The sequence below is a fragment of the Zea mays genome, chromosome 3, assembly GCF_902167145.1.
Source record: "Zea mays cultivar B73 chromosome 3, Zm-B73-REFERENCE-NAM-5.0, whole genome shotgun sequence".
Classification (NCBI taxonomy): domain Eukaryota; kingdom Viridiplantae; phylum Streptophyta; class Magnoliopsida; order Poales; family Poaceae; genus Zea; species Zea mays.
The window spans coordinates 191,198,954-191,340,340 of record NC_050098.1 but is presented as its reverse complement, the minus strand read 5'-3'; the positions used below and the strand labels follow the sequence as shown (position 1 = coordinate 191,340,340).

The 141,387-nt window shown below is 47.4% G+C and overlaps 8 protein-coding genes across 14 annotated transcripts in view; 2 read left to right on the top strand and 6 right to left on the bottom strand.

Moving 5' to 3' along the window:
* LOC103652433 (inositol transporter 4-like) overlaps nt 1–15,123 on the top strand; it is a 15,240-nt gene extending 117 nt beyond the window's left edge. Inside the window, exons 2-6 of the mRNA XM_020550995.1 lie at nt 409–479; nt 618–953; nt 1,123–1,196; nt 14,988–15,021; nt 15,112–15,123. Of these exons, the coding sequence (XP_020406584.1) occupies nt 409–479; nt 618–953; nt 1,123–1,196; nt 14,988–15,021; nt 15,112–15,123 (527 nt within the window). The remainder of the gene's footprint in view (nt 1–408; nt 480–617; nt 954–1,122; nt 1,197–14,987; nt 15,022–15,111) is intronic.
* A 1,659-nt stretch (nt 15,124–16,782) lies between these two features.
* Nucleotides 16,783–20,455, bottom strand: LOC100191335 (ferric-chelate reductase (NADH)1). Its single transcript, NM_001136769.1, is given in 9 exon segments — nt 16,783–17,152; nt 17,251–17,337; nt 17,650–17,715; nt 18,335–18,424; nt 18,523–18,603; nt 18,807–18,884; nt 18,980–19,070; nt 19,151–19,292; nt 20,243–20,455. Coding segments are annotated over 9 exon segments (840 nt in total). The 5' UTR covers nt 20,355–20,455; the 3' UTR covers nt 16,783–17,059.
* A 3,327-nt stretch (nt 20,456–23,782) lies between these two features.
* Nucleotides 23,783–24,969, bottom strand: LOC103651082 (uncharacterized). Its single transcript, NM_001374612.1, has one exon. It carries the CDS (start codon nt 24,687–24,689, stop codon nt 24,039–24,041), a length of 651 nt encoding a protein of 216 aa, NP_001361541.1. The 5' UTR covers nt 24,690–24,969; the 3' UTR covers nt 23,783–24,038.
* A 12,605-nt stretch (nt 24,970–37,574) lies between these two features.
* LOC100278676 (uncharacterized) lies at nt 37,575–38,766 on the bottom strand. The gene is made up of 3 exons (NM_001151875.2): nt 38,577–38,766; nt 38,373–38,449; nt 37,575–37,902 (listed from the first exon to the last, which is right to left on the bottom strand). Exons 1-3 carry the CDS (start codon nt 38,686–38,688, stop codon nt 37,762–37,764), a joined length of 330 nt encoding a protein of 109 aa, NP_001145347.2. The 5' UTR covers nt 38,689–38,766; the 3' UTR covers nt 37,575–37,761.
* A 1,635-nt stretch (nt 38,767–40,401) lies between these two features.
* LOC103651081 (zinc finger protein VAR3, chloroplastic) lies at nt 40,402–44,098 on the top strand. Of its 3 annotated transcripts, none has more exons than XM_008676685.4 (5): nt 40,402–40,933; nt 41,031–41,152; nt 41,289–41,563; nt 41,823–41,921; nt 42,010–44,098. In XM_008676685.4, the coding sequence occupies exons 2-5, from the start codon at nt 41,069–41,071 to the stop codon at nt 43,820–43,822; spliced, it is 2,271 nt and encodes a 756-aa protein (XP_008674907.1). In that variant the 5' UTR covers nt 40,402–40,933; nt 41,031–41,068; the 3' UTR covers nt 43,823–44,098. The 3 variants fall into 3 exon arrangements, with proteins under 3 accessions (XP_008674907.1, XP_008674908.1, XP_008674906.1); XM_008676686.3 differs by having other exon boundaries at nt 41,031–41,156; nt 42,010–44,092; XM_008676684.4 differs by having other exon boundaries at nt 40,408–40,933; nt 41,031–41,148.
* Nucleotides 44,099–46,499: 2,401 nt separating this feature from the next.
* Nucleotides 46,500–52,620, bottom strand: LOC103651080 (pentatricopeptide repeat-containing protein At2g22410, mitochondrial). Of its 2 annotated transcripts, none has more exons than XM_008676681.4 (4): nt 52,156–52,620; nt 47,821–50,233; nt 47,264–47,392; nt 46,500–46,935 (listed from the first exon to the last, which is right to left on the bottom strand). In XM_008676681.4, the coding sequence occupies exon 2, from the start codon at nt 50,155–50,157 to the stop codon at nt 48,442–48,444; it is 1,716 nt and encodes a 571-aa protein (XP_008674903.1). In that variant the 5' UTR covers nt 50,158–50,233; nt 52,156–52,620; the 3' UTR covers nt 46,500–46,935; nt 47,264–47,392; nt 47,821–48,441. The 2 variants fall into 2 exon arrangements, with proteins under 2 accessions (XP_008674903.1, XP_008674901.1); XM_008676679.4 differs by lacking the exon at nt 52,156–52,620 and adding an exon at nt 50,527–51,982.
* Nucleotides 52,621–53,025: 405 nt separating this feature from the next.
* Nucleotides 53,026–55,484, bottom strand: LOC100383937 (NAC protein). Of its 2 annotated transcripts, none has more exons than NM_001321641.1 (3): nt 55,158–55,484; nt 53,721–54,004; nt 53,026–53,651 (listed from the first exon to the last, which is right to left on the bottom strand). In NM_001321641.1, exons 1-3 carry the CDS (start codon nt 55,357–55,359, stop codon nt 53,190–53,192), a joined length of 948 nt encoding a protein of 315 aa, NP_001308570.1. In that variant the 5' UTR covers nt 55,360–55,484; the 3' UTR covers nt 53,026–53,189. The 2 variants fall into 2 exon arrangements, with proteins under 2 accessions (NP_001308570.1, NP_001170027.1); NM_001176556.1 differs by having other exon boundaries at nt 53,721–53,999.
* A 6,763-nt stretch (nt 55,485–62,247) lies between these two features.
* LOC100501495 (uncharacterized) lies at nt 62,248–109,994 on the bottom strand. Of its 3 annotated transcripts, none has more exons than NM_001367256.1 (53): nt 109,587–109,994; nt 109,326–109,431; nt 109,115–109,238; nt 91,368–91,447; nt 91,109–91,286; nt 90,966–91,030; nt 90,153–90,235; nt 89,978–90,063; nt 89,777–89,890; nt 89,401–89,520; nt 89,165–89,267; nt 88,594–88,730; nt 88,442–88,507; nt 88,228–88,342; nt 88,099–88,139; nt 83,549–83,620; nt 83,349–83,453; nt 82,519–82,624; nt 81,472–81,584; nt 81,305–81,392; nt 77,842–77,942; nt 77,536–77,643; nt 71,355–71,460; nt 71,202–71,281; nt 70,966–71,115; nt 70,798–70,873; nt 70,588–70,712; nt 70,239–70,499; nt 70,064–70,138; nt 69,894–69,975; nt 69,528–69,649; nt 69,356–69,448; nt 69,208–69,285; nt 68,094–68,189; nt 67,529–67,630; nt 67,321–67,422; nt 67,059–67,241; nt 66,867–66,978; nt 66,314–66,390; nt 66,127–66,206; nt 65,973–66,038; nt 65,765–65,888; nt 65,462–65,581; nt 65,319–65,396; nt 65,082–65,240; nt 64,853–65,011; nt 64,646–64,743; nt 64,414–64,570; nt 64,207–64,323; nt 63,648–63,743; nt 63,334–63,405; nt 63,017–63,242; nt 62,248–62,913 (listed from the first exon to the last, which is right to left on the bottom strand). In NM_001367256.1, exons 1-53 carry the CDS (start codon nt 109,747–109,749, stop codon nt 62,672–62,674), a joined length of 5,988 nt encoding a protein of 1,995 aa, NP_001354185.1. In that variant the 5' UTR covers nt 109,750–109,994; the 3' UTR covers nt 62,248–62,671. The 3 variants fall into 3 exon arrangements, with proteins under 3 accessions (NP_001354185.1, XP_020405561.1, XP_020405563.1); XM_020549972.2 differs by having other exon boundaries at nt 62,310–62,913; nt 65,319–65,399; XM_020549974.2 differs by lacking the exon at nt 65,319–65,396 and having other exon boundaries at nt 62,310–62,913; nt 109,587–109,978.
* Nucleotides 109,995–141,387: the final 31,393 nt, after the last annotated feature.

The window sequence follows — 141,387 nt, the reverse complement described above, 5'->3', positions numbered from 1 at the left end:
TCCACTCCTGTGATTGGTTTTCTCATAGTTGAGATTTTAGTACTGCATTGAAACACAATAAACCTGCCAAATGACATGAATATATAATGAAGGGCAAAATGTTCTAGTTTCAACTATGAATCACCAATTGCTCAATATATCTTTCTTAAAATTACTGAAGAAATTAAGAGGAATTGTTTTTAACCTTTATCCGACACCCTGAAATTTTGATGAAAATCCAGAAAATTTTCCTTTTTATTTACAACTATCATGATGATATTATTCCTGTAGTACATCTTGCATGCTGTGCTTTTGCTTAAAAACGTTTTGACATCCTTACTTCCTGCCTGCCATATCATCTCATTTACGTACTCAAGAAGTGGAGTATAGTTGATTGATTTATCACCTTATTGACATTTTCCTTACCAGGTGTCATATCGGGAGCCCTCCTGTACATTAGAGACGACTTTGCTGCGGTGGAAAAGAGCACTGTATTAAGGGTACATGACAATATTTCCCATTATGCATGGTGGTTCAAGTTTAACTTCAGTTTATCTAACATTTTCTTCAGACAATACTAACATTCTAGCAAGGTTGATATCTGATGTCACAGACTCACTATTTAGTCCAAATAACAGGAGACAATAGTCAGTATGGTTGTTGCTGGAGCTATATTTGGAGCTGCATTTGGTGGCTGGATGAATGACAAGTTTGGAAGGAGGCCTTCCATCATACTTGTCGATGCACTGTTCTTTGGAGGTGCCGTTATCATGGCGTTTTCCTCGACACCTAGAGTTATCATTGTTGGGAGGGTATTTGTTTGTCTTGGTGTTGGAATGGCTTCCATGACAGCTCCTCTGTACATCTCTGAAGCCTCCCCTGCTAGGATCAGACGTGCTCTAGTGAGCACAAATGGGCTTCTCATCACTGGTGGCCAGTTCTTGGCCTACCTCATCAATCTAGCCTTCACTAAGGTACCCGCTCAACTAAACATTCAACTCTTGCCATCTTCTACAAATTTGGAAAACATTGTTTTCCAAAGAATAATTGATGTTACATCCATTGCCTGTGTAGAGCGGTAGAGCTCCTGTCTTTTCATTAAGAAAAAGGAATAATTGATGTTACATCCATTGCCTGTGTCAGGTGCCAGGGACCTGGTGGTGGATGCTTGGCATTGCAGGGGTTCCTGCCCTGGTCCAGTTCGTACTGATGCTAACTGTCGGCGTTTCGAGACCCGGGGGTCCCTGGGCCGACGAGTGAATGTCGCCGCGTGCCCCAGCCCAGATGGGTCGAGCGCGAGGGCGAGCGCGAAGGGGGGAGAGCGAGGCGGCCGGAGACCGGCGTGAGAGAGGTGGGAATCCCGCGGCCTTCGTGTTCGTCCCGCGCCCAAGTCGGGTGCGCTTGCAGTAGGGGGTTACAAGCGTCCACGCGGGAGAGGGAGCGAGCGGCCCCAAGCGAGTGCCTGTCTCGTCCTCGTCCCCGCGCGGCCAACCCTCTCTAAGAGGGCCCTGGTCCTTCCTTTTATAGACGTAAGGAGAGGATCCAGGTGTACAATGGGGGGTGTAGCAGAGTGCTACGTGTCTAGCGGAGGAGAGCTAGCGCCCTAAGTACATGCCGTTGTGGCAGCCGGAGAGATTTTGGCACCCAGCTGGTGTGATGTCGTGGCCGTCGGAGGAGCGATGGAGCCTGGCGGAGGGACAACTGTCGGAGCGGTTGAGTCCTTGCTGACGTCCTCTTGCTTCCGTAAGGGGGCTGAGAGCCGCCGTCGTCACAGAGTATGCGGGGCGCCATCATTGCCTATCTGGCGGAGCGAGCCAGATGGGACACCGGTCTTGTTTCCTGCGGCCTGAGTCAGCTCGGGGTAGGGCGATGATGGCGCCTCCTGTTGACATGGCTGGTCTGCGCCCTAGGTTCGGCGATGTGGAAGCTCCTCCGAAGCTGAGGTCGAGTCTGTCTTCCGTGGCCGAGGTCGAGTCTGAGCCCCTAGGTCGGGTGAGGCGGAGGCCGTCGGCTGAGGCCAGGGCGAAGTCCGAGCCCTGGGGTCGGGCGAAGCGGAGTTCGTCGTCTTCTGGGGCTGAGCCCGAGTCCGAGCCCTGGGTCGGGCGGAGCGGAGTTCGTTGTCTTCTGGGGCTGAGCCCGAGTCCGAGCCCTGGGTCGGGCAGAGCGGAGTTCGCCGTCTTCCGGGACTTAGCCCGAGTCCGAGCCCTGGGTCGGGCGGAGCGGAGTTCGCCGTCTTCCGGGACTTAGCCCGAGTCCGAGCCCTGGGTCGGGCGGAGCGGAGTTCGTCGTCTTCTGGGGCTGAGCCCGAGTCCGAGCCCTGGGTCGGGCGAAGCGGAGCTTCCTATGGTGCCTTCGGCCGGGCCTGACTGCCTGTCAGTCTCACTCTGTCAAGTGGCACCGCAGTCGGAGTGGCGCAGGCGGCGCTGTCCTTCTGTCAGGCCGGTCAGTGGAGCGGCGAAGTGACGGCGGTCACTTCGGCTCTGCCGGCTGGGGGGCGCGTGTCAGGATAAAGGTGTTAGGCCACCTTTGCATTAAATGCTCCTGCGATTTGGTCGGTTGGTGCGGCGATTTGGTCAGGGTTGCTTCTTAGCGAAGGCAGGGCCTCGGGCGAGCCGGAAATATGTTCGCTGTTGGAGGGGGGCCTCGGGCGAGACGGAAATCCTCCGGGGTCGGCTGCCCTTGTCCGAGGCTAGGCTCGGGCGAGGCGTGATCGAGTCGCTCGAATGGACTTATCCCTGACTTAGTCGCACCCATCAGGCCTTTGCAGCTTTATGCTGATGGGGGTTACCAGCTGAGAATTAGGAGCCTTGAGGGTACCCCTAATTATGATCCCCGACAGTAGCCCCCGAGCCTCGAAGGGAGTGTTAGCACTCGCTTGGAGGCTTTCGTCGCACTTTTTTGCAAGGGGACCAGCCTTTCTCGGTTGCATTTTGTTTCGGTGGGTGCGCGCGAGCGCACCCGCCGGGTGTAGCCCCCGAGGCCTCGGAGGAGTGGTTTTACTCCTTCGAGGTCTTAATGCCTTGCGTAATGCTTCGGTTGGTCTGGTTGTTCCCTCATGCGAGCTAGCCGTAGCCCGGGTGTACGGTCGGGTCCCAAGTTCTCGGGCTGGTATGTTGACGCTGTCAATGGTTCGGCCGGAGCCGGGTTTGCGAGAGCAGCCCCGAGCCTCTGCACAGGGCGAGAGGGCGATCAGGGACAGACTCGGCTTTTTTACATACGCCCCTGCGTCGCCTTTCCGCAAGGAGGAGGGGGGGGGAAAGCGCCATGTTGCCCTCGATGGGCGCCGAACATGGTGTCTCCGGTGAGCTGCAAGCGGGTAATCCGAGTGGACGTCCGTGCCCCGTTCGTTAGGGGTCGGCTAGGGGCCCAGAGGCATGCCCAAAAGTACCTGCGGGTGATCTATCGGACCCGGTCCCCTGGTGACGGGGTCCGAGGGCTCGATGCCTCCCTCTAATGGGATTCCGTTACAAGATCGCTCCCGCTGGTCTTGGAAATGTCCTAGGGTACCTCGGGAGCGCAGCCCGAGCCTTGGTTATGTATCGAACGTACCCATGGTCATCCCTCGCTCGGCGTCTGAGGCGGCTGTGAACCCTTCGGGGGCCAGCCTTCGAACCCCTGATCAGTAATGGGCGCGGAGCCCGAGTAGCCTGAGGCGGCCATGGAACCCTTCCGAGGGGCCGACCTTCGAACCTCTGACCAGTAGTGGGTGTAGGGCCCACGCGATCTGAGGCGGCTGTCGAACCCTTCTGGGGGGCCAGCCTTCGAACCTCTGATCAGTAGGGTGGCTCGGAGCCTGGTTCCTTCACAGGGAAGGATCCTTTTCGGGGTATCCCCCTTTCCCAGTCCCTGTTGCAAGAGAGAGAAGGAGGAAAAAAGGAAAAGGATACGAAATCGAACGACGCGGCGTACCTTTTTTGGCGTGGTTATTACGACGAAGGCGAAGCGTCGCCTGCTTCTCCTGCCAGAGGCGCCGCCTGTCCCGCCGCGGAGTTAATGCGACGGGACGTGTGGTTGGCGGGGCGGCCGTTGCGCATGCACGAGCCGTTCGAGGAACGGAACACGGGCGCGTTGTCTTCACGCTGTGAGAGAGGGTTCTCTCGCTGCCCCCGGATGGGACGTGAGCTTGGCTGACGATGTGACCGCTGCTCCCGCCCGCCTGCCACCGTCATTACTGCCGGCCCATTTTTGGCCGTACTGACCGCCGCGCCAGGCTGGCGCTGCTGGGTCGTGCGCTGGGTCGCCTCGAGTCGCGGTATTGGTTCCGCAATCGAGGAGGCGCGGTGGTGGCGCAAGTGGCGGTGCAGTTGCATGCACGAAGCATTCGGCGCGCCGGTTGCATGACACGTGGGTCTGGGCCTCCATGCTGGGCGTGTTGGGAGTCGAAGAAGCGCGCCCACTTGGCGCGGTTGCATGCCGCCTGCATGGCTGCCCGCCCCTTTCGCTCGTTGGTCTGGGCAAAAGTGGAGGGTCACTTGTAACCGCTGGGCGGTTGTGCGCACCGCGCACGGCGGTTTTGGCTTCTTCTGCTCTGAGCCGGCTTGCATGACATGTGGGACCCAGCCCTCATGCCACAGGGGAGGGCCTTGGAGCGTGTTGGAGAAGACTCAGCCCGTGACGGCTGGGGACGCAAGTAGGGATAGTCGCCTTTAAAAGGAGGGTGACCCCTTGGAAGGCGACCATGTCTTCGCGCTCCCTTATGCATCGTGTCTTTCCACCTTCCAAGCCGCCGGATGGGGGATACCCGCCGTCTTTCCGCCTCATCGTTGGAGGAACGCAACTCCGCGGGAGTTGGTACCTTTCAGCCATCGTTCGGCTTCAAGGATTTTCATCATGCAGCCCGGCTGCACCCCTCCGCCGGCGGTCACCCAAGATGGTGACCTCCAGCTTGATGGTGGGGGAAAGCGAGCCGGGCTGCGGCCTCTGCCCCTCCCTCAGCCTCAAGGATTTTCATCACCAGGGCTGGGGAGGGGAGTGTGCCGAGTTGGGGTCGGCCCCTGCATGGGCGGTGGCCCGCTCCTTCACTCAGTGATCGGAGGGAAAGGCGGTCGTCGTCCGTGGCGCCGGCAGCTGCACCGTGCCTGGCTCTCGGACGCGAGTGGCTTCGGAGCCGCTCGCGGCGCCGGCGTCTGCCACGGCAGTTGGAAGAGGTTCTTCCGCCGACGAGATAGCCAGGGCCACCCACGGACCGACCTCCAACTCTACGGCCTTCTGCCCGTCCTTGCCTCACGAGTTTGGGCATGGGCGGGGGCCTCTTGGCAGCAGCATCCGCCCTGAGGTCAGTGCTGCCGCTGTTCGCCCCCCGGAGCAGAAGTCGTCGTCGTCGCTGCTGCTGGAGCGAGCGACGGCGCGCCGTTCGTCGGTCTTCTGTTGCTCCGCAGGCCCTCCCCCATCGAGTGGGGTTGTTCGTACCTGCGGAGGTGGAACCGGAGTTCCGTTTGTAATGGCACTTTGAATGCCAGTGTTTTTGTTCATTGTGGCTGTCGAGGCCTGAACATGTATGTAACTTTGGCACGGAGCCGTGTTTTTTCCTCATTTTCGAGCACTAAGACTCGCCTGTTGGTTGTCTGAACCGCTTCACCAAGCGTGAGTCACCCCATGTAAAGGTGACGAGTGAGGTATCCGTATCCCGGAGGCGTAGGAGTCCCTCGGCTCGGTCGGCCTTGTTGTCCGAGGCTTCTCTAGCTTAGTTAAAGGGACCCCTTGGCCGCTCTTCGATGAGCCGAGGCCAGGGGTAGCGATATCAGCATGAACAGGGGCAGAGGCCGCAGCCCGGCTCGAAAATGAAACCTGGTTGGCCGGAGCCTAGCCGGGTCGTCCGTTAGCGGGACCGACGCTGGAGTTGACCAGCCGACGCCTCGGGTCGGGCTGGCGCCCTCGGAGGACGGCTGGCTGAGGCCCCGGGGCGACCGGCCGAGCCGCCTGCTCGGGCCGAATTCCCGGAGAAGACCCTGGCAGCGATTGCCCAAGCGTGGTGATGACGTCGTCCTTTAGAGCGGAGATCCTTGGACCGCGTCGCCGTCCGAGGCTAGGTCGGACCTCGCCGAAGGTGTCATCGATGCCGAGGGTGTTGCTGCCCCCTTCCAGCGTCAAGACCCGAGCCTGCAGGATCAGATTGTCTTGTAGCGTGTGCCTCCTGCGGCCGCCGAGGCCAGAACACACACCCTCGCTGTGTTGTAAAGCTGTGTCTCTTTTCCTCTTGTTTCGAGTATCTGGACTTTTTTGTCGGTAACAGGAATGTTTGTGCGAGCGAGAGTTGCTTCTCGCGGAAGGTGATGAGTGAGGTATCTATATCCCGGAGGCGTAGGAGTCCCTCGGCTCGGTCGGCCTTGCCGCTTACGCGCACTTTTACCCGTCCATGAGGCTCTGTCACCGACTCAGTCGAGAAGGCTCGAAGGATCGCTTCGGCAGAAGAACTTCCAAACGTGAAGACTTGTTCGGTCCGCGGAATCACTTATCCGAACGTGAGTTACTTATCGCAGAAGGTGATGAGTGAGGTATCTGTATCCCGGAGGTGTAGGAGTCCCTCGGCTCGGTCAGCCTTGGCTGCTTACGTGTACTCCGTCGTTTTCAGGGTCCACTTTTTGAAGTAGTCAAAAAGCACGAAAGACATTCTGGCAGAAAAGATCTTTCTTCGAGGAAAATTTCGACGCAGAGGGGGTTCCCCCCCTTTTAGCCCCCGAGGGAGGGTCGGGCTTTGCCGAGACGAGGCCTACCCTTCCTTGATGACTAAACTTTGCGTGGGTGCGAGGTATATGAACAGCTTAAAAACATCTTAAGGGTAGAAGCGACGTAGCTGTTGGATGTTCCAAGCGTTGTCGTAGACCTCGCCTTGACAGTTGGCCAGCTTGTACGTTCCAGGCTTCAGAACCTTGGCGATGACGAACGGTCCCTCCCAGGGGGGCGTGAGCTTGTGCCTCCCTCGGGCGTCTTGTCGCAGCCGAAGCACCAGGTCGCCCACCTGGAGGTCTCGGGACCGGACCCCTCGGGCGTGGTAGCGTCGCAGGGACTGCTGGTACCGCGCCGAGTGTAGTAAGGCCTTGTCCCAAGCCTCTTCCAGCTGGTCCAGCGAGTCTTCTCGGCTAGCTTGGTTGCTTTGATCGCTGTAGGCCCTCGTCCTCGGGGAGCCGTATTCCAGGTCTGTGGGCAAGACGGCCTCGGCCCCGTAGACTAGGAAGAACGGCGTGAAACCCGTGGCTCGGCTCGGCGTTGTCCTCAGGCTCCAGACCACCGAGGGGAGTTCCTTCATCCATCGCTTGCCGAACTTGTTGAGGTCGTTGTAGATCCGAGGCTTGAGCCCTTGTAGAATCATGCTGTTGGCACGCTCTACTTGCCCATTTGACATGGGATGAGCCACGGCGGCCCAGTCCACCCGGATGTGGTGATCCTCGCAGAAGTACAAGAACTTTCTGCCGGTGAACTGGGTGTCGTTGTCGGTGATGATGGAGTTTGGGACCCCGAAGCGATGGATGATGTTGGTGAAGAACGCCACCGCCTGCTCGGACCTGATGTTGTTCAGAGGTCGGACCTCGATCCACTTGGAGAATTTGTCGATGGCGACCAGCAGGTGCGTGTAGCCCCCGGGCGCCTTCTGCAAGGGGCCGACGAGGTCCAGACCCCACACAGCAAAGGGCCAGGTGATGGGTATCGTCTGCAGAGCCTGAGCGGGTAGGTGGGTCTGCTTCGCATAGAATTGACACCCTTCGCAGGTGCGGACAATTCTAGTGGCGTCGGCCACCGCCGTCGGCCAGTAGAAGCCTTGTCGGAAAGCATTCCCGACAAGGGCTCGAGGCGCTGCGTGATGGCCGCAAGCCCCCGAGTGTATCTCTCGCAGGAGTTCCTAACCTTCGGTGACGGAGATGCATCGCTGGAGGATGCCTGAGGGGCTGCGGTGGTAGAGCTCCTTCTCGTCGCCCAGCAAGACGAACGACTTGGCGCGCCGCGCCACCCGCCGAGCCTCGGCTCGGTCGAGGGGTAGCTCTCCTTGGTGGAGATATTGCAGGTACGGGGTCTGCCAGTTTCGATCAGGCGTGGCCCCGCTTCGCTCCTCCTCGACGCGCAGTGCCTCACCCTCGGGGGCCGAGGGTACCTCGGGCTGAACCAAGGTCGCCTTGGGCCGAGCTGAGGGTGCCTCGGGCTGTGCCGGGGTACCTCGGGCTGGGCCGAGGGTACCTCGGACTGGGCCGAGGGCACCTCAGGCTCGGGCGTGTCGTCGATCTTGACGGAAGGTTGGTGCAGATCCCGGGAGAAGACGTCCGGGGGAACCGTTGTTCACCCCGAGGCTATTTTAGCCAGTTCATCCGCAGTCTCGTTGTAGCGCCGAGCGATGTGGTTGAGCTCGAGCCCGTAGAACTTGTCCTCCAAGCACCGAACCTCATCGCAGTAGGCCTCCATCTTTGGGTCGCGGCAGTGGGAGTTCTTCATGACTTGGTCGATGACGAGCTGCGAGTCACCGCAGGCGTCGAGGCGCCGGACCCCTAGCTCGATGGCGATCCGCAACCCGTTGACCAGAGCCTCATACTCAGCCACATTGTTGGACGCCAGGAAATGGAGGTGTAGCACATAGCGTAGGTGTTTCCCGAGGGGCGAGATGAAGAGTAGGCCTGCGCCGGCTCCCGTCTTCATCAGCGACCCGTCGAAAAACATGGTCCAGAGCTCCGGTTGGATCGGAGCCGTCGGTAGCTGGGTGTCGACCCATTCGGCCACGAAGTCCGCCAAAACCTGGGACTTGATGGCCTTCCGAGGGGCGAACGAGATTGTCTCGCCCATGATTTCCACCGCCCACTTTGCAATCCTACCCGAGGCCTCTCGGCACTGGATGATCTCCCCCAGGGGGAAGGATGACACCACAGTTACCGGATGAGACTCGAAGTAGTGTCGCAACTTCCGCCGTGTCAGGATCACTGCATACAGCAGCTTCTGAACTTGTGGGTAGCGGACCTTGGTTTCGGACAGTACCTCGCTGACGAAGTAAACTGGCCTCTGAACGGGCAATGCATGCCCCTCTTCTTGCCTCTCGACCACAATCGCGGCGCTAACCACCTGAGTGGTCGCGGCGACGTAGACCAAGAGGGCTTCTCCGGCAGCTGGAGGCACCAAGATAGGCGCCTTTGTGAGGAGCGCCATCAAGTTCCCGAGAGCTTCCTCGGCCTCGGGGGTCCAAGTGAAGCACTCGGCCTTCCATAAGAGGCGGTACAGAGGTAGACCTCTTTCGCCGAGGCGTGAGATGAAACGGCTCAGAGCCGCGAGACATCCCATGACCCTTTGTACGCCTTTCAAGTCCTTGATGGGCCCCATGCTGGTGATGGCTGCGATCTTCTCCGGGTTGGCTTCGATGCCCCGCTCGGAGACGATGAACCCCAAGAGCATGCCTCGAGGCACCCCGAAGACACACTTCTCGGGATTGAGCTTGACGCCTTTCGCCTTGAGGCATCGGAATGTCACTTCAAGGTCGGAAAGGAGGTCGGAAGCTTTCCTCATCTTGACTACGATGTCATCGACGTAGGCCTCGACCGTGCGGCCGATGTGTTCGCCGAACACATGGTTCATGCACCGCTGGTACGTCGCGCCCGCATTCCTCAAGCCGAACGACATGGTGACATAGCAGTACATGCCGAAGGGCGTGATGAAAGAAGTCGCGAGCTGGTCGGACTCTTTCATCCTGATTTGATGATACCCTGAGTAGGCATCGAGGAAAGACAGGGTTTCGCACCCAGCAGTGGAATCCACGATTTGATCGATGCGAGGCAGAGGGTAGGGAACCTTCGGACATGCTTTGTTGAGACCAGTGTAGTCTACACATATCCGCCATTTCCCCCCTTTCTTTCTCACAAGCACAGGGTTGGCAAGCCATTCGGGATGGAATACCTCTTTGATGAACCCTGCCGCCATTAGCTTGTGGATCTCCTTGCCTATGGCTCTGCGCTTCTCCTCGTCGAATCGGCGCAGAGGCTGCTTGACGGGTCGGGCTCCGGCTCGAATGTCCAGCGAGTGCTCGGCGACATCCCTCGGTATGTCGGGCATGTCCGAGGGACTCCACGTGAAGACGTCGGCGTTCGCGTGGAGAAAGTCGACGAGCACTGCTTCCTATTTGGGATCGAGCCCGGAGCCGATCCGGATCTGCTTGGAGGCGTCGCCGCTGGGGTCGAGGGGGACGGCCTTAACCGTCTCCACTGGCTCAAAGTTGTCGGCATGACGTTTCACGTCTGGCACCTCCTTACAGAGGCTTTCCAGGTCGGCGATGAGGGCCTCGGACTCGGCGAGGGCCTCGGCGTACTCCACGCACTCCACGTCGCATTCGAACGTGTGTTTGTACGTGGGGCCGACGGTGATGACCCCGTTGGGGCCCGACATCTTGAGCTTCATGTAGGTGTAGTTGGGGACGGCCATGAACTTCGCGTAGCATGGCCTTCCCAGTACCGCGTGGTAGGTTCCTCGAAACCCGACCACCTCGAACGTCAGAGTCTCCCTTCGGAAGTTGGAGGGCGTTCCGAAGCAGACGGGAAGGTCGAGTTGTCCGAGGGGCTGGACGCGCTTCCCGGGAATGATCCCATGGAAGGGCGCGGCGCCTGCTCAGACGGAGGACAGATCAACACGCAGGAGCCTGAGGGTCTCGACGTAGATGATGTTGAGGCTGCTGCCTCCGTCCATAAGGACCTTGGTGAGCCTGACGTCGCCGATGACGGGGTCGACGACGAGCGGGTATTTCCCCGGGCTCGGCACGTGGTCGAGGTGGTCGGCTTGGTCGAAGGTGATGGGCTCATCGGACCAGTCTAGGTAGACTGGCGCCGCCACCTTCACCGAGCAGACCTCCCGGCGCTCTTGCTTGTGGTGCCGAGCCGAGGCATTCACCGCTTGCCCACCGTAGATCATGAAGCAGTCGCGGACCTCGGGGAACTCTCCTGCTTGGTGATCTTCCTTCTTGTCGTCGTCGCGGGCCCTGCCACCCTCTGTGGGTGGCCCGACCCTGTGGAAGTGGCGCCGAAGCATGACGCACTCCTCAAGGGTGTGCTTGACGGGCCCCTGGTGATAGGGGCACGGCTCCTTGAGCATCTAGTCGAAGAGGTTGGCACCTCCGGGGGGTTTCCGAGGGTTCTTGTACTCGGCGGCGGCGACAAGGTCCGCGTCGGTGGTGTCGCGTTTCGCTTGCGACTTCTTCTTGCCTTTCTTCTTGGCGCCGTGCTGGGTCGACGCCTCGGGGGCATCTTCCGATGGGCGGCCCTGGGGCTGCTTGTCTTTCCGGAAGATAGCCTCGACCGCTTCCTGGCCGGAGGCGAACTTGGTGGCGATGTCCATCGGCTCGCTCGCCCTGGTGGGGGTCTTGCGACCCAGCTTGCTCACCAGGTCGCGGCAGGTGGTGCCGGCAAGGAACGCGCCGATGACATCCGAGTCGGTGATGTTGGGCAGCTCGGTGCGCTGCTTCGAGAATCGCCGGATGTAGTCCCGGAGAGACTCTCCCGGCTGCTTCGGAGGTCCCAGGAATTCCCGGGGCGCACGTACGTGCCCTGGAAATTGCCGGCGAAAGCTTGGACCAGGTCGTCCCAGTTGGAGATCTGCTCCGGAGGCAGGTGCTCCAACCAGGCGCGAGCGGTGTCGGAGAGGAACAGGGAGAGGTTGCGGATGATGAGGTTGTCATCGTCCGTTCCACCCAGTTGGCAGGCCAGACGGTAGTCCGCGAGCCACAGTTCTGGTCTCGTCTCCCCCGAGTACTTTGTGATAGTAGTCGGGGGTTGGAACCGGGTCGGGAACGGTGCCCGTCGGATGGCCCGGCTGAAGGCCTGCGGACCGGGTGGTTCGGGCGAGGGACTCCGATCCTCCCCGCTGTCGTAGCGTCCCCCACGCCTGGGGTGGTAGCCTCGGCGCACCCTCTCATCGAGGTGGGCCCGACGGTCGCGGCGATGGTGCTCGTTGCCGAGGCGGCCCGGGGCCGCAGGCGCGGTGTTGCGCGTGTGCCCGGTGCAGGCCGAGGCTTCCCGCATGAATCGGGAAGTCGCGGCATGAGGTTCCGAGGGGTACCCCTGCCTTCGGGAGGTAGAGCTCTTGGCCCGTCGGACCGCGACGCCTTCCAGGAGATTCTTGAGCTCCCCCTGGATTCGCCGGCCCTCGGTGGTTGATGGCTCCGGCATCGCGCGGAGAAGCATCGCTGCAGCAGCCAGGTTCTGGCCGACCCCACTAGATGCGGGTGGCGGCCTGACCCTGACGTCGTCGGCGACGCGGTGCTAGAAACCCTGGGGCAGATGACGTATTTCTCCGGCCGGGGGTTGGCCCGCCCATGCCTGCCCGACGTCCCGGCGGATCGGCTCAAGCGCCCCTGCTCCCTCGTCGAGCCTGGCCTGCACCCCGCGGATTTGCTCGAGCTGTGGGTCATGGCCCCCCGCCTGAACGGGGACCACAGCTAGCTCCCGTGGGATGTCAACGCGGGGCACCGGCCTAGGGAGATCACCGTCCTCCGGCATGCCGAGATGATTGCCTTCGGAGGGACCCCCTAGATCGACGTGGAAACATTCGCGGCTTGGGTCGCAGTCCTCGTCGCCGAGGCTGTGGCTACCGTCGGAACAGTCGGAGAGGCAGTAGTCACATGCGGTCATGAAGTCCCGCATGGCACTGGGGTTGCCAAGTCCAGAGAAATCCCAACAGATGCTGGGCTCGTCGTCTTACTCGGACCCAGAGGGCCCGTAGGTCGAGACGTCCGTCAGCCGGTCCCAAGGCGACCGCATGCGAAACCCCAGAGGGTTTGGACTCGCCTCTACGAAAGCGCCCGCCAAAGCGAGGTCGCTAGGCGGGTCGAGGCTGAATCCAAATGACGTGGGATGGGAATCGGTCGGTACCTCTTGGTCGACGAGCGGCGATAAAGTCACGTCGGGGACTAACTGCACTGTCGTCCCAGGTACGAGGGTGACGTCCAGCAAGCTTTCCGCGAGCGTGCTGGCGTCGTCCGCTTGCTCGGGATTGGCGTGTCGCGGGGAGACGGCGCTCGTCTTCGTCTCAAGCGCGAAGTCGATACCCGGTGCGCCCCTCGTTGGGGTGCCGGCACTGTCGACTCGCTCGACAGCCGACGAGGCGCTGCCACCTGCTTGGCCTTGGTCGCCCTGCCTTCCCCTCCGTCGGTGGGGGAAAGGGCAGGATGAGCTCGAAGGTTGTTCTTCCACCACGCGGGGAAGACGTCGTCGATTCCGCCGCCGGCGGGCGGGCTGTCGGCCGCCATTGTCGTTGTCGCGCGGCGGTGGAAGGAGTATCATGTCGTAGCTGCCGTCGAGGGACATGAACTCAAGACTCCCGAAACGGAGCACCGTCCCGGGTTGGAGAGGTTGCTGGAGACTGCCCATCTGGAGCTTGACGGGAAGTTGTTCGTCAACACGCAGCAGGCCCCTACCTGGCGCGCCAACTGTCGGCGTTTCGAGACCGGGGGGTCCCTGGGCCGACGAGTGAATGTCGCCGCGTGCCCCACCCCAGATGGGTCGAGAGCGAGGGCGAGCGCGAAGGGGGGGAGAGCGAGGCGGCCGGAGACCGGCGTGAGAGAGGTGGGAATCCCGCGGCCTTCGTGTTCGTCCCGCGCCCAGGTCGGGTGCGCTTGCAGTAGGGGGTTACAAGCGTCCACGTGGGAGAGGGAGCGAGCGGCCCCAAGCGAGCGCCTGTCTCGTCCTCGTCCCCGCGCGGCCAACCCTCTCTAAGAGGGCCCTGGTCCTTCCTTTTATAGGCGTAAGGAGAGGATCCAGGTGTACAATGGGGGTGTAGCAGAGTGCTACGTGTCTAGCGGAGGAGAGCTAGCGCCCTAAGTACATGCCGTTGTGGCAGCCGGAGAGATTTTGGCACCCAGCTGGTGTGATGTCGTGGCCGTCGGAGGAGCGATGGAGCCTGGCGGAGGGACAGCTGTCGGGGCGGTTGAGTCCTTGCTGACGTCCTCTTGCTTCCGTAAGGGGGCTGAGAGTCGCCGTCGTCACAGAGTATGCGGGGCGCCATCATTGCCTATCTGGCGGAGCGAGCCAGATGGGACACCGGTCTTGTTTCCTGCGGCCCGAGTCAGCTCGGGGTAGGGCAATGATGGCGCCTCCTGTTGACGTGGTTGGTCTGCGCCCTAGGTTGGGCGATGTGGAAGCTCCTCCGAAGCCGAGGTCGAGTCTATCTTCTGTGGCCGAGGTCGAGTCCGAGCCCCTGGGTCGGGTGAGGCGGAGGCCGTCGGCTGAGGCCAGGGCGGAGTCCGAGCCCTGGGGTCGGGCGAAGCGGAGTTCGTCGTCTTCTGGGGCTGAGCCCGAGTCCGAGCCCTGGGTCGGGCGGAGCGGAGTTCGTCGTCTTCTAGGGCTGAGCCCGAGTCCGAGCCCTGGGTCGGGCGGAGCGGAGTTCGCCGTCTTCCGGGACTTAGCCCGAGTCCAAGCCCTGGGTCGGGCGGAGCGGAGTTCGCCGTCTTCCGGGACTTAGCCCGAGTCCGAGCCCTGGGTCGGGCGGAGCGGAGTTCGTCGTCTTCTGGGGCTGAGCCCGAGTCCGAGCCCTGGGTCGGGCGAAGCGGAGCTTCCTATGGTGCCTTCGGCCGAGCCTGACTGCCTGTCAGTCTCACTCTGTCAAGTGGCACCGCAGTCGGAGTGACGCAGGCGGCGCTGTCCTTCTGTCAGGCCGGTCAGTGGAGCGGCAAAGTGACGGCGGTCACTTCGGCTCTGCCGGCTGGGGGGCGCGCGTCAGGATAAAGGTGTCAGGCCACCTTTGCATTAAATGCTCCTGCGATTTGGTTGGTTGGTGCGGCGATTTGGTCAGGGTTGCTTCTTAGCGAAGGCAGGGCCTCGGGCGAGCCGGAAATATGTTCGTCGTTGGAGGGGGGTCTCGGGCGAGACGGAAATCCTCCGGGGTCGGCTGCCCTTGTCCGAGGCTAGGCTCGGGCGAGGCGTGATCGAGTCGCTCGAATGGACTGATCCCTGACTTAGTCGCACTCATCAGGCCTTTGCAGCTTTATGCTGATGGGGGTTACCAGCTGAGAATTAGGAGCCTTGAGGGTACTCTTAATTATGGTCCCCGACACTAATGCTGCCAGAATCACCTAGATGGCTCTATAGGAAGGTTGATAGTAGTATTTGTTTTTACAAAAAGTAGTTCGTATACAAGAATTACTTTGGATTCAAATACCACATCTTTGTCTGTACCTTATAGATAGCTACATAATATAGTGAGTCATTATCCAATGCCAACACGAGGAAAGGATTATGCTGCGAAAGGGAAGGAACAGAATGGGAAGAAAATAGAGTAAGGATTATGCCAATTCTCCACCTGAAAGAGTTCGCTCCAGCCCAAATCAATCATAAGTAAGGTCGCGAAAAAAAACCAGCAACTGAACACGGCAGTACACACCTGCAGTACACACTTGGCCGTTGCGGATGAACACGGCAGTACACACCTGCAGTACACACTTGGCCGTTGCGGATGGGATAGCTCAAACTATGCGAGCTGCTGGCACGGGATCGGGCCAGCGCTTCGAGGTCAGCCATGACGTCGGCGCTGTGCTGAGCGAACCAGTTCCCCTGGCGGGGGTGCCCCTCGCCGCCGGCTGGGCGGAGCCGGAGAAGGAATCGTTGACAGTGACGACAGTGGGGGTGATGAAGCAGGGCTCCACGTTCCCCGCGAACCCCATCTTCGTGTACCTATCGCGAGAGCCGAAACAGATCAGCAGCGTGGCTCATCGCTGTCGCGCCTCCACGCGCAGATCTAGGGAGAGGGAGGGGCGTACCCGGTGCCGTTGTCGATGACGACAGTAGGGCGGGACAAGGCGTCCATGGCGCGCGCCAAGCGTGTGGCCGCTCGTCTCGTCAGCGGCGGCGGCAGTCGGGGTGGCGCTGGCTCGATCAGGGCGAGTGGTGGGCGACTTTTGGCAGCGGCACGCGAAGGCGGGCTGCGGTCGTCGTCGCGGCAGGCATCCAGCAACACCACCACCCGACCACCCACCCACCGGCACCAGCACCGAGGGAAGAGCCGGCGACTTCGTCTGCAGACAAAGCTTCGAGAGGAAGGGAGGTGGCATTTCGCGGTGGGACAGCGATGGGAAGATTTGGGAGGCACGAAGCCGCGGCGACGGCGGCGCGATACTGTGAGGAGAGCGAGTCGAGCAGGTAGAGGAGCGGCCCGAGGCGGCGAGGCGACGATTGATGGACTCTGCGAGCGCGTGCTCATCGGGGAGGACCGCGGGAGAGGATTCGGTGCTCATCGTGGAGGACCGCTGGAGAGGATTCGGTGCGTGAACCGCATCGCACCACCCATGACGCGCCCCTGCCAGTAAGGGCGAGCGGAGATGGCGGCGTTCGCGGCAGGCGGGGGCAATCTACAATACTCTCTTAATATACTCTCTTAATAGTTAGTAGAGATAGAGCACATTATTGTATGAATCTGATAAAAATGTAAAAATAATTTTAATTTAAAAGGAAGGAATTATATATTTTGTATTTTATTAAAAGAACTACTCACATAATATATAAAAATCTAGCAATAACTAATAAATAAAATTTAAGCGAAAATATGTGATAAGACAATAAAATAGAGGAGACACGTGACTAAATAAAATATTGTTTTCAAAAATATACATTAAGAATATGATTTGATTTGATAAGTACAAAATTATCTGAGAGTTCTGGGTTGGGACTATCCTCGCAATGTCATGTCTCAGAATTGTCGATTTAACGGCTAAGGTGACTGCATAACCAAAATGCTTACTCCAGATAAGAAGAGAGATTCCCAATCCATGTCACGGTTTAAGGAAACAGCATAACCAAAATGTTTGCTTTTTGGTTGTATATATGAACCAAAAGTAAGGTTCTTTGCATTGCTATGGTTAACTGATGATAGTGAGACATTTCTTATCGCATCCAATGGTCCACATTTAAAATCAATAATGATAGTAACAAAATGTTGTCTCTGCCAATGTGGATTTATGTGGAGGTAGATATCATTTGACCTCAAAAATAGAGATTGCAAAAAATGCTGGCGCACTACTAATCATCATGTGATCCTGAATTCCTCCTGATATCAGCTAACGAGCAGAGTCAGGTACTATTCCTGTGACCGAAGAACCATGTCGGTCACTAATTATTATTTGCAAACTTAACATTGCTTAGAACTGGAACTGCATCTCCTTTGTGTAGTTGAGCTCGTCAAGGTGTGCAGCCATGGCCTTGTTCATCGGAGGAGGACCACATCTCAGGATCTGAAATAGGTAAACACATCTCAGGTTAGATACAAGAATAGAGAATACACAATCGATCTTCATAGTGAACTGAAAAAAAAATAAGACTCAAGATTCACCTGAATGTCCTCAGCAGGCGCTGGACAATGAGATTGGATCATTTCCTTAGACACAAACCCAACACCACCGTTCCAGTTCTCAGGAGGCTGCACAAGTAAAAACACTGTGTATGTCGGATGTCTTTGGAAACAATGTGCTAATTAGTATAACGTAAAGCAGATTTCTCAGGATAATAACTTCAAATGATAGAGAACAACATAGCAAGGAAGTACATTTGGATATTGTTTTAGCTATAACATGAATTCTGCAGTCATTCTAAAAGTTTTGAATAAATGGAGAGTTGAAACAGTGAAGCCTGCTGTTCTTTTTACAAAAAAAAACTAATGTGTTCCTATACATGAAATAAAGAATGTTGATACAGTAATACCTTCAAATTTTCTAAAGAATGTGACACAAACCTGATTCAACACATAGTAGATCTTAAAGCGGCCAGGATAGGTTTTGGCCATGTCGTCCAGCTCATCCTGTATGATTGGATTGAATAGAAATTATCAAATTCAGTATGGCAGCCCATCATAAAGAGAGCATGTGCAAATCAGTCTGACAGATAAAAGATAAGAATCCATAACAACAACGTAAAGAAAACAACACGCAAAGGGGAATAATGGCTTATCCTATAGCAGTATAACATTATCTAGTAATGGAAATTTTTTATTAAGCCTATGTTGCTGCCACTATATCATTTTATATTGGCTACAAAATCTTCAACATATATCTGAAGAAAATTCTCAGAAAGCGATGTGTTAAAAGGATAAGTTTGAGCTTTTAAATTCAGCTGTATAACTCATTGATATTTTGTGCTTAACAATTTGCATGAGTTAGATAATAACTTAAAATTATGCTGAAAATATGCTAAGTAGAGCAGAAAGATAACAGGAGTAAACTGATTGTCACTGGTTCTCATGAGCAATAAAAATTAGTCTGCGCATAGAATAGTAAACATGTCCACAGCAGTCAATTAAATCATATACACCACAGAAGGCACGGTTGATGAAAAGCAACCACCATGTCAACAAGAAAAAATATCATATATTATATTATTTAAATTGACTGCATCACAACCATCACAAATGAAAAATCTACCTTCAGAAGAATGTCTTCATATGTGACATTAGCATAAATTAAGTGAACCTTGGTGTTGTCATTAGGGTTCTCAAGAATTGCTCTGGCAACCTGTGGCGGCAGAAAGAAAATAAGGTCACTGATCACTTGGAAATGAAGCGTTTTGTAGCATGATCTATCGCAATATACAACTCAGGATTGAATGTTACTTGAAACATTGGAGTAATGCCTGATCCACCAGCCAGCATTCCAAATGCCCTCACTTGGCCAACGTGGTACTTGAATCGGCCCTATATCAGAGAAGAATACATATTAACCTCCTAACTGAAGGCAAATGTGCATGGTACAGAAATTGTGAGGCGATTCATAGAGTTTGAGGAAAATCCATTTGAATTCACCTCAGCGCTCAAAGAAACCACTAACCAATGCTTTTTTATGACCACAAAAAAAAAACTAAACTGACTACATCAGAAGCTCAGAACATGATGATCACCTTAGGTCCCTTCACAGACAAATAATCACCAACTTTCATCTCGCGGAAATGATGGGACATTCTCCCTTGGGGATACATCTGTGTGATCAAAAGGATTAAAGAACTGGTGTGTCAACATATGAGTGCAAAGCATAAAAAGTATCCGAACAAGGAAAATCGATCTAAATATTTACCTTTATGACAAGCTCAAAATATCCAAGATCAGAATCCAATGTAGTAGGGGTATAAGGCTTGATTACTTCTTCACCTGTAGCGTCTTGTCCTCTGCATAAAAACAAGAGAACACAGATATAGTTAAAGAAATGATGTAAAAGCAAAATTAAGGGAAAAGGCAGAATCAAAACCTGCAGCTGATATGTTGACCGATTGGAAGGCCCAATACAGAAGTTGGAGTTGGAAGAGCGAACTTGAACCTGGCAACATTATGACTTATTTGCTTCTTTTCAACAAGTTTGAACTTCCTGAAGTTCTCAGGATCCAAGCAGCCTAATGCCAAAACAACAGCACAACAATCAAATTGAGCTATAACGCATTAACCTTGAATTGCAGAAGCAAACTTAAGCACAAATATTTTTTGGGTGATAAACAAAAAATCTAATGGATGCCAGGAATAAATTATCATGTCCTGCCAAGAACTAATACTTATAGACGGTTCAGAAGCAAGAATAAACAATGAAACTACAACTATATTGCACATAATAAGGCTTTCGGTCACTAAAATCACATCAGAACCAAAAACAGCAACAGTAGCAGACATTTCGTACCACGCAGGTAATAACAGAGACCATCTGTTACATCCTGTGGTTAGAACAGTTAGGCAACAGACACTCCATCCGTTCCAAATTACAGGTCGTTTTGGCTAGGTTATGTCTAGATACGTAACAAAATCTATGTATAAAAAAAATCAAAGCGACTTATATTTTGGAACGGAGGGAGTCTTTTTCTAGCAATAACATGCTCCAATCAGAGATAATAAGACATTTTCAAGGAAAATAAACTCAAAACTCCACCCCTGCCACTCAGAAATGGAGCAGTCAGCCAGAACAGATGCTTGCCAGATAGTGAAAGCAGGTTAAACTTAACTATATTTGATTGACACTGACAGCCTACTACATCTACAAGCAAAACTCCATGGGCATAAACTTCTGCTCGTTTTCCTTTTCATTTGATGTTTGCCCCCAACAACTACTGCCTTGGAGGCTGCAAGTAGAAACTCTACAGACGGAGTCCAGATAATAATTAAAAGAACTATACTGTGTGCGACGACGCGCTGGAACCCCTTCCCCAGTCATTTCCCCGAGATAACTGAACTAGCACGCTAATTCCACTGGAGCTGATGAAAGCGCGGAGCCCATTGGCAACCAGATCTTACGCGAACCAGAGGCATCTCGCGACCGCACAACTGCTAGACTAGTAGGGTGCACACATGTCCATACCCTTGGGCTTCCTGGATCGAAGGAGGAGGAAGGCGCCGCCTGCGGCGACGGCGGCGACAGCGACGGCGACGGCCACTGTGGTCTCGACGCTTTGCTCCTGCAGGAAATCCATGGCTGCGTGCGGCCTCCCTCGGTAGGAATCCCTAGGCGGGTTCGGTTGGGCCGCTGGGGGATTTTAGAGGTGGTGGCACGGGGGAGGTAGGTAGCTCGGTGTCAGCAGCAGCGTTGTACGTGCCTGGATGCGGAGATCACAAGGTTTTACTGTTAGGTTCGAATTACAATCTTATTAATGGAATAGACCATTTTTTAGATGTAATATTTCATCACTTTCCAAAGTTATTATACAAGACTATTTCAAATTTATGGGTTGAGAAATAAAAATTGATTCTATAAAATTAGATATTATTTTTCAATATACAATTTATAGTACACTCTTATATTTACTTCGTTATAACATAAATGTAGTATATAACTGTTTTCTCATATAATTTAGGATAATATACAAATATATTATATATATATAGACATAATTAATTTTATCTACATTATAATTATTAAAATAAAATTGAATTCCAATAAACAAACGGGGCCTTAGGGTTCACTGTCGATTTTGAAGCTGCGGGTCCTTCCAACCTCTCAGATAGTCATCGGATGATTGCATGTGGCCTGACGAAGTGACGACTGAAGACGCAGTGGTTTTCCCGTTCCTGTGGTCGGATCGCGGACCAGCGACGGCGGGTGGTTGGTTGGTAATGGTATGAAGCACGCCACGCCGCCACAGCCCACGGCGATGGCACACCAATGCTGCACCCGCGCGGGTTGGTGAGCAGCCGCCAGCCGGTGACAGCGCCAGCGGGTGCTGGGTCGTTCGTTCCGGCCGTTCAAGGCCTTTGGAAAAATTATCTAGTTTAGAATTTGGCTCTGAGCTGTTAGTTTAGGGTAACTCGAAATAAAAACGAAAGCAGCCCAGTTCTAAGTTTCCTTTTCCTCCAGGGCCCGGTAGGAATCTCGATCCTTTATCAAATCCTGAACTGGCCCGGTAGGAATCTCGATCCTTTATCAAATCCTGAACTGAATTGAGTGGTCCACTGTTTCTGGAACCGTTTCAGGCCTGAAAGGCTTCCCAGGCAACCGAACGAGTGTTTTTTTATGAAATGAATAAATTCTTCAAATACGAATGGGAACTGGTGACTCGGAAACTAGTAGCTCCGTTCTAAAATAATTGCACATCTATATTTTTGAAAACCAGCAGCTCCGTTCTAAAACAATTACACACCTATATTTTTAGTGCAGTTAATACCTTCAAAATTTATGACTTTTATTTGTTCAATGATCACATTTTTTAACAAGAAACCTGAGGGCATCAGGTAAAGTAGGATGTACACCTCCAGTGGAAGTCTTGGAAAGCAAATTCGGCAGTGTAGCTCACAAGCTTGGAAGAGGCAAAGTTCACAATGCGAGAAACGGTCCATACTCTCACAGTTTGCCACAACGATATAGCAATAAGTTACAAACATACACGGAAGATTCGAAACCCCTGAAGTCTTTAGCCAAAGTGAGTCCAGTTAATTCGCGGATCAAAAAATTGTTTGGCTGCTGACGAACATATGAGGTAGCTGTAGCACAAACCATGGAAGACCAACGAGTTTGCACCATTGAGAAGAGGGCAGTGATGTCTCATCTCATCTGCACGATGTGAATCGATGAGAGTATTGAAAAATGAATCCCAGCATTTTAGAGGTCAAAAGGATTGCCGATGCAGTGAAAAATGGATCTCCGACAGAAAATACAAACAAGCAGGGAATTTTATCTCAGAGGATCAAACCATAAGAAACAAGGAGTTAAACGGTTAGGAGAAACCATTTCACAAGATTCCCGTCCAGTTACAAAAGAGGCCAAAAAACAGTTTCATGTTAACATTTGTGTTGCTTTTACTACTAACCTACTATACTCTGTCCCAGAAAGGGAAGCGTATTTTATAGAGGGAAAAGTCAAATTTTACAAACTTTGCTGAACAAATAATCAAATTATATACGAGTTTAGGACATCAAAAAACTTGTACCAATGATAACATATTATAAGATAAATCAATATTAGGATGTACTTTGGTTGACTCTTCCATAATCAAAGTACTATTTATCATTTTGGATCATCTCGCAACAGAGTAAAGATTAAAAGGTATAACAACATTCCACATCATAATTCTTTTTACAGAGTGCAGAAGGCCATGAAGTGCGGCACTTGCATAAGACTGACAAGATTAATTCATGAACACGATATGTGAGTGAAAACCAGATAAACATGACAGGTATTGTTACGAAAACAAGACAGCTAAGGGCTTATTTGGTTATTCCTATATCATGCGGATTAGATGAGATTAAAAAATATATATATGAAAGATTTTGATTTGTTTAGGATTTAAACTCACTCAATTTCATTCAATCCATAAGGATTGAGAACAAAACGACAAGCCCTAAGGTCTTGTTCGTTTGTGTTGGATTGCACCCGGAATCGTTCCAGCTAATCAAAGTTTATATAAATTAGAGAAGCAATCCGGTTAGAAATCGTTCCGACCCACCATTCCGGCACAAACGAACAAGACCTAAGTAGGATTAGGTTGGAGAAAAACAACTATAAGGACTAATTTGGTGACCAAGGAATTAGGGATATCTCAATGCTATTCAAAATTAAATAGCAAAAGAATTCCTCCACATGGATCCCTACGATTCCCCGATCACCAAACTAGCCCTAAATGTGCGTGGTATTATAGTTTATAAAAAAAGAAGTCTTCTACAAAGGTCCGCTAGACCGCTACTCTGTTTATGACACTAGAGCCGCTAAACTAAAAAAGAATAAATTTTAGCCCGAGGAAAATATGGTTGAAAAGCATGCAAGCCTGGAAAAGAACACGGAAAACCTTTCAAAACTTCAAAAAGTAGGTAGTCTCACTGAAAGCACCCAGAACATAACACAAGTATAAGGGAATTTAATAACATATATAATATATGTCTCATGCTAAGCATATAGATAAAATATGGTAGTCTTAGATTGTTTATCATGAATTCATAGAAAGTAGGTTTGAACTTGTAATAACCAAGTAAAGGTTTCCTTTGAGGGAAGGCATATTAACATAGCAGAAACCAATCTTGATGGTTCAATTTACATTGAAACTATGTAAAATTCATTGGAGTACCAGTTTAAGAGTAGCTGGATAACACAAATTCTACCACGCTCACAATAGGAGTGTCGAGAAGCTGAAAGAACAATCTCAACTAGAATACTTCACCTCAACAACGATGAGAGCGTTGGCTGTCATTCTGTCAACCTACCATAAAGGAGCTAAAACTTCACCCCAATATCATTGAATCAACAGCAAAAAACATGTCATATAAGACAGGTAAGTAGCAACTAAACCTGTACCACAATATGGATAAAAATGAAGGACCCAAAAGACAGCCAAAGGAGCAAGCAGCTACTGACTAAGATATTGTCTATGTTGCTACTGTATCAATTATCCAGGATCCCATGAAAATTAGAGAATGAACAAGTAAACAGCATGTATTTCTGTCCAAATTCGCCACTGGTTCATAATACAAGGAGTATATTATTGTCTATATAAGCTATCTGTGATAATAACTGGTTCTGTGTTCCGTTTATTTCGTCTCCCTATACTTATACTTATTATTACTGAGGATTTTTTTTCCTAGCAGTAGCTACTTACGAGGATCGAGGTAGGAACAAGAGTGCGCTAGTACTATTGCACTAACAAGTAACCATCCGATCCTTGTTCCCCCCTTCACTTCTTGATCCGGCGCACCTTCTTGGCGCCCCAGACCTCCATGCGGCCCTTGGGGCAGCCGCAGGGGGCGCGGAAGATGAGGACGGTACGGCCGTTGGGCGGCGCCATCTTGCGCAGCTCGGCCTCCAGCTCCCGCTGGTCGTCGCCTAGGTCGACGGGGCGCGCCCCCGCCGCGGCCAGCAGCGCCGATCGCGCCGCGGGGCCGGGGCGGCCGCGCACGCACTCCTCGGTCTCCAGCTGGATGTCGAACTCGACGGCCTTCTTGAGGCCCCTGCACCTGGGCTTGCCGCACTTGCGCGCGTGGTGGCCCAGCAGCTCCCAGGCGACGACGGCCGCGGCGACGGCGACGGCGGCCCCGAAGAAGGCGGCGGCCGGGAGGCAGGACGCGGCGGGGTGGAGCAGCGCGCCCATCTCGAGGAGCAGCAGCTTGAGGTAGGGGATCAGGAGGAAGCCGAGCGCGGTGACGACGGCGAGGAGCATGACCGCGTCGACCACGGCCATCGGGGCGCTGTCGCAGAAGGAGCCGCCTGCGGCGGAGGAGGCCCCGGCCCGCCTGGATCGGGAGCACGCGGAGGCGGAGATGTCGGCCGCCCTGCGGTGGTGCTCGAACGCGCGGAGGAACTCGATGAGGCTGCGGCACTCCGCCATCGTGGCGTGGGGGGAAGCTCCGCCTCCGCGGCCGGGGCGATGGGGGAAGGAAGCAGGGAGGGATGTGCGGTGGGGACGCCGGGATCTGTGGGGAGCTGGTGGGAGGGATTTTGCCGATCCGATCGGTGGGGCTGGGGAATGCGAATGAGCACCGCGCCGTGCCGTGCCGTGCCTGCGTTTGGTTTGGCTGGGGGGACGTGGTAGTACTGGCTTGGCTCGGTCGGCGCGTCGTTCCGTGGCGTACGTCGCGTGGGGCTGCGCCGAGGCAGGTCAGGCAGAGGCCGGCCGGCGTGACGCGATGTCAAAGCCGTGGAGGGAAAGGAGCACGTCCTAGACGGGCCCCACCGCGGCTGCGGGTGAGGAGGTCACGTCCGATGACGTGTGTGATAGGCAGCGACGCGGCTGGAACTGGAAGGCAGAGGCAGCCGCCTGATGGGCCAGAGACAGCCCAGATGACGCAACGCGTACCGTAGCCAGCCGGCAGCCGCAGCTTTCCCTCTGAACGGATAGACGGACGGCCACACCGCCGAGATGTCAACGCGTCCGGACTCGGGACGCGTCACGGCTTCCGTAGCGGTGCCGCTGCTGATCGCTCGAGTCGGGTCCGGTTTTTTTTTTCTTTTGTTGCCTACGTTCCCTGCACCAGGTTTTCCTGTCCTCCGCACCGGTTCTACAGAAGAAGAAAAAACGCGTGGCAGGCTCGCAGCGCACGTCGGGCTGGGCATGAGTAATTGGAGCCACCAAGGCCAAGAGTGGCTGAGCGACTTTCGGCGCTATCGTGGTGACGCGTCGTCCTGTCCTGATGTGGTACCCCTTTTCGATTCCTTGGATGAATCCTTTCCGTGCCGCCTTTGCGCGTTCTGGCAAGCAAATTAGCCGGCCACTAGACGGTACGATACGATGCTAACTTTGGGTGTTGTCGATGGTGGCACGCCACGGTCATGTGCCTCCCCGCCCCCATCGATCGAAAATGGGAAGTGGATGATACCAAACCCTCCTTTCCTTGTCTCTTTTGTTTCCATTGAAACTGGAAGGCCACAGTTGGTCAAAATGATGGCGTCACACACATATAGCTCTCGATGTCAGTAAAATCAGCGGCCGCGTGAACAAGGGTCACCCACCCACCCCCCGTGGGAAGCATTCGTCAAGCAAATCGGGCACCACGACCCGATGACCGCGTGCCATCACACGCGGCGAAAAACTTCCCGCGGTTTCACATGGGGCCGGGCTGGCCTCTGATTCAGTGACCAACTGAACTTAAGTACTGTATACACTGCATCCTCGATCGTGCTCTTTTTTTTTGGGTACGCTAAAAACAAAAGGAACCACTCATGATTTCATAAACATACAGTAGTATACTCCTCTGGTTGTCACCTGCAGGGGATGTCACAGTCTGGCTGGAGTAGTATTTGGCATGCTGCATGCATTTGGACCCCTCTGGTTGTCACCTGGGGATGTCACGGTCGCAGGCGAGTAATCATCCATCCGGAAACCAACAATCTTCCGTGGATGGGGTTGGAACCTTGGGGAGACGTGGTCGTGACAGGTCCAGGGAATTCAAAGCTTCTTTCTTGACTTCGCTGGCTTTGAGATTTCATTTTTTTTCTTTCTCCTGGACCTGGTGTTGTGCACAGGGAAGGAGATTTGGTCCAGTCCAGACACGGCCATGACCAAACCAATTCGCCGTGGGCGTCCGGACGTGCCTGCACGGGTCGATCTGAGGAGAAATCTGGGACTCGGCACTCCCGAGTGACGATCGTAGCGGTCAATGGGTGTGGGGAAATTTGACTGGACTGAATTGAATTCGTCCAGTGCAGCCAGATGCCATCCCAAGTCTTGGCGCTGAGATGATGGGGACGAAAGGAGCCTGTCGCTTGACGTCAAGGCTAAAGAAGCCCCAGTTCTATTTTTTTTCTGAAACAAAACTTGCTTTTAAAGAACCTGAAAACACCCCACCGCAGCATATCCCGGTAGCTATGTTTGTAGGCTCGTGGTTCGCCATTCTGCTGAACCCCATGCTAATATGCTATATGGAGATAAACGAGCCCCTACACTTTTTTCTAAAAAAAAGAAGAAGAGTCTTTAGAGGAGCGTGGATAAAAAAAAGACCGAGTGGCTGTTTTTTTGTGCTTGCAGGGTGACTGACCTAGGCGTGGTGGAAAACCCAGATGATGGCTGGGTTTTTCTCTAACGCGCCTATCAAATCACCGAAAATGGTGGCTCACAATCACAAGATCTTTGGATTTCTTCACAGATGGAAGAAGATGGCTTATTGGCTTGGAAGGCGGAGGCTTGCTGGATCGGTGACTATCGAGAGACCCTGCGCTCCTGATGTACTGTGCCTTCTTTTGTTCAAAAACGGCGACGCAAGATGATAACAAGGCAGGAGAAAAAGTGGCTCACGATGAGGAAGGTGGTTTCGCTGTTTTTTTTTTTTTTTTTTTTTTTTGTCTATCTTGTTCGTTAAACTATAGCAAGTGCGGTTTCAATGTGCTACTTTGTGATCTTTATCTTTTGCTCTTAAATATGTCTAAGATAGACATGTATAAGAGAACGACTAAACCACTGATTGGTGATGGTCGTTCTATGCAACTATGGTTTGACAGCTTGGGGAACAAGGTGCATCAAGAACTGTATCCAGAACTATTTTCCTATGCAATCAACAAAAACATCACTATTCAGCAAACAAAAAAGCCTGGGTTTCTGCGGACCTCTTCCACTTTGCCGCTATCTGCTGCTGAAGCGTTTGCACAATTTCAGCTTCTAGGCAATGAGCTCCAAAATACCCCACTGTTGGATGGAAAAGACGAATGGAGATACAACTGGGGTCCTCGAATTACTCTTCTCAAAAGGCATACAAACTGATCCACGTCAACCCCACAGCCTATAGAAAACAAAGTGTCAACCAAAACAAAAACTCTTTTTTGGCTGCTTCTGCATGACAAACTCAACATGAGGAAAGTGCTCTTGAGGAGACATATGGAGTTTGAATCATATAAAATTGCATAAGGCAAAGGATAGAAACTTGGTCCTATCTTTTCTTTAGATGCAGTTTTCGCACGCAGGTGCCCGCAAATTGTTGATGTCACCCTACAAGACATGCAACCCCCATTGGACAGTGCAAAAGATGATGTCAGATCTTCACAAACCATGGTCGATGGAAGTAATTATAATCATGTTGTGGTGCATATAGAAATGTAGAAATAACAGGATCTTTGAAGAAGTCTCACCCACAATAAACCGGTGCAAGGAAATGTTTCCCCAGAAGCTGATACTCAACTCCTGTAGAATGGAAAAAAATGATGACCGACTCTGTAAGAACATGAGTGCAAGCGTTGTAATGACTATATATGTAAACTCGTGACATATCCCTCTCTTTCTCCTTTATAATATGAAAGAAAAAAAGGAAATACTATAGCCACCCCCTACAGTAACAAACTTATTTAAAAAATTATGAATAGGTGTTTTTTTAAAAAAATAAGAAAATTACTCGAATAACAAAACATAGACTAGAATAAGAATTCAACACTTGTCTTATGCGAGCATTTTGAATAAAAGAATGAACAAAAATATTTGAAGGCTGCTGCTACATCACTACATCAAAAAATATATAATAAAAATAGAAAATGCATAGACTTGGTTATAGAGTTGCCAGGACTCACGTGAGTTCAGGAAATAATGAGCCAACTGCGTCTGAGGTGGCTACTTGAACAAATTCAACTACACTGAAATTGGTCGATCAGAAGGTAGAAGAGAACAAACAACTAACCGAAGACGAAATTGTTAGAGAGTTGTGTTTGTTTTTCTAAAAATATTACTATATGAATAATGGATAAATCCCTTGTATCAAATAATAGCAATGTCCTATAGCAGACTAAATCTGTCTTGAGCGCACCTAATAGAAACATGAGCGATGTGGCTTAACTGAAGTAGACTAGGGTCAAATGGACTTTGTTCCTGAACAACTAGAGTAACTTGGACAGTGTCAGATTCGAGATCACTAGAAACCCTGTCCTTCTCAACATCCAAGTGGAACGTAACGACGCCAATAGATCTTGAATCATATGAATGGAGTCTTGGTCGGGAGGGACATCTATGATTATGGCCTTGCCACTTCTCCACATAAGTAAAACAGAGGCCCTTCAAGGCTCCCCGCTTATCATCAGCATTGGATTTGTCAGACCTACATTAGCCATCCTTCTTCACTGACAACTTAGATTTGTCAACAGATCCAGAGCTCTCGAGCAATCCCGTATCCCTCTTAGAGCTATGTGGCTTCCCAGCACTAAGCTCCTCTTCCTGAATTAACGCTAGAGAGTAGTCAGTGTCCAGGTCTTTTAGGACGATGAAAAGCAATCAGAGCACGAATATCCTCCTTGAGCCCACCTAGAAATCAAGTGACAATGTAGACATCATCATAAGCAGAGTTATAACACATAATTGGGTGATCCAACTGCTCAGTGTATTCCACAATATAACCAGTCTGCTTTACATTGTCCATCTGCTTCATACGAATGTGATATTGATCTATACCAAAACGGGCACAAACTAAATCGCAGAGAAAAGGCCAAGAGCCGAACCTGCCCCTGAGCTCAACTGATGGCAACCAGGTAGCTACAGCCCCTTCAAAGTTCAGCGCAGCAAAATCTTGGCTTCAGAGTATCGCTGATGGCGTACACTTCAAAGTAGATCTCACGTTGGCCGTTCCACAAGCGAGGATCGTCACCACTGAAATTGGGGAAATGCAATTTGGGCATCAGAAAACGTGATCAACGAGAATACAGTCTGAAATGGAAAACCATACGTAAAGGATTTGGTGTTACATACCGTCTCTAATACAGCTACAAATAGAAATATTTCTAGAAACATCAATTCTAGAAAACGACTTTCAACAACGGTAAAAAAATGGCTCACGTATAAAAATAGAGTTGGATAAATACAAACTTTATATCACATTTGTAGGGTTAAAGAGATCTACTAAATTGAAGTTAGTGGTTTAATCATTTGAATTTGTTTTTTTTAGATTTTAAAAATTACAAAAATAGTTTTTTTTTCAAATGACGTCAGGTGGAGAGACGCACTACACTAAATCCGCCGTCTTGCTTGATAAGATTCAACATTTTAAAGTTAAAACTCTCTGCGTTTAGAATAATGCGCACACTTCGTGCAGTCACACTCACCAGTAGAAAAGAGTTCAAAGCCCATGGTTGAGATTTAATTTTTACAGACGATTTCAGTTATCAAACACAGTGCTATTTCTAGTGGCAATTTATTAAGAAAACAACTACTAGAAATCATATTTGTAGTGCGGTTCCTTGAGAAAACATCACTAAAAATTATGGATTTAGTGGCAGTTTTCTTAAGAAACCGGCACTATAAATCAGTTTATCCTGATTTTTTTTGAGTTTTTTAAATGATCTCGTATGAAAAAATTACCAACATAGAAGTTGCAGAGCTTTAAAAGTTATGAAAATTTCTAGTTGAAAACCTTTTTATTTGAAATCATTCTAGCTCTAAAAACTGTATCTAAATTTGTTAAATTTAAAATGTAAATTTTGCAAACGCCCTCGGATGGAAAAAGTGTCAAAACAATAGTAGTATAACTTCAAAAGTTATAAAACTTTGTAGTTGACAATGTTTTCGTTTGAATTTATTTACAATGTCAAACAATCAATTTATATTCAGTTGGTTATAATATGTATGCAAGAAAACTGTAATATAGATACAATGTAAGTGATAGACAGAATGATAGAGAAAGTTACACGCGAGGGGACGTCGTGGGTAGATTCTCACCGGCCGCGTAGCAGCGTATTTTGTATAAAAAATATCGCGACTTCGATGGAAACAGGCGGGCGTTGGGGCATGTTAAGACAATTTTTTTGCTATTTTAAACTCATTTTTATATTTTTTGGAAAATATTTCCACCAACCAACGATTTTATTAATTAGACCGCCAGTGGAAATCGATTTTCACTGACAGTTTTCTTAGCACAACAGCCAATAGAAATCGATTTTCACTGATGATTCTTAATTACTCGTATGTAGAAAAAATATTTAATACTTGATGTTATAAAAAAAACGTCAGTGTAAATAGTTTTACAACCGCTGGTATAGAGCTTACTAGTGACTAGTGATCGCCACGAAGGATCAACTAGAATCGTATGTACCACGTTCCTGGTGTCAACTAGGCGCCGGATTCGAACGGCGAAGAAGGCAAGGATCAACACGAGAATATTCGTGCCGAAGAAGATCACGTTGATACTGTTCATGCTCTAATGCAACTTGCATCAACAGGGTAACCAAGTGTCAATCTGATAAGGAAAAAGAAGTGTCGGGCAATGGAAATTTGATGGTTTGACGACTAAATTGTGTTTCTTTAGAAAGAACAAAAGAAAAATAAAAAACTACGCTGGATGTGTCTGTAAGGCTATTTTCAATATACTTTTTATTCTACTTTTTATCTTAAACTTTATTACGTAAACAGTGTAATAGTAGAAAACAGTATTTTACACCACCGTTATTTTACACGACGGTTTATACGACTAGCCTGAGCGCGCGAAAATACGTGAGCGCGGCGGGACCATCGCGTACGGTTCTGAGCCCAGCGTTTTCAGCAGCATTAACCTATAATTAATGGGACTAATGAATGGACGTCGGGCCATTAAAAACAAATCACCACTTCTTTGTTGTCCCTTGGTCACTGCGACCATGGCTTACACGATGGAGATTTGGGAACGGAGGGAGTACTGATTAATGGAGACCGAGAGGTTTGGGGTCATTTCCTCTACAGTACTCCCGAGGGGAGAGTGTTTTCCTTGGGGACTTTTTCCCTAGAGGCCAGAGGGCGTCGCTCGCCCGTCCTTCTCAGCGTCCGAGATCAGAGAGCAGGTAGGATTTGCGTGATTTGTTATTGGCCTTCCCAAACATATATGTAAAAATTGTTTGAACGTAGACAGCAACCAAGCAGCATCCCAAACATGTAATTTGGGACACAAAGGGCATAACCTGGGTAAGGCAATATTTTGCAAGCTTCTATCAGGCAAGCCGCAAACCCGGCCCTTAAATCATTTGTAGGGCTCACTCATCATCTTCTAATCATTGATCAACCCCTGATCTAGCGTTTGTTTTTTGCGCCAGATTCAGGTGCACCTCTGGAGCCCGCGGAATCGAGCGCGGACCACAGTTTTGGTGCAGCTACACGGGCGAAAGCGAGGTTCACGACAGATTTCCTCGAATAGATCCGTACATGATGGATTTGATGGCATGGCGAGATAACGAGAGCGCAACCAAACTAGCGGTAGACGCCAGATGTTTCATCGTCTCGTCTCTAGTATTTATAAATACTACTCTCTCTATTTATTTATTTATTTTTATTGCGGTTTAGTTTAAAAAGTAGACGACAATTCGGACCAGTACTAGAAAGCATGGTGCATGGATGAGCTCGCTAGTCAAATTTTTGGTGGCATAAATATTCAACATCTGACACTTATCTTTGTACCGCCATCTTCATAAATAAACGGTCTACTACTACGATCATGTGATTTCTCATGCGCCACTTGAAGGAACCGGACGACGAATCGTTCTGACAGTGTCTCGCCACCCCATGACATAACGTTTGTATGCAGTGGCGGAGCACGCGAGAAAATCAAACACTGGTGTAAGAAAATTCGTGTAAAAGCATCGCGTGGGGCTTGGACGCTGGGAGCAAGAGTGATGAAGTAGATTGAGTGTCGTCCCACACTATAACGATGAGGATTCTAGCCCTCTTAGTTCTCTTCATTACTTTTCAAATAGTGTGGGATTCTAACTCACTCAATCTTTTCTATTATTCTTGCTTTCAAACAAAATCTTGTTGTTTATAACTATTATTTTGGTATAGTATTTATATTAAGCCGAGTCAAGGTACTGCTCAAATAATACAGAGCCATATTGGTTGCTTCGACCCTGTTTGCATGCATCCTTCGTGGTCGGCAACTACTATCTGCACTCCAATGAGTGGTGCCTCCCGGTTCGGAATGATTGCCTCTTCCCTCCTGACTGCCGGTGGACGGGCGACCTGCCGTCGATACTGTAGCAAATCTGTTGTCGGTCTGTGGTCTGTAATGTTATCCTGCTGTCTCCCCAAGTCTGTTGTCTGGTCATACCTATCCCTGTATGTCACATGTCGCCGTGGTGTGTTCCCCCTCTGCCGTGGTCGTAGTGTGTCCCCTGGTGGTCTGTCAGTTCAGTCATGAGTCCGGGTTGTAAAAACTGTGTTGTGCTTTCGTGGAACGTCCGTGGTTTAGGCGATCCGGATAAATGCACTATCGTTTGTTATCTCCCTTGCCTCCCCGTCCGTTGCTTGCCTACAAGAATCCAAACTGTGCGACCTCAGCTGCCTTAAAGCGCGCTCGTTTTTGCCTAAAAATCTAGCCAGCTTTCTCTGCGTCAATGCCGACGGTTCCAGGGGGGCGTCGTGACCGCCTGGGACAGCGCTGTGCTTGAGCTCACGTCCAGCATCTCTCGCTCTTTCTCCCTCACCACCACCTTCAGCTCGCACTTTGCCAATGCGCCCATAACCATCACCAACGTCTATGCCCCATCCAACCACCAGGACTCCCCCACCTTCCTTGCTGAACTCTCAGACCTCCTCCCCAGCATCTCTGGTCCTTGGCTTCTGATCGGTGACTTTAATATGCTGCGCGGGGCTGCTGACAAAAACCAGGGTCACCTGGATAACCACCTGTGCACCATGTTCAACAGCACCATCGACTCCATTGCCGTTGCCGAACTCCAGCTACAGGACTGCCTCTTCACCTGGTCCAACATGCGTTCTGTTCCCACGCTCGCTCGCCTGGATCGAGCCTTTGTGAACAACTCCCACACCTCCTCATTCCCCTCCACCTCTCTCACCACCCTACCCAGGCAAACATCCGACCATAAACCACTGCTGGTCTCCATGTCTACCTCCATCCCCAAATCCCAAATTTTCAGATTCGAAAACGCCTGGCTGCATCACCCTCTCTTCCTCCCTGAGGTCCTCCCTGCATGGCACCAGGATTTTCCCTGTTCTGACGCGGCTGCCCGGCTCGCAGGTAAGCTCAAGCGCGTTCGCGCTGCTGCTAAACAGTGGGCAAAACGGCAAAGAAACCCCCCTCCCTAATCTCTAACTGCAGGTTTCTGATTCTCCTCCTCGACTACCTGGAGGAACACAGGTGCCTGTCCTCGGCTGAGCAGCAAGCCAAACATATTTGCCATGAATGTCTGGCTGTGGCGATTAAGGCAAAGGCTGCTTTCTGGAAGCAACGGAGTAAGCATCGTGCAATAATTGAAGGGGACGCGAACACAGCCTTCCACCATGCGATTGCGACACAGCAGATGCGCCGAAACCAGATTAAATCCATCACTGTTGGCAGCCGTGAACTCTCCAGCCAAGCTGATAAAAGTGCCGCTGTCACAGTTTTTTTCAAAGAACTCATGAGCTGCAGTGACCCTGCGAGGTGGGACTTCAGCTTGGACACACTCTACAGCGGCTGCCCCCGTGCCAGTTCGTCGCTAGACGCCCCTTTCCTGGAGTCTGAAGCAACTTGTGCTGTGCGGTCGATGAATCAAAACAGCGCACCGGGCCCTGATGGTTTTGGTCCCAGTTTCTACCTCGCGACTTGGGAGACGGTACGCCCTCAGATATTGCAGATGCTGGCTGCGTTTTACTCTAGTAATATTCAGCTCAGCAGGATCAACCGTGCTTTTGTGGTGCTATTGCCAAAAAAATCTGCACCTGTGTTCATCAGCGATTTCCGCCCCATCTGCCTCCAGAATTGCAGCGTGAAGATTATTTCTAAAATCCTTACCACACGGCTGCAACGCGAAATTCACAGTCTCATTTCATTGGATCAAACTGGCTTTCTTAAGGGCAGGTCGATCTCTGAAAATTTTGTCTACGCCCTGGAACTCATCCAATGCTGTCACAAGAGGAGGTCCCCCACCATAGCGCTGAAATTGGATTTTGCGAAAGCTTTCGACTCCGTCCACTGGGATGCGCTGCGCTGCGTCTTGCGCGCTCGGGGGTTCAGTGTACGATGGCAGAACTGGATTGACAACCTTCTTAACACATCACTGTCCGCTGTGCTGATGAACGGTTGTCCCGGACCCTGGTGGAGCTGCGGCAGGGGCCTTCGTCAGGGTGATCCACTGTCGCCATATTTGTTCTTGCTGGTGGCTGACGTCCTGCAAACTCTCATAAAGCGTGACGGTCGTGTCAAACACCCCCTGGCCCCTGCAGAACCCTGTGCTGTGCTACAATATGCGGATGATACTATGATTGTGATGGAAGGGAACCCGGCCCATGTGTGTATACTGAAACAGCTCCTGGACAGCTTCAGCAAGGCAACTGGGTTGTGTATAAATTTTCAGAAAAGTGTGCTGGTTCCAATTCACATGAATGAGACTGCCGTCCAACAATGTGTATCCCTGCTCGGTTGTCGGCGTGAAGGCTTCCCTCAGACATACCTAGGGCTCCCCCTCTCCCTAACAAAGACTAGGCTCTCAACCTTTGTTCCATACATGGCAAAAACAGACAAGTATTTAGCAGGCTGGCAAGCCGCTCTCCTCAATCCAATGGGTCGCCTGGTGCTGATCAACTCGGTTCTGGACAGCCAGCTGGTATATGTCATGAGTTCCTTGCAGCTGCTTCCAGGCTTCGTGAAGAGAGTGGACAGCAAACGTCGCTCCTTTTTGTGGTCTGGGAAGGATAGCTGCTCCGGTGCAAAATGCCTGATCGCTTGGGGCAACGTCTGTTCAGACAAAAGTGAAGGGGGCCTGGGCGTCACCGATCTGATTACAAGGAACACCTGCCTACTACTCAAGTTGCTGCATCGGATCTTCACTGCTTTTGATTCTTCCTGGGCCGGCTGGGTCAGAGGGCGAGTCTGCTTAGCCACGCTGACAGGGGACCTGTCTGGTGACCACTGGACGACCCTACGCGCCCTGCTCCCTCTCTACAGATCAATTACCACGTGCTTGATCAAAGATGGCCGATCCACAGCTTTCTGGTTTGACGCCTGGCTAGGGGAAGATGATCTGTCTACCAAATTCCCATCTCTGTTCAGCCATGCCAAGAAAACTGAGATCAGCGTGCGGGGAGTCCTGGAATCTGGTCTTTCGGCGCACCTCGTGCCACGCCTGACCCCCCAAGCTGCTTCAGAGCGTGATGCGCTTCAGTTGGTCCTTGACGACGTGATGCTGTCTGAGGCGCCGGACGTACGCCACTGCCCCCTTGCTGCCACTGGAGGCAACCTGCACACTGGGGGACTTTACCGTGTCCTCCGCAATGGCGAGGGAACACACAGCGCTGAGGCTTCTTTTGTTTGGCAAAACCAAGCCCCCCCTCGGGTGCGCTTCTTTGGCTGGCTTGTCAACAACGGCCGCGTTCAATGCCGCGTCAATCTGGCGAGGAAGAGGATTGTTCAAGACGCTACGTGTGAGATATGTGGGCAAGCTCCCGAGGACACGGCACACATCTTCATCCATTGCGGGTTTGCCTCCCGCTTCTGGGGTGTTCTGGGTGTCCAGATTGACCCGGGCAGCAGCAACGTCCTTTTGAGCCTGCTAAGGCCACCTACGGTTCCGGCGAAACACTACAACATGTTTGTCCTTCTCTGCTGCTGGCAGCTGTGGAAACGCAGAAATGATGTGGTTTTCCGTGGGGAAAGATCGCCGCTCGTAACAACCATGTCATTGTGTCGCGTTGAAGCGGAATTATGGAAATGCAGGCTGCGACAAGAAGACCACCATATAGTGACTGCCTGGTGTCGTGTTTTTTGTGTAACATAGCATAAATTCCATTGATGTAACCCCCACCCCCATGCTGTAAAACACAGGGCGTTTTGGCCACAAAGGAATGAAAATTCAGGTGGGGACCCTCTCCCCTCCGGTGACATTCAAAAAAAAAAAAAAAACTATCTGCACTGCAACCTGTGCATCTTTTTTTAACACCTGAATAGTATGCAAATGGCAGATTCACAGACGCATAACAATGATACAGACGTTTAGAGCTTCATGTACGTGCTTAACTAATATATTGCAGCATTTGGAAAAGGAAAAGAGTAGGTCAATGTTAGTCCAAAGATACATTAATTTTGAAAAGAAAAAAAACATTACGCGTGTTTTGACCAACAGTTAATCAAGCTATTGGCATATGCTTAGATGTATACAGGAACGATAAAATTTGACTCATAATTGAAAACACCTTACACACTGCATATAGTTTGTGCTTATCGAAAGACGATATATGATCGAATTTGAGAAAAGTAATAGGCCAGTTAGTTGTACTTTACTTCCTCCAGTAATAAGAGCGTGGATGTATTATATGTTTGTTTTAAATGAACAGCGATTCGAGTTCATCCCCCCCCCCCCCCCCCCCCCTCCCCTGTGAATTCACCGTCTCTTTCGCGTTTGCTGATCGCTCGCCTGTCTGTTCGTCCTTCTTTTACTCAACTTTACGAAACGACGTGTTTGCGCCATTCTTCTTCAGTCGTGCGCCCACAGATTGAAACTACAAGTTGGCGACAAGCCAGCCGCCCACCTGCTGGCCCCCTCTGCTGGGCAGTGCAGACAGTGAGATAGCCATCGTCGCATCAGGTTACACCCTTTAACACTTGAGCTTGAGCATCGTATTGGCGCGCGCGAAACCGGCACACACTAGAGGACAGAGGAGGTCTCGGTCGAGTCTTCTGCAGGCGAATGTGACTCAAGTAAATATCTCAAGAGTACTATAGCTGTTGACGATGCTACGTTACTAACTGATGCTTTTGTTCTAGATCAGAGATAGCAAAAGCTAGTAGCTAGCTCAAGCAGATCCGATCCGCCGTTAAGTTGAAGACTCTTAACAAGGAGTACGCAGCAATAATTAACAAGCTAATTAAATACACGATAAGGCTCTCCCTTGACCTCTATAGCTAACAACAAGCAATGTACTCTCCTTCGCTTCGCTACTTATAAAACTCTCAAGACAGCAGCAGCAGCTCCATGCCATGGTCTTCATTCCTGATTCCTGTCTGAGACGTACGCTAGCTTCAAGCCTTCAAACCTCATGGTCATGGCCTCCCAGGGCTTCTCGGTTCATGGCGGTTGTTGGCACCGGACCCAGGGTAGTCGTTGACCTCGATGTCCATCCTCACCGCCACCTCGCCGCCGGGGTCTCGAGCTCCCACCGCACCAGCACCAGCACCCGCACCCTGTATAGTACACAGAGACGACGACGTACACAGACAAATTTAAAGATTAGCTGGGTTCGTTATTGGTAGTAGTGCGTGCGTGTGCGTCAGATATTTACAAAAAGACTTGATGATGACATCGACGAGCAGTCAACTGACGGACAGCTAGCGTGCAAGTAGTAAAGTTGACACGATTGTGTTGTTGCACGCACAAACCTTTATTTTTGCCTTTGTGGCGGGAAAGGTGTCGTGAGTGGGGTGGGGCACGCGAATTGCAAGTTTGCAACTGTGTGTGCGAGTGGCCATGCATGTGACCTGCACTATGGCCGGCCTGCAGCCCTGCATGCCCAGCTAACAGTGCATGTGAGTGGAGTGCCCCTGCCCCCAAGCACAAGCTTTTTGTGCGCAGTTGTTGTGGTGTGGATACGCGACGAAATCTACCAAGCCGCAGGACGAGAAAGAGATCGAGCGAGCGAGCGAGCGCGACCGACCTGCTGGGCGGGAGCGGGAACCTCCGGAGCAGGGTCATCCGCGGGCTGCAGGCGGTTCCTCGTCAGCGACAGGCTTCCTGCGAAACACAACAGGACAGCAGGTAGCTAGTGAGAGAAAGCATGGTATAGATAGACAGACAGATACATAGGCTAGCCAACGAAGAAGAAGAACGCAAGGACGACGGATGACTGGTGTGTGCTTACTGGACAGAGGCGCAGCAGAGGAAGACCGGGGAAGAAGAAGAAGGAGGAGGAGGCAGGAGAGCTTGAGGCAGAGGAGGGCAAGCGAAGCCGTCTTTTTAGATGTGAACTCCATCACCGCGCGCCGCAGCTGCGGCCACCGCAGACCACAGGACAGAGGAAAGACACAAGGCAGAGAAACCGCTCTATTCGTTGAGCGGCGCTCTCGATCTTTCACACACACAAAAAAAAAAGGTTGAGTAGGTCCCTCCCAGTCCTCGGCTACCACACAAATGAAATGGGGGAACTGTGGGCTGTGGCTGGTGCCTCTCGCGCCAGGCATGCAGATGAAGTGGGGGGGATTTTATACACAGCTCAAGACAGCTCCCTCTCTGTCACACACACACACACTCTCTCTCTCCGCCGCTTGGTTGTGAGTGTGGGTGCAGCGCAGGCCTGAAAGTCAACTCGCACAGCTTGGTTCGCTTTATCCATTTCAGAGCGAGGGGGAGGAGGACCGAGACCGACCGATGGTGGAGGATGTGTCGTTTCCGGGACATGTGTCTTTTGGAGCTCTTGATTTCCCTCTGACCGCTCGATGCTGCTTTTGGAGTGCTGGCCCGTGCCCCGTGGTGGTGAGGGGCGACGGCCGACGGCCGAAGCGTTGTCGCCTGCGTTGGCCTGGTGCCGTGCGTGGTGGGCGCAGCGCAGCTGGCATGTGTCCACGGGTCCGTGTGAAGTGCGAACCCCACCTACCATCCGCACGCACCCGCCCGGCCGGATCTCTCTGGTCAAAGACGCAGTCGGGGTGTCCTCCAAGAGCTTAGTAATTTACTGATTTTGTACGTATCTCGTAGTACGTGCATGGGGCAACTCTGAGCTGTCGGATGTACGTAGGGACGGCGTGCGGTGACTGTTGTGCGTTGCGAACCAACTGTGACGCAGCAAGTTGTCTCAGTTAGGTATTTGGGTGCATGCTGATCAACGAAGTCCCAGTTTGCATCGCAAGTACGAGCACAAAACGGCAGGATTCCTCCCACCCAATCCTCTGTGGCGCGCGGACGGCGAAATGAAAAAAAAAAGGTGATCGTATCGTGCATGAGTACACTACGGGAGATGGTGTGTAATCCACTGCGGTGCGGGATCCCACGTTCCCACGGCGCAGTGCATATACCTAACCTAACCTAGCTAGCTAGCTAGCTGGCTCGATCGACATCTTGGTCGGGAAGGCTTAATTAGGAATAGCATGTTTTTTTCGCGCTGCAAGGCATGCTGCTTAGTGGTCATCAACATTAAATAGCCGTGATAGCTGACACGTTCGGGCCATTCTACCATCCTGACTGGGACGACCTCGCCGGCTTGAAACCGTGACATACAGCTGACATGACATCGTGCCGTTGGATGGGGCGTACGGTACGGGCAGCACGGCGTTAACCATTGTACCACGAGCTTATCCATGTGTTAACCATTGTACCACGAGCTTATCTACAGGTCGTTTTTTATTTTATTTTATCCTTTTTTTGATAATACCTTTTCTATAGTAATTATTTGCGTTAGCAGTTTACTTTTGAGTGGCTAGGCCCTGCGTGCATTCACAGTGCTAATGGAGCAGCTAGCAAACTCAAAATAAACAGGCGACCTGGCTACCCTGCTTCAACATGAGCCAGCCCACTGAGCTAGATGGGCCGGCATCATATAAAACAGTAATCTGGGCATTTGAACTGCACCCAATGGGCCCACAGACCCATAGGAACAGCCCGAACCGCCCCCTTACCCAATAGGCCCACAGAACACTGGACCGTCCGGTCACAACGAGATATTTATCTCTCCATGCTCCGTCCGCCGCACCGTGCCGTTTCGGCTGCGCGCCTGCGCCACCCCATCCCGAGGCGGGGAGAAATTTGTGATTTTGGGAGGCCGGGAGAGCGGAAGCGCAAAACCCTCTTTCAGTCTTTCTGCTGCTCCGGCACCATGGGCGGCACGTCCAAGCTGCTCTCCTCCCTCCTCCTCACTTCCTCCCCGCTACGCCTCCGACCCACTACTGCCGCCGCCGCTGCGCTCTTCCTCACCCCGCCCGCGGCGGCCTCGCGCCGCCTGCTCCTGCTCTCCTCGCCTTCCCCGCCCCGCACCCTCTCCACCTCGTCCTCTTCCCTTCCGCACGGCTCCAGCCAGGCCTCCCCGGCGCCATCGCCCCGAGCTCCATTCCCCGAGTGGTCCCGCCTCGTCGACCGGCTTGCCGCCGCCGGATACGGCTCCGGCGCTCCCTTTGCCGCTGACGATCTCGCGATCGCCCTTGCCTCCGGATGCGGCCTGTCGGACGGGGCGCTGGCCGCTGTTTCCACCTGCCTCGCATTCGCGCGGGACCGGCCTGACCTCCTCAGGTGAAGAGAATCGCTCGGCTGGGTACCTGACTGAGCTTTGGCTGGGGTCGAAGTCTCTTAGTTTCTGTCTTGCTCACTAATTCGGGCGTGTGTCCAGTTCTCTTCCAAGGAAGGATGTGAAGATCCTGGTGGCCAATGCGGCGCCGTCCCTGTTCAAAGACGGGGAGGCATCAGCGCTGCGGCTTCGGCGCTACCTTGCTGGGGAAGAAACCGATGTATGTATGTATGTCATCAGGCTTCCGCTAATTGGTCACATTTCGTTGCTGCTAGTTTGGGCTAGTAACTGTTAGTTCAGTTATCTGCTGGATATGACCTTGTTCAGCCCAACACACTAAACATGTGAAAATTTTGCCAGGTCATTGTTTCGGACAGAGCTGAAACTGTCGATATTGTTCGATATCTGCTAAGTTACACATACGGTTCTTCTGTCAGCGACTCAGAACACAAGAAACTTATTGATTCTGCCGTGAGAAATATCATGGCTGAGTTAGTGAGTTTTAGTGGTCTTTCCCAATCGTCCACTTTTGAGGAATCAACTCCCAACCAAATTTGCTCGAGTCAGCTTGAACGATTTTCCAGGCCTCCAGGGCAAAATATCGAAATGAAGCGAGGTGACTGGATTTGCACAAGGTATGCCACTTCTAACATTCTTCTTCTTTTGTTTAACATTTGTGCTCCGCTCAATGCCTTGTATTGAAGTATGAACCTACCCTATTATTCATTTTGCTACTAGATATGGTGTATCTAAAATGCGTACCCAATTTTTCCAACCTGATACTATGGTCACATTAACCTGTAACTTTCTACTTGCTTTTTCTATAATATACTCCGTATGTTCTTTCATCTGCTACTCATTTTTTTTGTATGAAAATTGCTTTGCAACTTGCAGATGTAGCTTCATGAACTTTGCAAGAAATGTTAGGTGTCTTGAGTGCAATGAGCAGCGGCCAAAGAAGATGCTGACTGGTGGAGAGTGGGAATGCCCTCAGTAAGATCTGACATGCTAATTGCTAAAATATTTGTATTAAGCTTATATATCTTTGAAATAGCTGACTGTGTTTTGTTCTTTTGCTAAGGTGTGATTTCTATAATTATGGGAGGAATATGTCATGTTTAAAATGTGATTGCAAGAGGCCAGCAACAATCCCATCGATTCCTGCATCTGTTGGTTCTGGTTTAGGTGGTGTGGCACAGCTTCTTAGTGTAACGAGTGCTGGTAAATCTGAAATTGAGAGAAAACTTGCTGAAAGTGATAAAAAAGCAGAAAGATGGTTGAGCAAAGTATCTCAACTTCAAGATTCAGCTGACTTAAGTAGTCTAGCAGAAGATGAGGACTTTCCTGAGATTATGCCTATGCGCAAGGGGGTGAATAAGTTTGTGGTGAGCATGCACAAAACACCACTGGAAAGAAGGCTTACAAATGCACAGTACAGAAGTAACAATAGCCCCCCAGCATCCGACCCAAAGATAAGTCAAACTTTGGACAGGATACTTGGGCGTTCAACTCCTACTACAGCCCCAAACAATCAATCTGTTACTAGTGATGCACCTACTGAAGCTCTGAAGAAATCAACAGACCACCTCGGTGGCATTGATCCTGTTCCGTTTGTGCCCCTGTCTGCAGATCTCTTTGCAAAACCACAGACTAATAATGGACAGAGCAATCAGAATGGAAAAATCAATGCAGAAGATGACAGTTCCATGGTAAATAATGCAGTCCCTTTACCTGAGAGGCAAAGCACAGGATCATTAGATACCGCTGAGATATGGTCTGAGAAAGTAGCAGAACCTGACAATGCAAAGGATTCCCCAAGTGCAGTTTCTGATGAAAATTTTCCTGAGATTATGCCAATAAGGAAAGGTGAAAACCGATTTGTTGTTAGTAAGAAAAAAGATCGCTCATTGACATCACAACAGTACAAAAGGCGCAGTATTCTTGAGCAGGCAGACAGTTCTGATTTTGTCCCATTTGTTCCATTTCCTCCTGGCTACTTTGCCAAGAAAGATACACCAATAGAGAGTACTACAGACACAGGAATCGTGCCCGAAGGCAGTCAACCAAAAGGTAACCTGAATAATGGGAACTGGAACATAAATTACAATAAGCATCAATCACAATCTCATGGGGCACAATGTAGGCCTAGTGGTGCTGCATATACTGGCACTCGGATCATGGGCAACTCCCAGGGGAACTACAATGGGAGCAATGGTGAATCTACTTACCATGGAGCTAACTTTGAACAGGAACCTTATAACAAAGGTTATAGGAACAACAACTATTGGAGCAGTGATAACAATAACAGCAACAATGCCTGGAGTAACAACAGCAATTTTAACAACAATAATGACTGGAGTGGTAACAATTCCTATAACAGCAGTACTGAGAACGGTAATAGCAGCTACAACAGTAGTCATGGTTATAACTACAATGGTACATGGAGCGACAGCAACCACAGTGCATGGAGCAGTAGCAGCAGCAACAATAACCAGAGTGGTTCATTTGTTGATAATAACAGTGTCACTAGCAGCCGCAGTTCCATGAATGATGCAAATCACGTGAGTCACAGCTCAGGTTATGGAGGAAGCTCAAACAGAGGTTATACTGGAAAGAGCTTGGAAGGATCTGCTGTAAAGGATCCTGATCCACTAGACATGTCCGAGGAAGCTAAGGCTGAGAGATGGTTTAGGAGGGCAGCTCAGATAAAGGACATCTCTGAGCTAGCGAACATTCCGGACGAGGACTTCCCTGAGATAATGCCGATGAGGAAGGGGGTAAACAGATTCGTTGTGAGCAAGAGGAAGACACCATTGGAGAGGAGATTAACTTCCCCACAGTACAGAAGGAACCTGCCAATTGTCAGATCTGAAACGGACGAGGATGCTAGCTGAAAACAGAGGTATGATTGCCTGCATACCAGTACGGCAGTATACCACCACAGCCTTAACTGTGATGCGATTGCGATGTACCATTTTTATTTGTGACGATAAGCGAGCGATCGGAAACAGAAATCATGGAAAACAATACCCCAAGATAGTTTTCTGTATAGTAAAATTTTGTTCGCAAGCCTGAGGTTTGCGGGATTGTCTTTGCTACTTCTAAACTATACAGATTTGCGTTGTACTAAAACCCTTTTTAACATTCAACCTCCGTTTTTTTTATTCCAACCATTTTAAAGCTATCTGTAAAAATAACATCATAAAAAAGTTACAAAAACTACATCAAAAAAGAATTACCAAAGCTGATCTGTTTGGCCGCCACAAACTTCGGACATGTTTTGTTGACTGTCTAACTTGGTTTGTCTTTTTTTGATTTAAGATTAGTTTTTTCAATTTGACTGATTAAGGTTCTGTTTATTTCAGATTATAATCTGCTCAGATTATATAATCCAGCGGATAAACAAACATCCAGATTATAGATTCAGATTATATAATCTGAAGTACAGATTATAATAATTTCATAATCTCCTAAAAATAACTTATTTTAAATTATTTTTAGCAAAAGTCCACCCACTACCTATGGTTATGTTATGTACATAAAAATTACAAAATCTGCCATGTCCTTTCTATTCTATCAGCCGCCCATTTCTCCATCCCAGCACATCTCACCTCCACCCCACCGCCGCCTGCGCACACGCCAATCCCGCTCCCGCCCCCCTGTGCATCACCTACATCACGCGGCGTCGTCCTTGCTGTGAGACGCGGAGGAGGACGTGACGTCGGCATCTCCACCTTCGGTACCGGGCACGGTTTGGTTTCCCTAGAGTTGGCGCGGCCTAGGCTTCCCCGGAGCAGAGAACGTGCAAAACATGGGTGGAGCCACCTCTGCGCGTGGTCTGGTGATTGGCAGCGAGCGCAGGCCGCGTAGGATAGCCCGCGACCAAGCGATGCTTTGGGGGCAACCGGCAACCACAACTCCGGCGACTTACATCATTACATGTCCGCGAACTAACGAAGCTCCATTGATGTCCCAACATGGACAGTTTGTTGTAGGAAGTAACTCCATCGATGTTACAACAGATACATGTGTGCTCCACATGTTCGATGAAATGCTCACAAGCCTTTGTCTCAAGAGAACAATAATCTGTATTTATATAATTTATTATATAATTTAGACTACCAAACATTTACATAGATTATAATCTAGATTAGATTATATAATCTATAAGCTGAAACAAATAGACCTTAAACTTAGGTCTCGTTCGAAATCTTTAAAACTAATAGTTAGTTGGTTTCAAACATTTAAAGCTAATATCCTAGTTAATTATTAGCTAACTCATAACTAACAGTTAGTTTATTAGCTAGTTCAACCTAACAGATAATTTGTTAGCTGACTAACTATTAGATTTAGAGGTTTGAAACCTTGCCTTACGCAAGTTGTGAGCGGTTAGGCAAGAAATAAACAAACCCTTCGTACAGTGGCCAAAATATGCTAGCGTGCCACGTGCATCAGTGCCACCACTCCGCTGTAGCGTGCCACGCGATAAGGTGCAACATTAGAAGAAAAACTATTTAGGTGTTCGGTACATGATATATCTTATAGGTACATTTTATTTAAATATGATAGTTGTTTAAAAAAAGATGTATATTGTGTTGGCCGGTGGATTTGAATGCCTGTTTGAAGTCAATAACCATGGGTTGAAACTCCACCAGTGTATAATTTTAGTTTTTTATTATTTAAATTTCTTGTGGAGGAGCATGAAAGGGATGACGCATGACGCACGCAGCGAACTTAGGTAGTGTTTGGTTGAAGAGCCAAATAGAACGGAGTCGTTCTGTCCCAGTTTTGTTGTTGTTTGGTTACAAAGTAACTAGAACGGAATGACTACAGTTGGGGAATATTCTCCTCAGATTCGGAACCATCCCGCTCCAAAAAATCAACCGGACGGAGCCGCTCCGTTCTCAGCCCGCTCGCACAGCCACGCTCCGTTCGCTCTCCAACCAAACAAAAAACAGAGCCGCTCTGTTCCAGATTACCAAACACAGAACAGAGCGACTCCGTTCTAGAATCAGAGATGGAACGGCTCCGTTCTACTTAGCTCCTTAACCAAACACTACCTTAGAATAAAATAGGAGTGTGGATACACCTATAAGGGTGAACATAAATGTTAAGCGATGATATCTAAGTTAGACTGAGTAGAAGACTTTATGATAGAAATCTAAACTCTACTGTTTGCAAGTTATAATAGAGAAATGAGTGAAGACATGCGATGATATCTAAGTTAGACTGAGCAGAAGACTTTATGATAGAAATCTAAACTCTACTGTTTGCAAGTTACAATAGAGAAATGAGTGAAGACATGTTTGCAAGTTACAATAGAGAAATGAGTGAAGACATGCTTTGTCCACGCACGACGACGGTGCAAACTAGTGCTCTATAAGAGTAGAGTAGGGGTTATATCTTTTTACGATCTTGGATGTATTATAAAAATTATAGCATTTAATAAGATCTATAACTTTGTAATTTATATTTTTTAAGTTTTTCCATTTAAGATCGTTAAGATGGTAAAAAAATCTATAGTTTCTATATATTTTTTAAGTTTTTTCATTTGAGATCGTCAAGATGGTCTAAAAATCAAATCAAGTTTTATTAATATATTATTCACGTACAAGCGTTTGCCATCTTAGAAAAAAAATATCATACCTTTCTTGTATGTTATCAAATGAAGTTACTTTTTATAAAAAAAAACTACAATTCCTCGTGGCCCATACATTACATGACTCGCACCAGTTACAACAACGAGCATTCCTGAAGGATCTCCATCAGTAATTTCTTTCATTATTGTCTCGGACATGGTATAATCATCGACTACTCTTGCCTGTGCTGATAAATATGAGCTTGGGCCAAAAGGGGAACCACAAGTTGATGAAATTTTGTCTATCAATGATCGGCCTGAGATGGATGTAAAGCCAGAAATGAAGCCTGAGCCAGCTGGAGGAGCATAAAGCTTTCTTTGAGCTTTTGAAAGGCTTCTAATTCCTTCTGTTTGCACAGTTCTTACCACCTAGTCAAGAAAAAGTCTTGGATAATATTCACACAGTAATGTAGGGTAAGCTAAGCTTACATAGTACATTTACATATCAAATATGCATCATATCAGAGATTTACTAGGGAAGGGTTGAAAAGGAGTGTGACAGAGGTGCTTAACCTGGAAAAGATATTATACGTGGTACAAGAAAAAACTTTCTTGTTTGAATAATGCAAATCAATTTTAAATTACAATTCTAGAATGTTACGATCCCACAATTCAGAAGTATAAATAAACAAGATTACTCGTGACTCCAATATGCCTGAATCACATACAGTTATCGTGAGAATCAATTAATAATTACCTCAAGTGGAGTCCCACATGCAACAAGCTTTATTCCATTATCACGACAGTAATTCAAAAGTGGTTCATACTCCTGCCATCGCTCTGGTGCCCAGTGAGATGTATAAAGCCTCAAAGTATGCCATCGATTCTGCATAATACAAAGAATGGTTACAAGTTCATCCACATGAAGTGTTGGTAGGCTTTCTCCACTAGAAGATAGAACAAATATAGGCAAAAGGTAAACCAACACTATAGTACTTTAATTGAGCTTAACCTGCGTGGAACCTATATGGTTGAAATAGTAGTAGTCCAGTAGATACAGATAGTTATAGCAAACCCTCAAGGATGGAATTTAAGAGTAGCAGTTTATTGGGGCAGGGTCAAACTACCAGCTAGACATTTTTAGTTATCCTGGCAGGGCCACGGTTCAGGCTCTTGCCACAAGCCATTTCCTTACTTCTCTACCTATGAAAAGTAATTCATATTGTATGTAATGTTGTTCAGCTATACTTGTAACAAGTAGCAAATGGTAAGATTCGTTGTGTTAATTAAGCCAAATAAGGTAACTGCAACAACCTGCCATCCATGAACCGATTGAGCTGCTCCTGGATGTCGCAGGGAAAGGCCTCGAGCGCGAGGGAGATGCTCCTCCCGGCCTTGGCGCAGCTGGTCGTGAGCTTCCTGACGATCCCGAGCTCGAGCACACTGTCATCGCGGTCAGGCACGAGCTCGGACTCACCTACCTAAACAGAAGCTATGCGCCGACGAACAAACATAAACTCGAGAGAATTAACACTCGCACCAGGCCTTATCCATAGTAGACGATGAACTCTATCAAAGTGGCCTTGCTGCGCCTCTCTTTAAGTGCATCAGCAGCAAGGCGAAGAACGACTTCGCAAAATACATGTCAGCGTCTGAGAAAATACACTCTCGGATGCTGATAAAGATTTCTTCAACATTCCATCAGTAGAAGACAGGCCTGCATTAGACCTAGCTGGGAGTCAGGCTGGTATTTCCGGGGCCCTTTGTTCTGTCAATTCCAAGGCCCTGAAAGGGTCGACACATCTTAAGACACCACTGGGGCGTCACGGCTCCGGCGCCATGTATTCCCCTGACCAAATTGAGACGAGGTTACTACCATAATAGACAGTGCTGTTGACAAAATTAGACCTGACAACGAAGGCAATTCGGTGGGTCCTAACTATTCGTCGAGCTAGCTGAATCAACAACACTACAAGCGGGCGACTTCCTCACTGCATTATCAGCCGTCCATCGCCTGACGTTCATGGCGTCGCTCCATCGATCAGCACTTGCATAAATATTGCTCAGCAACATGGAGTCCGCACTGTTACCGGGGTCTAGTTCACTGAGCTTCTTGGTGGCCATCTCGGCAACAGCCACGTTACCATGTGTCCTGCACGCCCCTAACAGTATCCTCCAAACCACAGGGTCAGGAGCCAGGGGCATCTCACTGATAAAACTAACCGCCTTCTCCAGCTGACCAGCACGGCTGAGAATATCAACAACGCATCCGTAATGCTTCATCTGTGGTTCCAAGTTGTGAACTGATTTCATCCTTTCAAAGTGGTCAAGCCCTTCCTCAACTAGTTGCCTGTTGGCACAAGCGATCAGCACACCAAGGAAAGTAACCTCATTGGGTCTGGGACCTTCAGTAAGCATACTGTGAAAAATGTCCAGCGCCTCATCCTCAAACCCATTGTTTGCTAGTCCTAGTATGATTGAGTTCCACGACAAGGTGTCCTTCTCCTCCATATCCGTGAACACTTGTAGTGCCTCCTGCACGCACCCGCACTTTGCAAACATGTCAATCAGAGAGTTTTCCATAATGGTATCAGCTTTGATATTGTTTCTCCTCACATAGTCATGAATCCACTTACCAAGATCAAGTGCACCCAAGTGTGCGCAAGCAGAAAGTACACTGGCAATCACGACAGCATCTGGTTTTACCTTGGCTCTCTGCATCTGCCTGAAGAGCTCCAGAGAATCAGAGAAGTGACTAGCTTGCGAGTATGCACATATCATAGAACTCCAGGAAATCAAATCTTTGTTAGGAATTTGATCGAATATTTTCTTCGCTGAGACCAAATTCCCACCCTTTGCATATGCAGTGATCATTGCATTCAGTGTCACAGTGTTCTTATCCTTCATCTGAGAAAACACCTTTTCAGCTGATTGCAGCTGCCCAATTCTACAGTAATAGTCAATCAAAGTATTCCCCAAGTACACATCCACTTCAATATGATTATGCTCGATGTACCTAACCATACAATCTGCCATGCTCCAGTCTCCTAGATGAGTGCAAGCTGAAATCACCTTGACCATTGTAACCTTATCAGCTTGCACTTCTTCAGCCTGCATTAGCTTGAATAATGTCAATACCTCTTTAAGTCTATTGTGCTGGCTGTATCCACCAATCAAGGAATTCCAGGACACAACATCCTTAACTAGCATCTCATTAAAGACGGATCTTGCACAGGCCAGAGCACCACAAGCAGCATATAGATAAATCAGAGAATTGGAAACAAAGATGTCCAGAAGAAATCCAAGTTTTATAACATGGTTGTGCATCTGTTCACCTTCCTTTGGAGCACAAGTTTTTGCACAAGCCTTCAACACAAAAGGAAATGTCAGGTTGTCTGGCTTCATACCCTTTTCCTGAGCTTTCTTGTAAAAAACAATTGCATCTTTTGGTGCATCACTCTGAGCAAGACCCCTTAGAAGAGTATTCCAAAGAAAAGTTGTTGGTGACTCAATCTGCTTAAATACTTTATGAGCAGAAACCAAATCTGATTGATGAAGAGCATACAATCTGATAACCTTGGACATTGCATATTGACAGTTGTGCAGGCCAGAAACAACGAGATGAGCATGGAGCTTCTTTACAGCTTCCATCACTACAAATGATCTAGTTACTAGTTAAAGAGGAGCAAGAACTGGACATGAGGTTCACTTCACCTGCTTCCTGCAACTGCAAAGAATCATAAGATATGTAAAAGGTCTAACAAACAGTTGTACTGGGCGAAACTGTCATTTTGAAGCTAGAAAGTAGAAACCAGTGAAGAAATACAGCATGCCTTCGAGGCTTATTATCAGGACATAAAAAGAAAACAAACTGACATGGCACAATGGTAGCATTGAGTAACAAATATGGAACTGCAGGCATATGATTTATGACAATCTATTTAGCAGCCAAGAAACAATAAATTTAAATTTTCTCTCTTTACATGGAAGATAAAAAGGTAAAAGAGTGCAATAACCCACCATTTGGCTGGGAGATTTAATGAAGTTGGTATGCTACTGGAAGATAATTAACATGGTAAGGTTGCAAAGAAATTTTAGAGCTTCCCCCATCAGACTGAACAATTTTGAGACTACTGAATCTCGCCAACCAAAGCAAGCCCAGGAACCTTAACAATTTTCCTCTGATCCAGTAACTTCCGTGCTTGTTCAGCATCACTGAACCTACCAAGCTCAGTAAGTACATTGGACAATACTGCAAAATCACCTCCAGATTCTCTTTCTAAGTCTGATATCATCTTTATTGCCCTCTCCCCCATCGCAACTTCTCCATACTTACTGCAACAACCCAACAGTATCCTCCATACAGTTACATTAACCTCCATAGGCAACCCTTCTATTATTTGCTCAGCCTCACACAAACGTCCAGCCCTACCTAGCATGTCTATGATGCACCCAAAATGCTTGATCTCTGGATCTATATTGTACTCATAAACCATGCTTTTGAAAAACGCTAACCCTTGCTCTACCAGACCCCCATGACTGCAGGCATTGATGACACTCAAGAAGGTGATTCTGTTGGGCTTAATCCCTGCTCTTCTCATCTCTGCAAACAGCTCAAGTGCCTCAACTGACAGCCCATGCATTGCAAAACCAGAAATTATTGATGTCCATGACACCAAATTTCTTCTATCCAGCATTTCATCAAACACCTTTAGCGAGTTTTGCACAGAGCCAATCTTAGCATACAAGTCTATGAGTGAATTCCCAACCCGGGCATCTGACATGATACCCTTCTTCTCACAATAGCCATTCAGCATCTCACCCATAAGGATCCCTCCAAGATTAGATATCGCAGGAATAACTGCTAAAACAGTTATCTCACTCGGGCTAATGCCTCCTGCCATCATGTGGCGGAGAAGAGTAAGAGCCTCTGCATAAAGACAAGCACGTGTATATCCATCAATCAGCCCAGTCCATGAGACAACATTCCTGCAGGGCATCTGATCAAACAGAAGCCTCGCATACTCAACCTCACCCCATCCAGCAAAGCCAGTGATCATCACATTCCACGAAACTACATTCTTCACTGGCATTTCATCGAACACCTTGCGTGCTTCCACCAAGCACCTGGACATGACATACACATTGATAAGGGCGGTGTGCACATAGGCATGGAACTCGAACCCCTTCTGGACAACGAGCGCATGGAGCTGTGCACCAGCTCGATGCCACCCCAGACCCGCACAAGCCTTGAGCACGAACGTGAAGACAAATGTGTCATCAGCCAGGTGCTGGCGCGCGTGCTTGAAGAGGTGCAGAGCTTCCAGGGGGAAAGGACCGTGGGAGTAGGCCTTGAGGAAGGCGCGCCACGGCGCGGGACTTTGGTCGAACACCTGGTGGGCAATAAATTGGGTGTGGATTTGGAGGAGATGGCTCCTCCTGTCTTGGTGTCTCAGAAGGAGAGCAATTAGGTCGCGGAGGCGAGGGTTACTGACGGGACGGAATGGTGGGCTTCGTTGCCGCAAGAGGTGGAAGGGATGGAGCCATGTCATGGAGGTAGTGGTCCACAAAATTCCTCTAAGCAAGCATCAAATGCTAGAAATCAGTAAAGCACGGTGAATTTGGCGACGCAGAAAAGGGCGCGCACACCTTAAGAGCCGTCCTAGATGGCGGCGTCGATGACCTCGCTGTTGCGGGAACTGGTGCTGTACTGCTGTAGCTGAGGGCCTGGTGTCGGAGACCGGACGATGAACGCCGGGGGCAGAGACGGGAGACCGGTGCCCAGAGGCCGGATGCGGAGGTAGCAGACGCCGGTGGCGGGCAAGCGGTCGGGCAGAGGCTGGAGCCCTGCTGCTGCCGGACTACGGTCCACGGACCATGGCAGAGGACGGCAGCCGGAGACGGAGGTCGCAGGTCACCACTCGCCAGGCGAAGGACGGCAGTCTGTGTCACACGGGAGACCTCGTCACGTAGCGGCGGCTGGTGGGTGACGGAGTGAGGGGCTGAGGGCTCGTGGCTACCTAGGTTCAAGCCGTGTAGAATTGGGCCGCATTGGCCAGCAGCGCGGACGTGGGCGTCTCCGGTAGTCCGGTGTGGGCAAAAGGGGTGGAGTTTTAAGAAGAAAGATTGGAACGTAACTGTTGAATGGTTCGTCTCGATTTGAGAAATATATTTGGTTGGTGCAATAGACTCAGATACCATTAGAATCATTTAATGGCACACGATTCATTAGTTGTCCATAGGTTAATATTAACCGTACTTCAATCGTACAAGTGGGCCATACGCGAAGCACTTCTGTCGGTGCAATATCACTTCATCCACTGTAGAATCACATGGTTTTATTTATATCCGTCCACTGAATGTTACCCCTACCATTTCATCATCTTTAAATAAATGTGCGAACATATAATATATATCACATCACATGAAGATCAGAATCGATTTAGACCGACCATATGAGATACGAGAACTACAACTTTGTGCTTTCTTCAAGTAGTGCAAAGGGAGATGCATTTTTTTGGTATTACCAACCACATACGTATTATCTAACGAATGAATAAACGTTACAAGCCTATAGATACAGAATCATACCCTGTTGTTTCTATTCCAGTCTAGTCACTCCTATGTCCCCTTATGTACAAGAGCATCTCTTCATCGTGGACACTCATCTTCATCGTGGACACTCAGAACGGAGGCAAGATTGTCTGCCACATCTTCATCGACGGTGAGTTCATGTACTGCAAGTAGCCATAGCCTTGCAAGTAGCCATGGCCTTGCCCTGCCACCAGGTTCGCGGTTTGGGCCGGGTTCGGATTCACCGTATGGGCCATGTTGTAGGATGCCTGCAAATCATCCAGATTCATGTCGGTGAACCAGTCGTTGTCCTCCTTCACCGTCACGACGCCAATGTCGTTCCTGGGGGTCATGGCCTGCCCTTGCACCATGTTGTTACCGTAGCAATTTTGTAGCTCGAAGACGTTGTCGATGTCCGAGTCGTGCGTCTGGAAACTGTTAGACATGGAATCCTCCGCGCTCTGCAAGTGATGCTGTCGGCGCGGCGCCGCCTCCAACTCCTGCTCCTCGACCTTCACCTTGTCCCAATTGTTTCTCTTGTTATACAGCCGGCACAACACCCACTCGTCCAGCTGCAAGAACAACAGAAGACATTAGCACTGAACACGGCAGCACCATGCCACAAAATACAACTGGAGCACCTTCTGTGAGCCCTTCTTCCCCAGGGTGTGGTCCGCTTGAGCGACGCGGTACTCATGCATAATCCAGTCCGTCTTGACGCCCCTGGGCGCCTTGCCAGAGTAGAACACCAGCGCCTTCTTGATCCCCGCCGCCCTGGTGCTGCCCATGGGCACGATCGACTTGTCGGCCCCAGTCGCCTTCCAGTACCCCTTTCCGGCAGTGCGGTTGGGGCGCGAGCCGTTTGGGTACTTGCGGTCCCGCGGCGTAAAGAAGTACCACTCCTTGCGACCAAACAACGCCTTCTCTAAAGGGAACATAGCAACACAGAACCAGGTAAAAAATGTCATCCAGGATTCAGAGGAATGACTACACGAGAGAATTATTATGGTGTGTTTGTTTGTTTGGAGTAATTTGCTATTATAGTACTCGTTTGGAATAGCTTCTTGACAATAGTATTAACATATTAGACTTCTCTATAATAGGACTAACAAGTGAGAAACTTACCTAAAACAGTATTCGACCTTATTTTGTGACTATGAAATCATTTTTGTGTTCATTTGCTAACCATAAAACCTTACTAATTATAAACTATTAAATGTAAATAACCTGAAATGTTTCAGCTCAAACTTTGATGCTAACACGGAAGTGTTTGACATGGAGAAAAACACACTGCTTAATCTGCAATTTCATTTGACCTGGTTTCTGTTGGGAAACAATGAGTCATATGATCCTTGGTGTACTCGTCGAAGGAAATATGCACATGTAACACATGGTCTCTCATGCCACTTTATATTTTTCAAAACCTATTCAAATTTATTACACGGGATGTACCTAACGGATGGAAAATTTCAAGGTCCGTATGCTAGTTTGATCTGTTGGCATTTATGATTCATATCTTTGTCTTTTTATATGTTTGTCTCTTCCGGTCATGTTTTTTAATTTATTTTATTTTTTGTTCTAGTATGAGCAGTAAGGTTAAAAATATTTTGTACCTGGTAGAAAATAAGAAAAGAAAATATAAATGTGTGTAATAGGGGTAAAATACTGTTTTTTACTGTCGACGGAGGTGGAGAACCCCCACCTGATATATTGCATCCAGAGGCTGAGCGGCTCTCGGAGGGGAATCAGTTTTTACAAGCACGAGATGGCAAAGGTGAGGATATTACACCAAGTCTGAGCTAGATCCTGTTTACAAGGTTTGAGCCGGTAAGCCTAAAGGCGTGCGTCCGCCAAGCAGGCGTGAAGAATGGCACCTAAAATACTATTTTAGAAAGGTTCGTGCTAATATAGAGAAGTATAGTATGTTAATACTATTATGAAAAATCCACTCCAAACTAATACTATAATAGCAAATTACTCGTTTGTTTGAGACGATGGTGAACCAGAAAGACGAAAAAAAAGAAAACAGGGGAAAGCAGAACAATAAGACGCCAGAACAGAGTAAGAAGGCGACGCACCGGGCAGATCCCACGGATCGAACTTGTAAAGATCCACTTCCGCGATGATGGGCACGGGCACCTGCTGCCGCGCTACCTTCCTGCAGAGATAGTACACCACGAGCTCCTCATCCGTTGGGTGGAACCGGAACCCTGGCGGCAGGTTGAGCTCCGCCTCGGCGTCCCTGCGCCCGCTCCCCTCCGCCGCCGCCACCATTGCCATCCGCCTCCTCCGCACAGAATTCTCAGCGCCTGGTTAGATGGTTTGCTCGCTGGAACCTGGGTTCCAGAGACCGCGTCTGCTCCCTGGTGCTCGGTTTCGAAAGGCGGCTGGCTGGCAGGCCTGTTTCCTTGGCCATCAAGGCAGTTGGGACTTGGGGGTCTCGTTTATACGGGCTGTGCGCAGCCGCAGCCCAGCTTCGTGGGCCCAGCGTGTCCCTGCCCCACCTCGTGCCTTCGTGGGCTGCGGATGAGGATGGGCGACGCTGCCGCGAAGGTTCCCGCGTGGAAAAGGCTCTGACCCTGTTCACCGTTGGTGGCCCAACTCCAACCCCGCGCCCGCAAGGGTCAAAAAGATTAGCGAGGGATCTCCGCCAGTTTCGACCCGGAAAAATATATATACAAAAATCCGAGCGATCTCAACGAATGGGACGCCCCGGTCGACGTGAAGATTGAAAGCTCCGTGGTTCAGGTTCAGGGCAGGCGTTCACGAAGGCCATGCGACGACCTGTTTTCTTTTTTCCAAGGATTGTTTTCGATCTGCAGATTTGGCGCTCGACATTTCTGCGTCTGGTCTATGGAAGACATATAAGGGGAAACGGTGTCTTGATTTGAATTGACAATTCGTGTCACGCTCGAGGGCACGCAGAGGTGCGGTGACCCGAATTCGTCTGGAATTCTCAGTAGGAACTACGCACAAGTTTCCAGTCCGAAAACATGCTGATGTGAGCGATGTAACTATAAGCCGCGTGTTTCATCCATCACGGTTGATGCTACTCTTTCTCGTCTATCAGCTGTTGATTTCCACGCACACACATATCTAAGGCGCAGGTTCCTCTGCCTGTCGACAACAAAGGATATGCTTGGAATATTCAAATCGCACCAATGCATCAAATCGGTTGAATGTCATTAGAATTTATATTATCTTCTGATATGCCATTAGAAATTGAGACCTTCCTTCATTCCCATTAAATTAAGTCACCAATGCATCAAATCAGTTGAATGGATGTTAGAGGATGAAGGAAATAATAACAATATAGTACTCTTGTCATCGGTAGATGCATAACCTAGAAAATATAGATATTCCTTCCGTAACAGTAACAGCTATATAGTACCGCTACATGTTTATGGGCACCGGATAAATCAGATAATATTTGACTTATCACGCTAAAATAACTTAAATATGCATAAGAAATATGATAGCATCGTACTTTCATTAAAATATACACAGTATAATTTAAATATTTATATTTTAAATTTAAATATATGGCTACATGTACATCACATGTATTTTAAATTTATATATACTGCTACATGCACTTTTTAATTTAAATATGTATAGCCCGGTATAGTTTAGCACACACTCTCGTATGTTTGATTAAAAATGTGATACTATCACATTACTTATATATATTTAAATTATATATATATATATATATATATATATATATATATATATATATATATATATATATATATATATATATATATATATATATATATATATATATATATATATATATATTAAGTGTCATTTTTTTCAGTGTTCAAAATACATGTAGTGGCATCATATAAATAGTGCTGGCTTAGAAGAAATATCTTTATATTTTCTAGGTTATGCCTCTACTTATATAATTATAAGAGTATAATTATCATTTTTTTTCATTCTCTAGCACTTATCTAACAGATATTTATACGTTAATGGCCTATAAAAATAAAAATACATTTCAACAGTAACGAATGGAAAGTTTTTATTTCTATTGCCATATAAAAACGTATTCAACGAATTTTCTCACGATCTATAGCTTGGAACGTTCGTTCGGTAGTAAACAGCTTCCAGAGTTCCAGACAACCAATAGACAGTACAACTGTATTAGGTTCATCTCTTCTTTCCTGTAGAAGATAAAAGAAGTTGGCATTCAGCACGTGCCCGATGAATCAGCTTGCTGCTTGCCTGCCGGCTGCCGCCGAGCGCCGATGCCAGCCCTGGTCCTGGATGCATGTTCATCTGTTCCTATCCAGATGCGTTGAACCGTGCAACGGCGGCGACCAAAGCCTGCGGGGGGGCTTGGTAGGCCCGCTCTGTTGTCGTCGACATCCGATGCGTTTTCCTTTTCATTCTTCCTGCGATGGACTATATATGCTTATAATAAATGTAGGTGAAAAAGACGTGTTGCTCGGTAGGAAAGACGGGGTCAGAAAGCGATTTTCCCACCCACTATGTTTGTCTGTTCCCCTTTTAAGAAAAAAGCAAGGACATTGTGTTTGGCTGTAGTTTTACATAACTAAACTAAGGGGGTGTTTGTTTGAGATTATAATCTATCCAAATTATATAATCTAACAACTTTTGAATTAAGAGTTAGTTCAAAAATTGTTGGATTATATAATCTAGGTAGATTATAATCCCAAACAAACACCCTCTAAATAGAGTTGGATGTTCGCTGAGCTTTTCCTGGTCAGCGTGTGTGCGGTCTGAAGAAATTGACGAGCTTTGTGAGCCGTGATGCCATGACTACTGAGTTTATTAGAGTTGCCACCATTCCATCCATAATTTGTAGTGTACTTTAGTTTTATCTCAAATCAAATTTAATTATAAAAAAATAATTAACCACTCAAACAAGCAGATAACTAGAACTACCACAAAGAAATTAATAAGCTACTAAAAGAAGCAACAACTACAATACTTACTAGAGATGGCCGAGCTACAAACGCAAGATATAAATTGTAAATGCAAGTGTTGAGAAAACGAACCAGAGGACAACTGACACGAAGTATTTCTCCTAATCTTCGATTGATTGTTGGAAACCTATGTTCCTGTTCACATGGATCCAAAGATCACCACTTCACATAGAAGATGGTAGATTATTATAAATCTCTCGTAACCTCGATCAATTTTATTGTAATTACTCTTTATGAATCTCCCATTGGGACGAGCACAAAAATCCTCATAATAGGTGGCAACAATTAGCAAGATTCCCTACCAAGATCCTCCACCAGCATCAAACTATTGATGACAATCATCAAGAGTGACAAGAAATTGTGAGTAACAAAGACCACCTAGTGCTACCAAATGCAACCACTAAGATGTAATGCACTAGGATCAATTCTAATCCTCTCACAAAGATGAACACCAAGTCAATGAGGAGTTGGAAGAGTATTTCTCAGATATAGAGGATGTGCAAAAGTGTTTGGAGGTTCCAAGAGGATGGCCAATGCCGACCACCCGTACCTACACACGGTTGCAGGTCCATCATATAACCAACAATGACATCGCACAATCTCATGGGACAGTCCTAATGGTGGAATTCCCAAGGGTTGGAAGCCTAGCTATTGTAGATGCATGTTCGATGCCGTGGTCCGATGCACATCGAACGCATCCGGTGGGTATAATGCTTGAGTGATCAAGTTTACAACCTCTCTGGTTGAATGGGACGGTGCCCTGGTCCGGTGCCGTATCGAACACATCTAACGAGCACTCTTGCTTAGCTACACACGCTTTGTTAGCACCAGCCCTATTTGGTGAAACTAAGGTTTAGTGTACACCAGTTACACACATATGTGGCCTCGAAGAACAACAACCAAAATAATCCACTCACATCCATTGCACTGGTTCGGTGGTGCATCAGACAAGTTCGGTGGCTACACAACAGCAACATCGAACGTAGTCCTTGACCACTCCGCAAGTGTGTCAATTCTCAAATGCTTTTCTAAATACTTAGGTCCAAATTTAGCATTTTTTAACATATTTCTGCTTGCACCTCACCATATCACCATAATGCATACACAAATGTACTCATACTTAGTGGCACTAGATAACCATTGCAACTAAGGATTTCACTTCTTTATTTTATGACTATCTATGGTAAACCCAACCATGAAGTTTAGGGTTTAGGCAATAGCAAAGCAGTAACCAACACATTTGCCTTATGGATTGCTTTTTGCTCCATCTTCACCTCATATGATGAACACTTGCATGTACATGGTCTTAGATCTCCATCTCTATCGCCTTATATGCCCTTATCCATCACCATTAGAGATGGCAATGGGTACACGCGACCCGATACCCGATGGGTATTTACTCCATTAGGGTATGTATGTGGGCTAAATATTCTACCCGTGGGTCTGTTATTGGGCAAAAATCTTCACCCAATGGGTAAACAGGTATTAGAACGTTCCGCCTTCACCCATACCCGTTAACCCGTGGTTATAAAATACCCAATATAAACTTAGCCTAAACATTAACTTGGATTTTAGTCATCCATCCTTTTTACTACTTTTTAGGCCATAATGTAATAGAAGGCTTAACGACAATTTAATGACCATGTAATGGAACATATAATGTGCTATGTAGTACTATCCTAGTGTTACTATTTTATCCAATTATTTTTGGTGTGTTGAATGGATGGTTAAATAATGCTAGAAATTTTGTAATAGTATTTAGATGGATATACTTGACATTTGTATAATATAATATTTTGATAGATTTTTAATTTTTGTGGGTACGGGTGACCCGATGGGTAACCCATACCCACATGGGTATGGGTATGGGGGTAAATTCATACCCGCCAATGTATATGGGTGACCCGATGGGGTTATTTTTGTGTCGTGGGTATGGGTATGGGGTAGTAATACCCGGTGGGTATTTACCCATTGCCATCTCTAATCACCATCAAGTGGATTCTAGCTAATCATACTCAATAAAATCTTTAGTTCACATGGTTGACACTTAATCACCAAAACCAAACTATTGCTTTCAAACCTCCTAACATCTCATTCCATCTCTTTTATCTCCATATCTATCTACATAGGAACGAACCAGTTAGGTAGAGATGTCAAATACCCATGATGACGAAAGGACATGATGTCATCATAAAAGGAAAGCACCTATATCTATGTCTATGAACTCTATTTTGGATCAACTGGTATGCTAATTATAGTGCTTATGGAATATCGACCATATAAGTTATCTTACTATAATTATCAGAAATCCAATGTAAGCTTAATTTAAGGACAATGATGGTCGAGAGCCCGCACCTAAGAAGGATTGCCGATAATATGCTTAGCTATACTTAGTGATGGTAACATTCAGTAGTGGTGGGGAAGTCCTACTTGCAAGATTAGTGGGTTTAGGCAATGTCTTTCACCTAGCTAATTTAACTAATAAAATGCATCTTAGTCTTAGCAGATAAAGAAACATGATTAAACGTTGGCAATAGAAGTATGGAATATAACACGAGGCTTGATGACAAGTGGGAATCCCGAGCAACATTACCTTGCTTATTCACGATTTTAGAGCTGGTGTTTTGTCATGTAATCTGTAGCATGCATGTACAAGTGAAATTCAAACCTCCTTAAGAAAGTATATGCTCAAAATTAAGATTATTTTGAAATTAAATTTGAAACATTCAAAACATACTAAATTTTTTTATGGTTGCTAAAGATGCATACGTGTGCTTTTATGACATGTGTGTTGTATGCAGGTTTATACAAAATTACTACAATTAAGTTTGCAATATTGTTGATCGATCCTTTAGTTGCAGCCTTAATAAAATTATGGGACTTGCTTCCAAGCAAAATAGAGACCTAATAAGGCCTATTTGGTTTTCTGGCGGAAAACTCATGCCATCGATTTTCGGTGATGTGCTGATCCATTAGGACTTGTTTAGGAGCAAGAAAATTAGAGGATATTGACGGGACTAAAGTTCTTTAGAGCTGATTTGGTGATTAGGGAATTGGAGGGGATCCATATAGAATCCCTTTACTATTAAAAATTAAATAGTAAGGAGACTCCTTCCTCATAGATCCCCTCTAATCCACTGGCCACCAAACCAGGTCTTAGGCCTTTTTCGGTTGCATGAGGATCGAATGGCATTGGAGGAGATTGAATCTTTTTCTTTTCAATTTTTACTAGCAAAGGATTTAATCCTCAATCCCCTTCAATCTATTACTAAGCAGACAAACCCTCGATAACCTATTAACTGAACAGTCCCTTACTATTCAAAAACTAAATGTTAAGGGACTTTAGACTCCTCAATGTCCTTGAATCCACTTGCTCCTAAATAAGATCTTAGAGAGTTCAAACACACGCTAGCCAACAAATTTGTGCCTCGATTTTGCTTGAGGATAAGAGAGCATCGAGAAATAATTTAATCTATTAGGGCTAGTTTGGTAACTCCATTTTTCTAAGGTTTCTATTTTAATAAGGAAAAATGAACTCTTAGGAAAATGAGGTTTCTAAACTAGCTTTTAAAGAGCATCTAGAAATGAGTTGAAAATAAGGGAGTATTTCGGTGGGAATGAAATTCGAGAGGGCTGGGTGTGGTAGGACTTTTCTTGATCCTAAAAAAAGGCTATCAGAAGAGGATGGTAAGGCAAAAGTGATCTTGGGCTTGAACGACGAAATCATGGCAAAAACGAGACATCTCTGGCCGTAAAGGAAAACGTGCAACATGCACAACGTGCCTCAGTTCAGTGACTTAGCTCCAGTTCCCTCGTCTTTGTCAAGAACTATCACGTCATGTGAAAAAACGAACATACCCCTATTATCTAGCTAGGCTGATTTCACCGGTCCGTATATTTGCACCATGCATTTCAAACTCTTATATATCTACATTGTATATGTAGTGCACATACGGTGTTTTGTACATCCAACTACATATGCTGGTGAGCTTGACCTTTGCGAGCAATGGCCGCATCACTGATACAAATTTAAGCATGTTCAGTTGCAGTTTAATAAAAAAATAATAAGTTGCTGATAGGAAGCTAATAATAATCAGTTGCCGCATAATGAACAACGAAGTAGATGGTATCAGGACTTCGAACCACTGACAAGCAGCAGCATAATAGTGTGCTGAAAGGATGAATAGTTTCGATCGACGCGTACACGGACGGCTGGAAGTTGGTCTAACCATTTCATTTGACATTCCAACACTAACAATTTTCCACACCGACCACTAAGCCGTACGAATATACATTCTATAAAAAACATATATTTCACAACTAACATTTTCAGTTAATTTAGAACTTAAAAGTCTATTGCTGTACACCACAGGAAAACTAATACAGTACGGCGAAATTTGTCAACCCTAATTAGCCCTTCAGAGAGTAGCTACAAAGAAAACATCTGGCTAGCTCTTGTCTAAAACTGCAATCAAAGGCTCCGCAAGAATGGATTGACCTGGCACAGGGGTTACGAAATGTCGGCCCCGTGAGACGTACTTCTTCCGACATTCAAATACCTATCTACAAACAGCATCACTATGCCTCAAATTTACAATGAATTACAACGGATGGTATTTCTCAGTACTGTTATCAATCTATAGTGATTCCATAGACCCGCTCTTTAGCCTCTCCATTCGTGCTTGTAGCCCAGAGAGAGCTCGCTCATCCATGGGTGGAATATTACTTTGTTGCTGGGGCTCACCGTCCAATCGTGTTCCCCCATGCAGCATATTACTTCCGTTCATACTTGCCAACGGCCGAGCCTGAGCTCCGTCAAAATGACCTATAGCTGCAGCTTGAATGCTTTTCATCCTTTCCCTAAGAGCATCCAATGTACCTGCTCGTAAAAGAAATAACGAATCTAATAATAAGATCACATAAACATTGATAGCATGTATAACTATGCATGCAAATGCACTGAGGCTGTGTAGAATGGGGACCTGAGGTCTGGTATCTATCAGTTTGTTGGTCAGTGGCGTCACCTTGACCTCTGAAAGGTTGTGTCTCACCACTGGCATTATCTTCGTTATAATCTGTTTTGCTACCAATTGATTTTGTGTGAACTGGGGACGGTGCCAATTTTGGAGAAGGTATTGCTGCTATTGGGGGTGGCGTGGACAGTGGAAGACTAGAAGGCGTTCTTCCAGCTGCTGCATTCTTCTCCACCTGCATTGCAAACAACGTAATTAAATTCAATCGTACCTCAAACAAAATTAAAATAACAAGCTCAAACTCCTCCAAAACTGAGATTACCAACCTGAGCTAGCCCATCCCTGATATAGGTTCTAAATGCTTCACTAGCATTCTGAAGCTGAGCAAATATATCAACCTGAGATAATGATGGCAATTCAGATTAGAAACAGAAAAGAATGCTCAGTAGATGATACACTTTCAATGGAAATATGCACAGAACATATGAATACCAAACCAGTTTACAAATAGCTCCCAAGGAATACGCAATGCTAATGTGGAAGCACACTAATATTCTCTTTGGCTGTGCCACCTAATCCATCAGGCCTCAGCTTGATAAGTTACATGCCATTGGATAATACAACACTGTGTGAATAATACCTTTGGGTAGAGCTGAGTTATCCGATACAGTTCGTAGAAGCCAATAGTACATGTTTGCTTGTCGCCGATTTTCTTGAAGACAGCAGCAAGCTCTTGCTGTTCATAGCCACAAAAGAGAACAAAAAAATAGCATGTGAAACACTGCATTAATCTCAAGCATTTGACAGAGACCCAGTGGCTGAGGCTGGGAAATGATAAACTCAGGCAAGCCTTCCCCCGCAAATGATAAACCAGTGGGGTCTAGAAAATGGATAAACTGAGGCAAGCCTTCCCCCGCAAATGTGGAGAGGGCCCTAGGGATGGTAATGGGCTCTAGATTTTACACTATAAAATTTAAGGATCGGATAAGATTAGGATCGGGCTCTATTCCTATTCATTTTGAACTAAAATTAATTAAGGGCCTTATCTTATTATGAAGAAACATTTGAATCGTGATCCATTACCACCCCTAAAAGAGGCTGCTTCGAACCCGAGACCTGGTGACTCAGTCAGACATCACCCACCACTGCGCCACGCCGCCACAAGCATAAACGACTAAAAAAAGGTAAGACAGTCGGACCTTCAATTGCGCGTCTGCTGAGTGAGTAGATGGATTTGGATTGTTTGAAGCAGCATCACCCCAGTGAGTTTGACCCATAGGTCCCGATGGCGTCAACATTCTAGCAGCAGCAAGGGTCTACAACGACCGAACAATGTTGGTTACCAAAGAAAAAAAGAAAGGCTGCAGGAAGAATGTTGTTAATAACAGTGGTTTTGCATGTTCTACCTGGAGATTAAGATCAATGTATGCTAGAATTATTGGCTGAGGTTCAGCATCTATAGGAACCATCGAAAGGTGACCCTTTATTGCCGTTCCCCGAAGCTTCACAAGTTCATGCAAGACGGTTTTGACCATTCTTAATGGCTTATCATCAGCACCAGCCCTACAGATTATACAGGATATCTATTTAAACCAAAATCCAAGAAAATTGTTAAAGAGCTATCCAAGGGAGGCAGACCTTCTCCGTATTTCTTCCATTCCCAGTTCTTGTAAATAAATATGGATGCTCTGAAGAATTCGATCAAGGTCAACTTCATATATTGTACTCTGAAGAACCTGAAAGAAGAAATTACGAGTGTCAGAAATAGCGTAGAGAATAGGAAAAGTGTCAGATGTAATGTCATGAAGAGATTCAGAAACATGTATCAAGCAAACAATCATGTACCTTTGTCAACTTAATTAAACATTTGACAACTAAGTCTGAAAACTTCTGATTTTTTACAGCAAGAGACTCCATTGGTGTAGGCGATGGCCATCTTGAAGGGTCCAAAGGCCTCAGCAAATTAATCAGCACAACAAACGAGGATGTTCTCTCAGCATTATCCTGTTTAAAACAGAACCATTAAAGAAAGCACAACTAGAGCAAAGGGAGCATGAAAAAGAAATTTGGATACCAGGATTTTAAGCATCAAAACATTTAGTGCTTTGAGTAATTGGCTGCCATCATCCATAAGAGGAACCCTTTCATCTAAGAGCCAAAGAAGTAACTCCGTAATAAGGTTGTCAAGGGTACCCTCCTTCACAGCATGAGCAAGACGTTTGATCTGAAATGTCTGTCAAAATAGCCCAAGATTTCAGATAAACAAAATCTGCCATAAAAAAGTAAAGGGCCAAACAAAAACATGTCAAACCTGCATGAGTGTGTTTAAGACATATTTGCAAGACCTTGAAGAAGCCCCAGATAAGCTAAAATTGAAGGTTTTTGGAACCTGCTAGATCCATGATCAAATAAGACTTGGGAAAACAGAACCTGAATAACGTAAGAAATACTAACCATAACAGCCAAGCATGACACTAATCTGTCAGCTTCCTTAATAAGATCTTCAAGCACCGTGCTTTCAGGATCAGCTGCCTGTGTTAGCTCATGGCATATAACTTTCATACCTTCAACGGACTGCAGAAAACTAAAAACATATATCAGACCAGTGTATGTGTTTAAAGAGTGATGTAAAAAATATAACACCGCCAGGCTTTAAAATATTGATGTGAAAAATTAATATAAAAATAAACATGGAGCCTCAAAGGATGGAACAGATGGGACTATGGGAGGACTATGGGAAGTGATCAACAGCATGACCTGCTCAGGCAAACCTAATGCAACTATGTCAAGAGCTTCATGCCAGTCCGCAGGACCAGTTGCAGCTGGAATCTGCCTAGGTACCATGTGCCTATCCATATGAGCATCTGCATATCCGAGGTCCCTGTTGATAGTCAAGCATAGACAAGTCGCGTTATGTAATTGTACATATGAACGTATAAAGAGCACAATAAGACAATTGGAGCACCTTGAGATCATTGATCCTGTCACTGAACGGGAGACTACTTCTCCACTTTGTTCTGCTATATCAGACCTATGTCCATAAAATGAAAGTACAGGCAATTAGAAATAAAAATAAAAATAACAACAGCCATCACATTATTCAGAGACAAAGAACAAACCCATTCTCCCTAACCGAACGCCTCAAAGCTGCTCGAGCGTCACCAGGCCTTCCTTCTCTCCTTTTATCCATTTCTCTTGCCTGACAATACCACCGGATAGAACATAGCGCATTCCTTAGTCGTAAAGCGATTGCAGTATCTTTTTGCAAAAATATTATCATACATTTGTTTGATGATAGGAACAAACCTTCCATTTAAACCTATCATCGAGCATGCTTCTTTGGGCATCTGAGAGTTTTCCAACATATCGCCATACATCATCCCCTGTTTTGTCAAACAAAGTATACTATAAGGCCGTGCAAATCAATATATAAAATATTGCAAAAGGAGACATCCAGCTAAATTGAGTATATGCACTGATTTTAAATTTATTGCTTGTGCAAATACACAAGCACAAATGTCAAATAAATCAAATGAACTGTTCAAGACAATTGATACAAAAAATATTCAAAAAAAATCTAGGCTGGGCATATGGAAAGATTCAAATGTTGGGAGTTTGAGAACTAGCTAAGGCCCTGTTAGGATACTCTCGTATTCACCTCATTCCACATGTATTGAAGTGGATTAAGGTGTAAATTAGTTTAAGTTAGACCCCCAATCCATCCCAACACATATGGATTGAGATGGATACAAGGGTACAAACAAGGCCTATAGAGTTTGATTGATTATGCACCAAAAGAAGCTACAAATGTAAATGAAATATCATCTGGTCAAAAGGGAAGAAAAGGGTGGGTGCATACCAAGGCTCTTGTAGGCTGTTGCAAGCGTATTAAGGGCAGCTTTCCTAATCTCACCATCACGCTCTGCTGTCAGTGCTGCAACAAATGGCAAGTTTTTCATCAACCCACCAACCTGCGTGACAAAAACAAACATCTCCTATAAGTAAAACAACACAACCTAACTGGCAAATGGGTGAGTATAGCAATTCAGACCTCAGTCCCATGATGGTCAATGAAGTATCCAATAATATCAACACATTCTATCCTTGTCCGGTTATTCTTTGAGCGGAGCCCCTCAAGAATATAGGGAAGTAATTTGGGAAGAGAATAAATGTTGACCATTTGCTTTATCAGATCCCCCATTTTTTCCCTGACTTTTTCAATGTTATGACCAGACTGCAGAACAGGAATTTGGTCATGATTGTAATATGAAATATGATAACACATCCAATATGCACTTTTGGACTAATCATACCTTCTCTATGAGGCAAGGAAGAAAAATTGCAGCTTCAGCTTCTGTCAACATGTAAGACTGGTCTTTTAAAATATCAAAAAGCTCAGGTAGAAAGTCAAGAACCTAGAAGTGAAAGTAGTACACAGTACAGGAATCAAATTAGGTTATTGTGCTGCAATAAAAGGAAATAATGCCAACATGATTCTTAACAAGAGTGCTATGCATTCACCTTCAACAAACATGTTGTGTTAGATTCACAAAAGCGTAAGACAATCCACCTTAATAGTATGTCAAGAAGTTCAATCGCTTCTTTCCCACTCGAAAGAAGTGCCTGCACAGTTGCAGCAGCGTCAAAACAAGAAAATTCACAGGAATAAACTATGATAAATCCAGTGTTATTAAAACTATGTTTAAACCTCAAAACTCTAATTAGAGGTTGAAATCACTTTTATTGGTTTTGGCGTTCTAAACTATAACGCAGTGTTTCATGCATTTTAGACCATTAACTACTTTTGGGCCTAGTCTGTTAGTTACTTTTGGGGTCTAATCCGGCTCATGGGTGAAGTTTTGGTAAGCCACTAACCTCTTTGTTTTGGTATTTAACTTCATGTTATTGTCTGAAATTATGATATATTGGTATTTTTCCTATGGTGTTTAAAACTACGTTTAAACTTTGTTTAAACGTTTAAAAGTCAAAATTTCACCTATGAGCGCTTCAACATTTTATCGTTTTAATAAGCTTGGTTAGATCACTATAATAAAGAGATGAAGTAATATTGGGATCAACTTCCAACCTTTTGTAGCAATTCAATACCATCTATTTGCCTCTTAAAATCTGAGTTCCATAATCGCAAGCTTACATCTTCTCGGAAATGCTTAAACAAATCAATCTGCACATAAAATGTTATTCCAAGAAAAATTGCTGATATGTTCACAGTAGTAACTCATAACATCAGGCAGGCACAATATCCAAACACATTAAAGATAAAAATGGTTAAGCAAATCAATCTGCGCATAAAATGTTATTCCAAGAAAATAGCTGATATGTTCACATAGTAGTAAACTACATCGAGCAAAAGGAAGGCAGAATATCAGCAGAAGCAAATTTGAGACACTGAATTCACAACCAATGGCAACCAACATTAATTTAGAGAAAACTGAGAATGTTTCACTCGAATTATTACAAGTGCCCACACAAAAAAAGTCGTTAAGACGATAACCTCACTTGTATCATTTCTCAGTTATCAGCAGTCCCTTGTAACTTCTCTAAAGGCTGGATCTTTTATTGGAGACCCACATCTAAAGATGACTTATAAACCCACTAGATTTCATCCTCTGTTTTAATATCAAGTTCATCTACACCTTTTAAACATATCTATTTAACGAACATCCAACTTTTTAAGGATTGCATATTTGAAGTTATGAAAAAACTGGGTATTTATCATTTCTTCTAAATCCAGTCAGGCAATGGATTTTCTTTTCATTCTAAGGGATCAATCATTGCAACACCAGCATTTAATACCACATATCCAGGCTCAATGTCTTTGCTTTGTATTAATGTAAATGTAAACTGGATAAAAAGTTCAGATTTCAGATTCTAGTTACATAACTGCAAAGCACCTACTACCATAAACTTTAATCAAGTTGTGTCCAACTTTAACCAAAGGATTTTGCATGTAAGCACAAAAGTATATCATCTGTTGTAACAGTTTAGTTCTCATTGTTATTGTTGAGGACATCTGATATATCAAAGTATGTTTACTTATGTTATGCAAAAAAAGTAAAAACACAATGAAAAATACCAGTATAAAAGCACTGAGCTAAAAGATTCCAATAAGGAAAATAACAAGATGTAAATGTAACAAACTTAAAGCAGTTCCCTTGTATGCAATATTGCAATATACAAACCTTTAGTTCATCAATCTGCTCTCGACGAGGTTCTTCGAATTTGAATTTTCTAACCAAAACACGCCTCTCCCGCTCTTCCTGATCAATAGGTAAACTTGATGAGACCTGTGCATAATACAGAGATGTTGCAAGGGGCTGATGATTGCACCTTGTTTGAGTCCTTTATGTTAAATAATGCCTGGGATTGAGAAGAATCTTGAGTAGAAACCATAGTAACAGATGCTCTCTGTGGAAGTCCTCTCTGATAGTGGAGAATCATAGTTAGAAAACTGGTATCAATATCATTATCCACAGAGACAAAAAAAAGATGTGATGCATACTTGGGACACAGGTTTGCCCACATTAGAACCACGATCGTTAGGACCATGTTTATTGTTCTTTAAACCAGCTTTTGATGGCAAACTCATGCTTGTTGACACCACCTTAACAGATTCAGAAAATCCTGATGAAAGAAGCAACAATAGTAAGCCAAAAACAAAAAAAAAAAAATCAACAAGTACAGGAAAACAAATACTCCCCCCATTCCAAATTATAAAATGTTGGCTTTTCTAAATACATTGCCCTTACTATGTATCTAGACATCGTGTATATCAACATGCATAGCAAAAGCTATACAAATAGAAAACCCAAAATTTCATATAATTTGGAATGGAGTACATTACAATACACAATATATACAACACCACCTTCATGTACAGTAGACAGTTTCAGCCTTTCTGATACAATGGCCAAAGTAGGTGATGGCAAATCTTTCAAGTTCCTTCCCACCTACGCCAAACAATAAATTCAGTTGTTGGGAGAATGCTGCAGCATTAAATGGAAAGATGAATGAAAGTAATAGGTGGATGAAACATACCACTTCTTGGCCACAGATCCTGAGAATTTCATTCATAAAGGATTCAGCAGCTTTGCGGACTTCAGAAGATTTATCCTTTTCAAAAGAAGGGTATAGCCATTACATTCTCTCCATTGAACAACATTTATATAAATCAAACAAACAACAATAAAATCAGTTCAGTTCAGACTAATACCATCAAAGAAGATGCAGATGGCTTCAACAATGGCAAAGCCTCAGATGAATCACCCATTTTTGAAACATGCTTAGACAACCAATCAAAGAGATCTTTTCGCCCTTCTGAACCTGTTTTCTGATCACCCAAAGACACTATAATATATGGAACCATCTTTTCAAGTTGGGCTGCAGCAACCCACGAATCTAGAGCAGTCAATGTGCATTCTCGCATGTGCTTCTTATTGTCACCAAGACACTTCAGCACATCTGCCAAAATACCCTTCATGACAAACAAACAGTTGTTAATTATTGTAGTGACCAAAAATAAGCATGCAGAAAAATAGATAGCATGCGAGTGAGTTCCAAACCTTGCTTGACTTTTCAACAGAAGGTCCCATAGCAGATGCAAGACCACCAATGGTGGACAAGGTTGCCATTACTAAATTTTTGTTGCTGTCGTAAAGACGGCCTCTAAGTGCACTGAACAGCTCAGCTGCAGTGATAAGATGACCAAGACAATTTACTACAAGTTGAATGAATACATTTATAGTTGTATGGGACGAATATAATCAGTGGACCTGTTCCTGTAGGCTGGATACGTTTATTAGCCTCCTCCATAATTTTTGTGACTGTGTCTATAGACTCCAGTCGTACCTGTCAGTTCACATATAAGCATACTATCAAATATCACAAATAAAATCTAATACTTCCAGAATAAATCAAATATTTTTAAAAAAGACCACTACCTTCCAGTCTGGACTGCCAAGATTTTTTAGTAAAGTAGGTGTTATCTTAGAACTAATGTCTTCCCGTGGCAGCCCATCAGACAAGCCGGCAGATACAGAAGATGCAGTATCCAGAACTCGAACTGTTCTCTTTGGAGCAGCAGCAGCACCCTAATAATTGAACCAAACAGATGTTGATGAAAAACAAAGTCGCAATAAGTAAGCATTTTCCAAACAGTGACTGTAACACAGCATACCTCAAAAGGATTTTTCTCATATTCAGTATCCAGGGCACTTAGAAGTGCTGGTTTAACATCACTTAAAAAGCCTTTAATATCTGCAAGATGGATTATTTCAAGAACATGACCTGGCAACTATCGTAGCATGTTAAAATAAGAAGAAAAGATGACCTGGGCCCACAAACTTATGTAGCATCCCAATTAGTTTTATAGTAGCATTTCTTGTTACAGCAGCACTAGACTGAAGACCGATGTCTTTGCAAAAATCAATCATGTCCTGGAACAAAAGACATGTAAGAACAAGAGTGTGATAACACTGTAAGTGAAAGCAGATGAACTGCTGAATATTGATTGATGATATGAGGGTTAAAGGTTACATATATATAGGGAGGAGATCTGTGTGGTTTATGGAAACAGAACCAATCATGATCTCCTCACATCTCTAGCTATAGAAACATAACCAATCAGGGTCTCTAGTTATAGAAACATAACCAATCAGGATCCCCTCATATCTCTACATATCTCTAGCTGTCCTAATCAGAACCAATCAGCAGATGGCTGTCCTTATGTGGCTGATAGGGACAGAGATGGCGCCAGCCTGTAGGGACTGCCTGCATGGCGCAGTCAAGACTGCTAACACCCCCCCCCCGCAGTCGGAGCGTCGAAAGCCTGGACGTTCAGACTGGACCGGAACTCAGTGAACAATGAAGATGGCAGGCCTTTGGTGAAGATGTCGGCGTACTGGGAAGTGGTAGGGACGTGAAGAACACGAATAGTACCAAGAGCAACCCGCTCGCGGACAAAGTGAAGATCAATCTCAATGTGCTTCGTGCGCTGATGCTGAACCGGATTAGAGGACATGTAGACAGTGCTGATGTTGTCACAGTAAACCAATGCAGCGCGCTGCAGAGGAGCATGCAGCTCTAGAAGAAGCTGGCGCAACCAGGTAGCTTCGGCAACAGTGTTAGCGACAGCACGATATTCAGCCTCGGCACTGGAGCGGGAGACAGTGTTCTGTCGCTTGGAAGACCAGGAGATAAGACTGTCTCCTAGGAACACAGCGTAGCCCGAGGTAGACCTGCGTGTATCTGGACAACCAACCCAATCAGCATCAGAGTAGACCACCAACTCAGTTTGCGCAGAGGGGCGAAGTAACAATCCGAGGTGGAGAGTGCCACGAACATAACGAAGAATCCGTTTCAGAGCATCGAGGTGGGGCTCGCGGGGATCATGCATATGAAGGCAGACCTGCTGAACAGCATAAGCAATATCTGGTCGAGTGAAAGTCAGGTACTGGAGAGCCCCTGCCAAACTGCGAAAATCCGTAGGATCAGTGACTGGAGTACCATCTGTGCCTGAGAGCTTGGGATTTACATCGACAGGAGTGGAGCAAGGCTTGCATTCGGCCATGCCAGCGCGAGTCAGAATGTCAACCATGTACTGCCGCTGAGAGAGGAACAGGCCACTCGGAGTGCGCTGAACCTGCATCCCCAAAAAGTGATGAAGCTCGCCGAGATCCTTCATGGAAAACTCCTGCTGAAGAGTTCCAATGATGCGCCGTAGGAGGGCTGTGGATGAGGCTGTGAGCACAATGTCATCAACATAGAGCAGGAGATACACCAAGTCAGTGCCGCGACAGTAGACAAACAGAGATGTGTCAGATTTAGCCTCCACAAAACCAAGTGAGAGCAGAAACGAGGCAAACCGGCTGTACCAGGCGCGGGGCGCCTGTTTGAGACCATATAAAGAACGATTCAACCGGCAGACGAAGTCGGGGTGAGCTGAATCTGTAAAACCAGAAGGCTGGGAGCAATATACTGTTTCTGACAGAGTGCCATGAAGAAATGCATTCTTGACGTCGAGCTAATGAACAGGCCAGTTGCGAGACAAAGCAAGAGTCAACACAGTGCGCACTGTAGCAGGCTTCACAACCGGACTGAAGGTCTCGTCAAAATCAATGCCAGGACGCTGTGAGAAACCTCGAAGAACCCAACGAGCCTTGTACCTCTCAAGAGAACCATCAACATGGAACTTGTGCTTGAAAACCCACTTGCCGGAGACAATATTGGCAGCCGGAGGACGAGGAACAAGATCCCAAGTGTTGTTCCCCAAGAGAGCCGAGAACTCCTCTTCCATGGCCTGGCGCCAGTGAGGATCAGCAAGAGCAGCTCGATAGGTCCGTGGCACAGGTGAGAGTTGTGCTGCGTGAAATAGAGCTGGCTGTCGAAACCCCAGTTTTGCTCGAGTAGTCATGCGGTGATGGTTGACGACCGGGGGAACAGGAACAGCGCCGGGTGGGAGCTGAGATGCGGCTGCTGAAGGCGAAGAAGCAGCAACAGGCGTCGGTGCAGCGGGTGCAGCAACGGGCGTTGTTGCAGGGCGCCTGCGGTGAAGGAGTAGCATCAGCAGTCGGAGCTGGCGCAGAACGACGAGTGTAGACGAATCCGTCGAAGCGTCGAGGGCCGGGACCCGGCTGGGTATCCGGGGCGCGGTCGGCAACGACTGCAGGTGCAGCGTCGTTTGTCCGGGCGGAGCCAGGATCAGGTGTAGGTGCGGCGGTAGGCAGGGGCAGCAGCTGGTCGTTGGAGCACGGACTGCTGACTGCTGCTACAGGGGCCGCACGTGGCTGTGCGGGAGCGTCTGTTATACCTGCAGGAAGGAGACAGAAACGTGCTGATCCAATAGGAGCAGGCACGGCAGGGTGAGAATCTAAGAGAAACTCGAAATCCTCGGCAGTGGGTGTGGATGACTGTTCGGCAAAGGGAAAAGAAGTCTCATCAAAGACTACGTGTCGAGATATGATGATCTTGTTGGAGTGAATATCGAGGCATCGATATCCTTTGTGATGATCATAATAACAAAGGAAGACACACAAAACAGAACGAGGAGCAAGTTTGTGGGGGGAAGTGGCTAACAAGTTAGGATAGCATTTGCAACCAAAGACACGAAGATGATCATAGACTGGAGCTGTACCGAAGAGGGCTTGGTGAGGGGTGGAAAAACGAAGTGTCTTGGTTGGCAAAATGTTGAGAAGACGAGTAGTGGTGTTGAGTGCCTCAGCCCAGTAAGACGGGGGAATGCTGGCCTGAAAAAGAAGGGAGCGAACAACGTCATTAATGGTGCGAATGATGCGTTCGGCTTTGCCGTTCTGAGGCAAAGTATAGGGGCATGACATCCGGAGATGGACACCATTGGTGAGGAAGAAAGCGCGGGTACTAGAGTTGTCAAACTCACGACCGTTATCGCACTGAACACCTTGAATGGGGACGCCAAACTGAGTATGCACATAGGAGAAGAAATGAGTAAGAGTGGCAAATGTGTCAGACTTAAGGCGTAGGGGGAAAGTCCATAGGTAATGTGAGTAATCATCAAGTATAACCAGATAATATTTGAAACCAGAAATACTCAACACAGGAGAAGTCCATAGGTCACAGTGAATTAACTGGAAAATTTTAGTGGCACGGGATGATGACACACTAAAAGGAAGACAAGTATGACGACCTAACTGACATGCATGACACAAAGTATCAGTAGTAGCATTCTTATTACAAGAAATCCCCGAAATGTGTGCTAGTTTGGACATGACTTCGCGACCTGGATGCCCAAGACGTTGATGCCAGAGCGATGGTGAAACAGCAGCATGAAAGGTGGATGCTGAAAGCCGCAGCGGGTAGAGAGGACCGAAGCTGTCACAGCGGACGATCTCTTTCCGAGAGAGAAGATCCTTCACAGAGCAGCCAAAAGGGTCAAATTCAACTGAGCAATTATTGTCAGAAGTGAACTGGCGCACAGAAATAAGATTCTTAATGAGATTAGGTGCAACAAGAACATTGTTAAGACGAAGGGAATTGGAAAGAGCAGCATGACCAGCAGAAATAACAGGAATGGAATGACCATTGCCGACAATAATAGAGCAAGGAAGCTGCGTAGGAGTGGACTGGGAGAGAGTACCAGCATCAGAGGACATGTGAGTGGTGGCGCCCGAGTCGAAGTACCACTCACGCTGCTGAGGGGGCTGCAGTGTCATGGTGCTGAAGTCGGAGAGGAGCGCCTGCTGATCCCAGGAAGGGAGAGGAGCGCCCGAGCTGTAGAAGCCAGGCGGTGGAGCTTGCCACTGCTGCTGGGTAGTCAATGGCGGCGGTTGCTGGCTCCCAGGCCATGGTGGAAGTGGCTGCTGGATCCCAGACCACTGCCCCTGGGCACCGGCGAGTAGGGACTGGGGCAGCGGGGGTGGCTGCTGCTGAGCATCGTGGCGAGGAGTCGAAGGAGCGCCTGGAGCCCGCGGGCCGGGCCACATGTGGATGGACCCGGACCACGGATTGTGGGGGGACGGCCACTGTCCACGGACAGGGGACGGCCACTGTCCACCAACAGAGGGGCCAGAGAAGAAGCCACCGGGAGCTGCGCCGTTTGGCTGCGAACGCCCGCCCTTCTTCCCAGCACGTTTGCCCCGTGACTGCTGGTGCGGCTGCTGCTTCGGCTTGGAGTTGTTCGGCGACGCCTTAGATGGTCCGGAGGCGAGCAGAGCGGTGGCCGATGTCGAGGAGTGATGTGCCAAGGTAAGTTCCTCGAGGAGAAGATCGTTTCGTACCTCCAAGAAGGTAGGAAGAGGCCGCCCGCGTCGAAGATGAAGACCGATGCTGCTGAAACGTTCGTTGAGGCCGCGGATGACGTTGAGGACGAGAGTGCGGTCGGGAACGGGCTCACCAAGATCACCGAGGGCATCGGCCATCCCTCACCACCAAAAGCCGCCCATCCCTCACCACCACCAGCCGCCGCAACGCCCTCCCACCCGCCCTCTCCAACTCCAGATGCATTCACTCGGCTCAAAGAGAGTTTTGGCCGCTTCGCAGAGCAGTGGGATCAGTTCGTTGTGATGTTCCACCACTACAAGGAGAAGACAGAGAAGTAACTCCAAGCAGCGGTGCGGCTTCAGACGGCAGCACGAGGGTTCCTGGCACGCCGCCAGGTACAGTCCCTTCGTGGGGAGAAGCACCTTGCTGTGGGCTCCAGGGCCACCCCATGGCCGTCATCACATGAGCAGGCCGTGGTGCGCCTGCAAGCCGCAGTGCGCGGCTTCATTGTTAGGCGGGCGGTGCGGAAGCTGCACTTGCTGATCAGCTCATCGCTGCACCAACTCGCATCCTGCGCGCCCAACCACCAGGTCTCGTCTATACTTTTTGAACCCCCTGCAGAAGTCGAGATCTGGGTATGCAGCCCCTCTGCACGGCCAAAGAGGGTCGTCTCCTTTATTCGGGCACCTGCCTTGGTGCTAGACAGACCCAACATAAGAACGGGCTGGTTCCTCCTCCACCTTTCATCCAACGTGAAGGCCGCAGTTCAGCTCTTTCCTTGGGATCCAGGAGGACAGGAGGACATAGCTGCAGTTCAAATTTTTATTTTAGTTCCACAATTATTTTGTATTTTCGTCTTAAATAATAAAGGTAAGCCGAGATGTAAAAGGCTTAACCTTAAGTCGTGTCAGGTAAGTCTATGGCAGCTCGAGGACGAGCTGGTCCTCAAGGGAGGGGGAGATGTCATGGGCATCATAGGGAGCGGTCACTCATGTGGGGCCGCACCTATGCGCGCCAAAAGCGGAGGCCACAGGGGGCGCTGGCAGCAGCGCACGCAAGGAAGGCACGGACGCTGACAGCAACGCACGCAAGGAAGGCATGGCAAAGGAAAGCTCTTGCAAGGAAGGCATGGCAAAGGAAAGCGCGCGCAAGGAAGGCATGGCAAAGGAAAGTGACTGATTTGGTGGCTAAATTGATAGACCTAAATTGTAGGGGAGATAATTCCAATTAGTCACTTGCCTAATTAGTGGTTGCCTAGTTGGTCAACCGGTGGCCTATATATAGGCCTGTACGCAGGAGACAAAGGATAAGAAATATATTATCAAACCAATCTCTCTACCTACCAATGACTCTCAAGCGTCTAGGGCTGCTACCCTAGAACCAAGCCTGCGGCAGAGGGGTATAACCTCGCCGGAGCTCTGATACCATGAAAGCAGATGAACTGCTGAATATTGATTGATGATATGAGGGTTAAAGGTTACATATATATAGGGAGGAGATCTGTGTGGTTTATGGAAACAGAACCAATCATGATCTCCTCACATCTCTAGCTATAGAAACATAACCAATCAGGGTCTCTAGCTATAGAAACATAACCAATCAGGATCCCCTCATATCTCTACATATCTCTAGCTGTCCTAATCAGAACCAATCAGCAGATGGCTGTCCTTATGTGGCTGATAGGGACAGAGATGGCGCCAGCCTGTAGGGACTGCCTGCATGGCGCAGTCAAGACTGCTAACAGTAAGTATAGAGCAAACAAGCATAGGAAAGCGCACCTTTAGCTTTAAATTGGAGATCCCAAAGTCTTCCACAGCAGAGACCATCCAAAGAATACCATCACTAAGAACCTTGGGATTCTTGTGCTCCTTCATTATTTTGTAAAGCTACAAAATTAAAACTCATAATTATACATCATATAAGCAGTGTGCATCTAAAGCACAAAATAAAATTGCAAAGATGTTCGACAGTGCACATTCTGAATTTATTGCGGACCAGCATATAAAATCACCTAATTGGGTTGATTGAACAAATGTGGAGGACCTTTTGAACAAAAACAATAATAATCTAATGGTATCTCTTACCCTGTCAAACACAAATCCAGGACCTACTGCCTCACAAAAGGCAGTGAGACATTTCATTGCATAGGTCCGTGTTTTAATATCAGCAACCCTTTCACTTACACCTGAGAAAAGAGCAAAACAGGTGTCAACAAATTTACTAAAATCAAACTTTATAGCACATGATCAAGAATTGAACGGGAAACATTTGAAATATGTTTAAAACAATAAATTAAGACAAATAGATCAACAACAATAGGTTATATGCAACTAAACACAATGTATCTTGTATGCTCAGCCGACAACACTAGGACATCCAAAAATAGATGTGACAATAAAGACAAAAACAAGCTGGGCAGCAAAAGGGTACCAAGATGAATCTCCATGCTACATTGTTTATAAATAAACAGTACAGAAAATAGCACGCATCCCTCTTATAGCACATCAGAGACAAGTTCTCCTTAAGTTGGCCATTGGCAAGGCATTTGACTCAGTCTCTTGGCCATTTCTGCTGAAATTCTACGTCACTTGGGATTTGGCCCTGTGTGGTGTAACATAATTTCAAAGCTGCTGCACTCCTCGACTAAAGTGTTGGTGAATGGAGAGCCTGGGGAACGTATATGCCACCAACGTGGGCTGGGACAGGGAGATCCACTCTCCCCAATGCTCTTCATCCTAGTAATGGATGTGCCGAATTCTTTAATTCAAAGAGCAAGTGATCTAGGTTTGCAGTTTGCTGCTGCCTTTGTTGAGACAGGGTTCTGGTCAGTGGGTATCCTTGAATGCTGATGATGTGGTCCTCTTTTTGCAGCCGAGGGGAGAAGAGCTTACTATGGTGAAAGCAATTCTAAAGATCTTTGGTGTGGCATCAGGTCAGATCACAAATCGAAATAAATGCAGTTTGACACCAGTCCAGTGTGAGGTTCAGGATTTTGTTGCTGCACAGAACATGCTCCCTTGCAGTGTGGTGGCTTTTCCCTGTAAGTATTTGGGACTCCTACTTTTTGTTATAAAAACTCCCTAGGAGTGCTTTCCTGGAGCTCATTGACAATGTTGCCAATAAGTTGCCGGGTTGGAAGGCTGCACTAATTCATCCGGCTGGGAAAGCTGCGTTAGTTAAATCTGTGATTACTGACATTCCCATCTATCACCTTGTAGCTCTCCAATGCCTTAAATGGGTTGTCAAGTCAATTGATAAAATTAGGAGAGGATTCTTGTGGAAAGGGAGAACGGATCTCAAAGGTGGACATTGCTCTGTTGGTTGGGCTAGGGCCTGCAGACCGCTTTCTCAAAGAGGACTGGGCATCCATAACTTGGAAATTCTGGGTTGTGCGTTGAATATAAGGTGACTTTGGCTTAATAAGACTTAACCAAATAGACCATAGGCAGAATTTTGTATTAAGACACACCCTAATGTTGCATCCTTATTTGCAGCCACAGTATACTCTATTGATGGTAATGGGAGCTACTACTTTGTTGTGGTCTGATCATTGGCTCCATGGGCTGTCCCTGCTTCAAGTAGCTCCAGCTCTGACAGCCGTATCCCAGCAAGCATTAAGAAAAAGAGAACAGTCCAGAAGGCTTTGGTGGAGAATAGATGGGTTAAAGACATCTCTGGTAGTCTACCAACATAAGTTATTCTTGAATTCCTCATCGTCTGGGATTTAATTCAGGAAGTTCAGCTCCAGCCAGGGGTTCCTGATCAGCACCGTTGGTTGCCAACATCCTCAAAGAGTACTCTGCAAAAATCTGCATATGATCGTTTCCTTGCCAGTTCAATATCCTTTGAGCCAGCTAGTAGGATCTGAAAAGGCTGAGCACCACCTCATTGTAAATTTTTCGTCTAATTGGCCTCCCACAAAAGATGGACTGCTGGTCGTCTAGCAAGACGAGGCATAGATAACCTAGAGAGATGTCTACCCTGTGACCAGGAACAGGAAACAGTTCAGCACATTCTGGTATCTTGTGTCTTCGCTAGGGACATCTGGTTTCGGTTTCTGAATTCTGAGTAAAGTGGGATTACAGCATCTGGCGCCTAGAATTGATGATATGGTGTTCCAAGATTGCTGGACAGATGCTGAATGCAGGATGCAGAAACCACAGAAAAAAATGATTTAATTCCATTGTCATCCTGGTGGCCTGGTCGATTTGGAATCATAGGAATGCATGTGTTTGATGCAGCCTCCCCAAACATCAACACACTTATGCAAACCATTCAGGAAGATGCTAACTTATGCGGTATTGCTGGAGCGACTGCACTTTGAAGTTTATGGGCGTAACTTTGGGTGGCATGGTTATGTGAGGCTGCCAATTGAGGCGCAGTGTAACCGGTCTATTTTAGACCTTTCTTTCTTCTTAGTATGGGAAAGGGCCTCTAGCCGAGTTGGTTTAGGTGGTTTGAGTAGCACTCCTTAGGTCCTGGGTTCGACTCGTCATGGGAGCGAACTTTCTAGTTGTGGTTAAAAAAATCTCCGTGTCTGTCCCACGCCAAAGCATAGGTCTAAGGCTCGAGCCCGGTCGTGGTCATTCCCACATGGGCTACGGTGTCGTTGTGTATGGGCGGGGTAGCGGTTCGGGGGTTTCTCGACCTACGTGAGGTCTTCTTAATATAATGTCGTGGGGCCGGTCTTACCCCGTAGGTCGAGTTTCTTTTCTTCTTAGTCTAATGATACACAGTTCCCCTACGTGTTCAAGAGAAAAAAAGCCCACAAACAAGTATATTAAAGTAAAAATCCATAAATAGAACTTTCTCCTCGGCTGCTTGATAGTTATTGGTTTAGAAATAAAGAGTTGATGAAATTAAATTATTCATAACTTTGTTGAAATTAAATTAAATAAACCATGGGGCCCAAGTTCCAAGCCTATCCTAAATTCCAAACCTAGCTTGACTTTCCAACAGAAGGGATTACTGAAGGGATAGTTATGCAAAGTTTGACCAAGTTTATAACAAGTATCAACATTTGGAAAGCCAAAAAAGTTTAAAATACATTTCAAAATGGATCTAATGATGCTAATTTGACACTGTAAATATTATTCTTCACTTCTATAATTATGGTCAAACTTAGGTTAGTTCAGGACAGGCACGGAAATCTTTATATTCTGGGACAGATTAAATAAAAGTGTAGAACATTATGCCTAATTTAAGTAGGCAGATGAAGTGCACATATACAGTGAATCTAAGTATCTAACCCTTCATAAACAAGATCTTAAGCCCGGGCCCTGGATGTAAGTCAATAGCCTGTGCTTATGAGCCCATCAACCAAACCAAGGCATGATAACTTACGTTCAACCAGCAGTCTAGAACCCAGTTTCTGTGTAACTATTTATAATTACTGTGTCCAAAGCTCAGAAATCATGGTTTTAATTAGTCGACAAGTTTGCTAACATTAGGTGCGTAATTTGACGAAACCAAATTCAATCTCATTTTTTGGTGCAAGATATACACACTACATAGAAAATGTACATGGAGAGGTAGAGGGGCCCATACCAAGAAGGCATAGAACCACACATCGCTTTGGAAATTTGTTTACAGTCGAGGCGACATAGGTGATGACCTCTATAACTTGTTGTTGTACCTGTTTCATTTAAAATGGCATTAGTTCCATAGCAAAGGGATATTTTACTCAACAAAAAAGGTTACCAAACAGTAAGAACCTGAACATTCTTTTCGCTCCATCCAGGCACAGCACACAACAAACGAATCAGAAGTTCAGCAGACTTATCAAGTTCCGTAAGACTTTCCACCTCTTGCTTGAGTATGCCAATAGCTGCCACAAAGAGTATTGTTATATTCTCAATGTAGATGTTTCTTCTTAAGTTCTTAAAGCTTTACAACAGAAAATAGGAGTGACGTTTAGCAAACAAATAAAACTGTCACCGATTAGTTTTCCTTTTTTGCGGTCTCAACCAAGTGTCGGAATTGTGAGTTATTCTAATAAGCTGATAAAAACAATTGCCAGGCATACAACACTACTGTCATGGACCTTCGGTCCATGGGGGTAGTTGTCTTCTCCGGCGAGGTTATACCCCTCTGCCGCAGGATTGGTTCTAGGGTAGCAGCCCTAGGCGCTTGAGAGGGTCATTGCAAGAGAGAGAGATTGGTTTGATAATGATCTTGCTTGATTTATTCCCTACTGCCATGCGGCTTATAAATAGCCCTATGGCTAACCAACTTCTCCTACAAACTCTCAACTAACTCCTACTTTCTTGGACTTATCTGATGCTAACCAACTCTCTACAATTCTCTCATCTCAATCTTATTCTCTAGCCTTATCCCAGCTCATCTCAATCTTATTCTCTAGCCTTATCCCAGCCTGGCTGTTGCCTCTCGCTCCCTATGATGCCCATGACAACTACAGAGAAAACAAGCGCATACACAATACCACCCATCATAGTATAATGGCTCCAAACGACCACACCCACGCATACTATAGTCCTTAAATAGGACAGCCAAGTTTAAGAAGAACAAATAGACAAATAACTGTAGTGTAAAAGAACAACAAGAACAGCAGCCTTTATCCCAATAAAGTTGGGCTAGGCTATAGATGAAAACCAAGATACAGATAATAGATGAAAACCAACAAGAGCCACAGAACAACGAATGTGTCATTTAAAAGGGAAAATAGAAGTGATTCAAGTTAATTCTTCGAAATCAAACAAATAGACAAAATTTACAGGATAGAACACAGGGATATTGACAACCTTCAAGGCGCTCTTTCCAGACAGAGCTCTTCAGCTGGGAAATTATCTCAGATTTCACAACAGAACTTAACCTCTCTTCTATTTCCTCCAAACTCATTTCTGCTGGCTGCAAAAGATGAAACCAATAAATATCATGAGTTGTATGTACTATCTCTAACAATGTTTTTTATCCAACGTAAATTAGTCCTTCAAACATCTAGATGACATAAAAGGGAAATGGAAGTTCATCTAAATCCATACATTTAGCACAGCAAACAAATACCTTCTCGATCATGGTCCCCAGCAGCAATACCCCCGGCATAAAAAAGAGTACGATCGAAAATTCAATTAATTCTATTCGTTATGTATGAAAATCAATCTTTCACTCAAACTTGTTAGGTTTTTATGGTCCGGAAGTCAAGCGTTTGTTTGTCAAACTAAAAAACATTATGGCAAAGCAAACCTTGTTGGCTGATTCTTTACTTGCCTTTGAGGCTTTAGCTAGCTATATTCTTTACTCATGTGTAGTAGTGCCAAAGTCATCTTCAGACAGCGATTTTCAGTTTTGCCCTTAATTGCATCTTTAACTATTTTTTCTCATGCACGAACACTTCAAGTGAGTGTAAGATGGTCATTTTATCTAGCTCCTTTGTAGTGCCCAAATCTAAAACAACACACATTGTTAAAACAACTATTCCTAAGAACTAAAAAAATCCAGAAGGGGATGGCAAAATGGAAGTTTTAAACTAACAAACAATGAAACAATGCTTCTTTGAGTGAAGGCACAGTCATGCACATCAGGAAAGCATTATCAAAACAAGAAAATGGTGTGATTCCGACAAACAAATCACCTCAACGTCTTCAACCTCAGGAGCAGCTGATGTCTTAGATTGTGATCCACCATCTGTCTTTTTTGCTGCAGTGGATTTTGATGGTCCAGATTTCTTGATAGCAGCCTGGAGACAAGGAAAAAAGTACCCACATAAGAACATGGTGCACAAATTTAAATACCAGAAACCTACACATCAAATATGCATCCAACAAAACTAACCGCTGCCTGAACAGGCTTCTTTCCACTAAGCATGCTTGCAGCAGATCTCTTCATTGACATGCTATCTGCAACCTGTAAGATACAGAATAATCTTACTTTACTTGGGTTGTCAAACATTTGATCAACATAACTGGTCACAAATAAACATTGCTCTGATAAACAAAGTTGATAACTAGTCACGTTATAAGCTTTTGAAAGCATTGTCCCATTTTTTATGGAGGCTTTGAGTATGGTGGTAGGAATCTGGAGGGAGAAGAAGTCATGGACTTTTTGCGATAGGTTGACCTGTTGATAGCCAACACTTTCTTTAGGAAGAGAGAATCCCATTTAGTGACCTACAGTAATAGCCAATACTCTAGTCAGATCGACTTTGTCCTCACAAGAAGAGAGGAGAAATGAGCATGCTTTGATTCCAAGGTGATACCTAGGAGTGTGTTGTCTCTCAACATAAGCTTCTGGTGGTGGTCTTCCATTTCCATGTGTGTCCGTAGGGATAAACAAGCCAAGATTGAAAAAACAAAGTGATGAAAACTGAAAGCAGAGACGTCAGAAGTCTTCACGGAAAGGACCATCAAAGAGGGCACTTGGAAGGAAGAAGATGACCCGAACAACATGTGGAAGAAGATGGCAACCTACATTCGAAAGGTGGCATTAGAGGTGTATGGAGCAACCAAAGAGAGCGGAGACGTAGCTAAAGATACTTGGTGGTGAAACAAGAAAGTGTAAGCACCTTGTTTGGTTTGGGTAATTTAGTGAGAACTTAGGTGGACTATTATGTGATTAACTGTTTATGTTAAAATACACGGGTTTTTAGTCCACATGTATACTAGTGTGAGCTACTTGAGTTGTGGTGAAGTGGCTTGGTTATAATGATATGCTCAATGGGTCATGTAGCTAGGTGGAGAAGATCAAGTGACATGGTTTGGCTACGATGGACCGGGGTTGCTAGTGTGAAGGGCATGTCGGAGGCTCAAGTGTGATAGACCATGTGGTGGTGAAGCTAGAACAAAGACTTGGCATCGATGGACCAAGTGCAATGGTGAAAAGCAAGCAAAGTTGTGATCAATTAACCAATAAAATCATGTTATGACATGAAGTGGAGCACATCAATAAAGGGAGATTTTAAGCCAAGTATTGATTTGTGTTGTTGATCAAGTGGCTTGATGAAGAATGATAGATTAATGTCATGCTATGTTCAATGATCAAAGGTAGTGTGGGTAGCTACACTATGGATAATCATTGCTCATCATTTGATGAACGATGATGAACTTTATGCAATATGCAATGATCAAAGGTACCATGGTTGGCTACACTATGGATGATCAATGTTCATTATTTGATGAAGGATAACAAAGGAACTTCATGCTATGTGCAATGATCAAAGTTAGTGTGGTTGGCTACACTATGAATGATCATTGTTCATTTTTTATGAAAGATAGTTGAGGAACTTCATGATATGTGCAATGACAAAGGTAGTGTGGTTGGCTACACCAATAAATGATCATTATTCATCAAATGGAATGCACAAGACAACGATATGACTTGTAGGACATTTCATTTCACCGATCAAAGGTTGTGTAGAAAAGTTCAAGACCGGGTTTAGGATAGATACCCGTACTATTAAAACGAACAAACTTGTTTGCATACCGGTTAACTAATGCCACTTGAACGACCTAACTTTGCATACATTGCTAGGACCGAGTTGTGATTGGAGGTTGAGAGAAAAACTTTGAAAAATGGTTTGAAAATGCTAACTAAAGCTTAAAGATGTTGATCATCCCATGAAAGATCATTTGGAGTTAGCATACTTTGGAAAAAGATTTTTGGTATGCTTCTAAGGGTTGGATCTTTGGATTGGAATTCTAGGTTGATCCATTGTGGTTTGGATCAATTACTCAAATGGTTTGTGTAGCCCTTTGAATAAGCTTTCCGAAAGCCCAAGATCATCAAAATCGAAGTTCAAATGAAGGGGTTATGGACGTTTTTTTGTTGGCATGAACTGTGCTGCTTGGAAATTCCGACAACGTCACAAAAAATCTGAACCTAGATCTTATGTGTGTTAATTCACTCATCCCCCCTGAATTTTTGAACCTCCTCGGAATTTCCGACCCTCTGGCCAAAAATTCCGAGGTGGGAGAAGAGAACACAGGGTTTGAACCCTCTTACCGATCGTTGGACTGTATATAGCCACCCCAGAATTTACGAGGTTAGAAGGCCAAATATTCAATAGTGGGGGCTGAAAAGCCCACAATGGCTAGTTTTTTGCTATCTATATATAAAGAGGGCTAGTTGGATACTCTACGAGAAACAGGATTTGTGTCCATGTTTTGTGTGACTAGATGCCCTCCAACTCACTCGTGATCGATAGTGTTCGTGCTCTATAGTGAGTAAGCGTTTCTAGTGCATTGCATTGAGAGATTGCATCGAGTGGCACTAGGTGTTGCTTGTTACTCTTGGAGGTCGGCACCTCTTAGACGGCTTGGAGGTTGTGGCTCGGTGGAAGACCGTGTGGGTCTGGATGCTATTGATAAAATACGCAGGGGTTTTCTTTGGAGGGGCCAGAAGGAGGCAAGAGGAGGTCATTGTCTTGTAGCCTGGGGTCGAGTTTGCCGACCACTGCAGCTTGGTGGATTTGGCATATCTAGTTTTCTAGAATTATGTTGGGCCCTTCGAATGCGATGGCTCTGGCTGCAAAAGACTGACCCCACACGCCCTTGGTCTGATCTCCACATAAAAGTTCCTGGAAAAGCTAGAGCTTTCTTCATGGAGGTGGTTATTACTAAGGTGGGAGATGGCACAAATACAAAGTTTTGGAAGGATAAGTGGTTAAAATGGTAAGCGAATTAAAGACCTTGCTCCAAGTTTGTATAATATTATACCCAAGAGGATTGTCAATAGCAGGACTGTTTATGAGGCAATTACAGATAGAAAATGGATTTCTGATATTAAAGGTCCACTGACAGTGGGAGTCTTAATAGATTATCTCCAGTTGTGCGATATGACTTCAGTTTGGCAGCTGCAGCCTGAGGTTGAGGATAAACATGTTTTCAGTATTGCTCCTAATGGCATCTATTCAGCAAAGACTGCTTACGAAGGTTTCTTTTTGGGGTTTGTATTTTACCCTCATCACAAGAAAATTTGGAAAACTTGGACCTTGCCAAAATGTCGTTTCTTCATCTGGCTGGTTGCACAAAATTGAGTCTGGACAGAGGATAGGCTTGCTAAAAGAGGGCTGAGTCATCCTGAGAAGTGCCCCTTTTGTGATCAAGATGATGAAACTATTGATCATCTCCTCGTTACCCGTTCTTTCTCCAAGGAATTCTGGTATCTGTTGTTAAGGAAATTCGGTCTGCATTCTTTGGCTCCTCAACCAGATGTTGGCTCATATCTAGGCTGGTGCGAATTGGTGGGGAATATTGCTACTGGGTTCACAAAAAAAGGCCTTGATTCCCTTATCATTCTGAGAGCCTGGACCTTGTGGAAACATAGAAACAAATGCGTTTTTTATGGCTGCAACCCCAGTGTTACCATGAGTCTTAGAGCTGCTGATGAGGAAAGGACGCAATGAGAGATTGCTGGTGCCAAGGGGCTCTGCCATTTAGCTGTACCTTTAGCTGAGAATTAAGGAGGGTCTTATGGATTCATTTATGTATACTTCCTACTGGCCTTCTTTGGCCATCCCCCTTTTTTCTTCTTAATATATTATGGGGTGCAGTTCTCCTGTGTTTTCGAGAGAAAAAGAGTTGTGTGTGGCTCCAAAGAAGGCTTTCTGAAGGATAACATGCTCAACCCGCGAGAGCCGCGAAGTGCAACACTAGTAGAGTGAGGTGTGAATAGCGCCAGGTGGTCTAACCAAATCAAAGTGCTAAAGCTCGGGTGTGAGCACTCCATATGGGAGAGTGACTTGTGAGTCACCACTAGCAAGAGGATCTACGACAACCTTTGGCTTGCCTCAACAGGGATTAAGTTGTTGATAAACAACCAAACCTCTGAATAAAAATCGTCGTATCAAAGTGTCATCATCTTCCCGTCAGTTTGCAATTCCCCTTACTAGCTTGTATTTACTTGTTCATATACTTGTCCCTGATAGGCTAAGGGTAGGACCAATTGAGGAAAGAAAAGCTTGTCTAACAGTAGTTGAGATGGTTTGAACATATCGAATAGAGTGAATAGTGGGGTCCCAAGGCGCAATAGCAATAAGAGAGAAAGGCCGAAGTTGACATGATGAGAGGCAGTAAAAGAAGACAAGCCTTAAATAGGAGTGCACGGAAAACAGCTATCCATGTGCCTAAATCATGACTTGAGGTTTCTGTTGGGTTCCAATTCTAGCCTACCCCGACTTGCTTAAAACTAAAAGGCTTTTTGTTGTTGTTTACTCAGTAACAACATAAAATATTTTTTAAGCCATAACTAACAAAACACAATCACAAATGGTAATTTCAAAAAAAACAACGCAGCATAAGAACTGTAAATAGGCACTTGGGAGAAGAAGGCTGACAGGTTGCAAACATCTTCATATAATACTGAAATTAGAAGATCAATTAACATACCCCACGAGCAGATGTGGCTGCTCCAGATGTTGTGATTGGAGCTGGAAAAGTGTGGTTCATACAGAAATTAGACCAAAATAGACATCTGACCCATTTAAATACAAGTAGAACTACGAAAGAAAATCAAACCTGTCCCTGAACTCAGAACAGTGTCACTGGAAGAACCTATCATATCTGACAACTTCTTTTTCCTCACATCATCTAATTTCTCCAGGGATCGTTCCAATGGTTTCATACCAACCATCTATAGGGAGCAAGAGTAACAAAAATATCTAGGCTTTAAAAGCTACATTTTGATATATGCAATGGAATGAAGAGAGAAGCAAGCTCTCAAGAAGGAAACCTTGGCTATGGCAGTTAAAACAGAAAAAGAAGCATCTCGTACTTCTGGAGTACCATCATTCAAGCACTACATATTGAAAAACAGATCAGCACAAATACAAAACAGGAAATTAAAAACAGAGACATTAGTAGAACTATATAGTGATTATTCACCTCCATGCAGATAGGAACATATTCCTTGTGCAACTTTAGTACAGTCGCTTTATTGCTTGTTTCAATGCAAAATGCAACCCAGGTCAGCGTTGAGGAACGAACAAGGGGCACCTTGTTTTTTACAGCCACTCGAACATCTGCATTATCAAAAGACAGCATTTTCTTGTTCAGATTTTGATCAAAACTAAAAGGTTCATGTCTTGAGATTCAAAAAGGATTGTAAATGCTTCTTTTCTAGCCAAACTTTGGTAGGTTTCCCTTGATTTCACTTATAAAATACAAAAGGTCGGCATCTAAAAGTCATGTCATCAAATATTTCAAAATTAATTCAGACTTAATCTTGCCTCAAAAACGTTTTGGAAACTTAAATGACACAATTCTCATGTCCAGAGAACAAACTATACAAACTTATAGGGACCTGCGGTGCATTTCGAAAGAAATGTGGTTACACGATAATATGTTTTAGTCTTTTAGAGGAAATCAAAATATGATTCAGACAAAAAAAAACACAACAATGAAAATAATGCTACAGACAAACATCTGCCATAAAGATTGCTAGAAAATTACAAACCTTCAATCACATCAATAAGTGTAAAACAGCCAGACTTGTGCATCGCTTGAAGTGTTTGAGATAGTGCTTCTGTCATTGTCGGCTTTTTTTCTTTCAATTTTTCCTGTTGAAAAGTATCAGAACAAATGAAAATACGTAAGTTTCAATTCAATGGGCATCAAAGCCCATACAGTAAAGCAACAAAAAGATTTAATAGGAAGTTTCAGTTATTCGAGAAAAAGGATTGTTGTTCTTACAAGTAAAACCGAAAGGAGCATTCGGGCATTTCCAGAAAAATGGGCTCTTAAACCTCTAGCTAAATTCCCTATTGCCTGAGTAGCTTCCACCGAAACAGCCAAATTAACATCTGTGATGAGCTGCAGCACAAAACACCACCATAAGAATAAAAAAATACTAATATTGAATACCACAACACCTAACACCCAACCTTAGATAGAAGTGCTAATTTCTAAGCCAAAATGCCAAATTATCACACTACTGATTATAAGAGTACAAAAAAGAACATAATACAAACACCCAAAGAGTGGTAGCTGAAAATTTGGACGATTAACGTATCACAAGGATTTAGAAGATCATGCAATAGAGGCGAAAAACCAATCTCAGAGACTTGACCTTCTTTAGTGTCCGGCAAATTTCATGAAAATCACCAGGAGCAATTTTTTTTGCTGACGCAAGCTTGGTTAGCTCTGCCACAGCATCCCTTCTCTCTGACCATTTAGTTGCTTTCTGGCATCACACACCAAAAACCAATATGATGACTACTTTTCATATGATAGTGTGGCCAATAGTGTGCATTCAAGACAGGTCACATACCACACCGTCCCAAAATCCAGACTTTTCTAGTGGGGTTAAAATGTCTACAGGATCAACAAGGTCGTATTCATCGATCTCCACAGGGGCTGCAAAGCAGAATTATGTAAGTATTTCCATCATTAGTCTGAACAAACTATCAACAGCAATATCCATATAATAATCCTCAGAAGAACACCATCTGCCACAGCCTCTTCAGAAGTGTTAGCCCCACTTGTCTCTGGCACAGCCTCCTCCTCAAGTTCCTTCTCTTGTTCAGATCTGGAACACAATGCCAAATCACCGCTTTCAATGCATCATGAAACAAGTCAAAGAAGATCATATTCATAACATGATGTAGTATGCTTCGTTAGCATTATGTAGATTGTACAGGTGATTTAAACAAATCTATAGCAGTTCAACAGTACAATCTACACATTTCTTATGGCCCACAAAGTGCATAAATGCAAAAGAAGCAAATGCAGCATTGATACAAATGTTAGGACCAAAAACTAACAAACTTTGTTCAGTCCAAAAACAATGTCAGGAAAGTTTACGAGTTGTGTGTGTTCCACAAAATATGCTCACTACACCATCCATCCTAGGAGACAAAATGGTTAAATAAATGAACTGAAAATTCCTAGTCAAGGTCTTAGTAGTCCAAGCCCATGTACTCGCTTAAGGTTGTTTATTGGTATTCTGGTTAAAATACACAGATGGCAGTGAAACCATGTATATATTATAAACGAGATGCACAAATTACATAAACTACCATCACGTAACAAAATATAGTATCAACACATAATCCACAGGCTATCTACCGACTCTAAAGGCAGGCAAATAATTATTCAAATATAAATAGTACTACAGTTAACTTCACTTGGCGTTTAAAATGGTTGTGTAGGATCACAGTCCTATAATCTGAACCAAGAATAAGCCAGAAGTGTTTTCGTTTAATTAACTAATTACAACAAAAGGAAGAATTATATTTAAAAGGCAAAAATAGAAACACCTTATTTTTCGAGTTGGCTTAGCAAATCCAGACACGTTTGCCAACTCTGCTTCCAGCTCCTTTTTCTGTAAACACAAAGAATTGGTTATATTAATGGGTGATAGAACACGACTACTTATGTTAAACTTTTAAGGATAACGCACCATAGTATCCCTCATCTTCTCGAACAAAATAGACTTTACAGGGTCTTTGCCAATCCACCGACAAAGCTCTAGTGTCAAACCCTTAGAAGAAGCCCGGACATTCTGGTCTGGATGGTCAAACAGCTCCGGAAGCATCTTCAGAATCTTTTTGGGTGGCACTACCTTAGTTCCAAATTCGCTAGCAGAGGAAAGATGTTGGTAAGAGTTGACAAGAACTTACCAAATCAGTGAGCCAAAGAAGAACCAGCCAGGAACATACCTGAGTGCTTGAAACATCACATCAATAGCAGGTACAACTGCTTTAGCCACTTTGTTCTTCACAGCCTTCTCCATAGATTCCTGACAGGAGAACAACATGCAGTTTTCTTGAGCATGTTACCATGCTATACAATTATAAGAGGGCACATGGGATTTAAACAGGTGTGCAACTATACGTTTTTTTGGTGAGCAAAAAAACAAAACATGAACAGTGGCTGTTTTGCAAGACCTTGGGGGGGGGGGGGGGGGGGGCTTATAGATGGTGTAACACAAATACACAAAATGGTAACCATGACCATAATTGAAATGCACAAATGTTTTTAATGGGAGCAATTAGTTATCTCGCTCAGAAGAAGACTCTGGTACTAGCTAAACCGTTTTTTATGATAGCAACTATTAAGGCCCATGTGGTTAGTAACATAGTACCAAAGCAGGTTAGGGTTAGGGCCTAATCCCAATTTTTTCTGGTCGTCATCCCCGTCGTTCGTCTGGCGGACCTTCATTGTTCCCATTGTCGCAGACTTCTTCCATCCACCGCGCGCCGCCGTAGCGGCTTCTTCCGGCCGTCGCGCGCCCAGGCCCGTCCACCGCCCCGCCGTTGTTCGGACCCACCCCAGGCCCGTGCCCGCCGACCCGCGTCCGGATCCGCGCATCCAGGTCGTCCGCCGCCGTCTGTCAAGGGCGTCGGGCCCGAGGGTAGGAGGACCGCGGCTCCGAAGGTCGTAGCCGCCGTCCGTGTTGCCGACCGGGTTATGCCCCCAGGAACGGCGGTCTTCGTCAACGGGTTATGCCCCCTGTTGCCGAGTAGAGAGAGGTAGGAGACTGAGATAAAACTTTCTTGCCCTCATCATGGGTGCTTACAGGGGGTATATAAGGCCATAGGCCAGGGCTACTAAAGGAAGCCACTAATCACTCTTATTCCCTTCTAAATCTATCCCAGATTATTAAAGGAAAGCCATCAATCACTAATCACTCTTATTCCCTTCTAAATCTAGCTCGGACTAATAAAGGAAAGCCATCAATCACAGATCACTCCTATTCCTTCTAAATCTAGCCCGGACTAATAGGAAGGCCATCAATCACTTTTATTCTTTCCAGATCTAGCCGCTAGGCCTGGCTGCCTGCTGGATCAGGCGCTGCCTGCTGGATCAGGCGTCCTACGCGCTCAGCCGCGCGCCGCACGTCGCGTGCCCTGTGCCGACGTGTGTACGTATTTCCGTACATCACATCTCTCCCCTCCTCGAGAGGCAGCTCGTCCTCGAGCTGAAATAGTGGGTATGAAGCGCGAAATGTGTCCACATCCTCCCAGGTAGCCGATGCCGGAGAGGCTCCCCGCCAGCGAATGAGGACCTGTCGAACTCCCCTGAGCAGCCGCATCTTGACTGCTTGCTCTGGCTCTGGAATAACTGCGCCGTGGCGAACCGAAGGTAGAGCTGGAGGCTCTTGCGGAGGCGCGCCGTGGAACTTCTTGAGAAGCCCCACGTGGAAGACGTCGTGGAGGCGAGCTTGAGGAGGCAGGGCCAGGCGGACAGCCACGGCGTTGATGCGCTCGACGACGCGGTAAGGGTCGTAGAACCGCGGCTTCAGCTTGCCAGCCGACGAGTCGGGCATGGAGGCCGTCGGGCGCTGGCGTAGACGAAGCAGCACCCACTCGCCGACCTATATGTCGATGTCACGATGTAGACGATCATAATGATGTTTCTGGACAGCCTGGGCCTGCTCCAGCCGGTGACGGATATCTGCCAGGAACTCCACGCGCTCCTCCAAAGTCCTGGCCACCGCAGGCACCCGCGTTGCCCCCTGCTCGTAGGAGCGAAGTGAGGGAGGGTCGCGACCATAGACGACGCGGAACGGCGTGTCGCGCAGGGACGACTGGAAAGCGGTGTTGAAGATGTATTCCGCCCATGGGAGCCAGCGCAACCAGTCGCGGGGTCGATCTCCCGTCAAGCACCTGAGATACATGATGATGACCTTGTTCGCCGATTCGGACTGGCCGTCTGACTGGGGATGAAATGCCGTGGTCATCTGTAGCTTGGTACCGCTCAAGCGCATCAGCTCGGTCCAGAAGTTGGAGGTGAACACCGAGTCCCGGTCAGAGACGATCGACTGGGGAATGCCGTGGAGACGGACGATGTCGGTGAAGAATGTCTGCGCCACAGACTCGGCCGTGTACGGGTGCGCCAGGGGAACGAAATGTGCATACTTGCTGAAGCGGTCTATCACCGTGAAGATGACGGTCTTGCCGCGGACGCGAGGCAGCGCTTCGACGAAATCCATGGCGATGTCCGTCCATACCCCTTGCGGCACCGGCAGGGGCAACAGCAAGCCGACCGGGTGCTGATGGTCGGGCTTGTTGCGTTGGCAGACTGCACAGCCACGAATCAGATCCTGCACCACACGTTTCATGTGAGAAAAATGGAAGTCGCGCCGGAGTCGGTGCAGGGTGCGCTGTACGCCCTCATGGCCTTCCTCGTGGACCGCCACCAAGATCTCCTGGAGCAGCGGGGAGGCGGGCGGAATGTACAGCCGGCCCGCATAGTGGACGAGGCCGTCGGTTAGCGCCCAGGGCCGTGACCTGGTGCCGCTGCTGATGTCGTGCTGGAGGGCCGCGAGCGTGGGGTCGACGGTGTGTGCCTGACGGAGCCGATCTATGAAGTCGAAGCGTGGTCCGGACAAGGCCAGCACCAAGCCCTCCTCCGGTGTGTCGCGGCGTGAGAGCGCGTCCGCGACGGCATTGGTATGTCCCGGCTTGTACTCGACGGAGAAGTCGAAGCCGAGAAGTTTGCCCACCCAGTGGTGTTGTGGTATGGTGGACAGCCTCTGATCCAGCAAGTACTTGAGGCTGTAGTGATCGGTCTTGACTTCGAATCGGCGCCCCCAAAGGTAGGGCCTCCAATGGCGGATTGCCTGGACGAGGCCGATCAGCTCCCGCTCATAGGCGGCTAGGGCGCGGTGACGAGGCGCCACGGGCCGACTGAAGAAGGCCACGGGGTGGCTGTCCTGGACCAGCACCGCCCCGAAGCCGTGGGACGAAGCGTCGCATTCGACGACGAACGTCTTGGAGAAGTCCGGCATGGCGAGTACCGGGGCCGACGTGACCGCCTCCTTCAGGGCGGCGAAGGCAGCCGCCGTCTCGTCCGACCACAGGAACCCGTCCTTCTTGAGCAGGGCGGTCAGCGGCGCGGCGATTGTGCCATAGTTGTGCACGAATTTCCGGTAGTACCCGGCAAGACCGAGGAAACCGCGAACCGCGCGGGCCGACCGCGGCTGCTGCCAGTCGCGCACCGCCTGCACCTTGGCGGGGTCCATGGCGACTCCGGCCGCGCGAGACGACATGTCCCAGGTACGCGACGGAGGAGGCCGCGAAAGCGCACTTAGAGCGCTTGACGAAGAGCTGGTGCTGCTGAAGCGCGCCGAAGACAGCACGCAGGTGACGAAGGTGGTCCGCCCATGTGCGGCTGTAAATCAAAATGTCGTCAAAAAATACCAGCACGAAGCGGCGGAGGAAGGGGCGCAGGACGTCGTTCATCATGGCCTGGAATGTGGCGGGAGCGTTGCACAGCCCGAACGCCATGACCAGGAACTCGTAGAGGCCGTCATGTGTGCGGAACGCCGTCTTGTGCACGTCAGTCGGCCGCATGCGGACCTGGTGGTACCCGGAGCGCAAGTCGAGCTTGGTGAAGAAGCATGCCCCGTGGAGCTCGTCCAGCAGCTCGTCGACGACTGGGATAGGGAATGCGTCCTTGATCGTGAGCGCGTTAAGCGCCCGGTAGTCGACGCAGAAACGCCACGATCCGTCCGGCTTCTTGACGAGGAGGACCGGGGACGAGAACGCGGAGTCGCTGCGACGCACGATGCCTTGTGCGATCATTGCTGCACATTGTCGCTCCAACTCATCTTTGTGGGCCGCCGGGTAACGTTACGGCCGGACCGCTACCGGCAGTGTGCCCGACTTGAGTACGATGCTGTGGTCACGCGCCCGCGGCGGTGGCAGGCCCGCGGGCTCGGCGAAGAGGCCATCGAACGTGGTCAGCAGCTCCTCCAGCAAGGCTTCGGGCGCCGTGATGCTGTCGAGGCGCGGTGTGCGCCGGGCGGCCACGTCCTCCCAGCAGACGGGGCGGCCATGGCGTGTGAAGGCCACGGTGCGCGTGGTGAAGTCCCACACCATCTTGCCTAGCGTGACCATCCACTGGGTGCCGAGGACGACGTCGTAGCCGGCCAGTGGCATCACATAGAGGTCGACGCAAAAGTCCTCGCCTGCGATGGTGATCGGGGCCTGACGGAAAACACCCGGGCAGGCGATGCGCTCGCCATTCGCCACGGTGGCCGTGAGGCGTGGGCTGGTCTGGACAGCAAGCCCCGTGCGTGACGCTGCGGCCTCGGCGATGAAGTTATGCGTGGAGCCAGTGTCCAGCAGGGCGGTCAGCGTCACGGCGCCCACTTGCACGCGCACCTGCATGGAGTCACAAATGGGCATACCAGCCACAGCGCGAAGGGAGAACAATGGTGCGGAGGTGTCGACGGCGTCAGCCTCCTGGGCAGCGTCCTCCAGCTCGAAGCCGTCAATGTAGAAGACGCGGCGACACACCCGATTGTGCCCGCGGGAGTACGACTCATTACAGTTGTAACACAAGCCAAGACGACGACGTTCCGCCTGCTCCTCCGTCGTAAGGCGCTTGGCAGCCCCAGCCGCGCCGCGTGGAGGAGGCGCCGGGAGGGCCAGCTGCTGTGCTGGGGGAACCGGTACGGGAAGCACCGGAGGCGCGCCGGCCGCTGGCAGCGCTGGCCGCGTAGGTAGAGCGGGCAGGGCCGCGCGCGGGGCCGCCCGACCGAGTAGGGGGTTGAGCCGGTCTAGCTCCACCAGTTCCAGCATCCTGGCCAGGCTCATGGCTGCGGCCAGGGACTCCGGCGCGTGAACGCGGACCTGATGGCTCAGCGGCGGCAGCAGCCCCCCTTGTGTACAGTTGTACGCGCTGGCTTTCCTGCAGCCGGCCAGCACGCGAAAGAAGGGCCTGGAAGCGGTTGGAATATTCTTCCACCGATCTCGTGCGTCGACACTCCGTCAGCTCGAACAGCGGCGCTGATCTCAGCGCTGGTCCGAACCGGAGGTTGAGGAGTTCCTTGAAGCGACCCCAGGGCGGCGTGCCCTCATCCTCCTGGAGTTGGAGGAACCACAGCTGGGCCGCGTCGTCCATGTTGTAAGATGCCATCCATACCTTTTCCTCCGGCATGGTGCGTTGATGTCGAAAGTACGACTCGCACTTGTTGATGAAGATCAGCAGGTCGGACTTGCCGTCATAGCGCGGGAACTCCATCCTCTGGAACTTCGGCGGGTGATCCGTGCGGGGCTGCCCATCTTGGTGGCCGCCGTAGTCGGTCGCAGAGGCGACCTTCTCCTGCATGATCACCATGTCGGACTGCATCTTGGACATGTTGGTGGACAGGGTCTGGAGCATCTGCATGACGTCGGCCATGGAGGGTTGAGCGCCGTCACCCATGGTGATGAACCTGGACGTAGCGGTGGACGGGGAGGTGGGGGCTGGTGGTGGTGGTGCGGCTGAAGGGCTGGGGGTGGTGGTTGGGGATCGCCGACTTCCTGATACCAGGTTGTCAAGGGCGTCGGGCCCGAGGGTAGGAGGACCGCGGCTCCGAAGGTCGTAGCCGCCGTCCGTGTTGCCGACCGGGTTATGCCCCCAGGAACGGCGGTCTTCGTCAACGGGTTATGCCCCCTGTTGCCGAGTAGAGAGAGGTAGGAGACTGAGATAAAACTTTCTTGCCCTCATCATGGGTGCTTACAGGGGGTATATAAGGCCATAGGCCAGGGCTACTAAAGGAAGCCACTAATCACTCTTATTCCCTTCTAAATCTATCCCAGATTATTAAAGGAAAGCCATCAATCACTAATCACTCTTATTCCCTTCTAAATCTAGCCCGGACTAATAAAGGAAAGCCATCAATCACAGATCACTCCTATTCCTTCTAAATCTAGCCCGGACTAATAGGAAGGCCATCAATCACTTTTATTCTTTCCAGATCTAGCCGCTAGGCCTGGCTGCCTGCTGGATCAGGCGCTGCCTGCTGGATCAGGCGTCCTGCGCGCTCAGCCGCGCGCCGCACGTCGCGTGCCCTGTGCCGACGTGTGTACGTATTTCCGTACATCACACCGTCCCGATCCGCCGTCCCAGGTCCGTCCCCGCCGGTCCACCCTGTCCGGATCTATCGTCTGGCGGCCCAGCTCCGTCGCCCCCTGTCCAGATCTACAGCCCAGCGGCCCAGCTCTGCCGCCCCTGTTCCGTCGTTGCCGCCTGGTGGTCCAGGACACCCCTCCCGCACCCTCCGCTGCTGTCCAAAGCAGAGTGTCGCTGGTGGTCTAGAACGCCCGTCCTACACCCTCTGCTGCTGTCTAGAGCAGAGTGTCGCTGGTGGTCTAGAACGCCCGTCCTACACCCTCTGCTGCTGTCTAGAGCAGAGTGTCGCTGCTGCCCTGGGCAGAGTTTCCAGGCTGTGTTCTTCACTCCATCACCGACGGTTTTGGCCTCTACTGTTATTCATCTCTCGGTCATCTCTTCAGTTCTTATTGGTCATTCTTTTGCTGCTATCACTGTTGTGTTATCCAATCAATCCAACATCATGTCGGACAATGCTATTGTTGTTAACATCATTCTTGATGGTCACAACTATCCAGAATGGGCCTTCTGTGTTCAGACTGCACTGTGTGGTCATGGATTGCTTTTTCACTTAATTGAGGATCCACCTTGTCAAGGGCACCGAACCCCTGACTTGCGGGACCTCGGCTACGCAGTTCGTAGCCCTCGGCCGTCTTCTCCGGTGAGGTTATTCCCCTAAACCGTAGGCTTAATAGAGAGAGAGAGGGGGGGATTATGATAATGATCTTGCTTGATTTATTCCCTGCTGCCATGCGGCTTATAAATAGCCCTATGGCTAACCAACTTCTCCTACAAACTCTCAACTAACTCCTACTTTCTTGGACTTATCTGCTGCTAACCAACTCTCCACAATTCTCTCATCTCAATCTTATTCTCTAGCCTTATCCCAGCTCATCTCAATCTTATTCTCTAGCCTTATCCCAGCCTGGCTGTTGCCTCTTGGGCGCGTTCAGCTCGCTCACGCGCACGCCGAATGTCACGGGCACGTCGTTGCCTGACGTATGGCCGGTCGTACATGACATCTATCCCCTCCTCGAAGACCAGCTCATCCTCGAGCTTGAACGCTGGATGCCGGGCGCGAAAGTCGTCGACGTCCTCCCAAGTTGCTGACTCGGCCGGCTCGCCGCGCCACTGGACAAGCACCTGACGGACACCACGTGCCAGGCGAGCCCGCACCACCCGGGCTGGTTCAGGCACCACCGCACCGTCGATGGTCGGAGGCAGGGTCGGTGGCGACGTTGGTGGCGCACCCACAAACTTTTTCAGCACGCCAATGTGGAACACATCATGAAGACGAGTGTCGGCCAGAAGCTCCAAGCGCACAGCCACGTCGTTGATCAACTCCGAGACGCGGTACGGCCCGACGTAACGGGGCTTGAGCTTCCCAGCTACCGTGCGCGGCAGTGAGGCAACGGCGCGCTGGCGTAGACGTAGAAGAGCCCAGTCGCCAACCTGGTAGGTGACCAGCCGGTGCGACTTGTCATAGTGGTGCTTCTGGGCGGCCTGCGCCTGCTGGAGACGGTAGCGCATGTCCGCGAGGAAGGCCTCCCTTGCCTCCATCTCTTGAGCCACTGCCTCGACCCTTGTCTCGCCCGGCTCGTAAGAACGGATCGAGGGGGGTCACGGCCGTAGACCACCCAGAATGGCGTCTTACGGAGGGAGGTCTGGTACGCGGTGTTGTAGATGTACTTAGCCCATGGCAGCCAGCGCAGCCATTGCCGGGGGCAATCTCCAGTAAAGCAGCGCAGGTACATCACAATGACGCGATTGGTCGCCTCCGTCTGGCCGTCGGACTGTGGGTGGAATGCCGAGGACATGAATAGCTTTGTCCCCATGAGCCGCATGATCTCACTCCAGAAAGAGGACGTGAACACCGGGTCCCGGTCGGAGACAATGGACTGCGGTACCCCGTGCAGCCTGACGATGTCGGTGAAGAACGCCTGTGCCACGGACTCAGCGGTGTACGGGTGTGCCAGAGGGATGAAGTGGCAGTACTTGCTGAAGCGGTCGACGACGAACAGGATCATTGCCTTGCCGTGCACGCGGGACAGCGCCTCCATGAAGTCGAGGCCAATGTCCGCCCAAACGACGAAGGGGATCGGGAGGGGGTGCAGCAGGCCAGCGGGATGAAGGTGCTCCGACTTGTACTGCTGGCAAGTTGCGCAGGCCCGCACAAAGTCCTGCACCAGGCGCCTCATGTTGGGGAAGTGAAAGTCGCGGCGCAGTCGGTGGAGTGTGTGGTGAACGCCCTCGTGACCGTCCGCGTGGACAACGGCAACGATCTCCGACAGTAGTGGAGAGGCGGCGGGGATGTAGAGGCGCCTGTCGAAGGTGACCATGTCGTCTGTCACGGGCCACGGGGCAGTGCGTGTGCCGGCGCGTACCTCGTCGTGGACAGCCACCAAGGCGGGATCCATGGCCTGGGCGTGGCGCAGGCGGTTGATGTAGTCAAAACGGAGCGCCAAGACAGCCAACAGCTCGCCCTCCTCGGTGTCGCGGCGAGAGAGCGCGTCTGCCACGACGTTCGTCGCGCCCGACCTGTACTCAACAGAGAAGTCGAAGCCCAACAGCTTGCCGACCCAATGATGTTGTGGGATCGTGGCCAGGCGTTGGTCGAGCAAGTATTTCAAGCTATAGTGATCGGTCTTGACGATGAACTACCGACACCAGAGATACGGCCGCTAGTGTCGCACTGCCTGGACGAGGCCGATGAGCTCGCGCTCGTAGGCCACGAGAGCGCGATGTCGAGGAGCGATGGGTCTGCTGAAGAATGCCACCGGATGGCCCTCCTGTACCAGCACGGCGTAAAACCCATGTGACGATGCGTCACACTCGACGATGAATATCTTCACGAAGTCCGGCATGGCCAGCACCGGAGCAGAGGTGACCGCAGCCTTGAGGTCCGCGAATGCCGCAGCCGCCCCGTCGTCCCAGGCGAAGCCATCCTTCTTGAGGAGCGCGGTCAGCGGGGCCACCACCGTTCCGTAGTTGTGCACGAATTTGCGGTAGTAGCCCGCCAATCCGAGGAAGCCACGCACAGCTCGTACCGAACGTGGAGCTGGCCAGTCGACGATGGCCTGCACCTTGGCCGAGTCCATGGCCACGCCCGCCGCCGAGACTACGTGGCCCAGGTAGGCGACGGACGGGGCAGCGAACGCACACTTTGTACGCTTGATGAAGAGGTGGTGGCGGCGCAGCTCGTCGAGCACGGCGCGAAGGTGTCGAAGATGGTCCGCCCATGTCTTGTTGTATATGAGAATATCGTCAAAAAAGACAAGGACGAACCGGCGGAGAAGCGGGCGGAGAACGTCGTTCATGGGCACCTGGAACGTCGGCGGCGCGTTGCAGAGGCCGAACGCCATCACCAAAAACTCGTACAGCCCATCGTGAGTGCGGAACGTCGTCTTGTGGATATAGTCAGGACGCATGCGCACTTGGTGGTACCCAGAACGCAGGTCCAGCTTGGAGAAGTATCGCGCCCCATGGAGCTCGTCCAGCAGCTCGTCGACCACGGGAATGGGGAAGGCGTCCTTCACCATGAGCGCGTTGAGGGCGCGGTAATCGACGCAAAAGCGCTAGGACCCGTCGGGCTTCTTGACGAGGAGGACCGGCGACGAGAAGGGCGAGTCGCTGCGGCGTACGATCCCTTGCTGCATCATGGCGGCGCACTGGCGTTCCAGCTCGTCTTTGTGGGCAGCCGGGTACCGGTATGGCCAGACTGCCACAGGCTGCGCGCCCGGCTTCAAGGTGATGCGGTGGTCGTGGGCGCGCTGCGGTGGCAGACCGGTTGGTTCGGCGAAGACAGAGCTGAAGGAGTCCAGGAGCGCGTCGAGGAGCTGCTCGCTCGCCACAGTGGCGCTGATGGTTGTGGGCTTGGAAGCAAGGACGCCGGTCCAGCAGATCGGGCGCCTTTGGAAGTGGAACGTCATGCGCCGGCTGCCCAGGTCCCACACAATAGGACCCAGCGCGCCCAGCCACCGTGTGCCGAGGACGACGTCGTACCCAGCCAACGGCATGACGTAGAGATCGACCGAGAACGGGTTTCCGTCGATGGCGAGGGGGCGTCACGGAGGACCCCGGCGCAGGTGACGCGCTCGTCGTTGGCGACCATGGCGATGAGACGTGGCCGCTGGTGAAGGGGCAGTCCAGTGCGCCGCGTCGCTGCCTCGAAGATGAAGTTGTGGGTGCTGCCGGAGTCGAGGAGGGCAACCAGCGAGGCGGCACCAAGCGCGACGACGATTTGCATGGTGTCAGCCACAGGTACCCCAGCCAGGGCTTGCAGGGAGAAACAGGGGGCTTCACCGTCAGCGTCCGGGGCCGCTTCGTTGGCGTCTTCAATCTCCACGCCCTCCACAAAAAAAATACGTCGGCAAAACCGGTTGTGTCCACGCGTGTATTTTTCATTGCAGTTAAGACATAGGCCCATGTGGCGCCTCTCTGCCATCTCGTCTGGGTTGAGGCACCGTTGGTTGCCCTCGTCGCGGCCTTGCTGGACGTGGCGGCGGCGCGGGCAGTATACCGCGCGGGGGCGCCCGAGGTGCAGGCTGCACCAGCCGGTCGGCCTCCATCAGCTCCACTTGGTGTGCCAGGCTCATAGCAGCCGCGGGCCACTCGGTGAAGAGCTGGACGCGCTGGTGCTCGTCGAGACGACCGGCGCGAGGGAGAAGGGCGTGGAATCGAATTGCATATTCTTCCACGGTCCCTGTGCGTCTGCACTCTGCGAGCTCGTACAGCGGGGCCGATCGGAGGGGAGGCCCAAATCGTAAGTTGAGGAGGTCCTTGAATCGTCCCCAGGGCGGCGTGCCCTCGTCCTCCTGGAGTTGGATGTACCACAGCTGTGCGACGTCCTCAAGGTTGTACGAGGCCATCCACACGCGTTCCTCCGCCATGGTGCGCTGCTGGCGGAAGTACGACTCGCACTTGTTGATGAAAAGCATGGGATCGAACTTGCCGTCGTAGCGTGGGAAGTCCAGCTTGTGGAATTTGGGTGGGCGATCCAGATCGCGCGGCACCTCTGCGCGGCCTCCGGCGCCGTACTCCGACGTTGAAGCCGACTTCTCCTTCATGGCGGCCATGTCCGCCTCCATGGTGGGCATCTTGGTGGTGATGGACTTAAGCATCTCCATCACGTCCTGCAAGGATGGCTCGGCCATGGTGGCTGGTTGCAGGACAGAGTCGGTGGAAGATTGGGGTAAAGGTGGAGGGCTGGTGTGGGGTGCAGCGGCTGTGGATGAGTGGGCAGAGCGGGTCGGCGAGGATCGTCTGGATCTAGATACCAGGTTGTCAAGGGCACCGAACCCCTGACTAGCAGAACCTCGGCTACGCAGTTCGTAGCCCTCAAAAGTCTTCTCCGGTGAGGTTATTCCCATCAACCGTAGGCTTAATAGAGAGAGAGAGGGGAATTATGATAATGATCTTGCTTGATTTATTCCCTGCTGCCATGCGGCTTATAAATAGCCCTATAGCTAACCAACTTCTCCTACAAACTCTCAACTAACTCCTACTTTCTTGGACTTATCTGCTGCTAACCAACTCTCCACAATTCTCTCATCTCAATCTTATTCTCTAGCCTTATCCCAGCTCATCTCAATCTTATTCTCTAGCCTTATCCTAGCCTGGCTATTGCCTCTTGGGCGCATTCAGCGCGCTCACGCGCACGTCGGATGTCACGGGCACGTCGTTGCCTGACGTATGGCCGGCCGTACATGACACACCTGCTTTACGTGAGGATCGTAGTAATGCTATTGATATTAAAACTTGGCAGATTAATGATGGCAAAGTGATGGCCACTATGGTTAATAGCACTAAACCATCCATGATTATGAGTCTGTTCAAGTTCACCAATGATAAAGCTATTTGGTCTCATCTGAAAGGTCGTTTTGTTCAGGACAGTGGTGCTCTTTTACACACTCTGATGCAGCAAACTCACATTATTGAGCAGAATGATATGACTATTGATGAATACTATTCTGCTTTTGATCGTTTGATGAGCTCTTTGCTATTCATGGTGCCAGCCTGTGCAACCAATTCATGTTCAGCTCATCAGTTTATTGAGAAGTTCTTCACATACAAATTTGTCATGGGAGTTCGGGATGAATATGACGCTCTTCGTGCTCGTGTACTCCACACTTCTGATTCTCTTACTATGGCAAAGGCTTTGTCTGATCTTGCTGAAGAGACTCGTCTCAAGTCAATGTCTTCTGCTACTGGTTCAGGCTCTCACAGTGTTTTGGCTGCTGCTCAGAAGTCCTATGCACCTAGGAGTTCCTTCTTGGTTCCTTGTGAGCATTGCAAGAAGAACACTCATCGATTTGAACATTGTTTTGCTAATATCCCAGAGAAGTTAGCTGATTTTCGTGCACGACGTGCAGCTCGTGGTCGTGGTACTGGTTCTGCACCTAGAGGTTCAGTTGCTATTGCTTCTACTTCACCAGCTACAGCCACATCATCGTCTTGGGCTCTTGACTCTGGGGCCTCCTTTCATGTGACCTTTGATCAGTCCCAGTTAGTTTCTTCTACACCTATCACAGAAGACGCTTCTGTTCAGACTGCTGATAGTGCTTTATGTCATATAACCAACAAGGGTTCTCTTTGCACTCCACACTTTATTGTACCTAATATATTCTTTTTACCTGAGTTGTCCATGAATCTTCTCTCAGTCAGACAAATTACAGATCACAACTGTTTTGTTGGACTTGATGACTCATCTTGTTTTGTACAGGATCATCGCACAGGGGCTGTCATTGGGACTGGTCGTCGCCGTAGGACTGCTCCTCGCCTCTACATCCTCGACACCTTGCGCCTTCCTCCACCCACTACATCAACGACAAATGTGCTCTTCGTAGCTTCGATTTCTTCCGTATCTTTTGCGCAGTGGCATCACCGTCTTGGCCATTTGTGTGGATCTCGTCTGTCCACTTTAATAAAATCGGGTTGTTTAGGACGTACATCTTCTAAGTTTAGCTTTCATTGTAAGGGTTGTCATATAGAAAACAAATACACCTTCCTTATTTTACTAGTGATTCTCATTCTGCTAGACCTTTTGATCTTGTTCACTCTGATGTTTGGGGCCCAGTTCCTTTTATTTCAAAAGGTGGTAATAAATATTATTTCATTTTTGTTGATGATCATTCTCGATATACTTGAATTTATTTCATGAAATGTCGTTCAGAGTTGCTCTCTATCTATAAGTCTTTTGCTCACTTGATTCACACACAGTTCACTGCTCCAATTAAAATTTTTTGCTCTGATTCTGGTGGTGAATATTTATCTGATACTTTTCGACAATTCCTAACTTCAGAGAGTACACTTGCTCAGCTTTCTTGCCCTGGCGCTCATGCTCAAAACAGGGTTGCTGAACGCAAGCATCGTCATGTCATAGGAACTGCTCGCACTCTCTTGATTTCTTCGTTTGTTCCCTCGCATTTTTGGTGCGAAGCAGTATCTACTATTGTCTATCTCATCAATAGACAACCATCATCAAAACTCTCTGACAAAACTCCTGGTGAAGTTCTTTTTGGAACTCCTCCACACTATGACCATCTTAGAGTTTTTGGATATACATGCTACGTCTTGTTAGCACCTCGTGATCGGACTAAATTGACTACTCAATCTGTTGAGTGTGTTTTTCTTAGATACAGTCCGGAGCATAAAGGCTATCGATGTTATGACCCTTTAGCCCGTCGCATTCGTATTTCTCGTGATGTGAGTTTTAATGAAACGATGACATACGTGATCAACTAAGTCTCGCAGAGATGTGTATGTTGCGTTGGATATGTGGGCACACAAGATTGGACCGAGTGAGAAACGATGACATATGTGATCGGCTAGGAGTAGCGTCAATTGAAGAAAAGCTTATTCAACACCGGTTGAGATGGTTTGGGCATGTCCACCAGAGACCCTAGAGGCACAGTGCATAGGGGCATCATAAGGCGGAACAATAATGTGAAGAGAGGTAGAGGTCAACCAAACTTGACATGGGAGGAGGCAATCAAAAGGGACTTGAAGGAATGGAATATCCCAATGGAGTTGCGTTTGGACATAAGTGCTTGGAAAGAAGCTATCCACATGCCCGAACCGTGGTTAGGTCTTTTTCCTTTTAGTGCTCTCTAAAGCTTTTCCCTCCCCTTTCTCTCTCGTTCCCCTTTTGGTGACATCTTCGGTTTCAACCCTAGCCTACCCCAACTTGCTTGGGACTAAAAGGCTATGTTGATGTTGATGATGTTGAGTTTTAATGAAAACTGGTCTTTCTTTTATAACTCCCTCACGCATTCATCTTCTTTTTCTACAGAGTCCACCTCTTTCATGTGCCTTCCTCCCATCTGGGCTTCTTCATCTAGGTCTTCATCTTCCACTACACCATCAAATCCAACATCCCCACATGATGTTCTCATTCCCATTACAAATCCTTCTACTTCAGCACCCACTTCAAACTTTGCATCTAAACCACCAGTTACCAAAACCTACATTCATCGTCCTCGCACTAGTCCCACGGTTGGTCCTGATGACGAACCTATTGTTGATCTTTGTACTAACAATGATGACTCTCCAGCTGTTTCTGATGGTCTACAGATTAATGATGGGTCACAGTTAGTTAATGCATTACCAAATCACCAGGGATATCATCTTCGTGATCGTAGTACAATTGAACCTCCAAATCGCTTGGATTTTCTAGTGTTGTTGTTGTAATTAGTGAACCATCTAATCTAATTATCATGAAGCTTCTGGTATTCATGAATGGTGGCTTGCTATGAAAGAAGAGTTGGATGCTCTTGATCGTACTGGTACTTGGGATCTTGTTCCGTTACCATCACATGCAGTCCCTATAACATGTAAATGGGTCTTTAAGATTAAGACCAAATCTGATGGTTCAGTTGAGCGATATAAAGCTCGTCTTGTGGCAAGAGGTTTTCAGTAGACTCAGGGACTAGATTATGATGAAACCTTTGCACCGGTTGCACATATGACAATTGTTCGTACTTTGATTCATTGATTGCTGTTGTGACATCTTCTTCATGGACTATCTCTCGGCTAGATGTGAAAAACGATTTTCTTCATGGTGATTTACATGAAGTTTATATGCACCCACCTTCAGGTGTTGATATTCCTTATGGACATGTATGTAGTCTTCGAAAAGCTTTATATGGATTGAAACAAGCCCCTCGTTTTTGGTTTCAAAGGTTTGTAACTGTAATAAGGGATGCTAGTTTTTCACCTAGCGATCATGACCCTGCTTTATTTCTCCAATCCTCTTCACGAGGGCGCACTTTGCTCCTTTTATATGTTGATGACATGCTGATTACTGGTGATGATCCAGACTATATTTCTCAAGTAAAACATCTTTGTGAGCACTTTAAAATGTCTTATTTGGGCCCTCTTGGATATTTCCTGGGTATTGAGGTATTACAATCTACAAAGGGATATTATCCCTCACAGTCCAAATACGTCCAAGATCTTATTGCTCGCTTTGGTCTGAGTGATAATTGCACAGCTGCAACACCCATGGATATTCACTTACAACTTTGTCCGAATGATGGTTCACCACTGAAGGATCCATCCAGATATCGTCATATAGTCGGCAGTCTAGTCTATCTCACTATCACTCAAGCGGATATTGCATATTTCGTTCATATTCTGAGTCAGTTTGTCTTTGCGCCTACTTTTGTTCATTATGGTCACTTGCTTCGCGTCAATGATTTCAAGTCGTCCGACTAATCGCGATTAGTCGGACTGGTCGCCTGTTAACAGCCGATTAGCTGGACGACTCGATTAGGGAGCCTGGTCGTCCTGATCGTCCGATTAGTCGACGATAAGGCGATTAGTCGTCCGTTTTTCCAGTTTCTGGTCGGTGCTAGGATTTTTGTGTTGGGTCACAAGACCAATGTTTTCGCTCATCTACAAGAACATTAAATTTCGCATCTCCTCTGCTAAAACCCTAAAGCTGCCTAAACCCTGCATGCCTCTGCCGGGCGGCTGCTCCAGAGGTCTAGATCACCGGTGTCTCCACTCTCCAGCACTAGTGATCCCCTATGCCTGAACTCCCGAACACCGGCAGCTGCTCGCCTGCTCTAGTCACATGTGCCCCTCTGCCTGCTCGCCTGTTCCACAGCTCCAGTTCAGAACTCTAGAGTCTAGATCACCAGTGGGCGACGGCTACTCCAGATCACTAGCGTCTTCAGCACCAGTGACGAGATGAGCTCGTCATCTCAAGGTTCCCCCTGCTCCCTCTCCCCCATCTCTGTAGTTCTGTTCTAGTTCTGTTCTATCTGTGTCTCCCACCAGTGATCAAACACTAATGGTTGTTGCTGCTCTAATCCTAAGCCGACTGCTGATAGTGACTTGTACCTCTGCCTGTTATTTTGTATATCATGCTTTTTATACCTATATAAGTATAAATACCAGTCTAAAAGGTCTAGGACGACCAGGGACCAACTAGGGGTCGACTAATCGCCCTGGTCGTCGCCTAATCGCGACTAGTCACCTGGTCGGCCCTAGTGTTCGACCAGGCGACTTGAAATCATTGCTTCGCGTATTAAGATACTTAAAGGGTACAACATCTCGAGGCTTGTTTTATGATTGTGATAGTCCTCTTCGGCTTCACGCCTACTCAAATGCTACTTGGGCGAGTGATCGCATTGATCGTCACTCTATTATAGGTTATTGTATTTTCCTTGGTTCCTCCCCCATTGCATGCAAATCTAAGAAACATGTTGTTGTATCTCGGTCTAGTGCAGAAGCAGAACTTCGAGCCGTTGCTACTACTACTGCAGAGATTATATGGCTAAGATGGTTATTAGCTAATCTGGGTGCCTCTTGTGATACATCTACACCTCTTCTGTGCGATAACACTAGCACCATACAGATTGCAAATGATCATGTGAAGCATGAGCTTACAAAGCATATTGGTGTTGATGTTTTCTTTACTCGGTCTCATTGTCAACAGAAAACTATTATTCTTCAATATGTGCCCTCAGAAATACAAGTTGCAGACTTCTTCACAAAAGCACAAACAAGAGAACAACATCGACTCAACTTGATCAAATTCAAAGCTTCAGATTCTCCACTTCCACCTTGAGTTTGAAGGGGGGTGTTACGGCCCATGTGGCCCATATTAGTTGTGCCTATATATTCTACCAAGTCCTAAGGGCTAATCACTCTTTCTCTAATCCAAGGTTAGTAACAGCAACCAATATGTTGCATGTTTTTACTGGTTTACATGGTACCCGTGACCACGGTGAATCCCGAATGGCAAACAAGAGAAATGACTTCCATGCTTGACACATTTATTCATAAGGAGTGCCTAGATATTGCTAATGTGAACAACTATATTTAATAATTGGAAATGAAAATCATCGGGCAGGAGCAATGCAGCACATAATCCTATGTCGTAGGCTTAGCATTTGTAACGATATTGATAGTTGGTAGACAATGTCAAACTGTCAATAATACCTGCAACTACATGGAACATTTCACCACACGGCACATGTTGCGAAAACCAAGTGAACAAAAAAGTACAGAAAGGCACATGCATTTCACCAACAGCTCACAATCATAACAATCAGGAGACTGGTGATCAACTTACAAGGAAGACCTCTGCTGCCTCCAGTTCCACCCATAGGAGGAATGCAGCTTGAGCTTTCTCGACAGTCTTTGGTCGGCCAGTGAGGCACTTGGCCACAATTGCATCACAAACCTCCTTCGCGTATCTGAGCGAAGACAACTCCATAAATCATTGCAGATGACAAATAATCAGAGGCATAAAGGGGAATGACTTGGCAACTGAAGGCACCCACCTTGATGCATCGGCGTCAGCAGCTCGCTGGAACGCGAGAAGGGCGTCGAGCGCCTTCTCCTGTACCGGCGCATTGGAATCTGCAACCGTCTTCTTAAACAACGGCCCTAACCACCGGAGTAGAACAGAAAAACAATGGACTTCAGATCTTGCACCCAAAAAATGATTTGAAATCCCCGAAACGGTACCGCACTAATCGAGCATAGCGCAGATCCGAGTGCGAGATGGGGCGGATCGAGAGGCGTAGGGGAAGGTATCTCACCGAACTCGCGGAGGCGGGCGTCCTTAGGGTCGGTGATGGAGTCGCATAGGGCGGCGAGGTCGATGTTTGCGTCATTCCTCACCTTCCAGTTCTTATGCTGCAGCCGCTCGTCCCACGGCAACTTCTTCGCCTCCTTGAGGAGCTTCTCGTCCTCCGTCGACATGGCCGGCTGCCGCCACCGACGCGGGCCGGCTCCGACGAACGAGAGGCACTACAGCCACACGTGTTTTACAGCGGCCGCCTAGGGTTTCGAATTCGGGTGGCGGCGTTTGTCGGTAGTTTGGATCGGAGAGAGAGGGAGAGAGCGCGGGGAAAGGAGAACGAGGGGATAAAAATGCAAAAAAGTATTTTCCGGAGGTGGGAAATGGTAACGAAATATGGAGTGACCGAGTGAGTTTGAAAAGAGAGGGAGGAGGGGACGGGGGAGCGTAGGGGAGGAGGGGTAGGTTCACAGTCGGGTACTCGGGTTCCACACGAAAAATGATATTTATTTGAATATTTATTTTTGTTTTTAAATAAATAGGATATATTATATGTAAATTTATATTCTTTATTTTAGCGTTGAGTTTGTAATATATTATATTATATGATATGGATATTTCTTCACTTTATTTATTGGAGGGGCAAATAATGTATAAAACTATAAAAAATCTAAATTATTTCTCTCTTTTGTAGACAATGTTCACATAACCATCTAAGAACATCTCCAACAAGCGTCCTAAACGGAATACTCTTTTGAAATATAGGGACCTAACACCAGAAACTTGCTCCAGCAGGGGCTCTATTTTATAAAAACTCAGCAAACACTTATAAGGTTTGGTATCTCGGGTTCTAAATATAGTACCACATATGGTGGAGCCCTACCCTCAATTTATACACTATTTCTAACCTTTTATTTTCTAAATAACATGATTTATTTCCTAATAATATGATATACGACTCAATTGTTGGAGCTGCAAACATTTTTATGACCCTAAACACTTTAAATCAGGTCCTATTTTAATTTTTTAGATGCTTTAAGACCGTCTCCAAAATAGGCTCTAAACATGATCCTATTTTAAATATAAGGCTTAAAACGACAAAATATCCTTCCAACATCACCCCTGTTTATAAAATCTCATCAAATGATTATAGTGCTGTTCTATCGGATTCTAAATATAGTATCCCTACACAAACCCGTGGCTCTCTCATCTTGTGTCTTACACTATGTGTACATTATCTCCATTGTGTCCCATCTATTCTTCATTCGTTTGTTAGTATAAATTATTCATGTTCTTTCTTTAAACTTCTTAATGAGGTTAGCGTAGCCTCATGCATTCAGAAAATGTTGTGGCCGTTGACATCCTCAACGCAAATTTCATTGTAAATCTATGTTGCTCTAGCGTCCCACTTGTCAAAGAGTTTTCCAGTTTTTTCCATTTAAGGTTTTGTTCGGTTAGCTCTCAATCCATGTAGACCGTGTGGAATTGGGTGGGTTTAAATCCCAAGCAAGTCAAAGTTCTTCTAAATATTTCTCAATCTCATCCAATCCATGTATAATAGGAATAACCGAACAAGGCCTAAGTAGTCCACAAATAATGCGTAAGCAAGGTTGACATATGATCGTCGTCAATGATCCAGGTACATAAAAGACGACACAACCCAAAAAACAATGTTGTCTTTAGCACATACCTTATTTCTTAACTAGGTGAGTGCCCGTGCGTTGCAACGGAAACATGTAATATCGTTGAAGGAAGGGAGCAGAGGGAAGGGTGTATCGGCTGGACAGGGAAGAAGAGCACGGATCTGGGGACGACGATAGCGGCGACGACGTGCAAGGGAGAGTGCGGCGCGAGAGTGGGGGGCAACGGACGTGAGCTACGATGTTAGGCCGGTCAGTCAACAACCCACGCATGCGAGAGGCAGAACAACATTATATGAATAGTGATTAATATGATAAAATACATTGATATGCAAACTCCCTTTTTTGAGAAATGAAACCATAGCCATGCAGAGAACAGTATATGGCCATTGTGCTAGAATTTTGGCCTGACTTGTGTAAGCTATGGTTGGAAGACTCAAACCAGCCACAACAAAAGTTTTCAGTAAAATGCTCATGAGTAGCACCAACCTGACTTGTTTTACGGTCTAAGCCCATGAGGAAGTTGTCTAGCTTGATATCACGATGAAGAAACCCCCTCGTGTGCATGTACTCTGCCCTAGATATCTGTATGACAACAACAGGAAGACATTAACTTGGCGAAAACCCACCAAAAAAATATTCAACAATTGAGAAATTGGGCCATCAATTTTATAGTTATACCGCCATACAGGTAATAAAAGCTAATAAAATAAGGTGATATAGATAAAGTTTGTGCCATTAAAATTTTTACCATGGAAGGTTTTAATTAAGCAAACAGTTTGCACCAGCGAATACAAAAGTGAAAGAATTCTAGCCCAAAAAACTCCAAGTTCTGCAAGAATACAACAGGCTTGCAGTGGTTTCCACAAAAAGTCGTGATAAACGACTCAAACATGGAAGCTCCTAATATGAAGCAATTTCTCCAACGTTCTTCACATGCTCACTGCAGATATAAGACTGTCTACAACAATGTCCTCTAAATTTCATCCCCTAAAGGAATATTCCATGTCGTGTCGTTTACAGCACCCTCTAAAAGATTTCGTCCTCTACATCTTTTCCATCTCCAACATCGTCCCCTAAATTTCATCCTCTATATCTACAGTGTTAACATATTTCATAAACTACCATATTTATTCTCTCTTTTGCATATAATTTGAACATATGAGTTGATGAAACTAATGCAAAAATGATGTAATTAACATTTTCACTTTGATAATTTTGGGGGCATAATTAATCTGGTCGCACTGCATGACTAAGGTTGGGTACGCAACATTGTTAGGCTTGGGAACAATTAAACGTCACATAATCCTACGATTGAAAGTCTTTCTCCTTTGCACTTCTTCTCATATCAGCTAAATCCTTCATGCTTTCCTGCACAAAACAGTTAAAATAATAGTTGAAACAGGTAGATGGTCAGCACAATGGATGGAAAATAGATTCGTGCTGTAATCTCAAACTTCATATCATGTAATGAGCACTGTACTCACCATCTCAAGTTCATTATCGTTTTCTTCACGTGCAAGCTGTAGCATCTCAATGTGTTCAATCAATTCCTGCTCAAATTGGTTCACTGACTTAATCTTGCCCATGAGCTCACCCTGCTCACGGCTAACCCTCCCAGCAAAAACTGGGTCTTCCCAGAGGTCTGGCTTCTCCAACACCACAGCCAATTGCTTCGTTCTCTCAAGTATTCATCCCCACTGAACAAATCAAAACAATGCCCAATTCAGGTCGGATAATATAGCCCAGTTAGCGAGCAGAAACACACTCCACACATAAGATGTTCGCTCAAATGCCTAGACGAATCAAGAACTTAACTGCACATACAAATCAAAAAATGCCCAATTCAGACGGGATAAAAATGTTCAGTTAGCGAGCATAAACACACTACGGACGTAAGATGTCCGCTCAAATGCCTGAATGAATCAAGAACCTACGAGTAAGATACACATCCTTGCGCAACAATAGAAGTCAATTTTGCCAACGGAAAAACACTAAATTTCAGGTGTCATGTGAATATTGTACCTTGAGGCGCTTCTTGATGAGCTTGACTGACTGTGCGACGGCCGCGGCATGGCTGCGCCAGTCGCTCTCGGCTTCGGGAAGAATCGTCAACCCCTTGTCGGCGATTGAGTCTACAGTTAGGCCGTCCACGGTCATCGAAGCCTCAGCCACGGCCTCTGGTGACGCGCTCTAAATTTACCAGATGTTTTGTCGTTCATTGCTGGGCGGATGCAGGAGGTCACTGACCCCCAAATTTAGCGGACATAACCATTTACCGACCCTTGTTGGAGGCAGTCTAACTCGTTGTACCTATTCGACATGCCTAAAGCAACCAGTGATTCTCAGCATAAATGGACCAGCAGCAATTCTAGCAACGACTCTCAAACGACTCTATGCTGCCATTCACTTCATTCACACGAACTTATTAAAAGCCCAACCATACTATACGGACAAGCATGGCTAAATATGGTCACGAGCAAAATTAATCACATGCCATCGCGAAAACAGTGAACACTGGTGTAGCATGTATGCAGCGAATCAAAATGGCTGATTTTGTTCACCTTCACAGAGCGCGTCGCAGACCTCTTTCTTGGACACATTCAGAGCGCGCAGCAAGATGGCAATGTTCTGCGCCTTCTTCGGATCTAGCACCTTGTTCTCGGCCCTGGGCGTCGGCAGCACCAGCCTCCTCGTGGCCTCCTTGGCCGGCGCATTGACTGGGTCACCCTGCAGGAATTCAGTGAAACTTCTCAGGACACCGACCACGAACGACCGAACCATCTGGAAAAGATGGGAAGTTTTCACGGAGCTCTCACTGGAATGAGCCGGACTTGAGCTGATCCCAGACCATGACGCGGTCAGAGCTGGCCTGGACCTTGTCCCAGTGCAGCGGCTTCAGCTTCGGCCGTGGCGTCGTGTCCTCCGACTTGTCGCCTTGGTCGGAGCTCCCGAGCGGACGGCTTGGGAACGCATCGGTGGGTGCAGGGACGCTCCTGAAGTTGGCAGCTTGTTGTGGCGGCGACAGTGCTAGCGAACGGGTTTCTTTGGACATGTCGGGCTTCCGGACACGGCTCTCCCAGTAGCCCACCGGCGGCGGCGGTGGCGGTGGCGGTGGCAGTGGCGGAGGAGGAGGTGGCGGCGGAGGCGGACCTGCAACCGGAGGTGGCCGTGGCGGGTGTGTGCTCGTCGGTAGGGATGGTGGCTGGGAGAGGAATGGGTTTGTTTCGATGGTGTCGGTGCTGGATCTGGGAGTTGGTTTGTCGTTTAGTGGAGAGCACGGTGGCGATGGGGACAGCGGTTTCCGACGAGGAGGTGGCGGTGGTGGCAGAAGGGAGGCGGCGGTCGCGGGGGTGGGGGCGGAGTAACCGGTGGGAGCACGACGACGCGCGCACTTTTCGACCTTGACTTGACGGAGCGGCGCGCGGACTCGCGCCTTGAGGAGCAGCAGCCACACGGTCTGGTTGGTGTTCTTGGAAGGTCCGTTGGAGAATGACAAGATTTGGCCCTCGGTGGCGGCCACTGCCTCCGAGCTGGTGTCGAGCACCCACGACGGTGGGGGTGGAGCTCAGACGAGGGGGCAGTAGTGAACGGAGGTGGGGGATGAGGATAAGCACGGAGGGGATGCAGCGTAGGGCAGCATGGGCGGCGGACGCGGATGCGGCGCGAGCATCGCGGAGGGCAGGGAGAGCGTGGGCGGCGGCAGCGGCGCGAGCATTGCGGAGGGCGGGCGTGCGCGTGATTCGCGGGAGGGAGGGGAATCGCGGCGGGGGCAGTCTACACTGCCCCCTTAATAGTTAGTAGAGACATAGTGTGGTCCATAATAATACACGCACGAAGTTCAAATAACATGAAAAACACTAGACATAACAGAGGTACCCACTACCTTTTAGTAGACAACATAGTTCATAAATTATCTCTAGTCACTAAACGATGGCATGTGGTGATCAAAGTCGTATTCCACTCCCTAGAAGCTTGCACATGATCGATGATGTGGTTAATCATTCACCGGTGAGTATTTATGGATATAACTCCGGTCATGTGATGCTAGAGGACGTGTCCTCTAAATAAGGTTGGAAGTTTTCGTTGGTGAGAGCGTCCTGGTGGCACATAAGGGAGTCGTGGTCCAGGCCTTCTACAATGCTTCGAGGGGCTTGCGGAGTAGGGCTGGACAAAATACTCGTGGCTCGATAACTCGCTCGACTCGGCTCGTTAGTAGCTCGGCTCGACTCGGCTCGTTTTAATTTTGTAGCGAGCCAAGCTAGCATTCTAGCTCGGTTCTCTAATGAGCCAGCTCGGGTTAGCTCGCGAGCTAGCTCGCGAGCCAAACGAGCTAAGCCACAACACAAATTTGTCTAGTCATTGATGTCGTCTCATCTCTCATAGTCTTGTTTTCTCGTAGTTATGATCTGTGATATGGACATGTGTGGATGTGCCATGTGCTTAAATATTTATATTATTGCATGGCTACATGTTTGTAGTGTTAAATACTTAAAATATAATTTTTCGGTTATAAATATATTTATGTACATAGATATTTATATTTAGTTGTGTGGCTCGCAAGCCTAACGAGCTGGCTCGAGCTTCCTAACGAGCCGAGCCGAGCCAGCTGTTTAGCTCGTTAGTATAACGAGCCGAGCCGAGCTGACTCGTTATAGTAACGAGCCATAACGAGCCGAGCCATAACGAGCCAAGCTGGCTCGATATCCACCCCTATTGCGGAGTCGGTTGATCTCAAAAGATCTTAGAGCATCTCCGAAAGACTAGCTAAATAGTTTGTCAAACTAAATTTTAGCTACTTAATAGTGTAATAGCTCTCCAAAAGACTAGCCATTTAACTTGCTAAGCTATCTGACTCTCTAAATTAACTCCATCACTAGCCAAATTTGGCTAGCAACTCTCGCTAGCCAAGCTAACTTATATGTTGGAGAGTCTGTTGAAATGAGATGTTATATATAGAGTTTAATATTTATGAAGAGACAAATAAAGAGTGAAATAGAGAGTCAAAAATGAAAAGTCTCCTGGAGATGCTCTTAGGCCAATGGCCTTGTCAGCCATAGCTAGCCTCAGAAGAAGCCATCTCGTGCGGTGATTTTGTTAGTCAAATAATAAAAATTTCAACCCATGAAAGCTCAAACTGAAAGTTCGGGCTGGCATACTCGGATTTATAGATAAATCCAGATATATATCGTATATGTGACGGGAAAGTTTCACACATAAAACAACTAAATAGAATAAATTAAATAAAGATAACTTCTTCATAGATGCGGTTGACTAAGAGAGACAGTGACCTAGAACTCGTCGAGGAAGTATTAAGACTTTAACTTGTGTGCGAGCGAGCACAGGTTGATGCCTAGTGTTGGGTCTATGCTTCGTCGCCGAAGGTCTTCAAGGGAGAAGCTCAAAAGATACAAAGGTTGACACAGCGCCGAAGCTGTCGAGCAGGAAAGCTTCGGCATGTTCGCAGAAAAAGGAACCGACTTAAAGATGAAAAGGCCATTTAGACCTCGGTAGAGTGCTATAGAATTATCACCAAATGTAAAGGGCATGTATGTAATTTTGTATGAGTCGTACCCTGTGCCTATAAATAGGTGAACAGTACCCCCGTACTGGACACACTGATTTGGCATTCGCTTTTTGCGTCACGCTTGTACTGTCATTTCCTTCCGATTGAAGGTACACTTGTAGTTCGATAATATTTTTGTTTATGCTCAATAATAATAAATGATTGTTCATATTTTCTTTTATATTTTTTATATATTTCATCCTTCATCATTGTTTGATGAATTGATGAAGGTGTGACCTTCATCACCTTCGTCCGCAAGTCATTATATCTTAAGGGAAATAATGCTTCGGAGGACGAAGGATATTAACGATTAACATTTTCTATGTTGCCTTGTTCTTAACTCTTAGCATTTGAGAACAAGTCCCCAACATTGGCGCCCACCTCCGGTGAACTCACTTCCACTTTTTGAGCTGATGGCTTCGTTCAACGACCAAGCTGGAGCTGCTTCGGACCCGAAGCTGGTGCTCCCGATCACAGGTGGCTCGTCCTCAGAGCCAGCTAACAAGAAACAGAAGAAGGAAGCACAAAGAAGGGTACAGCATGTTGGGGTGCAAGGACCCTTCATCAAGTCAAGATGGTCTCACATTCCTATTACCTTCTCCCAAGAGGACCTTCAGCTCAAAGATTACCCACACAATGATGCCATGGTTATCTCTTGTGTTATCAAAGGATTTCTGGTCCACAATGTCTTGGTTGACACAGGCAGTGCAGCTGACATCATATTTGCTAAGGCCTTCAGACAAATGCAAGAGCCAGAAGATAAGATTCATGATGCTACACATCCTCTCTGTGGCTTCGGAGGAAGACAGATCGTAGCATTGGGTAAGATCACCATGTCAGTGACCTTCGGGTTCATCAACAACACTAGAACTGAGCAAGTTGTGTTTGACATTGTTGATATGGAATACCCTTACAATGCAATTATTGGTCGTGGTACTCTCAATGCCTTCGAAGCAATCCTTCATCCTGCCTATCTTTGCATGAAGATACCTTCGGATCAGGGACCCATTGCTATCCATGGAAGTCAGGAAGCTGCAAGAAGGGCCGAAGGTAATTGGACTGACTCAAAAGCAATCCATAACATAGATGGAGCTGAAGCTTGTGAACAGTACAAATTCAGAAGGGAGAAAGCAGCTTCAGCAGACCAGCCGAAGCCTATGCTCTTATGTGAGGACATAGCAGAACAGAAGGTGTTGTTAGGCTCTCAGTTATCCGAAGAGCAGGAGAAAACCTTGATAAGGTTTTTGTTCAATAACAAGGATGTTTTTGCATGGTCAGCCAATGATCTCTGCGGAGTTAATAGAGATGTTATCGAGCACTCGCTCAATGTCGATCCATCCTTCAGACCCAGAAAGCAAAGGCTTCGGAAAATGTCAGATGATAAGGCCGAAGGTGCTCGCAACGAAGTCAAAAGACTCCTCAGTGCAGGAGTTATCAGAGAAGTGAAGTACCCAGAATGGCTGGCTAATACTGTTATGGTAAAAAAGGCCAATGGCAAGTGGCGAATGTGCATCGATTTTACAGATCTTAATAAGGCTTGTCCGAAGGATGAATTCCCACTACCAAGGATAGACTCTTTAGTTGATGCAGCAGCTTCGTCAGAGCTCATGAGTCTGTTAGACTGCTATTCAGGCTATCATCAAATTTGGATGAAGAAGGAAGATGAGCCGAAGACTAGCTTCATAACTCCAAGTGGCACATATTGCTATCTTTGGATGCCTGAGGGGCTCAAAAACGCTGGAGGAAGTTTCAGCCGAATGACTGCGAAGGTTCTCCAATCTCAAATAGGCAGAAACGTGTTAACTTATGTTGATGACATCATTGTCAAAAGCACGAAGCAGGAGAATCATATTGCTGATCTGCAGGAGATCTTCGCCAATTTCAGGCAGGCTGGCTTAAAGTTAAATCCAGAAAAATGCGTCTTCGGAGTGAAGAAGGGGAAATTTCTTGGATGCTTGGTTTCAACAAAGGGGATTGAAGCTAATCCAAGTAAAATTGAAGCTATACTTCGGATGGAGCCACCAACTACAAAGAAGGGGGCTCAAAGATTGACAGGAAGATTGGCATCTCTCAATAGATTCATATCCAGATCAGCAGAGAGAAACTTACCATTCTTCGAAGTGTTGAAATCAGCCGAAGTTTTTCAATGGGGGCCACTCCAGCAGAAGGCCTTCGAAGAGCTGAAACAATATTTAATAGATCTAACAACATTGACTCCACCAATGCCAGGGGCTCCTTTGTTATTATATGTGGCAGCTTCGCACTCAGCGGTAAGTGCAGCGCTTGTCCAAGAGAAGCTTGATGGTCAAGTAAAGAGGCAGGCCCCAATATATTTTGTATCCGAGGTTCTTAATTTGTCAAAGAAAAATTATACAGAGCTGGAGAAGGTATTGTATGCTGTCTTGATGGCCTCCAGGAAGCTTCGGCATTATTTCCAAGCTTACAACATAATTGTTCCTTCATCACAACCTCTGAAGGATATTATGAGGAATCGAGAAGCTACTGGAAGGATTGGAAAATGGGCTGCAGAGCTCAATGAATTTTGTATTGAATATGTTCATAGATCTTCGATTCAGTCACAGGCGCTGGCAGACTTTATTGCTGATTGGACGCCAGGGGCTCAGGAGGAGGAAACGAATAAAGACAACGAAGCCTGGACAGTGTTTTGTGATGGATCTTGGGGAACCTTCGGAGCAGGAGCGGCTGCTGTGTTGGTTTCACCTTCCAAAGTCAAAATTTGTTATGCGGCAAAGCTTGATTTTAATTGCACAAATAACATTGCTGAGTACGAAGCATTGGTTCTAGGTCTTCGGAAGTTAAAAGCAATGGGAATCAGAAGGGCCATACTTAAAACTGATTCCCAGGTTGTTTCGGGTCATATTGACAAAAGTTGTAAGGCTAAGGATCCGAAGCTTGAAAAATATCTGGATATGGTTCGAAGAGTCGAAGCTTCCTTCGAAGGGTTTTCTGTCAAAAATATCCCTAGAGGACAAAATGAGCATGCTGATCTGCTAGCTAAGTCAGCAGCACAGGGGCTGCCTTTACCTTCGGATGTGTTCTTTGAAACAATAAAAGCACATTCGGTGGAACTTCTTGAAAGAGCAGTTCTTAATATATCTCCTGTTTTTAGCGAAGATTGGAGAACCGAGATCATCTCCTACCTTCAGGGTAAATTTCTTTCAGATGACGAAGCTTATAACAAGAGGATAGAAGCAAGAGCTCGTCCATATGTCATGATAGAAGGGGAGTTGTACAAACATGGAGTTTGTGCTCCGCTGCTCAAATGTTTATCCAGAGCCGAAGGTATAGAGTTAATGAAAGAAATACATGCAGGCCTGTGTGGATCTCACATCGGATCTAGGCTGTTACTTGGAAAAGTTTTCCGTCAAGGGTTTTACTGGCCGAAGGCAGCTTCGGATGCAGCAGAATTGGTTCAAAAGTGCGAAGGTTGTCAGAAATGTGCAAGAGATCAAAAACAACCTTCGTTCTTAACACAGCTCATACAACCCACTTGGCCATTGCAAAGGTGGGGCCTTGACTTGTTAGGTCCGTTACCACCGGCCCAAGGGAACCTGAGGTATGTTGTAGTAGCTGTGGAATATTTTTCTAAATGGATTGAGGCGAAGCCTTTAGCAACAATAACTTCGGCCACCGTCCAAAAGTTTTTCTGGCAGAATATTGTTTGTCGTTTCGGGGTGCCAAAGGCCATCACTGTGGACAATGGGACACAGTTTGACTCCGAAGCTTTCAGGGATTTCTGTGACCAAATTGGTACGAAGATCCATTTTGCATCAGTTAGGCACCCGGAGTCAAATGGACTCGTTGAAAGAGCCAACGACATTATAATGACAGGAATAATGAAGTTAATCTTCAATCAACCCAGAGGAAAATGGCCAGATCAGTTAATCAATGTGGTGTGGAGCCACAACACGATAACATCAAGGTCTACAGGCTTCACTCCATTCAAGTTGTTATTCGGTGACGAAGCAATAACTCCAGAGGAAGCTAAAACCGGATCAATAAGGATAGTAGCTTCGGCAGAATCAGATTCCGAAGCTGCTTATTCTATAGAAAAAGATGCTTTAGAAGGGATCAGACTGCAAGCTGTGGAGAATATCAATAAGTATCAAGCTGAAACAGTTAAATGGCGGGATAGAAAGGTTCGGCTAAAAAATATTGAGCCAGGGCACTTGGTGCTTCGGAGGGTGGCCAACCCGGAAACAGTGGGCAAATTGCAGTTGAAATGGGACGGGCCTTTCTTAGTAGCATCTTCGTCAAGACCCGGTTCATACAGATTGAAAGATATGGACGGCAATGACATTCCTAGATCTTGGAATGCGGATGAGCTTCGGCGATATTATGTATAATTTGATGTAATTTTTCGTATTTTTTTTATTTTTTTATTTCTTCTTTCATGGCACCCTTTTCCTTTCCGAAGGGGGAGAAAGGTTTTTAATGGGGCCAACACGTGTAATTTTCTTTTTTAGTTCTATAAGAGCAAAATCCCCCAAAGAATGTAAATGTAAAAGCTGAGAATGCACCATCGAGTGCCAAAAAGGAAAAAAAAGAAGCTCCAAAGACGTTCCTAAGGGAATGCAGAGCTTACAGCAAAAAGTCAACGCTGATTCCGCCAAAAGTAAAGGCGAAGAAGCTCCAAAGACGTTCCTAAGGGAATGCAGAGCTTACAGCGAAAAGTCAACGCTGATTCCGCCAAAAGTAAAGGCGAAGAAGCTCCAAAGACGTTCCTAAGGGAATGCAGAGCTTACAGCGAAAAGTCAACGCTGATTCCGCCAAAAGTAAAGGCGAAGAAGCTCCAAAGTCATTCCTAAGGGAATGCAGAGCTGAGGTGTGATTGTTTTTAAGAAAATAATGGTTACGAATATGGCTTCGGATACGTGTTTGGCCATTCATTTGCACATCACATTACATCATCGCATTTGCATTCATAAACATTCATCTAGGCATATGTAGGATAATCATCTTCATCGCATAAAATGGTTGCTTCGGCAAGAAGAGAAAAAAGAAAGGAAAAAAAAAGAGCTTCGTGCACAAAGAAGAAGGGAAAATGTTGTTTTTTATGAAGAAAAAGCTTCGGGAAAAAGGAAAATGTTGTTTTCTATGCTTCGTTGCGTACGAAAAGAAGGGAAGGTGTTTTTTCGCCTTCAGCTCAAAAAAGGAAATTTCGTCCACATCAAAGCATTTCTCATACATCAGTGAGAGGTTAAGGATATATTACAAGGTATGAACAACATACATTAAAAACAAGTTTTTGTTTACATTTACAAAAAGTTGTCTCAAAAGTTTTTCAAGTACTGTCTGCAGTCTACTATCTAAATCTCCAAGGAGCTTCGGCTTCGGCGTTATTTTTGATCATCAGCTTCGGCTTCGTCATCCTACATGAATAAGGTCGTTGGAAGTCAGAATCAAGTTCACAGGAAAAGGTAAGCACAAGGTATGATTTCTTACTGGATCAAGGTGGCTACGAGCTTCGTCTCCAGCTTTCTCTCGACCACCTTTTGTCCATATCATTTTTACAAATCGATTCGAGATGCTTCGGGCGAGATCAGGGATGTCATCCAGGATTGATGGTGACAAAGTAAAATTTGGCCTATTGACAATTTTCCCATGATCACAGCCAGCCTTCATGAAGGCTGCAGCAGTCCCTCGAGAAGCCACCCAGGCACAGAAGTCACCATGCCCAGCTATGACTTCGTCGAGTTCGTCAATCTCCCCCTCAATGTGTTCGAAGGTTTTTGGCAGATCTTCAGCTGAGGGGGTAAATTTTCCACTACTGGCTCCAACCGAGTAAAAAATCTTTCTTAGTCGTTGAATGCACTTGTTGCTAAACTCCAGGCATTTTTCTTGAAGATTTGTCAGTAGTTTTCTCAAATCCGAATTTTGCTGAGCTTCGGCTTCAAGTTTTGCATTGAGATCTTGTTTTTCCCGTTCGAACTGCTCAGACTGGCGGAGAAGCTTTGTGTTCAGTTCTGATATTTTTGCTTCAGCTTCTGCCAGTAAACCTTCGGCTGCCTGGAGCTCAAAGTTCTTTTTCTCAAAAGCATCTGATTGCTCCTTTATTTTGTTTTCCAAATTTCCAATTATAACTTCATGCTTTTTATCTTCGAGATCTTGCTGCATTTGCAAGGCTTTGCTCAATAGCATGCTCTACATAAACACAACCTTCGTCAGACATGTTTTTATTAGAAGCAATAAAAGTTAAGGGACAAGTTATTCACCTTGAAGTTGGAGTAAAATAAACTACCAACGACATGTTGTCGTCGATAGCGGCTGATGTCTGTTTCTAGCTTCGGGAATCCAATACTCTTGGACAGAGTACTGATAACTTTGGCCCCTGTTTGGTCCCGAATACACTCTAATTTCTCGTCATCAACGCCTCCGAAGAGGAGTGCCCCAGGTTTATATCCACAGGATTGGGCATATTCTTTAAGCTCTTCTATTTCAGCTTTTGTTAGATGTTCTCCAACTAAGTTTTGGAACGCGAAGGCTTCGTCTTTTGAAGCTTCATCAGCAATTTCTTTTCCTTTCTTTGACGCTGCGGTCACAGTCTCTTCGGCAGCAGTGGCAGCTTCTTCTGCAGCCATGTCTAGCAGCAATTGGTCAATATGTTCAATTGTGCTCTCTAAATTCAAATCTTCAGCTGAGGTAACTTCGGCGGCTGCGGCCTCCGAAGGTGCAATTTCAATATCTGCCCCCTCTAAAGCTGCTCGTGTTTTTTGGGCCGAAGCTCTTGGCGGCGTTTTGTCAATTACCTCTGTCACGGTAATGATTCTTTGTTTCTTTGCCTTGATTGTTTTCTTCGATTTCTCGGGCTCCTTGTCCTTCTGAAAAAACTTTGTGAGCTGTGGACCCAGTGGACTTAGCTTCGCAGGTAAGGATTCAGTCATTACCTTCAGAATTTCCTCAACAACAGCAGCAGAAGGCGATGCGGGGGTTTCTTCTGCTTCGGATATTTGTTGCTTCGGAGAAGAAGCTTTCCTTTTTTTTGGAATTTTCTTCTTTATTGGCTCTTTTTCACCTTCATCTAAGGCTTCAGTTCCCCTTTTCCTTTTTTGGCCTCCGGCACCTTTGTTCAGATCTTCGTAGTCTGGGTACTCGAAACCCAAGGCGTCCAATACTCGATTTAGCCTTCGTTTCGGTCGAGTGCCGAAGGCTGCGGTCATCAATTGATCTTCTTTTTTCGAATAATTGCCAAGTATCTCGTTGCACATCACTTCAATCATATCCAGCCACTCTTGGCAAGGAGTTTTAAAGTATTTCTTAAATTTGAAGTAGTAAGGCAAACGTACAAGTTCACCTTTTTTCTTCTCCTCCTTCAGCTTCGGCATTTCCCACTCTTTTACACTAGGAAAAACCTTGAAAGCCAAAAACTCCTGGACCAGGTCCCTTGTACTGATATTCTCTGCAATAATTTTGAATTCATACATTGCTTTTTGAGTCGGACCCTCTGGTAACATGTGGCACTGGGGGCGGGTTTCTCCGAAGGTCAGTTCCAGTGGACTTTGCACAAGCTTTTCTTTATCATCATCAACCTTAACATAGAACCATTCCGATTTCCACCCTGCTGCCCATTTGCTTCGGTAGCTGATCACAGGATACTTCGTAGTTTTCCGATAAGCAAAATTATAGCAACCAAAATTGTCATGTAATCCATCCTTTCTAGCCTTTGTCTGATAGTGCAGTTCATGAACTCGGCAAAAGCTGTCCGCAAACGGTTCCACCGCCTGGCTTCGGAGTGCCCAGATATAAACACTAAGCCTCACAATAGCGTTAGGGGTTAGCTGGTGAAAATAGATTCCGAAATTCTTCAGTATCTCTGCAATAATCCTATGAAGGGGGAATCTTAATCCAGCCTTTAGGAAGCTTTTAAAAATAACAATTTCATCTTTCTCCGGCTTTGGGGTAGTCTCTTCTCCCCCGAAGCGTAATAGCTTCTTTTGATTTTCAGTAAAATAGCCTGACTTTACCATCTTGGACAGATCAGCCTTCGAAACAGTAGATTTCCCGAAGTCCAAATGACTGGGTTTGCTTGGTGTGGCAAGGTGATAATCATCTTCGGAGTCAGTTTCCTCAGCATCTTCTCCTTCTGCTTCAGCGATTGCTTGTTCTGCATCATCAATAGGAATCTTTTCCGAAGTCACTAGCCCGGATCGTTGCATGGCTTCGGAGATAGGGACGGTCTCCGAAGCTTCAGTTTCCTCCCCCTCGCGCTCAACCCTGGCAGTAGAGCGGACTCTGGCCATTTAATTATGAACTTGTGAAACTTTAAAATTTTCTTCCTCCGAAGCAGGTTTCAAACTGGAGCTTCGTTCGGTTCTAACAGACAAGCTTCGGTGATGGTTAAAAATTTTGGCAGGAAAACAGTGCAAATAGCAATGAATGCTGTGGTAACTTCACACCTACTCGTCTGTTTATATAGTGCTGCAGGTAAGAAGGCGAAGCGCCAGAATTTTTACACCAGGCGCACACCTGCTTGCGCTCGCTGCGCAGTGGACCGCAGGGACAAACAGTAAACTCTGCAAGGTGGGACCGCTACGTGCTGGGAAATTAAATCGTTTCTCGGCAACGAGCTCAGGGAAGGTGTTTTTTGGACCTTCGGCTCCCCGAAGCTTAAGAGACTTTTTTCACGGATCAAGCTCGTTACGAAAAACGATCTAGCACCGCGAAAGGGGCTACTGTTGGGTCTATGCTTCGTCGCCGAAGGTCTTCAAGGGAGAAGCTCAAAAGATACAAAGGTTGACACAGCGCCGAAGCTGTCGAGCAGGAAAGCTTCGGCATGTTCGCAGAAAAAGGAACCGACTTAAAGATGAAAAGGCCATTTAGACCTCGGTAGAGTGCTATAGAATTATCACCAAATGTAAAGGGCATGTATGTAATTTTGTATGAGTCGTACCCTGTGCCTATAAATAGGTGAACAGTACCCCCGTACTGGACACACTGATTTGGCATTCGCTTTTTGCGTCACGCTTGTACTGTCATTTCCTTCCGATTGAAGGTACACTTGTAGTTCGATAATATTTTTGTTTATGCTCAATAATAATAAATGATTGTTCATAATTTCTTTTATATTTTTTATATATTTCATCCTTCATCATTGTTTGATGAATTGATGAAGGTGTGACCTTCATCACCTTCGTCCGCAAGTCATTATATCCTAAGGGAAATAATGCTTCGGAGGACGAAGGATATTAACGATTAACATTTTCTATGTTGCCTTGTTCTTAACTCTTAGCATTTGAGAACAAGTCCCCAACACCTAGTTAGCGAGGTGGACACCAACGCCATCCAGATTCCTGTGCTGTAGTAGCCTGCTTCCCAAACTACGGTCACAGTCATGACGCGCCTGTTCCGCTGCGGCATTACGCAAGTGGTGGTCCTGTCAGCTCCATTCCATTCCATGGCGAAGCTGTGCTGGATCCGATCCTGGGCACCCACGTCGTTGCGTAACTTGAAGGAGAGGACAACCCGTACGTATTGCTGGATGAGGTAACCAGTCTTCTGATGTCCCCCACCGTTCACCGACCATCACCACCACACACGCGCGGAAGGAAGCCTTTTGCATTGCTTTTGCTGTTGCCTCGATCCATCGGACCAACCGCTTTTGAAGGTGCGTGGAAACAGGGCTCTTCTGTCTCTGTGTGTGTGTGTTCTGTTCGTGGAGGATGTGGTTCTGGACCGCCGTTAATCGTCAGTTTTCTGAACCATGAGACAGACAGCGACGCCCTGAACCTGAACTTTCGATCCGGTACGGTGTCGTCTGCCTGCCTCCGCGGATCCGTCAGTCCACATCCGACTGTTGCCGAGTTGGTTCTTGTGTCGCTGTTGCACACTGCCGTTTCTCTCCGGTCGGTTTCGCCGAAAACTACGCGGCACCAGCAAGCACCAGATCACGTCTCGGCATCGGTTCCCGCCACTCCGCGATCGGGAACGTGCGCCATGCCGCCATCAGGAAGAAAGCGGAAAAAGAACAGTAACGTCCCATTCTGACGGCTGCTGGTGAGAGTGTCTGCACTTTGCTTTGCCCCCCCGTTGGTCGATCTAATTTATGGTCGCACACGAAAATGCAATTTGACTTGCGAGTTGAGATCTGAGGGCGGACTGCCGTGCTCGTTTGTCTGCTCTTTTCCATCGAGGATCGGACAGATATGATGCACATAACCCGGATCGGACAGGTTGAAGGCGCCATCCCTCTGCTCTGCTTTCCGCCCGGTTGGACGGCATGTGGGCTCGTGGCTGCCGTAAAGCCGCTTGCTTGACTTCGCTTCAAGCAGTAGCCAGGAATCCAGACGGCAGCTCCATAGACATGAAAATGCTGTCCAGGCCAGAACGGCAACGAGAACATGCGGTACGAAGAGAAAAATGTTCGCCTTGGCCGTGTTGTCTGGCAGTTGCAGAGCCACCCATCGGAGGGGTCGGGGAAGGAGACAAACAGGTCGTCAACATGCTAGCTAGCTCATGTGGCAACGATTAATTGGCTGGTGCATGCGTCTGATTAATACTAGTACAGTAGTATTAATCGGTGCGTACAGTACGAAGGAGAAAACCAGCTCATGCGATTTGTAGGTCGTCACTCGGCCGGCCGCTTGAACTGCGCCGGATCGGAGTATGTCACGCGCGATCATCACTATGCGTACCTTACGTCTTTTGTGACACCGTTCGAACCTCTCGCCTCGTGTGGCGTCGTCGCTACTTGCACGTTGGGAGGCGCCGCTTGCTCGCCCGCCTTGGGAGTGCCGCCGTCTCGGGGTCCCGGGATGCATAAGGGCCTCGCAGTCACTCGTCCCTTTGGATCGGGGAGCCGCCGCCACCGACCTGGGAACCGCCGCCACTACTCCGGAACGAGAAACCGCCATCATCGCATGTCCGGGTCAGGTAGCCGCGGCCACACCATTCACGGGCTGGGGGTCCACCGCCGCGTGCACTCTCGGGCAACCGCCGTCAAAGCACACGCCTGGGTGGGCGTCGTCGCTAATGAATAGGGATATAGCGTGAAAAACTGAACCCTAGCACTTCGGGTGTTCTTTTATAGACGTCCAGTCTTGGTCCGGCTCGATCGGATTGCACCGTCTGACCTGGATTTCGTTTAGTTATTGTAAGCATATGGCTCGTAATATACAATATATATATATATATATCACTGTTGGAATATAATATAAGTAGATTGCACATCTCCTCCTATCACATTAAAAATTTGGGTTGAATTGGTTGGTGCATGCAACTTAATATGTTATCAGAGCCGGAGGTCACGAGTTTGAATACTAGCTAACACAATTAAATAAAATATTTGTTGTTTGCTCATATTCCACGTCTGAGATCCAAGAGAAGCTCGACGTTAGGGGGCTATTGAAATATAATATAAGTGAGTTGCCTACCTCCTCATATCAGCTTAATGGGGGCGTTTAGCAGAGCTCCGCTCACAACGAGAATCACTCCTGCCGAGCCAAACAATAAAAATTCATGGTGGGAGTGGAGTGAATCTAGTCTATATTTTATACTAGAAAGTGGGAGCTAAAAAACCTGCTTCACACCACTCCAAACCTGCTCCCCACTCTTTAACCCCTCAGGGATCACTTCACAACCTATTTGTCAAACGATTTTTGTTAAATAGATTCACTTCCGATAGAGAATCACTTTATTAGAGAATCAGCTTTTGGAGCTAGAGAATCATAGAGCGAAGCTCTACCAAACAAGGCCTAAACTTTTGAGTTGAATTGTTGATGCATGCAACTTAATATCCCACGTATACTGTTGGGGGCCTTCGTCCTCCGAAGGTCCTCAAAAACATGATTTGACAATGTTTTCCGAGTGGATTATGTGAACAGGTATTTTCGGATCCAGAATTATGAATATGGAGCACGGCCAGGACGAAGCCTGAACCAGACGAAGGTCGAGTGTAGCCGAAGCTGTGCGCAGGGAAGCTTCGGCGCGATGGCAGAAGGGGGAACCGACTTAAAGATGAAAAGACTTCGGGGGCCTCGACAGATTTCCATAAGCCGTTAACAAATGTAATGGACATGGATGTAATTTTACGTGGGCTGCGTCCCGCGTCTATAAATAGATGAACAGTACTCCCGTACTGTTCAGGCTGACTTGGCATTTGCTTTTGGCATCACGCTCGTACTTTTCACCTTCTCTCAGGACCGAAGGTACATTTGTAATTTGGAATCATTTCTGTTTTTCCATGTTAATAAAATAGAAATGATTCTATGGTGATGCTCATATCATATTTCATGCTTTATGTGAGTCCTTCGTCATTACTTGTTATGTTTACGAATGTATGTCTCTCATGACCTTCGTCCGAGACTCATTATTTCCCGAAGGAACATAATGCTTCGAAGGACGAAGGATTTTAACACTTAACACTTTTTATGTTGCCTTGTTCTTAGCTCTTAGCACTTGAGAACAAGTCCCCAACATTGGCGCCCACCTCCGGTGAACTCACTTCCACTTCGAGTCTTCGTGAACACCTTCGGAAGCTATAGACCTTCGCTATGGCACCGAAGAAAGCTTCAGCGGCTGGGGCTGCAGCACTACAACCGCTGGACCACAACCAGGAGACCGTCTCTCTTCGGGAGGCCAGAAGCCAGAAGAGAAAAGCTGTTAGCCCGACGCTTGAGGAAGAAGAGCTAGATCAAGAAATCAGAGAGATGGAGATGCTACATCAACAGGTGCAGAGGAAGAAGGAGAAGGTGGCCCGCCTAGCTGAGTTGCAAAGGCAAATTGACGAAGCTTCTGAGGAAGTTCGCCATCTCACTCACGATGAGCAGAACAGAAGGCCTCATCAGAAAGACCTCCATCAGGAGGGCTTCGTCAACGAAGACGACTGGTATGATAATTTCCATCAGGGAAATTTTGTTTTTGATGATGCTTCTCCTCTGTCTGCTGAGCTGCAGGCTACACCTTGGCCCCCATCCTATAAGCCACCCCAGCTCCCCATGTTTGACGGCCACTCCGACCCGAAGCAATTCTTGATGAGCTACGAAGCAACAGTGTCTTCGTACGGGGGCAACGCTGCAATCATGGCGAAGTCTTTCGTCATGGCCGTCAGGAATGTTGCTCAGACCTGGTATTCCTCCCTTCGGCCAGGAACAATCACTTCATGGCAGAAGCTGAAGGATATGTTACTGACCAGCTTTCAAGGATTTCAAACGAAGCCGGTTACAGCTCAAGCCCTCTTCCAGTGTATTCAGGATCACGAAGAATACCTTCAGGCGTATGTCCGAAGGTTCTTACGATTGAGGGCGCAGGCACCAACGGTGCCCAATGAAATCGTTATCGAAGCCATGATCAAGGGGCTCCGTCCTGGACCTGCAGCTCAATACTTTGCTCGGAAGCCTCCTCAGACCTTGCAGAAATTGCTCCAAAAGATGGATGAGTACATTCGTGCTGACAATGACTTTCGCCAAAGAAGGGAGGAGGCCTTCAGATTTTCTGAGATGACCAGGGGCTTCGGAGGAAGATACTACCCGAGGCATGTCCGTTCCATTCACAACACTCAGAATGATGATAAGGGGAGTCAGCAAAACAGGCCGCAGTGCTCCTCACAGGCTTCGGGGCAACAACAAACTTTCTTTCGGCCACCAGCTCCAAGAGGCAGAGGCGCCAGGGGCTTCGGCGGAAGATTCGGAGATCAGCCAAGGAGACTGTTTTGCCTATTCTGTGGAGAGGGCAAGGGCCACACCACTAGGACGTGCCATGTTACAATCCAGAAGCAAAAGGAACTAGCCGAAGCTGCATCTCAACAAGCTCAGTCGAAGCAGGTTATGCATACTGCTTCGTTTCATCCGCCTTATGTCCCACAATACATAGACAACCACCCTGCGGCTTCTGTAGCTTCGGCAAGTCAACCTCAAGCTTCCTGGCAGCAGCTTCCGCCTCCACCTCCATTGCAGCAAGGTCAACAGCCAGAAGGGAGTCAATACGCTCCACATCAGAGGGACTTCAGAGAACAGTCCGAAGCTCGCACAGTCAACAGCACTGTGCCAGAGTCGAAGCACATTTATTGACATATCCTACCTTTGATAGCAGTCTTTTCTATTCAGTTTTATTTTCTGTGAAGCAAAAAACATTGATAGTTTTCATGTAATAATTTCGTTGTTTCCCACGAGGAAAATCTATTTGCTCCACAGGCCCAAGTTGCTGAAGCCTAAAACTTTTTCCGTTACCAAGGAGGACCTTCGGATTAAAAATCCTTCGGAGTAACAGAAAGTCGTTCTAAGGAACGCAGAGTAAGTTTATGAAGTCACAAAAAGCCGTTCCAAAGGGAGCGCAGTGTAAGTTTTCTGCTCAGAAGTCGTTCCTAAAGGAATGCAGAGCCTACAGCGAAAAGTCAACGCTGATACCGCCTAAGTAAAAGGCGAAGAAGCTCCTAAGGGAGGCTTACAGCGAAAAGTCAACGCTGATACCGCCTAAGTAAAAGGCGAAGAAGCTCCTAAGGGAGGCTTACAGCGAAAAGTCAACGCTGATACCGTCTAAGTAAAAGACGAAGAAGCTCCAAAGACGTTCCCAAGGGAATGCAGAGCTTACGAATATATTTTATGTGTATCTCCGGAACAAATGTCACATGCATAACATAACATCATCACATCATTTTGCATAGCATAAGCATCATACATCATATTGCATTTGGCAAGAGAAGGAGATACTCTCAACCTTCGAAAGGATGCTTTGAGAAAGTGACATCGAAATTGTACAGCTTCGGAATACAGCTTCGGAGAATATTTTTACGAAACATGGGCGAGCTTTATCAGATCAATATCGAAGTTGTATAGCTTCGGAGTATAGCTTCGAAGAATGTTTTGACGAAGCATGGATGTGATTCATCAGAATAATTTTAACGGAGAATGCCTTCTTCACGAAGCATGAAAAGAAGGGAAGGTGTTTTTTCGCCAAAGGCTCAAAAATGGTATGTATTTAATGTTTCATGCATCGTAAAGAATTCAATAATGAAAGGAGACTTGTATATTACATTCAAATGTACAAAGTGTTACATAGATTACACTTTAAATGATTTTTCCAAATAGCATCTAATCTTCTCTCAATACTTCTTCGGCGGCCTCATTTAGAAGTTGGTCAACAACCTTGTCCAAGATAGTTTCGGCCATTTGTTTAATTTCTTCGTCGACATTTGATCCAGCAGTTTCTGAGGGAAGAGAACATTTCTTCATTACTTTTGCAAACCTTGAGCAAAGTTTGGAATAAAAATTACAACACAATAAGAGCGACTAATTGGTACCTAATTGCCTTTCGGGCTCTGTACTCCTTTCGGCAGCTTCTGCCACTTTTCTGGCGTCATGAATGCCTTTTTCGCTCCTTTGGATGATCTCTTGCGCCATTCCTCGGCCGCCGTCGTTCCAGATATCAGTAAAAAATTTGCCACCAACCACGCTTGCTTCGGCCGAGGGGTCCTTGACGTCTTCGGAAGATAAGGTAGCTTCGGATTGAGCTAAAAATTTTACATGCCCGCAACCTTTCTTCTCTAAGACAGAAGCAATTCCTCTGGCGCCCGAAAAAGCGCATATGTCGCCACGACTGTTCAGAATCTCTTCGAAGGCCTCTGCTTCGTGGCTAATCCATTCCAGCGGACCTTCGGGATTGCCTCGAGAGAAATTCTCTTCGCTGGAAAAGGCGCCTACGCTGGCGAAGCTGGATTTAATTTTATTCACACATTCTACAGATTTGACATAGCATTTCCTCTGAGATGTGCGAAGCTCCTTAACTTTTGATTCCAATTTGCTGACCATAAAATCACTAAGTTCTCGTTTCGTTTCCTCAAGCGCGCGCTCCTCTTTAGCTCTAGCCAGCTGTTTCTGAAGATCTTTAATCTCGCGTTTTTGAGCTTCGGCCTGGGCCTTTGAAGCAGCTTCGTCTTTTTTCACTTTATCTACCAGTGTAAGCAGAATTTTATCTTTTTCCAAAGCTTCGTTTCTCAGTCTGATAACTTCGGAGCGTAAATTATTAAACGCAATTTCATAGCTTTCATCTTCGGCGCTCTTTTGGGCTCTTAGTGCGTTGCTTAGGATCAGGCCCTATACGAAAAAGAATTCATATAAGAAAAAAGGAATGAGTTGCGTAAAAATAAGGGGATTTTTCAAGTGTTTAATTCCTATACCTTTAGGCTGTTGTACGCAAGACTGTCTGCGAGATCTTCTTTCGTCATGGCGCTTAATCCAGATTCAAGCTTCGGGAAACCAATACTTCTGGCCATTTCTCGGCAGACAGATAGCTCTTTGTTGTCAGGCAGGCAGTATAAGAAGTCATCTTCATTCGTTCCATTGAATATTACTGCCCCCTTCGGATATTTTAGTTCCTTTGCATAATGGATGGCTTCATGAGTTTCTTCTTCAGATAGCTTCTTCCCCGAAGCATGTCGTATCATGTAATCACGCATGCTGGCAGGTGCTTCGGGGATGGCGGTGTCAGTTTCTTCAACTAATACTGGTTCTAGAATTTTTATTGCTTCGGCTTCAAAAGGTTGCTCCTTGTAGGGCTCTGAAGGCCCAGCTTCAGCTTCAGCTTGTTGAGCCGAAGCTTCAGTAGAAGCTTCAGCAATTTCAACACTCTTTTTTGGAATTGTGCTTGAAGACTTAATTGTCTCCAAGACGTCTAGTACATTTACCATTCTTTTCCTTTTTGGGGTCACTGATGGCCCCTTTTGGTTTTTTGCTGTTTCAATATTTACTGCAGGACTCAAAACTTCTAATGTTTTTTCCTTAGTCGGCTTTTTCGCTTCTTCCATTTTTTCTGTGGATGGTGCTTCGGCCATCTCTGCAGTTTCTGGCAGCAAGGTTGAAGGTGTACTTCAGTCTCACAAGCTCACCCTCGTCGGCCTCTTTCATGGTTTCTTGTGGCATTTCCCATTTCTCAGCAAGCGGCCACACCCTGAAGGCGATATGTTCTTGTACTAAGTCCCTTGTTCCTATAAAAGAGCAGACAACGCCGAAGGCTCTTTGGCACTCTTCGGCGGCTTCGTTCATTTCAACCTTCGGCCTCCGAAGGCCGAAGCTTTGCCAAATAGGACGCATAATTATACCTTTCATGTCTTCTCGTGCTGATAAGTCATTCTTCACATAAAACCATTCTGTCATCCAATCCCCGGGCCATCTCCTCCGAAAGGTTGGTACGGGACAGCTTGCCCCGGACCGAGAAACGAAGCTGTAGCAGCCAAAGTTGTTATGGTACTGTTCTTTGCCCCAAGGCTTTGTTTCATATAATAATTCATGAACATTACAGAAGCTTCTTGCGTCAGGCTTCAGACCTTGGCTCCTCGCGGCCCACACGAAGATATTTAGCCTTATAATTGCCTCGGGAGTAAGTTGATGAAGATAGACTTCGAAGATTTTCAACACCTCCACGACGAAGCTGCTCAAGGGGAATCGCAGTCCAGCTTTCAAAAAGCTTCGGTACACCACAACTTCATTTTCTTCAGGGTGTGGACAAGTTTTTTCCCCTTCGTCCGCCCTCACAATGGACAGATCCCGGAAATACCTTCCTCTCATATTAACAAGATGATTCTCTTTGATAGTTGATTTACCATAAACTGAATGGCTTGGTCGCCAGGGGCGATCTTCGGAGTCTTCGCCACCGCTGTCCACATCATAACTTTCACTGTCACCAGTATCTTCAGACAGCCCCTCCAGAATTTCCTTGGTAATCTTTTCTGTGTTGGACTTCGACATCGCTATAAGAAACCCTAGGTTCTTCTCTTCATCAAGACTCAGCTTCATCTCAGCAGCAGCCTTCTTAGCAGCTTCAGACATCTTCGGAAGCGCTAAAAAACTGTTTTTAAAAGCCGAAGCTTCAAAGCTAAAAACTTAGCAGATCACAGTGCACAAGAGCTAAAAAATGAATGAGCAGGAGTGGTTGGCCAGAAAGCGTGCGAAATAAGTTTGCGGCATGGCCGTATTTATACGCTTGATGCGTTGAAAGTTGAAAGACCCCACTTGTCATTGAATGTTGCTATTCTAGCAAAGGGAAGGTGTTTTTTCGAACCTTCGGCTCAAGGCCTTCGTCCATATCGCAATCTGAATTTATTATTTACAAATTAATATTGCGAGGGGCTACTGTTGGGGGCCTTCGTCCTCCGAAGGTCCTCAAAAACATGATTTGACAATGTTTTCCGAGTGGATTATGTGAACAGGTATTTTCGGATCCAGAATTATGAATATGGAGCACGGCCAGGACGAAGCCTGAACCAGACGAAGGTCGAGTGTAGCCGAAGCTGTGCGCAGGGAAGCTTCGGCGCGATGGCAGAAGGGGGAACCGACTTAAAGATGAAAAGACTTCGGGGGCCTCGACAGATTTCCATAAGCCGTTAACAAATGTAATGGACATGGATGTAATTTTACGTGGGCTGCGTCCCGCGTCTATAAATAGATGAACAGTACTCCCGTACTGTTCAGGCTGACTTGGCATTTGCTTTTGGCATCACGCTCGTACTTTTCACCTTCTCTCAGGACCGAAGGTACATTTGTAATTTGGAATCATTTCTGTTTTTCCATGTTAATAAAATAGAAATGATTCTATGGTGATGCTCATATCATATTTCATGCTTTATGTGAGTCCTTCGTCATTACTTGTTATGTTTACGAAGGTATGTCTCTCATGACCTTCGTCCGAGACTCATTATTTCCCGAAGGAACATAATGCTTCGAAGGACGAAGGATTTTAACACTTAACACTTTTTATGTTGCCTTGTTCTTAGCTCTTAGCACTTGAGAACAAGTCCCCAACATATACATTCCTCTTGAATGCTTCCATGTTACACTCCTCTTATATGCTTCCATCTTTTACTACTTGAAGAATAAACTATATATAATATTTGCAATATCTACCTTCAAAAGGAGATAACTTTTGAGATAATTATCTAAAGCGATAGCAAAAAAATAGCGAGGACAGGCCCAAAGAATTAGATAAATGGACTACGACTCGGTTCGTAATACAATAGCTATGGACCCAACATTGTTTCATATTTTCATCTAAGGGACATAAAGCTAGAAATACAAAATTGAGTGCATTGCTAAAGAATATAAGGAAGCAAGGAGTATGAGTTTGGAAATAATACTTTCCTTTTGGGGGCTGCAACCTATACAAAAGAGTTTAGCATTCTTTCAAAATAATCAATCAACATACGAAATTGAAAAGGTAATAATGAGATCTGTGATATTTATTTTGAGGTAGAATGGGAATAATGAAAAGCAATGTGTGCATGTACCGAAATACATATGCATCGATAGCAATGGAGTTTCAAATAAATGATCTTAAGGAAAGCATGTGTGCTATCTTTAAATATTGGAAAAGTCTATTTAAGCCCATTCATACAGATGAAAAAGAAATTTGTACATGCTAAAAAAATCTAACATTGCAGTTCCCCTCTTCTATTTGGTATTTAGCTAAGCCATAAGTGCTCAATCTGTGAGCCAAATGTTCTGAGGTAAATAAACCTATCAGGAAAACAGAGGATAAAAGCAAGAGCGCCATGAAAACCTTACCTTTCTAATAATGATCCATGATCAATTGTCGCATTATTAAAATCTGGAATTTTTCCATTAACACACAGAGTGTGCTGCCATGAAGAACATCACATGGGCCTCTTCATTGCTAGTTCATAGAGTTGTCAACCACCTTTCTATGTTTGGAATATCACTGATGGTGAGGTCCCTTAATTTTAGAAATGCTGCCAGCAGCAAGAACTTCTCCAACAACCTTGGCATTTTTCTGTGTACTTGTTTATGCAGGTGGGTGGGTTAAGCGGCTGAGAAGCTTGTGCAATTTGGAGAGTGTAAAGTCAGTTTCATCCGTATTAAAATGGTTTACAGTGCACTATGTGTTCTGATTCTGACGATGTGAAATCGTTGGAGGCTTGGATCATCATATTGATACTATAAAAATTGTGGTTGAAAAGTAAGTGTACTGACTACCTTTGCTATTTTTACAGAGACACATCTATGGATTGAAGGGAAGGAACATACATTAACGTTAAGAACAAATCTGAATTCATAATCCTAATGAAGTAGACAAAGATGAAGACCAATGAGTCCGCAGTCAACACAGGACGCACATGTGCATAAAAAGTATATTGTCTACACTATAACTGAGAAGGAATAAAGTGGATCAGCACCACTGTATTAGTCCAGTTTGTTGTGGAAGACAATAAAAAGCAATATGACTCATTAAACTGCAAAGGGTGCCAAAAAGATATCCACCCATTGACAGAAATACTGAGTATTCATGCATGCTCTGATATCTATTGTTACTACCACATATATTTCAAGATCACATAAATACTTTTCAGCAATAGCTAACAATTAGAAATTCCACACTCATACGTGATATTAAAAGCTTCCTTGGGCTGCCCTTTGTTGTCCGATGGTATAGCATGCAAAGCACGGCTAGCAAAGGAAGTAAGAGATGCACATTGGATATGTAGAGTACATGTTTATAATAAGAAGATGTAAGATGACTCAAGATAAAACCTGATAAAGTTAAGCTAAGGTAACCCAGACTCCTAGCTCTAGTCCTGAGTAGCATACACGACAATCCCCAAAGGCACGCATCGTGATTTTTTCACAAGTTGCAACAATGAACCACACCATGCCAGAGCTTTGATCTCTTTCAAAATCAGAATATCACTTACTGTCATAATAAAGAGGAGAAATATCGAATGTAAACCACGTTTTTGTGCAAACACTGTGCAAACCTATTAAAAAAAGTTTCAAAAAATTCTGAAAAACATGAATGTACATCTCAGCTTACCTCATCTATATACAAAATTTCATGGTCGAATTCTCCTCACTCTAGCAGTTACAAAAAAGACAAATTTTGGTGCATTTGAATTATTACTGTCTGTCAGAATTTTTGTCTTTTTTGTAACTGCTAGAGTAAGATGAATTTGACCATGAAATTCTGTATATGGATGAGATAAGCTGAGATGTACATTCATGTTTTTTTAGATTTTTTTGAAACTTTTTTTAGTAGGTTTGCACTAAAACGTGGTTTGCATTCGATATGTTCCCCAATAAAAAATGGATCAAAAGTGAATGACATAAGGCTCAATTGCACTGCTACTTTTTTAATACCTATTGACAATGACAGAATCATGCAGAGTAGAGTTTGAGACCGAGCAGTTGAACGTATAGTACGAACTGTAGCGTGTGGGAGAGAAATTAAGAACAAAGAGAGTATTCGCACACCATAGATGATTGTGAGGGCGTTGAGGATGATGAATTCCGTGTCTTCTTGGAAGCGAATAGGATCTGCCACCACACCCGTCGGCAGCGCACTGACTTCTTCGGCTGACCACTCTCTGTCCTCAATCCTGGTTTCCTCCTCGCCACATGTGTCGAGCCCACCGAGCTATGTGCACCAGACGTCATTAACATAATTTTATAGCCAAACGTAAAGCACTGGTCGATTAGCAAGGCTAAGCAAAAGGGCATAAACCACATGAGGAAATAGGCGTGAGAAGCCTCTCATATTTTTTTTCTTTACAGCGAACCAGAAAGAAAGTATTCAACATACCAATGAAGATAGGTAAGATACATTGTGTAAATAAGCAAGAAAATTATATAATGTGCAACCACTGAATTATTCTAGGAACACATAACTATTCTTAACATATAAAACCATGGAAAAAGAAACTTACAAAAGAAACATATAGTATAGCATGGGAAAAGTGTAGTGTCTTTTCACGTTGACTAAATGATAGTATTTCCTTGATGCGTGCAGTCTGCTAATTTTGGACAATCAAATATTCGATAGTACTTTGATGCAGTGAAGAGGCATGGAATGATGTAGTAGCACAATCTGTAACTTGCAAGTTAATTCAATGAGCGTGACAGCTCTTAACATAAGAAAGTAGTAGAATAATTCTTAGTATATATAAGCAGTGAAGAATGTGACAGTTAATTTGCAATAGTAGATAGCAAGCATAATCACATTGCAAGACCATTCTGGCCGAAAAATTTGTAGTGATGCCAGGTAGGAAGCTCAGTGGAGAACCAGATATAGGTTGGTAAATGATTACAATGTTTCTCACAGAGAATTATTGTTTATGTAAGAAGTGATTGAAAGAATGGTAACTAGCTTATCAAAGCATTGTAATGCTTAACCATAAAGTTGCTAATCATGCTTCATATCAGAATATTTGTCGGGGACCATAATTAGGGGTACCCCAAGACTCCTAATCTCAGCTGGTAACCCCCATCAGCACAAAGCTGCAAAGGCCTGATGGGCGCGATTCCGGTCAAGGCTCCGTCCACTCAAGGGACACGATCTCGTCTCGCTCGAGCCCAGCCTCGGGAAGGAACAGTAGACCAAGGTCGATTCACGCCTCGCCCGAGGGTCTCCTCAAGCAACGGGCGCACCTTCGACTCGCCCGAGGCCCAGCTCGGACAGGCTTCGCGGAGAAGCAACCTTGGCCAGATCGCCACGCCAACCGACCGTATCACAGGAGCAATCAATGCAAGGATCGCCTGACACCTTATCCTAACGCACGCTCCTCAGTTGACAAGGCCGCAGTGACCGCAATCACTTCGCCACTCCACTAACTGACCTGACAGGAAAACAGCGTCGCCTGCCCTGCTCCGACTGCTGTGCCACTCGCCAGAGTGAGGCCGACAGCAGCTAAGTCCAGCCTCGGGCGCCATAGGAAGCTCCGCCTCGCCCGACCCCAGGGCTCGGCCCCCGTCTCGGCCTCAGAAGATGGTCTCCGCCTCGCCCGACCTCAGGGCTCGGACTCAACCTCGACCTCGGAAGACGGTCTCCGCCTCGCCCGACCCCAGGGCTCGGACTCCACCTCGACCTCGGAAGACGGTCTCCGCCTCGCCCGACCCCAGGGCTCGGACTCAGCCTCGACTCCGGAAGACGGTCTTCGCCTCGCCCGACCCTAGGGCTCGGACTCAGCCTCGACTCCGGAAGACGGTCTCCGCCTCACCCGACCCCAGGGCTCGGACTCAACCTTGACCTCGGATGAGTCACCGCCTCGCCCGATCTCGGGCTCGGACCGACCACGTCACAGGGGGCCCATCATTACCCTATCCCTAGCTAGCTCAGGCTACGGGGAACAAGACCGGCGTCCCGTCTGGCTCGTCCCGGTAAAACAGGTAATGATGGCACCCCGCGTGCTCCATGACGACGGCGGTTCTCAGCCCCTTACAGAAGCAAGGAGATGTCACCAAGGATCCGACAGCCCCGACAGCTGTACTTCCACAGGGCTCAAGCGCTCCTCCGACGACCACGACATCACATGAACAGGGCAGCAACACCTCTCCGACAGCCACGACACCATGTACATAGGGCTCTGGCTCCCCTTTGCTAGACACGTTAGCACATTGCTACACCCCCATTGTACACCTGGGCCCTCTCCTTACATCTATAAAAGGAAGGTCCAGAGCTCTCGTACGAGGAGGTGGCCGCGCGGGAGAACGGGCTGGCGGACAGTCTCACTCTCTCTCTCCCTCGCGAACGCTTGTAACCCCCTACTGCAAACGCATCCGCCCTGGGCGCAGGACAACACGAGGCCGCGGTTTCCCCTTACTGTTTCCCCCCCTTGTGTTTCGTCTCGCGCCGACCCATCCGGGCTGGGACACGCAGCGACAATTTACTTGTCGGTCCAGGGACCCCCCCGGGGTCGAAACGTCGACAGTTGGCACGCCAGGTAGGGGCCTGCTGTGTGTTGACGAACAACTTCCCGTCAAGCTCCAGATGGGTAGTCTCCAGCAACCTCTCCAACCCGGGACGGTGCTCCGTTTCGGGAGCCTTGAGTTCATGTCCCTCGACGACAGCTACGACATGATACTCCTTCCTTCGTCGCGCGACAACGACAATGGCGGCCGTCAGCCTGCCCGCCGGCGGCGGAATCGACGACGTCTTCCCCGCGTGACGGAAGAGCAACATCCGGGTCTGTCCCGTCACCTTCCCCGCCGACAGAGGAGGAGGCGGGGCAGGCATGGCCAAGCAGGAGGTGGCACCTCGTCAGCTGTCGAGCGAGTCGACGCCGCCGGCGCCCCAGCGGGGGACACGTCGGGCGTTGACCTCGCGTCTGAGACGAAGATGAGCGTCGTTTCCCGCAACACGCCAACCCCAAGCAGACGGACGACGCCAGCACGCTCACGAAGAACTAGCTGGGTGTTAGCCTCGTACCTGAGATAACGGTGTTGTCCGTCCCCGACGCGACTTTGTCACCATCCGTCGATCAAGAGGTACCGTCCGTTTCCCATCCTTTGCCTTTTAGATTCAGCTTCGACCCACCAAGCGATCCCGCTTCGGTGGACGCTTTCATAAAGGCATATCCGAACCTTCCGGGGTATCATATGCGGTCAACCTGGGACCGACTTACGACCGTCTCAACCTACGGGCCCCCGGGTTCCGAGGGAGATGACGAGCCCGACTATGGTTGGGATTTCTCCGGGCTCGATAACCCCAGTGCCATGCGGGACTTTATGGCCGCATGTGACTACTGCCTCTCCGATTGCTCCGATAGTAGCCACAGCCTCGGCGACGAGGACTGTGTCCCAAGTCGCGAATGTTTCCACGTCGATCTAGGGGGTCTCGACGAAGGCAACCATCTTGGTATACCGGAGGACGGCAATCCCCCT

Bases quoted from the DNA above. Each gene is read 5' to 3' on its own strand.
- LOC103651082 (NM_001374612.1), bottom strand. From the start codon at position 24,689: ATGGCGGAGTGCCGCAGCCTCATCGAGTTCCTCCGCGCGTTCGAGCAC.
- LOC100278676 (NM_001151875.2), bottom strand. From the start codon at position 38,688: ATGGAGTTCACATCTAAAAAGACGGCTTCGCTTGCCCTCCTCTGCCTC. The intron at 38,450-38,576 runs GTAAGCACACAC...TGTGTTTCGCAG, and splicing joins CTCTGCTGCGCCTCTGTCCA to GAAGCCTGTCGCTGACGAGG. The intron at 37,903-38,372 runs GTCGGTCGCGCT...TGTACTATACAG, and splicing joins TTCCCGCTCCCGCCCAGCAG to GGTGCGGGTGCTGGTGCTGG.
- LOC103651081 (XM_008676684.4), top strand. From the start codon at position 40,524: ATGGGCGGCACGTCCAAGCTGCTCTCCTCCCTCCTCCTCACTTCCTCC. The intron at 41,149-41,288 runs GTATGTATGTAT...AAATTTTGCCAG, and splicing joins TTGCTGGGGAAGAAACCGAT to GTCATTGTTTCGGACAGAGC. The intron at 41,922-42,009 runs GTAAGATCTGAC...TCTTTTGCTAAG, and splicing joins GGAGAGTGGGAATGCCCTCA to GTGTGATTTCTATAATTATG.
- LOC103651080 (XM_008676681.4), bottom strand. From the start codon at position 50,157: ATGGAAGCTGTAAAGAAGCTCCATGCTCATCTCGTTGTTTCTGGCCTG.
- LOC100383937 (NM_001321641.1), bottom strand. From the start codon at position 55,359: ATGGCAATGGTGGCGGCGGCGGAGGGGAGCGGGCGCAGGGACGCCGAG. The intron at 54,005-55,157 runs GTGCGTCGCCTT...TGTTCCCTTTAG, and splicing joins CGATCCGTGGGATCTGCCCG to AGAAGGCGTTGTTTGGTCGC. The intron at 53,652-53,720 runs GTGCTCCAGTTG...TTGTTCTTGCAG, and splicing joins GGAAGAAGGGCTCACAGAAG to CTGGACGAGTGGGTGTTGTG.
- LOC100501495 (XM_020549972.2), bottom strand. From the start codon at position 109,749: ATGTCGACGGAGGACGAGAAGCTCCTCAAGGAGGCGAAGAAGTTGCCG. The intron at 66,039-66,126 runs GTTTGTTCTTTG...TTATGGACATAG, and splicing joins CGTTCGGTTAGGGAGAATGG to GTCTGATATAGCAGAACAAA. The intron at 62,914-63,016 runs GTCCCCATTCTA...TTTTACGAGCAG, and splicing joins TGATAGATACCAGACCTCAG to GTACATTGGATGCTCTTAGG.